The sequence below is a fragment of the Nannobrachium achirus genome, assembly GCF_963921795.1.
Source record: "Nannobrachium achirus genome assembly, chromosome: 9".
Classification (NCBI taxonomy): Eukaryota; Metazoa; Chordata; class Actinopteri; order Myctophiformes; family Myctophidae; genus Nannobrachium; species Nannobrachium achirus.
This window is the reverse complement of record NC_137818.1, coordinates 43,624,287-43,768,465: the sequence shown is the minus strand read 5'-3', so window position 1 is coordinate 43,768,465 and position 144,179 is coordinate 43,624,287. Positions and strand designations below refer to the sequence as shown.

At 41.1% G+C, this 144,179-nt stretch overlaps 4 protein-coding genes across 4 annotated transcripts; 1 reads left to right on the top strand and 3 right to left on the bottom strand.

The window, feature by feature from the left end:
- Window positions 1-513: 513 nt before the first annotated feature.
- On the bottom strand, window positions 514-1,677 carry gpr173 (G protein-coupled receptor 173; the record flags this gene model as incomplete). The annotated part of the gene is made up of 1 exon (XM_080733435.1): window positions 514-1,677. One exon carries the CDS (start codon window positions 1,675-1,677, stop codon window positions 514-516), a length of 1,164 nt encoding a protein of 387 aa, XP_080589561.1.
- Window positions 1,678-60,933: 59,256 nt separating this feature from the next.
- On the top strand, window positions 60,934-100,929 carry sema3gb (sema domain, immunoglobulin domain (Ig), short basic domain, secreted, (semaphorin) 3Gb; the record flags this gene model as incomplete). The annotated part of the gene is made up of 18 exons (XM_080732793.1): window positions 60,934-60,997; window positions 71,606-71,749; window positions 90,482-90,642; window positions 92,685-92,747; window positions 93,356-93,475; window positions 93,620-93,713; window positions 93,926-94,045; window positions 94,708-94,853; window positions 95,711-95,825; window positions 95,927-95,996; window positions 96,098-96,242; window positions 96,561-96,783; window positions 97,776-97,864; window positions 97,964-98,005; window positions 98,395-98,552; window positions 98,730-98,797; window positions 100,216-100,340; window positions 100,540-100,929. 18 exons carry the CDS (start codon window positions 60,934-60,936, stop codon window positions 100,927-100,929), a joined length of 2,337 nt encoding a protein of 778 aa, XP_080588919.1.
- A 7,512-nt stretch (window positions 100,930-108,441) lies between these two features.
- On the bottom strand, window positions 108,442-112,422 carry trappc6b (trafficking protein particle complex subunit 6B). Its single transcript, XM_080733201.1, has 6 exons — window positions 112,048-112,422; window positions 111,892-111,959; window positions 111,327-111,444; window positions 110,481-110,564; window positions 109,366-109,459; window positions 108,442-109,069 (listed from the first exon to the last, which is right to left on the bottom strand). The coding sequence occupies exons 1-6, from the start codon at window positions 112,126-112,128 to the stop codon at window positions 109,038-109,040; spliced, it is 477 nt and encodes a 158-aa protein (XP_080589327.1). The 5' UTR covers window positions 112,129-112,422; the 3' UTR covers window positions 108,442-109,037.
- Window positions 112,423-114,529: 2,107 nt separating this feature from the next.
- Window positions 114,530-120,432, bottom strand: LOC308290878 (solute carrier family 2, facilitated glucose transporter member 1-like; the record flags this gene model as incomplete). The annotated part of the gene is made up of 9 exons (XM_080732792.1): window positions 114,530-114,736; window positions 115,173-115,376; window positions 115,770-115,871; window positions 116,308-116,412; window positions 117,180-117,367; window positions 118,011-118,173; window positions 118,712-118,952; window positions 119,049-119,209; window positions 120,355-120,432. 9 exons carry the CDS (start codon window positions 120,430-120,432, stop codon window positions 114,530-114,532), a joined length of 1,449 nt encoding a protein of 482 aa, XP_080588918.1.
- Between the last annotated feature and the right edge of the window lie 23,747 nt (window positions 120,433-144,179).

Genomic DNA, 144,179 nt, shown 5'->3' with positions numbered 1-144,179 from the left:
CTGAAAATTATATTAAATTAAATTAATATTCATAAATTAAATGTTTTGGAACGGCAATTTGAATATTCACTGTGTTGCAGACAAAACTAATAAACAGCATATCTCTCTGGTTGAAGGCATTAGTTGTATGTAAACATGCAGCTACAGTATTGACATTACACAGATTTTAATTAACCAATATTTAGAATTGCATCTGCATGAAGAGATGTTTGACCGTGTGTGTAAATCTGATGGAATTTTCCTGTAACAAGAGCTAGGGAATGGCAACATCTTATAAATGCATTAGTTTTCTTTTTTTAGTAGCACAATTGTTTCTTTTATTTTTAAAATATTTTTCAACAGTCTGAATGGAGAGATTACCTTTTTTGTGTTACCACCTTTACACTCACACTCATTATGCGTCTTGCATTGAATCAAAGGCCACAATAACTTAAATAATCCTTCATCCAAATGTCTTGCCCTCCAGTAATTATTCTCCCATACTAGTTTCAGTGTACAGACTAGCATCTCAGCTTACATGACACAGTAAGGCTCTCGTGGCAGATGAGGTTTAGTCCTGCAGCAGGCTGGTAGGTGGGCCAGGAGCCCTTTCTTCAGGTCTTTGTTGAGGAAGAAGCAAACGATAGGATTGACTCCGGCTTGGGCAAAACTCATCCACACAGTGGTGGAGAGGTATCGGTGTGGTATTGTGCAGGCCTTGACGAACACCCGCCAATAGCAAGCCACTATGTATGGAGACCAGAGCACCAGGAAAAGCAAGGTGATCACGTAGAACATCCGGCCGAGCTGCTTCTCAGCCTTGAACTCCTCCATGCCCAGCAGGCGCCTGTTCTGGTTGTGCAAGTTCTGCCGTATTCCCAGCAAGGTGGGCGGCATCGGGCCTCGGCCAAAGCCTGCGATCCAGTTGGCCGCCGCTTGGCCTGTGGCCCCAGGCCCATGGAAGGTCCAGTTTTGGCTGATGGCTGGCACCATCTGGACTGGCTTCATCTTGCGGTGTTTGTACTCGAACAGAAGCAGCTTCATGTAGACCACGTGCGTGGCCAGAATGAGCACGGCCAGCATCAGCATGAAGCCTAGCGTGTCGTTGGCCTTGAAGTAGCGGTGCTCAAAGATGCACTGGTCCTCTTCGCGGATGAACTTGTAGGTGCCAACATCGAAGACGGGTGGGAAGGCCATCGCCACAGACAACGTCCACACCATGCACACCACGGCCACGCATGTCCAGAAGGTCATGCGCTTGGAATAGAAGCGGTGGTGGGCGATGGCCATGTAGCGCGTGACACTGATGCAGAACAGCATGAAGGCGGCGTGGAAGCAGAAGAGCACGGCCATGAACGCTACCACCTTGCAGCTGAGCACGCTGTAGGTCCAGGCAGAGCCGTTCTTGATGGACACCAGCACGAAGGGGAAGCAGACGGCCGAGCGGATTGTGTCAGCCAGGCACAAGTCCAACAGGAAGTAGTAAGGCGCCTTGTGAAGGGCCCGGTCCCTCAGCACCAGCAGGGACACCACCAGGTTGCCCACCAGGCTAACACAGATGATCAATCCCAGCAGTACCAGTTTGATGTAGGTAGAGACGGCTGAGGACGAGCTGCCGGCCACCATGCCCCCTGTGGTGGCCACTGCCACACCCATGGGTCCCGCCGCCCCCTCGCTGCTCTCGTTCCCATTTGCCATCTTGTGTGAGCCCCCTCCTCCCGCGCTCCCCTTTCTTTTATCACCCCTCCTCCGCCTCCGCCACGTCCTCCTCCTCCTCCTCCACCTCCAGCTGCCCTTGCCTTCGTCTTCGTGGTTGCCTCGCTGTTAGAGTTCACACAGAACCAGGACAGTTCAATCTGCATCGCCCCATTTTGAGAAGGGTCCCTCTTTAGCTGGTCCTTTTTTCCTTGCGCCCCACTTCCTCGTCTTCTCCAAGTGCCTTACAAAAGCAACAAACAGAAGAGTTGCGATTAGGCATTTGTTTAAGCATCTGAATATTTAAGACTTTGTACTAGGCATACTGTACACACTCTAACTCACAAATGCTATATATGGAGGAAAAATGAAGTCTGTCAGCTGACTCAACACTGAGTCAGGTTACATCTGATAACATGACATCACCAGAGTAGAAGTGTGCTACTTACTAACTATATGGCACATAAGTGAAGTGGTCAGTTGAACATATTCTAATATAGATTGGTCTTGTGCTTTAAACTACCACCAAAGTTCAATAGTATTTATACCCATGTTTCCAGGTTAAACTGAAAGGCCTTTTTTATTGTAAATGCACAGAAGTTGCATCAAATTATTACACCACATACTAAAGCCTGGGAGAGTTAATATCTGCATTCCCATTCCCTTTACAGCGACCGGGGGACTGAGAGAGAACATGAGACTTTGATGTTTCTTTGAATTATTCAGCCTGAGAATATTAAATATCCCACACAAAATCAATCAATGGCTCCTCCAACAGGCAAAACAGGGGTTCACACGGGCATCTGCTGTAACATGCTGCGGAAACATCTCACCCCCCAAGCACCAATCGGATCAGCTGTTTTCTCCACACGCTATATGGCATGCCAGCAGCTAGTCTGTCACCATAATTACCTCGCTTGTTGCTAGGCTACACCACCTTACCTCCTTTCTCTCTCTCTCTGTGTCTGTGTGTCTGAGAGACAGTGAGGGTGCATGTCAGGGTGTGGAAAAGATTCTCGTTTGTGTGTGGTGAAAGTGAGGAGAGTATAGATTCCAACCCATTTCATAAAAATAAAAAAGAATAACTACTCTGAAGGAAAAAACAGAGGTTTTGGCAATACATTCATTTTATTCAATGTGCAATCAATGCACTATCTATCAGTATCTTCAATAAACTTCATCTATATTCATACCCGTACCATCAAAATAAAAAAATAACCACATGGTCGCTAGCATCCTTATTCTGTTAAGTATGTAACATAGTTCTGCCTTATATGCACTTTGTAGCTGGCTGTTTTCCTATTATCTGTACTGGCAGTGTTTATGTCCTGTGTACAAGGCATTCTTGTACTTCTGTTTATGTGGACATAAATAAATATTATATAAGTGTGCGTGCGTGCGCGCGCGCCCGTGTGTGTGTGTGTGTGTGTACTTGTGTTACCATACTTGTCAGGTCCAAGGAAAAAGTGTCCCCAAAAGTATAGTGGAAGTTGAGAAATAGACATTGTGAGGACAAGATACATTGTTGTTTTAGGGGAGTCATAGGATTGTGTGTGTGTGTGTGTGTGTGTGTGTGTGTGTGTGTGTGTGTGTGTGTGTGTGTGTGTGTGTGTGTGTGTGTGAGAGAGAGAGAGAGAGAGAGAGTGAGGGGTGTGTTGTTGTACTGACTTTAGCATCGACCTCATTTATATTGATGGGAGCTTATGGAATGGTGGCAGGAATGCATGGATGATGATTATGTTTTGTAACAGTGCAACAGGCCAGAGAAACCAGCTCAGGTCCATAGTCTCACTGCAAGCATACTAATGTATTTCTATCACAGTAATTCACAGTAATTACAACCTGTTGCTAGGCTACAGCGCAACTCTGCCTTGTGTTTTGCTTGTCTATGTGTTTGTGTGGGAATGTGCAGGTCGGGAAAACAAATCCCATTGTCTGAATGTGTATAGGTATGCCTTAATTATTGTTATAATAATAAAATATATAATGATACTGTACATTAAAATGAAATAAATGTGTATTATTGTAAATTTATAATTATTTACCATTATTATTCCTTTACCATAACAATTGATTATTATTTATTATGCCTTAATAATTTTAATACTTATTATAACATTTCAGACGTAAGAATCGTCTTTTATCAAGGAACCTGTCATTGACAACAACTGTATGTCTTTAATCCCTAGTTAGTGTTGACTTGCAGCAGCTTACTTACAAAAATGTAATGAATCCTGGTGGTGTCACAGCGTCCTGTCTTTAGAAAATGATTTTGTATGTGCAGTACTAAAATAAATGTTGACGGTCGCAAGTTACTATGAAAACCTCCACCGGCTGTCCTGACCTGACGGACGCTTATCTCCCGATTAGGGAGTCTTACTGGTTTATAAGAGCTTCTTGTTAAATGTACAGTATTATACTTAAAGGTTTTTATTAATGGATAGATGGAAGACACAAATAAATAAACTATACAGTAATTTAATTCAAAGAAACCAACACTAGTTAAATTCTAATTCCAAAATCTGACCTAAGAGAGCCACTGCTGCCATGCTCAACAGTGGTAATTTTGCTAGTTTACATCAAATTCTGAAACCTACCAGTAAGACTCCCTAATAAGGGAGATCAGCGACCGCCAGGTCGCATGTATGCACAAATTGGCCTTAGCAACCTCATGGTGGTGCTAGAAGAGGGGCATGTGAGAAATCAGGGGTGGAGGTTGTGATTTGCCAGCCAAGGAGTGTGTGTGCAAAGTTTGGCATGGATAGGGGCAACGGTGGCAGAGATAAGAGTAGGGGCAAAAGAGTGGCGTGACATACAGACGGAGGGACTGACTGACTGACAGACAGCCGGTGGAGGTTTTCATAACTCTAAATTGTTGCGACCTCACGGTCGCAACAATTTAGAGTGGTACACATCACAAGGTCGTTAACACAACAGCCTTTCATAAGAGAAATACTGATACCCTGCCGAACACGCCTTTGTTTACCATGCCTTTGTTTACCATGCAAGCAACATTTGTGCACTTTGTGCCTATTGCCGAACAGAATGAACTCAAATCAAAAAGGGCCTGAAAAGTTGTATACTTTGTTTTAAGGATTATTGTTTGTACAGCTCTTAAAAATTCATTACAAGATTTTCCATTTAGATTTTTAGCAAGATCTCAACAATGAAAATGGTAAGCAAATCACATATTCTACTCATTTACTGTATGTTCAGTGAAGGTGTTTGAGTCATTGTTGCTCAATTGTGTCCTGCAGGCACACTAGTAGGTTACAGCAGTGGTTCTAAAACAGTTTTGTCTCAGGTCACCCCTGTAAATAACTTTTTCATCCACGACACCCCTGAATTACATTGTTACTTTACAGCACCCTATGTCATATTAATGGTACTATGTAAATCTTTCCCCCCAAAGATACATTATGTCACAAGGAAAATTGGAGAGAATATTTGTGTTTCCATTAGGCCAGACTGAAGATAACTTTTATACTTGGCATTTAACCACTTAAACCCCAGCATTCCTATTCTGCGTTGTGATGTTTTGTGAGCTTGTAGATCTGCTATTTTGGGTAAAGAGACTTCACCTAGTATAGGCTGAAAAAGAACACATCAAGTACAGTTTAACTCTGTCTGTTTTACTGAGTATAGAGGGTCTTAGTGGTTAAACTGAAGTGACATTGATAAATTCCAAATATTATCCAAGTATTCCGAGGCACCCAAGAGGAGGGGTAACTTGTGTCAAGGCTCCCACTTTGAGAAGCCCTGGTTTACTGTATGTAGGGCATACTATGTGAAATGATGACACTGCTATCTCATAAAGCCCCTTGGTCATTTACAAGACGGGACAGCGTCATAGCTGAACGGGTAGGGAGCCCTCCTGGGAAGCAAAAGGTCCCAGGTTTGATTACCGGCCCTGGCAATGTGTTGAGGAGTCCCTGAGCAAGACACTTGACCACAGGTGTCAATGTTGATGTTGTAAGTACAATTCTGTGCCAAGTCCTTAATCCAAAACATGGACATAAGGGCAAGCCCAGGCCCACTGGAAACAAAAAAAAAAAAAAAAAAAAAAAAAATATATATATATATGTTTTACTGAGCTTTAATACAAGGATTACCAGCCTGATGTAGCTCATCTTGCTCATTTTCAAGCTTTGTTAGTGTTGTTCGAAACACTGTAATAAAACAGATTTTTGGGGGGGCAATGAGATGAGTATGTCACGATTAAATTATTCTCCCATTGTAAATAATTTACATAAATAAAGTTGAATTGATGTTTCCACACACTTTGATCAACCCTACTATGCCTAGTAGCAACATGGCGGCTCGCTCATCACTCAAACCACTGAAGCATTGTGTACAGCACTGGATCCGACGTGCTTTTGCCATTTCTTGCGACAGGATGTATTTATGTTCACTCACAGAATATTACAGAGCAGATGTCGCAATATCGACACGCTCCCACATTGAGTGTGATTAGTCAGAAGTTCAAGGTGCGCAGGATTTATTTTGTTTTGTTTCCACATACTGTACATCCCAAGACTTGATTCTACCAGCAGCTAAATTAGCGATAGTTTTGGGTACAAGTCTTGCGGGTGCAGACCTCCATTCAGAAACACCCCCACTTAAAACATCCCCATTCAGAAATACCCCCACTGAGGTTAGGGTTAAGGTTAGGTTTAGGTGACACCTCCATTTAGAATAATGGAAGTCGATCTTCTGAATGGCAATGTTTCTGAATGGAGATGTGTAATATTCTGTGAGTGAACATAAACACATCCTGTCGCAAGAAACGGCAAAGTGAGCGTGTCGATATTACGACATAGCATCTGTTCGACGGTTCATTATTTCGACATGGGTGAATGTTAACCTGGTGAAATGCTAACCTGCCGACATGGGTGAATGTTAACCTCTATGCCTAAACCTAACCCAAACCCTAACCCTAACCTCAGTAACCATGACGCGGGTGAGTAGCTAACCTGCCAACGCTCATAGTCAAAAGAATGACTTGTCGAAAGATCGAGATTTCCCCACTCAATGTTTGGCTAGCGGAGGTGCAACAAAGTCATTGCCGTCTTATATAAGATAAGATCTGCATTCTGCGTTCTTATTGACCTGCCAAAGCAGAACAAACATTGTGTACGGTTGTACGCTAAGGTACAAACAGAGACGGAGGCACAACAGATTAGTCACTTTCACTTAACTCACTTAGCGCCGAGCGACTTTCGGGGCGACTAACTAATGATGGCGTTTAGTGCCGAGCGACTCGGAGCGACTTTTATATAAAAGCATTGTTTAAGCTTTTAATTTGGGTTGATAGACGGAGCGGAACGGTTAGCTTACCTTCGACTAGCATACAGATGAAAACCGTGAAAAAAAAGGATACGATTATGACGTCACCTTTAAGCCATAGCTTCCTGTTTACGTAGGCCTCTGTTAGCCGCTAGGCTCAATGCAAACCATCCGACCCTCACGTAGCTTCACTAGGTCGGATTTTGATTCGGAAACTTTCTGTGTGGCATCTATATACGTTCCGATGCCCATACCAATGGTGGTTTGAGACGATCAAGCACGAATTGAGCAGTATTGAGCTCAAATGGCGGCCCGCGGCCTGTCCATTGAATGTCAATGGAGAGCATGTCATTGTACCATCCTGTTATGTCATGAACCTTGTTTTTTATTCTGACTTAACATGGGACCATGGAAAGTCTATGAGCTATGGCTCACTCTAGTGGTCATCTTGTGGCATCTGCAGGCACGTGTACCTGTTTATGTAATGTGATTTTGGGGATTCAATATAGCTATTTCCTGGCGTTATAAGCGCAGATTCATATTGAAATCTGGCTCGCTCGGCGCTAAGTGAGTTAATTAATAATAACTAGTAAGCGACATGCGACCTCGCCCTAAGGTCGTGCCAATTGTTGGCCATCTGGCCGGTGATGTATATCGGACCAGTTACCAATATATGGAGATCCATGTACTGTATATAATAGTACATCCCTTTACTGCCCATACATGGAGATCCCTGTCTGAACCAGCCTCAACGATATGGGCTGTCTTCCTCCATACTGTATATGGGCATTCCAAATTAAGTCCTGTTAGATATGGGCTTAATATTGATGACATCAGGGATCTCCATTTATAGGCATAAAAGGGATTCTGTTAGAGTGGTTCCCATGACATCACCATATACAATATAGTTTATGCCCATACATGGAGATCCCTATCTGAACCAGCCACACAGATATGGGCCATGTCTTGGCTATCTGGCCAGTGATATACAGTATATCGATGACATCAGGGATCTTCATATATGGGCATAAAAGGGATTCTGGGGAATACCCATATATGGACTTTTACATAGGTGATGTCACAGTGATGTGTCCAGAGAACCAACCCATAGACTGTGTACACACACAGCTTCACGTCTACACGCAGACAAGCTGTGACATTTCTCATGGTAAACTGCAACCATATACAAATAACGATTGTCATCCGGCTAAAGTATTGATATCACACTTACAAGAACATGGGTTCCACACGAAAATTAACTAAAAATATTAATAACTGTGTTATCTGCGCAAGTAACATATTTGTTGTGTACCCCACTACCCGCACACTGTACAACACGCTGCAACAATCTTACTGCCATCCCCGGGGGCTACAGGCAGCTATTGCTTCCTGCTGCCCAGCATTGCCCGGCAGTACGCCATTGCTGCTGACAATCCCTGGGACCACTGACAGCCACCATCAAGCATGATCAGCACGGGTCTTGAGCAGCCGCTCTTCCACGACACCATGCTTTGACGGTATCATGCCATCCAGACTGAGGTGGGGCCAAGCTACTCTGCTTCAATAGAGATGGACCTCCAGACATCTATCTACCTTGTCGGTTCAACTTAATGGCTGGTCATATAGCCCTGGAGTTGGAGTGACAAGCACTGCATATATTGATGGACCTCTGGCCAAATTAATGGATGAGCTGCACTGCTTTCCCCTCCACTTTGGAGCAGCATTTTGGGCAACCAACATTCTAGTATGAGGCCAGGGAACAACTGTCTGTCAGGAAGAGTAGACAGATGACGTGTGTTTGCTGAGAGAGCAGTAACCCTGCATTCTCGTGTCCTGCCCATGAAGAATTGCCCTGCACACCTTTATGCAGGGGCACAAGCCCAGCTGCCTTCGAGAGTATATTATATTGTTTGCTCATACTATGTACCACAAACCACATCCGAGTACCCATGTCGGGCTGACACAAACAACTAAGTGGAGATGAAACAAGCTGAGAGGAGACAGCAGGCATTTCCAGTCTTCCTGCAGCAGTCACAAGAGAAGCCAACCAGGCAGAGGGCTCAGTATGGCTGATATTGGGAAACCGGTACATGTGGTGCATCACTGCCAATTAGTTAACTACCTTTCTCCCCTCTCTGACTCATCAGCTAGGCCAAGCTGATTGACTATATTTGGACTGTGAGTTGAATAACATTAAGTGCCAGGCCCTTATTGACACAAGTGTTTCCCTTTCCTTAGTCCACCGAACACTGCTTGATGCTCACGACGCACTTGTCTCCTTTGTGGTTATCCACAATGATGCAAATTCAAACTGTAATCGGGAGGTGGGGACTGTGCACAGATGAATGGAGCAAGAACTGCTCCAACATTCAGGAGTGCTGGATCTGCTGGAGTGATGTGGAGCTTTGGTGAACATTTCTAGAGTCTGCTTTTACATAAGCTCAGAGATAGTAGCCTTTTAACGTTGTCATGACCAAACGTTTAATCAGGTCACGTCAGCAATGGGAACTGCCCATACAGTGTGCACTGGCTGAGGAAAGTCTTCCCAGCATACCTCTGATGTACCTCTACATATTAGAAAAAATAAATTAAGTGAACACTAAAATGAAAATCATAATGTATTCAAGTTGAAAAATGTATAAATTGTAGGGTTAGGGTTAGGGTTAGGGTTAGCACTTCAGCAATCCATTGGGCTTGACTCAAAATGAAATTGAAATCACAGGCTAATCCAACTTGCATGAATTTGATCATGGCAACTCAGTATACTGTGTATGCCTGTATGGCCCTCACATGTCTGTCTGTCTGCTCTGCACTCCCAACAACATCTGGGTATGCTCCTGATGAATCGGCAGAGGGTGTCCTGTGGGATCTCTTCCAAGACCTTGATCAGGGCATCAGTGAGTTCCTGTGGTGGCACTTGGCAACATCAGATGTACCAATGTCCTATATGTGCTATATGTGCTCAATTGGACTTCGATCAGGAGAAAGAGGGGGTCAGTCAAGAGCATCAATGTGCTAGTGCAAGGTCTGACAATGAGGATGTCTTCCCAGAACCTAAAAGCAGTCAGGATACTGTTGGCTACGTCATAGAGGTCTGTGCAACCCTCCAAGGATATGTCTCCCCAGAATACCACTGACCCACTAGCAAAACTGGTCATACTGGATGATGTTACAGACAACATAATGTTCACCACTGCATCAACAAACTCTTTCATGGCTGTCGCATGTGCTCAGTGTGAACCTGCTCTCATCTGTGAAAAGAACGGGTGAATGCAAACTGCAGAATGCTATAGCCTACAGGACATGTCCCACTAGAGGGAACTAATGCCACCCTCATGGAGTTTTTGACATTTTGGTCAGAATCATGCACTTCTCCTTTGGATGTTACAGTCATTACAGTATGTTACTAGGACAGGTGTCATGTCTACCTGCTGTCCTATACTTTCTATCACTTACTGCACTCTATTTATTTGAACGCTTACACTGTTGGTGTAAGCGGCTGGTATTCATGCAGCTTACTTACTCCAGTTGTATTTTGTAAGTTCTGGTTAAAATAACAAGTAATAACGATACAGTACATTTTATTTATAAAGCACTTTACATTTTTGCAAGTCACAAAGTGCTACAGGGTTTAAAAGCAACAGCATAAAAGTAAAGGCAACAACATAAAACCCTTCTCGGGGTAAAAACTAAAACGTAGATTAAAAACGAATTAAGGCATAGAGTAAAAGACCTAAGGGAAAAAAGTATGTTTTTAGTCCATTTTAAAAGCATCGGTAGACTGTGGGGCTTTCAAATGGTTGGGTAGGTAGGGCATTCCACAGACTTGGGGCAGTGGAGCAGAATGCCCAGTCACCCATGGTGCGGGGCTTGCAAGGAGAAGGTTGGTATTGGCAGAGCAAAAGTTTCGAGTGGAGTGTTGTGGTTTTAGAAGTTCTTTGAGGTAGGGGGGAGTATTGCCATGGATAAAAAGGTCTGCTGTGCTAGATACCTAAACTGTAAATTGTATTTTTGTCTAGACTTGTCAGTCTGGACTTTCAAATGCATAAGAATGCAAAAAAAACTAGAAGCAGTGCTCTTCCGAGCACAGGTCTCCACCAGGACAGGCGTCCTGGTGACGCTATAATAGGCCAAAGTAATAAGGGCGGCATGTGTTCTTCGCCAATCTTAGACCTTTCATGGCAATCGGACACTGCATGAATGATTTGAGGCATTGACGTGTTCCAAAAATGTGTTTTGCTAAAGTTTATCTGCTGGTGGTGCTATAACAGGCCAATGTGAAAAGGGTAGTATTTGTTCCTTGCCCTAATAGGAATATATGTGGAAATGTCACGGTAATCGCAAGCTGCGTTGATGATTTGAGGCATTTTGTTAAAAAACTGAGCAATCCTGCAAATTTTGGAAGCCAATATTATCCAATTAGGATGGAATATGAAATATCAGACAGATCGATCTTGATCACATGACTATAGAGACAGGGAGTACAAACTTGCATGATTGTTGGAGAAAATCAGATGGATTACCGGTAATAGCAAAGAATGTTTTTTCCTGTTGGCACTGTAATAGGCAAATGTGAATGCAGGTCAATGGTTTATCCTAATAGCCTCTAGGGATACAAAGTTCTCCACTTATCGGTGGAGTTAAAAGTAAAAACACAAATTGGCCTGTTATAGCGCCACCATGAGGCAGATTTAAGAAATTTGCCTAGTGGGAACGTGCATGCTCAATTTCACCAAGACTCCATGATTTGAGGCATTTTGTTCAAAACAGAGCAATCCCGCAAACTTTGGAAGCCAATTGTAGACAATCAGGATGGAATATGGAAGATCGGACAGATCCATGTTGATCACATGATTGTAGAGATACAGTCTACCGATTTGCATGATTTGTGGACAAAATCTCTAGGAGTAGTGTACAGAAATGTGTTTTGCAAACATCAGCCTCATGGTGGCGCTAGAACAGGGCCATGTGAAAAAGTGTGGGGCAGAGGTTCTGAATTGGCATCCAGGGAGTGTGTGTGCTCAGTTTGGCAGCGACCCGAGATTAGCTGGTAACAGACGGACGGACGCACGGACGGACGGACGGACGGACGGACGGACGGACGGACGGACGGACGGAGAATGTCTGGTCCCAAAAATAATGGATTCTGTTTTTACCAAGGTGTAGAGACAGTTTGTTGTCAGTAAGCCAGCCCAAGTACAAATTTTGGTGACTTCTGAACTGCATGAGAGCTTCCTCAACCTGCAATTTGTCCTCTCCCGAGATCAGGAGTGCTGAGTCATCAGCGAACAGGAACAGTTTGCAGTTACAGTTCATGTTGTTAATGTAAAGCAGGAATAGTAACAGGCTAACGGGGAAATCTCGCTTTTGCGAACGCCCATCATTTCGACCCGGAGGGTTAGCGACTCACTCCACGGAGGTTAAGGTTAGGGTGAGGGTTAGAGTCGGGTGTCGAAAAGATGAGATGTAGTAACAGCGACACTCCCCAGGCTAACAGCCCTAGAATGCTTCCTTGAAGAACGCCGCTTCTGAGTTGCATCATGATCCGAGAAATCCAGGGATTTTACAACCTACGGTTCAAGAGTTATATGCAAAAATGCAAAGTAGCCTGATATATCATCACCATGAGGCCGTTTATTTGTGTTGTTCTACTACCTGTCAATATGGTTGGTGCAATTAGATTCTAGTAAATCTTATTAAACCAGTCATTGTACATGCAATGTGACCCATAGAAAGACCTGTGTGATACAATACACTAGTGCTTTCTTTCTCTCTTTGTATTCCTCAGCCATAATAAAGGCTTCTGAACTTTTTCACAAAAGAGTATGCCTCAGACTTTCTTTTTTTAGTTTAGTTTTTTATGAGCCAGACTTGAATTCTATATATATTCTAATTTGAGCTTCAGAATGTCTAGTCTAGACATTCCACATTTGGCCTTGTGGTAATTCACAAGAAACTTAGTTCTAGCTTTAAGAGGAAAGTTTGTTTAATCTTGAATTCTCTTTAAGCAAAAATCAAGTGTGCCCATACTAAATAATTATAATTATTAATTAGACATCTCTACTTGTACATCCCATTTCAGTTTCAAGTCTGATTATCTGATAATGTCCGCATTCCATTACTTAAAGAGTCATGAAACCCAAAATCACTTTTTCTAAAAATATATATTATATAAATGAGTCACTTGGGATAGGGAGCAATGATATGGTTCAATTAGCCCATAGGCTTGTGGATTCAGAGCTTTCTGCTGTCTTTGTAGCTATTTCTGTGAACTTCTAGTTTCTGGGTAGAAAATAAATATTTGGCGCCACTCAATACATATTTGCTCTCTGCATTCCATTAGTTCGGCGTGACGTGGCTTATCTAATTAATATTAATGTTTGTTTTATATAGATTTGTATCAAGGGGGGCGTGGTTTCACTGTACTGACCAGAGAGAAACACCCGCAGTCGCGTTATTTGGAAACGCACACGAGTTCTGGACAAATAGTCACACTGTGTAGTGACTGTCTGTTTCCTGGTTCTCTCTCTCAAGTCGGACTTTAGGGTATAGTTTAGGGTATATATTTTCAATGGTTTTAGTCGGTTTTATTCAATTTGAGTATTTTAGCCATGGCTTGTTGTCTCGTTGTCTCGTTCAGAGCCGACACCACCGTGTTTACATGCCGTGGCCCGAGAGAGAACGCTGTTATGCGGCTGGAAGCTGCTGCTGCTGCTGTCCCCGACCGTGGGGCAGCTGTTCAGTTCGACTCAGTGGTGGAAATACTGCGATGTAGAAACACTATGTTAGAAGTAAACGCCCGGAATTCAAAATGTACTCGTAAAAGTAAAAAAAGCACAGTGAGCTTGTAGATTTTCCGTGAACGTTGTGTGTGACTGCACACACACGGACATAGCCGACAGTGCTAGCGTAAATCCCTCTGGTTGTCCCCGCGGTGGCTAGGGCTACCAAAAAAGACAACGTTGTGCGGTAAACAACCCGGTAGACACAGTACCATGGCATTGGTCCGGAGGTTCATTAGTCCGAAGGTTCATTAGTCCGAATTTGTTAAGAATACTATGCCTAACTCTAACCCTAACCCTAACCTCAGTAACCCTAACTAAATTCGGACTAATGAACCTTCGAACTAATGAACCTTCGGACTTATGGGCAGTCCCCATTAGACACAGCTTTGTTTGTGTTCTAGATTTTCATCAAAACATGTTTTGCTACTACTCCTTCAATTCTTTACCAAAATGTACTAATCCTGGCCCTGCAATTAAGCCAAATGACCAGGTGAAACCTGGACGTCATATGGACCTTTTTGTTTGACAGGATTATTGTTATTGTTTTTAATGTTAGTTGAAATATGAGCATGTAAGGTTATATTCTGGGACAGTTATGATATTTATCTGGCCTCGATCTGACCCTCTGATGAATTCAGGACGTCCATTTTAGTGGGCAGGATTTATGTTGGATGAAATCAGGTGATATTCTAGGCCAGATCTGACTAGCCATGGTTTGACTTGATCTGGCCCCAATCGAGACGTCACTGTATGGTCCAGGTCTAGCCTTACATTAAGACGGTCCTGCCGGAACGTCCGCATTGTGACTTTGTGGCGACGTCGCCCTAACGTCACAATGCGGAAGTCCTGGCAGGTTCATCTTAATGTAAGGCTAGTCCAGGTCCTGACCGTGCTTGCTGGGGGCTTACACCTTATCTCTGGAGTCATGTGTACATTCCAATAGACCCTTTGCTAAGCCCCACCCCTAAATGTGATTGTTCAATTATGGCAGCTTAGCAACATTTGCTACACAGCTGTCAGCACATAGCATTGAATTCAAAGTAATCTAGCCTTCTTTCAGAAGATAAATAGCAACATTAATATCAAGAAAATTAATACTATAATTATAAGCTATGGTGAAACCTCGCTGCTGAGGGATCTGCAACAGTGATCCATGTTTCTTCCTATAGTGATAAACATTTATTTTGTATTTTGTTTGTTGAAATAGTTTGTCATGCAGATATTCTTCCAGTGCTTACTGCTTACTGCTGTGTTGACAGGGTTTAGAAGAGAAGCTCTGGTTTCAAAAATGATCGAAATGATATTCCAATTCAAATCAATGAGCGAGCTGTGTCTGAGTCCGGGGCAGGGGCGGAGCTTAGCGAAAGGTCAATTGGCTATCAGACTGCCTTCCAAAGTTTGCTATATACAACCCGTCCTGGTGGAGACCTGAGTGTAACTTACTTTCAAATGTGGTCATTGCGACCATAGGTCGCAGTTTACTCTCAGAACCGCCACAGATTGTCCGTATCCGCCCGTATGGGTAACGCCTGACACTGTGGTTCCCCTGACACATCACTGTGACATCACAGATTACATCACAGGTGACATCACACCTGTGGGATTGTATGTATGATGTCAGATGTGATAGACGTCATAGGATTTTCATAACGAATAACTGAGTAAGCATGTTTGGGGTCTCACAGCATATTCTCCATACAGTACATGGATCTCCATATTTGGGTACCAGGAGTCTCCATATATGGGTAACTGGGCCGATATACATCACTGGCCGGACCGCCAAGACATGGCGTGAGGTCGCTTGTCGCCCTGAGGCGTCTTACTAGTAGTCAAACTGTTGGTTTTGAATAGAAGGCACAAAAACCCAAGGATAGAGTGTTGAACTTTCAAAAGCACCAGACAGATTTTTCTAATCATTATGGAATATAGGCTATAGCAGAAAGTAGTAGGATGATTGCTTGTTCCTCTAACATTTACAATATTTTAAAATATTGTGCAGGGTAATAGTGTTTATAAATATGTAAAATGTAAACCCTTTGTGCTTTTTTGTTTCCATCACTCATGTGCTAAAAAAGACAAGTGCCACAAGCAAGCAAGCATTTTGTAGCCTTCTACAGTCCGTGTCCTAATATAGGCCATTAGGCCTAAACTGTGCCTATTATGTTCCCTATAACAAATTCACTTAAGTAGGCTAAATTACTTATTTTGTATATTGATTTAATTTCCTCAAACAACAACAATAATAATAATATAGGCCAAGAAGTTTTAAATATATTTGTATATATCCACACCTTTTTGATAATGGCACACACAATTCAATTCACACCCACCCACACGCACACGCACACACACTTACACGCGCCTACAGCTCCACGACTCGAGAATACCGAGCGGGCGATGGACCATTAAGGGAGGGGCTTGGGCAATGCGAGTTGGTTGGTGGTGTAAGGTAGTCATTGTCAGGAACTGGGTAGCAACAGCATCCAGCAACCGCTGTCTTGGGTCTCGGTGGGAGGAGGCGACGTGGAATTCACCGACCAACCAGAGTATAGCCTAAAAGTCTAGAGATTAGTCCATCTCAGCATAATGGGCCTATAGAACCCATTTGTTGTTAGGGGGAGGTCTGTTTCCCCCCCTCGCCCTTTCTCCCTCTATTTTGGAGATTTAATTGCGGTTGTAGAACCGACCATTGGTGCATTACAGACAATAACTCGCCGGTTGAAAAATCAGACCGATCGGATAATGTATTCCAGTAGATGGCGCTATGCTCTCCAATCCACCTAAGTACACTGGAGAAAATCATTAAAGTCAGTTGTCTCAGACATGGCGTTCTACATGTCAGCACAGGTATACGTCATAACAGACGACTTTCCCCTCTCACAGCAGCTGAGACACAATCACACTGATGTGAATCAATAGCCACACATAGGCTTACTGAATGCACCCACACCGTTTAGAAACTATAGGCTACTGCTTGATGCAGGCCAAAACACAGTCGTTAAAACGCCCCATATCATGCAGGGTTTTTTATTGCTTTTGTGGGCCTGCAAGATGAATGCATCGGTGGTAGAGTTTTATTTGGTCGACTGACCTTCACCTGCTGATGTAGCCTATGCATCAAATATGACACAACGGTCACAAACTTTCACTATGCAACACCGCATTGTTCTCTAATGTGGGTTTAAGTAAAATAGCCTAAACGCCGCTCAAACATAAGGTGTGCGCGTGTGTATGTGCGCGCGCTGCTATAATAACAAGTAGCTCAGATTAGGCCTGCGACCCTGCGTGTCTGTGCCATGCATCATTGTGGTTGGAATCACAACAGTAGAGGAAAAATCACAACAAAGGCTCTCATATCCACAGGAGGACAAGTTTGGCTGTGCATGAGTTCAAGTACATACAAAATGGTTCAATGGATGCATATTATTCTGGAGAAGGGCGGCAGGAAATCTTACCTTATGTTTTTAGGCTTGTCTCCGAGACAAAGGCTTTGGAATTTGTTGTAGGCCGTTTGAGAAAGCTGTTGCAGTACACATTAAATGTACAGGGCAGGCTTTAGGAATTATTCAGGAGTCATGTTCAAACCATAGCGAACCAACCTGAATGTGGTGATTAAAATGACAGGAGCATCTGGAAACATGGGCCACACAGTGGGACGTGAATAATATTATAGGTTACCATAATGCACTCGCCTATAATAGATGAAAATAATAGGATATAAAGTAAATAACAGAGTGCGATTGCGAATGGATTGTCTTGTAGCCTTTTTATATTAAATGGTAGCCCATACAATCTTTATCAGACAATATTTCCTCAACCAGACCACACCATTAAGCCTGTTGCAGGCTCCTAAAAAACAAGATTTTAAAGAAGAAAAAGGACCGTTTCCTCCTTTTGCGTGAGCATGTCATGTCTCCGGGCTTTCCATATAGGAGCTCCTACTGTAAGTAGCAATAAATCCCAATTTCAGTGATGATAGTGTGGAACATGAGTTAATTCCAAGTCGTGCGAATACTCAATGTCTCTTGTTCTCCTCCTGGTGATATCAAATTGATAATAGCCCCCTGCGTTATAGGCTCATAAAGTCATTTCGTTTTTTGAAACGAGGATGATGTACAAATCACAATCACAAGAGGCTTTATTGCGATCCTCTGATCTTGGTTGACTGCAAAGGCTGTGGATGCTCCTCCTGTCTTCCAGTCTTCCAGTCAACGGGAGGAAAACAGCATCTTCGTTTTTGGAATCCTTTTCCATGCCCAGGAATATGCGAGCTAGCAGGGCTGCAGGACTCTCTCATTTCTGAAACACATGTAGGCTGAATGGGCGCACTGTAGACTATTAAAAAAAAGCACCATCCAGGTTCAGGCTTCTTGGTGAGACTGAAAATCAAATCGTCGCTGCAGGCCAATCCATATTTATGTCTTGCTACCCGTCATCGCTTGGAATCATCACGTTTATGTTATTTAAAAGACAAAGAAACACAATAAAGACATGTGAGGTGGGCTATGGCAATGCAATATCCAAAACGAAATAACGGTTTCCGATGGCGATTGCTATGTAGCAATTGGGAGCGAGGAGTGGGCTTTGCGCCTAGCAGCTGTTATCACTCGGCTGTTTTCGGAATTCTTAAGGCAGCGTTCGGAATCGTCCGGGAAAGCCACGACTCGATTGGAAACGCAACTGATAGTGTGTCATAAACCAAGTGGTTCTCAAACTTTTTCATGTTGTCAACAAGGACCCCCAAATTGACACTTATTAGCCCGCGGACCCCCATTTTAAAGCTATGCCTAGCAGTGATTCCCAAACTTTTTAATTTCAAGGACCCCCACAGTTTGACATGCATATAAGGCTAGGACCCCCATTTAATTAATATAATTTCTATCTCTGAAATCGCATTTTTTTTTATTTTAAAATCAGTGCTGGGGACACTGGAATTCGCTCAAGGGCCCTTGGGGGTCCCCGGACCCCACTTTGAGAACCAAGTTCATAAACTCCTCATTAATTTGAAATAATTGCTTATAGCTACCAATTATTTCAGTCCGTTTATGAATTTGAATTATGCGAAGTTTAACTTTGAATAGATAATAAGCTATCCTATAATGAATAAATCATTTGGTATTTATAGGCCCAGGCTACTCTTTTCTTAGTCTGTAGTTCTGTGAGACAACATTATCTGGCTGAGCATTAGGCCTATAATTATAGGCCTATATATCTGGAGAAAAGAAGACATAATGAAAATGTAGGCTACAAGTAGCCTAGATTAAGATTAGGAGGACTGCAGTTGCTGCTCTTATGCAGGTGTAGGTGCAGGTCCCTTTTATTTAAATTACTTTTGTTTTTGGTGTATAGCGACATTTAGGGCTCTATTTTCGTCCATTCCTCACCCTTTATCCCTAAACGTTTTCCTTCTTCTTCTTTTTTTTATTTTATTATTTATTTATTTTTTACTATTTTGAAAAACATTTCTGAATATTTCAATAAATAGCTGATCTACAATCTCATGACATGTTGATGTAGATCGGATAACTGAAGTATTTTAAAATGTTTTTTAAAATAGTAAAAAAAAAAGGGGAGGGGGCAAAAAAGTTTAGGGATAAAAGGGCCAGGAGTAAGGCATGGACAAGAGAGCTGAATTATGTAGCTACTTTCTTCCTTCCTTCCTTCCTTCCCAAAGAACAATGCTTTGCTGCCCTCTTCTGACAGGATTATAACTCAAACTCTAGTCCACTGTTTCTCAAACTTTCAAATGTCAAGGTCTCCCCTTAACTCTGGCAGACAATCTTAAAGGAACCCACAGTTCCTGGAATCCACTTTGAGAACCACTGCACCACAGTAAAAGTACAAGTTGGATGATTAGTCCTCATTATTTCCTTTGAGATGGATAAATGAACACTGAAGATTTCTTGTGGAGTACGAGGATAAATAAAGTTACAGCATAATAAGGCCCCTGGTGACAGGTGCATCATGACATTTAAGTAGGTCTACATTTATACAATTATGTTGACCTAGAATAAAATGAATAATATGACAGGGATTTAAATCTGCATGAATGTGGAATATGTGCAGTAAATGTCTATACTGTAAATGTGTAAAATGGATCCCAGTGGAGTCATCTTTAAGTTGATTTAATAAAATAAAATGACACATGAGAATGATAGGGCTACATCTGAATTGTAGTTTATTTTGCATTTTGAACCAAAATTTCAAATGACTTTTGGTTCACTCATTAATCTATTCTTCATCAAGACATATTCAGGAACCAGCAATATAATTGGAAGATTAACTCAATCAAATAGGCTAGAAAAAATAGTTGAAAGCAACTGAAAATGGAAGCATTTATTGTAATCTTCAGTATCTGAAAAGTCATGCTATTCTTTCCATCAAGTAACCTTCAACACAAATCTTTTCGCGGGTGATAATCTCTAATATCTTTTACAATCTGTTACGGCTCACTCGGTCATCTATAAATTGAGTACAAAGGACCCCACTGTAAACAAGCCATAGGATTTCTTGGGTTTTAAATCCTCTTAGCAGACCTTGTATTGATTGATTGAATACTTTATTAGAAGTTCATGTATAGGAAAAGCACAGGACAGTAACAGTTCAGATACAAGGTCTAGGATTTAAACCCAGGAAAGCACAATGGCTTGTTTCCATTGGGGTGCTTTGTACTCAATTCATAGAAGACAGTGTGAGCCGTAACAGATTGAACTGTACTTTTCCTGTGCTTTTTTTGCTTTTGCAAACTGCCAATGAAGTGCTCCTTGATGGCACTCAATGCAGTCAGAGCACTGTCAGTCTTCAAACTTTAAGGACCTAAGTTACTGGATTCTTTTTAAATTGCACTTATTCTGATATGTAAAAGATACCTTTATGGGACACCAGCTAATAAAGCGTTACTGAAGAATGTAACATTTAGAGCAAACGTCTTGCACAAAATTAAACAAAGTTTAATGGGGGGGGAAAAGTACATTTTGTGAAGTCCTGAAAATACAAATACCTGAGAATTTGAAAAATTACAAAAGGTTCTCGGAAGGAAATTGCGGTTCGAAAGGGGCCAGCTTCCGTTCAGACTACTGTTACGTGTTACTGTTGACCTTTGCCAATGTGAAAAAAATAAGTTCTTCTGATGCTGTTTACCTGTTAGAATGTCATACGTTTACCTCACATGGGCATTCCCCTGCAACGTAGATTGCGTGCAGATTGTTACAGTATGTTAATATACTTCCTCTTAAAAAAATAAGTTCGTGAATTAGTGAAATATTTAATATTACTAGCTATAGATGTATTGATCAAGGTAATCGTAATGGGAGAGGAAATTTGGCATTGCAAGAATAATCCTATATAATCGCTATTATTTTGGCATCAATATGATATATTCTTTCAATCTTAAATTATTCTGCAATGAAGGTTATACAATAGAAATATTCCAATTATTATGATGATAATTATTATTATTATTATTATTGTTATTATACTTGAAATGCAGTTTATAAAAACATGAAACAAAGAATATTTCTTTATGTTTGCAGATAGCCTACATCTCTAAATGAGGTTGGTGCGTTACATTGAATAATGACAGTATGAGAAACACTTACACATATTTAAATACTGAAACGAACTATGCTGTTAAGTACTACTGTAAGTATCATAATTTTATGTGGCTGATGTGGAAATAATTAATAATTTTCAAGTGCATGTAAAGTCAATGAGTACATACATGAGCCAAAAGCAATGTACTAAACGGGAAAGCTAAAATGTTAAGAAACAGTGCTAACACACACACACACGCACACGCACGCACGCACGCACGCACGCACGCACGCACGCACGCACGCACGCACGCATGCACGCACACTCACTCTCTCCCTCAAACAGCATGAATTAACACATTTATTCGGGAAGAATGAATCACTGCCACAATATTAATGAATCACATTTTCCCCGAGTGGTAATAATTACTTTGATGATATGTAGGTTACTATGACATACAGTACTACCAAGGCATGTGTCACCAAATATTGATGCATGTACTGTAGCATGAAAAAAGTAAATACTGGAACCTAACCCAACATATAAATAATGTTGTTGCTCAAGGCAGATATTATATATATCTTCTTAGAGCTGTTTTATTAGATTTTTGTTATTTTCTGTTTCTTTTGTGTTTTTGTCTATATGTCCTCATTCAGGGCTCTGACAGCCACAGGGATTACATATCTTCAAGCCTTGAGCCCAGGGCTGTGAGACGCCTTCAGCACTTCATTTCATATCATCCCAAACAGTCCATTATTAAGGTGGTGTTTGTCCTTCATAAGTCTTTTTGCCGTACTTGGACCATGTATATTATGTCCTGCAGAGATGGGAGAGAGCTTCCTGTGGTGTGAAGGAGATCCATCGCCACAGTGTGCCAGTGTTTTTGTACGATGTTCTTCGATTCATTACCTAAAGGTGAGTACAGTATGTGATGAAACAGAAACACAGAGGTATATTTTCCAGTGTGGGTAACAGGCATTCCTCCAGAGAGATATTGTTAAAACCCTTTTTCATTTTCTTTTGTCAATAATTCATCCTGTTGTCGCTGACTCACCTGCCAGTGAGGAGACCCCACCGGGAGGACAGAGCCTTCGTCCTACTCCTCCCGGCTAACACTCCCTGCTGACAGGTGCCGCCACAGCCAGTAGGAATACGTGCAGGCAGGGTTCCCACGGTCATGAAATTCCTGAGGGCTGCGTGATTGCAGCCTTTTGTGTACAGCATGTTACATGACAAAAAGGACAGACCTATAAGCTCACAACGTGTGTTGTAAGCTTGTAGATATGTTCTTTTGTAATGTGACACCCTCACTCAAGTGTGAATCAATCAAGTGAGTGTCAGTGGAAGATTAGTAAATAAATAATAATAATATGTAAGGACGCCATAATGACTCCTGTACAGTAGTACGCTATGCCCTAAGATAGGTGGTTTTGCAAAAATGTGTAATGAAAGTTTTAATGGAATTTTCTCACTCTACTGCAGGTTTAGATTTGTGTCGACTCTACTCTAGAGATAAGAAGGGGACACTGGAGCAACTCAGATGTATTTAACTGCCTTTTTTATACAGTTGAAGATGAAGATGTGAATTACATCTTCATCAGGTTCTGATGAAAATGAGTTGCTCCAGTGCCTTCTTTTTACCTCTGTTGACCACGGTCCTGCTCCTGTGATACACCGGAGTGGCTGGCTAAACATGCCTGGTTGATGTGTGGTGGAACCTACCGTTCTTCTATAATCTATGTGTTATTCTTTGTACACTGCCTGTCTTTGGGCATTGCACACTGGAGTAATAGACTCAATATTGCGCTGAATGATTTCTATATAGGCATGGAAATTAGGTTAAATGTTTTGGAATGGTTTTGGAAATTCATCTGTAAATATGTGTGGGAACCCTGTGCAATGACAAATTTAACCCTCCTCACCTGGTTTCCCTCCTCCGAATACAGGCCAATTGTGTTCATATAGATCAGGGGTATCTAAACTTTTTACTTTTTTCAAAGAGGGCCACATTAGAAAATATTAAAACACTGAATATTAAAAGGGCCGACTATATCTCCTGACAAAATCTACTTTTGGTCGGACCATAACAAAGTCACATACATGTGCATCGCAATCACAATATTTTATATAACTATCATCATCAATATTTAATATCAATGGTCTTTTGTCAGATGCTCTGAACAAAACATAAATAACTCACATTACCAAATGTAACCAGATGTGCAAGTTAAAAAATACAAGAAAATAGGCTATGTTGACCCCTTCAGAATGAGCTAACAGGGAACAAGGAATCCTGACAAATTATACTATAAAATATTCTTGTTTGCTGTGCTGGCAGGCTGTTTATATTACAATTTAGGAGTGAAGCTACGGGCTGTATAAAATATGTCACCGGGCCGCATTTGGCCTCAGGGCCGCACTTTGGACACCCCTGACATAGATGCTCGACAAAGCCGGATGCACCACGGTGAATTCAAACCCACAACCTCAATTACTTTACCACTGTGCCACCGCAACACCTGTTGAGACCCTGTGATGCTGGAAGTGTATCCCGGGTTTGGAAGTGTACTTTCATGTCCTGTTTTTGTTTGTCGTATCTGTCCTTCAATATTGAGATGTGAATGGCAGATGCGTCCATCCCTTCATTTGTCCGTCGGACGCGGACCTCAGGAACACCTGGAGGTAATTTCTTCATTATTTTGGCCATGACACAATAATTATTATGCCAATGATGACAGAATGTCACACAAATATCTAATAGGATAACACTCTAATAGGAGTGTAGATTTTGGTGGTTAAAGGTCAGTGGTGCAGGTTTGTGTCCGGGTAGCTCTGTCAGTAGAGCTCTCACCTTTGGACCACAATGTCATGGGTACGATCCCGGGCACGGCCAACTCAGCGAATGAGTAGCATGGCTTGGGTGCAGCAAGTCGTGCGGCAAGTCCTGGGAGCTGATGGTGGCGCTCCACCTCAGCAGTCCATCTCCCAGGGGTCTCTAGCGCATTGTAACGGGGATAGACTCCCATGTGTTACCAGCTGATACCGACAATAAGCCACTTCCAAGCTACTTACGTGTGCAGGTCATCCAACACATCAGTGAGTTGCCTCTTTCAACCTGGTATCCTCATTTGGGGAATTTCATTGGAGCCTAAAAGTTCACACATTTAAAAATAAAAATAATAATGATAATCAAATCACCCCCAAGATGCTGACATTGTTACCATTGAGCTAATAGAGACAAATAGAATAAATTGGATTAATTGACCATTAGTTCAGAATTGGTGTTAGATCCGTTGTCTAATAATGAGACATGACCTTTGACACAATCTAAATGTCTCAATAGAAGAGCAGGGAGACAAAATACAACCACCCCAATTGTATAAGTTATATTGTATTAACATACTCTACCATACAGATTGGACAAAATTACATTTTATTCATTAAAGAAAACTTATATAGTGGTTAAGTGGTTCGAAGTTATTAGGATCCCATTTACTTTTACTGTTTAATGTTGTGGGCCTATTATAAGATGATTATCGTATTTTTTCCCCCTATGTTGTTGTTTTTGTCTTTGCTTTCTTCTGCCCCCATTTTTCGGGGATTTTCTTTTACTTGAGTATAAGACCCTCATTGGATTTTAAGTGCTTAAGATAAATACATTAGAAAAACAAAAGTATCATTTATTATACACTTATTTTATATATTTAGAGATTTTAATTTGAAATTGTCATTGCAATTTTTTTTCCCTTCTTTTGGCAAAGAGGTGTTCCAATTTGTTTCCTTCGTGGTATAAATTTCTGGTGTAAAACACCCACTTCCTTTACAGTCAGACGACAGTATCTTAGTGTGAGTGTCTGTGAGTGTAGACTGCATATATTATCATATACTGTATATGTCTCCTTAAATTGATTGTGAGGATTGCGTATAGGCCTACATACAGTGTATGTTGCATTGTGTGCCTATAACCAATTGTTAGTATTATTCTACGTTATGCCTCAAAGCACGTTTCCTGTGAAATAACCCCCTCCGTATATTTGTGTGCTTTTCCATTTAGAAGTATCTCAGTTTGCAGGAAGAACAGGAAGAGAGAAGACATCAAGGTGTGCTGCACAGAGGGTAAGGTAAGGACAACCCACCCACCCATCCAGCTTGCATATCATTCATTAATTTGGAACATTCATCATAAGCTTGAAACATTGTGAGTTAGATGTAAGTCGATAATATCCAATACAAAAGAAACGACTAAAACAAACCACAAGCGTGTGGTAGATAATCCTTATTTTCACCTGCAGTTATGAAATTACAAAATATGTTTTTAAAAGAATTGTTATTTGAAAGTCTGCTGTCTAAAGCGCCATTCAGACTAAGCACTAACTGTAACTTTAAAAGTCAAGTGGGTGGCGAAGTTCACACCAACTATTAAAAACCCAATGGTGAACGATATAGTTATCATTATAGTTATATTGCTCATTATATAGTGCTATGCAACATTGTATTTTTTGGTGTGAATGATAGTATTGTTTAAGTAGACGTTTAAGTAAGACAGACAGATTGTTCATTAATCATTATCATGGAATAATGTAGTATAATGTAGATAATGTAGAACTGTCACGATCATGACTTTTTACTTGACAATTAATTGTCATACAAGTAATTGTGATTTGTGACTTTTTGTTCTATTTGTCTTTTAGGCTTTGTAAACAATAATTGTGCAGATGTGACAAATAACGTAAATATATAAAACAATGACTGACATATTTAAGTGGAAATAGCTGATCTACAAGCTCACAACGTGTCACATTGCGACCACCGTAGATTTACAATTTCTGCAATTTTTTGAAAATGTTCAATGAGTATGACGATTATGCATTATAATTGCGATCATGTCAAATAATTGCGGTTTTGTGACAGGCATAATTACAAGTAGGTAGATCCTACTGAAAGACAACGTTGGGAACATATTAGTCATGGCTATAAATGGAAGCTGCATGTCAGTGAAACATGTGTGGGATATGTGTTAAAAACATTTCCTCTCTACACAAATCACAGCCCATTATAATATAACACATCATTTTTTTATAACACACAGTGACGGCGAGCGGGGGCTAATGAATTCTCGCTTAGGGTATTGATAACTGAACAGACCAGATCATTGGCACATGTCAGCTCCAAACCTGTGGACGGTAGGTGATCGGATAGGGTTTTTGTGAGGCTGAAGGCACTTTCCAGCATAGTGACATGCAGAACAAACTGTCCATATAGTATTATGGTTTACATACAGTAGAAGTCTGCAGACAGTTTTCTTTCACATATTCATATATATTTAATTTATTTATTCCATAAATACTTTTCATCACAATTGTGTTTGTGGGGAGGGAGGCTTAGGGGGAGCAAGTCCTTCATCGGGGGGAGGGGGGGGGGCGTATTAACACATGGATTTGCTTTCATTCCACAATACTCCGTTCACTACAGTACACTATAGCTTTGCGGTGAATTTGAAGAAATAGTCACTCGAAAATACTTTCTCATTTTACAGATCAGACATCCAAGCCTGCTTACTAACAATGTTGTTCCCATATGTGGTTTCATAGTTAGTTGTTGGTAGTGTATCGAAAAACAATACTTCTGTTATGGACTTTTATGTGGCAAAGCATGCAGACAAATCACGGATTACTGTGTATTTATGCCAATACACTGAAACCTCTACTTAGACTTTATATCATTACAATGTAGGTATTTAATAGACACTCTTATCCAGAGTGACTTACTCTATAAAGTGTACAATCAGAGTAAACTGCATGAACCCTAGTCAACAAATTACAGAATACAGGGTAAATGGTCACATACTGTAAGTAAGAAAAACCTCAAATTACAATTTAGGTATTTAGCAGACGTGCTTATACACAGCAAATTACAAGTGCAATATTGTAATAAGCAGAGTTAAGCATGAGCTCTATTAGTCAATTAATAACAAGGTAAATTGTCACATAAGTAGAGTGCCGAGAGACAACGTAGTTTCTGAAAGAAGCTTGGATGCAGCTAAACAATTAACCTAGCAGATTTCTAGACAACATGCTGTCTAAATCACTTTCTTAACATGTGTGGTTTGAGAAAAACTAATCTAAGAAACAAAACAAGTAATCAAGATATATCTGATGTTCTGCATAGATAACTAGCATCGAGAAGGGATACAAGGACAACATTCTTTTGTATTCTACCAAGTAACTAGAATACCAGGCAAACCTAACATTTGTCTAAATAACATTCTTAGCATTTCAGGTCAAGCAAACAGTATATGTCTGTTATCTAAATAACATATTTGAAGAAGTAACCAACATGCATTGCATAACTAGCATCTATTAAAAATAGCCTGGCATTTGTGTGATCAATTTTAAAATATAGATCAATTATCAGTTACATTCTATTTTAATAAATTACTTAGCTTATAAGAATAATAATAATTATTATTAATTAAATGATAGACAGACAGACAGACAGACAGACAGATACATACATAGATAGACCTTTATTGATCAAGCGAGGGAAATTCAGTTGTCATGAAGACATTACCCAACAGGCCATCAGAAAATAACATAAAATGCATTCATTTTCGCAACTCAAATTACAAGCCAAAATTATTCTCCACATACTGTAATACTGAAATGCAATTCTTTTGTGCTTCACTATGATTTGAGCTACATTGTCTCAGGGAGCAAAAACATATCCCAAATATTGTCATATACTCAGACCTTATGGGTCAATGTTGATACTCTCAGGGTTAAATAACATTGTTGTGTGCACATTATTGCAAGCGGTTTACAGGAATCTTTTTGGTTTTGTTAACAAAGCTGAAATCAGGATCTTTGAATCTTGGACACAGTATACAAATACAGTATGATATTCGCTCCGAAATACAGTAAATGATGTTTCTCTTCCTGACTAAATCAGGATTATTTACATGGCTGTTTTGTTTCTTATGTATTTTCAGTTCAATTAATGTACAAGTTTTGATGACAAGTTATGAACAGATCTGGTTTTGCTTACCTGGACATTTCATTAATAATTAGAATTTCTGCATTGAGGACTCGCCAGACAAAAATGGTAGCAATTTAGAATCCTTCCGGCTGAACCAAACAATGCCTCCTCTTTTGCCAATTTATTTACAGTAACTAAACATATTGGAAAGTGGATTGTTATTCCTGCTACAGCTGTCCCAGGTTAATGAGGAATAACTATTTATTTTTCATAAAAGTAAAAATGTCTTTGAAATATATATGAAGTGTAAATCTTGTTCAAGCTATATGCTGTATACAGTATACAGAAGGTTATTATAAGGTTACCCCGCTTCCATATCAGATATTTTCAGATATGGAAGTTTGTGAGTAATAAAACCCACATATTCAAAGTACCCATATTACGCCTCAGCAACTTTCCACAAAGTAATGTGCGTGAGAAATCCAAAGCGAAACTTTTTACTTTGTATATTAGTGGTTCTCCTGTATATTAGTGGTAAACCATATGTTGAGTTTATGTTGACAAAACAAAACATTGAGAGCAATGCCGCCGTTTCAACATCCTAGGTCTAGATCCTTCCAACCCTCTGCAGTCTACTCTACACAGTAAACTCCAAAGTGTCATTTTAACCTCTAAAACCCTATATCTTTTGTTGACCAAATGTTCGCTTATTATGAAATGCCCGGAATAGGAATGCTATTATGTGTGGGGGCGGCATAGCTCAGGGGTAGAGAAACCAACATAAGAGCACGAAGGATTCCTGAAGGGTGTGCAGTTCGAATCCGGGCTCCCCCTGAGTTAATGTCGAAGAGTCCTTGAGCAAGACTCTGAACCCCTAGTTGCTCCCGGTGAGCAGGTTGGTGCCTTGCATGGTTTCCTCCGCCACCGGTGTATGATGAATATGTGTGTGAATGGGTGAATGTAATGCACAATCTATGTAAAGCGCCTTGGATAAAAGCGCTATATAAATGCACCAGGCATTTACCATTTATGTGTGAGGTTAAGGGTCCACAAATTTTTCTACTGTGTATGCTATGCTAATAGTCCAGGTGATATTGACTCAGGGTTCATGGACGAGTTGTCAGTTGATGGAGCTCATTCACCCTCTCTAACTCTTATTAGTACATGTAGCAATGTCAAATAAAATAAATAAAAATAATCTAATCCGATCAACGTCTCCATGATTGCATTCTAACAATATGTGGTGATTTCCTCCGCAGGCATTGAAATGTGTGCATATAGGATTCTCGCGTCAAAACGAGTGCTTTGACATTCAAAGGATGCTTTTATTGAGAGATAAGACCGAAGTTGCAGGAGATAGAGAGACCAAAATGAGAAGCCACAAGCTGCTTCAATGCTTTCTCTTTCTTTTTTCTGTGCCTGGTTCATTTGCATATAGCGGTTGTTTCCAAGGCTCTGTTTGTTTACTGTGAAATTGCATGCTTCTCTTCCTGGCCTGGTGTGTACAGAGTTGAAAGCAAGGGCTGATGATGTGTGATACCACTTTGCTCAAGGAATACATTTGGGTATTGTAAGAAAATGCACAAGTCATTATTATGCCACATAACTGTGGCTATCAATATGTATAATAGGATTTAATGAACACACGTTTTCAGCCAACATTGAAGGTTTTGACTTGCTTCATGAGGAGCAGCTGGTCATAAGGTATTGTAATTCTAAGATACTAAATTAAAATAGTACATTTCATAAACTGACTGGGAATCAATGGTGGCACAGGAACGAATTATGCAATTTCTTTATTTATTATACATTTATTTTTATCTAGGATATATGCAAATCCTAGTGCATGCAAGTTGCATAGAACCATGTGCAGTGATGGAAATACAGCAACCACTGTTCTTCCCACTGTTGTGTTTAGTCAGATGCCTGTGATGCTATCAAAGCGATCTGTGTCTGTGTGTGTGTGTGTGTGTGTGTGTGTGTGTGTGTGTGTGTGTGTGTGTGTGTGTGTGTGTGTGTGCATGTGCGTGCACATGTGCGTGCGTGCATGCTCCTTTTTAAGTGCAGCGAAAGTTTGCACCTGTGCCCACCACAACATTTGCATCAGGCACAACAGCATTTGATTTGAACTCCAGTGTTTTTTATTTAGCTCTGTGATAAGGTGACAATTAGAATTTCAGATTTTACAAAATTACCAAAGTATATAATTGATTAGACTTATCTTGTTGCAACTACAAATACTATTGTACAAGCTACACAATTGTATACATCGTGCATTGTCTACAGTCTACACCAGTGGTTCTTAAACATTTTCATGTCAAGGAACCCCCAAATTGATATGTATGCTATGGGCCCCCATTTGAAAAGATTCGATGCCATGGGGTTACCCATGTAATTTGAGTTGTTTGGATTAAGTACAGAATTCTTCAACTGTCTATAGTTTACTTTAGACAGTTGTATACCATTATAATTCCCCAACATATAGCCTATGGCTATGTCATACAGGTACAAAATTGAAAAAAATAGTCATAGTAGCAGATCTACAAGCACATGACATCACATCATGACATGGAGTGAGGTTTTACTAGAGTAAAGGTGGTTGCACACTGCTGCGTTTTTCGGGCCGAATATCGGAGTGAATTTCGGAGCACGCAAATAAAAGATTCAACCTCACGTTATGTCAATCACGTTTGCACACTGCCGCCCGTTTCGCGCACCACTCGGTCCCTTGCTCTCTCTATCTCTCTCTCTCTCCTTGCCCTGAAAAACGCATTTCGCAACGAAAAACGCAGCAGTGTGCAACCACCTTAATACGTGATATGACCTTATATGGAGATATTTGTATCTGTCAGTCCTTGTCCCTTTTATGCCCATATATGGAGATCCCTGATGTCATCAGTATATATGCCCACCTTTTGTGCCCATATACAGTATGGAGCTGACTGATTTGTTTGCTGATGCCATGATGACACATTGAGATTAGACAACACACTCCAAATTTGGACCGCACTTTGAGAATCACATTCTGGCTATAGTTTATTGAAGTTTGTATACTTTTATTATTTCATCTTTCTACTGTAGCTGTAACAGTATCCAGAAGTGCACACCAAAACATTCCTCTGCATTTTACCCCCTTCACCCTCTCCTATTACTTTGAGCTATGCGCAATTCTGAACCACTGTCCTCTCCTCTCTGCCATTCTAGGGATGCCAGAGACTGCCAGTGAGAAGTTGAGATGTGAGCGGGTCAGGAGTGGACATCAGCACAAAGCGCAGCAGCAAAGTGACAAGACAGAGCAGCTGGAGGGGTCCTGTCCTCCTTCCCACGCTCGACAGTCACTTTCACCTCCACCTTCCAGAAGCAAGGTATGGTTCACTGCTTCAAGCTTGGGTTGGTTTTATGTATGGGGAGGAGGGGGATATATATATATCTTGTATAGGTAGATAAAACCAAAGATAGAGATACCCTACACAGTAAAGTCCCCCCTGTTATATGCATTTGTAACTCTGAGAGTTATGCGTCTTTGCTGCAGATTTGGTCAGTTAGTCAGTAACATTGTACTACAATTTCACTCCTTGAAAGAAAGAAAACAAGCAAGGTTCTCATTTTTCATGTCTATTCTGTAAGAAAATAGTGCAGTTAACACTAACAGTTCATATGATAAATAACAAAGAGGTGTCATTTTGAGTCAACCAGTATTTTCTGCCTTGTTCCCGCTTCCAAATGGAGCTATTGAAGTTTAGATATGTGCAGATCTGCATATTTCTGCTGAAATGATCTACTCTACTATATACTTTTTTCATACTGTATATTGAAATCAGTGGTTCTCAAAGTGTGGTCTGGGGACTCCCAGTTGGGGGTAAAATAACAGCTCCACAAGCTCACAACATATGGCGATGCTGTTATGGGCTTTCGGGCTTATATTCCGGACCTGGCCTAGAGGTCCGGGCACCTATTCTCATAAGCAGCCTGATAGAGCACCACCGGTTCGAGTCCCGTTCCCGCCGGTCTTTGCTGCATGTCTCCCCCCATCTCTCTCCCCCTGTTTCCTGTCCATCTCTACTATGAAACTACAATAAAGGCAGAACAAGCCCCAATAGATATACATATAAAAAAAAGATGTGCAACTTTTGAAGCATTTTGAACAATGTGAAATGTCAAATACAATACAGTCAATACAGAATACAGAATCAACTCAGACTCAACATTTCAAACAAACATCAACAGTCATTCCCCATTTCCCGCCACAGTCAGAAAACTCAACTTTTCTGGACTCCACTGAAGTACTGTGGTCTGTTCACAGTAATATCCTCAGTGTTCATTAAACACAGAGAGTGTACAGATGGAACCAAATGGACCCCTACTTGTTGCTTATTTAGATCGAGGTTATATTATTCAGTTGTATATTCTTGCTCACAGAAGCTATACATTTTTTATTTAGATGTATGCTGTTTCCACAGATGCTATGTTATCCAATTGGCACTTTGCAGGATTGACCCTATGGTCTTTCCTCTGTTGCCTTCTTTGATTTTAAATATTCCATTCTTTACCCACTTAAACCATAAGCTTATTGAAAAGAGTCCCCCAAGGATCTATAGCCACCCTGTTTTCACTCTAGAATAAATACCGGTATCTTTGCAGAAAATAGCTTGTAGATCTGATTCTTTTGCCCCAGAATAGGGACTCTAGGGTTCATGTGGTTAAAGGTTTAGCCCCACTATTGGGAGTGCAAGGCTCTACGGATGGAAATGTTGGCCGTTATTAAACCACTTTGGTCTGGGTGTAAGAAACAGAGCAGCCTCTCTTGTTTCCACCGCCCATAGCAAGTAGCAACCCACGATAGTGTTGGATGGTCTGTTGCCATTAGCCCGAGACTGAATCATCACCGCTATTGTGTATTTATAGCAGATTTTGTTTGTTATGAAGGCCTTGTTTGCTTGATATCTTGTACTAATTTTTTCCAAGCCTAGGTGGAGATGCAATGTTATAATGTAGGTTAGGTTTGACTGTTGATAATGGTGGGTGTGATGGGGGGGTGTTGTGGGACATCAGAATACATGATTTCACGTGTCATGGACCTAAACACAAGCATGACACATCTACACCCACAACATCTCCACAACATCTGAACTCAAGCTCTCATGTTTTGCTGATTAGCAACATACGTGTTCTGAGGATTGATATGATCCACTGTACCGTATGTGCACAATCTGTTGATCAGAACTACATCCATACAATGGTCTTTTATTCATAGCAACGTTCCACTATCAAGCGATAGGATTGAGGATTGATCAGAATTGAGTGTTCAACCAAGCCACACGTTAAATATTAACCATTTGTAAAGCATAATTATGATAATAATAATTATATACTAAACAGTCCATTTGCTGTCTTGAACAAACTGCGATTCTGTTTTGTAAAGTAGCTCAATATCACTATTATTCCTCCTCAGGGCTGGAATAATGTGGAAGGGAGAAGACAGGCCCCCCTGGATCCATCTTCAAGCCTGCAGTACCAGCACAGACCCTCTGTACTGCGTCAGGGGGCCCCAGCCATCCATAGACAACAACTTGGTACAGACCATTGATAATAAATAATGTATGCTGTGTATGCAGTAATACATTGTGTTAATGCAATCCTGAGAGAAGTGAAAATGTATTCATATAATCATCTCACAATTTAAAATGTACAAATTAGGAATTTAGATGATGCTCTTATCCAGAGTGCGGAATTATAGTGAATGGTATGCTATGAACCCTAGAACATCATCAGCTGTCATGTATCATCTACATGTATGGGCATAGAAGGGATTGTATGTATGATGTCAGATGTCACATACATATCTCTCAGCATATCTCCATATACAGTACATGGATCTCCATATATGGGTACCAGGGGTCTCCATATAGGCCTATGGGTAACTGGTCCGATATACATCACTGGCCAGACGGCTGAAAGGGCAGGTCACTTGTCGCCCTGAGGCGTCTTACTAGTCTAAATTACTCTCAAGTCAACACATTCTGCATAAAATAATTATGTCTGATAATAACTGATGAGAATTTAGGTTGGGTCAACACATTACACATGTTTTTTGTATTGTTGAGTTACAGTACTGTAAATGACACCAAACACCAACCATGATCCCTTCCACTCTTGCAGAGAACAGTTCATCTCAGCCTGTTTTCCCATGCAAGGTGGAAAGAAGCACAGGCCAGCATTTGCAGTCATCGCCCCCACACCCTGGCCCTGCTCCCAGACACACTCTCTACTCCTCCCCACCGAGAGCAGGCAGTCCAACGCAGAGCTCTGGGAAGACCTGCCGGCCTCAGGACTGGTGACTGAATTCTGTCCATTTACACCCCACCTCAAACTAGGAGCATTAATAGATGGCAGTAGACTGTAGTTTTACCACTATGGACAAAATCATAAAATAGCAAAAGAAAAATCTACTCAGTCTGGGTCTCATAGCAGAGCTGTGGGGAATCCAACTTATAGAAACTGCAGGCTTTCTATTCCTGGAAAGTTGCAATGTTAAAGTGGAAGCCATTGTTCTTGCAATAATAAAAATCTAAATATTCTTTTCCAAAATATTGTTTAAAAAATAAATCTGTCAAATGATGATGTCACTGGTGGATGGATTTGACCCGCCCACAGCTCTCCTATGAGACCCAGACTGAGTAGAAAAGAATTGTGCTATTTTATCATTAGTGAGGACCTATTATATGAAGACAGGTTGAAAAGTGGCGAAGTCCTCCTTTAAGTAAAATTTTGAGGTATTTGTACTTTACTTGAGTATTTATTTTACTTCAACGCCACGTCATCTTGGATCCAAATGTTGTACATTTACTCCTATACATTTATCTGAAAACTTTAGTTACTAGTTACTTTGCAGGTATAAAATGTAATATAATATATAGTACTTTTTCCACCACTGCTTTTAGCAACCCACGGGGTGGCAGTGCTTTGTTCGTGAGTGGACTCTGCCGCTGGCCTGGCTGTGACTCAGAACTGGACGATTTCCCCAGCTTTCTGAAGTAAGTGAGATAGACAGACATGTAATACAATACAATTATGTTGGAGTGGTGTTGAAGGAGCTATAGTCAACTTTTTCTTGAAAAACGGATGCTAAAATAAAAATAATGTTTATAATGTTTTTGTTTTATTTTATAAAAGAATAAGCTTCATACATGTGTTTCTATTCAAAATGAAAAAATAGCGTAAAATAATGATAAAATAATAATTTTGGCCATTGTCGGGCCGACACTTTTGTTTACATCCTAGTCTAACACTATCAAAGAATAGACTAGAATGTAAACAAAGTGTCGGTCTGACAATGGCCAAAATGATTATTTTATCATTATTTTACGCTTTTTGTGGTCATTTTTGAATAGAAACACATGTATGAAGCTTATTTCTTTATAAAATATTTTCAAACATTATTTTTATTTTAGCATCCGTTTTTCAAGAAAAAGTTGACTATAGCTCCTTTAAATGTTAATTATGTAATATATATTGCAATCACACGTGATAAATTGGTAAAGTATGTAGTAAGGAAATATAGACCAAATCACAGTCCATGCTGATGATTCACAGATGGAACCTCTGCTGTCTACAGCTGAGGTTGAGACTGTTAAAACAGTTGTATAATACGATGGTTGTGTGCCAGTAACCCCTCTCATTTTCAATATATGCTTGAATAATACAGGAAGAAATCTGATCTGATTGCTGTCTTTATTCAACATCTCTAGTATGGACTGTAACCACATGACTGTAATCTGTGTTGGGTGCTTTCTTGTGTCTATTGCGCCTTTGTCTGTGACGTTCTGCCTTGTCTCTAATAGGCACCTTTATTCGGATCATGGCCATAGTGATAAAAGTATTGCTCAGTGGAAGGTCCAACAGGACATGGTGCAGTATATGGAAAGCCAGGTAAAACTGATTTAAACTTCATCAGCGATGCACTATGAGTATATTGTCCCTTATGTACATACTGTAAGATTCATAGATCACTCTATATCTGAAGGTGCCACTGTGAATGACACAAACTATCTATATTGCCTTCCACAATGCAAATACACTGCACTGGCAGACTTTTATTGCTGTCTCTACTAAATACAAGAGTCCCATTGAACCTGAGATTGTAGCCTACAGTATATGGAATTTGGGTGTAGGGATAGTAATAGAGGTACTGTATGAGAAAGCATGGACTTTTGCTTTGATATTTTTCAGAAAACTCCAAAATGGGTTAATAAGCACACAACACAACATTCAGTTTTAACAGCCTGATCACAAAGGGTCATATTTAGTCGTTGTTTCTCATCAGATATAGACAGAGCTTCAAAAGAAAATGGTCAGAATATGGAGAAAGATACCAATTACCAAACTAGTGTAAATTAGCATAAAACTAGAAACATTTGCTCCTCTGAGCACAGGCCAGGCAGTATAGAAGTCCATCTTAGCCAATCAGGATGAAATATGAAAATGAGGACATATATAGAGATAATCTGTACCGATTTGCCAGAGATTAGCTGTACACCGACAGACAGACGGACACGGATGCACTGACGGACAGGGCCAAAAACATAGTCTCTGCCACTCCTTCAGCCTGTATGAATCCAACCTTTAATGAACATTCTCTCTCTTTTAGCTGACTCTGGAGAAACAGAAGCTCTTTGCAATGCAACTCCATCTGCAACTCTCTGAACACAAATTTACTGAGGTGAGGTGGTAGGTTGGGTTTTCATCAATTTAATGCTCAAGCTGTGGCTCTCAGTGGGGTTTTGCATGAACCTTTGAGCTTGAAAGAAATCAATTGACCGAAATTGCCCTAATCAATTTCAGTGTTGTCTTCCTTCATATACATTACAATAACATCCTTCACTTAAACCCTAGCCTATATACTTCATTTGACCGTGGTCCCCCAGGGGTCTATACTTCATTGATTGCCTCCTTTTTTACTTCTATGCCTTAATGTCTTTGCCAAAAAATGGGACAATAGTCACACCACAGGGCCCCTGGGGGCCACAGGCGCACCGTTGCTCCAAACCGCTCCAGGCTTGGCACAAACACTGTTCAGAGGTCTACCATGAGAATAGTCACACCAGGGTCCACTGGCACACAGATGCTCCAATCCACACCAAACATGGCACAAACACTGTTGGCATGAGAATAGTCACACCAATTAAAAAAAAAAAAAAAAACATAAATTGCACACATAGGGAGCACTACAGTAGTGTTTAACACTTCACTTCACTCTCTCTGTTACCCTTGCTCTGATCAGCACAATAGGACTAGATTTGAAGGCTGCATATATAGTGGCCTGAAAACCTAGTAGCTGAAAATAGTGATAGAGAAACATTTAGTGAGGACAGCATGTACAATCTGCATGGTAGATACAATATAACTAACACATCATTCTCCAATATTTGGAGGTGATCTCCCCATAGTTTTCCTGTAGACCCTGGTAGGACACCTATACTGGTTGAGGTAGCAGTAGTACTTCCTGAAGCTCACAACTGCAATATCTCCGGCCAAGCCCTAACGGCCCTATCATAGTACAGTCTGACTATCACTATGGTGGCCATCACATTTTAGGTGATATCTTATCACCTAAAATTTGAGGTGACAGCTCTTCACCTTGGACTCTGATAAAGCCTTTACTTTATGGGCCAAGCAGGCTTTCCATCTTAGTTTGGTCTCCCGTGCAGGAGAAACTGGGTTCAAATCAGGGACGTGCTGGGCCCCTGATTCAGCCCGGGAAAAAAAGTTGGAGAGGCCCTCGTTGTGCGCCATAGAGAGAGAGATCTCTCTATAGCGCTGGTGCTACTCAAAGATTTGCCATTTCAGATCATGACAAGTGACAAGCCAGTGGGCCAATTACATGAGTTATATTTTGTTGTTGTCGATCTACAAGTCTATCTACAAGTCGATCTACAAGCACACAACGTGTGCTTGTGCTTGTAGATCTGCTGTAGATCTGCTGTTTTCACTACTTTTGTGCGACAGCCTTGTATGATGAAGCAGGGCTTTGCTTTGTGAAAAAATTTACACATTTGAAACTTGGAGATACGAGGTTTCTGCCCGACAGTGATGATTTACTTTGTTGCCCGCCCAGCCCCCAAAATGGAACGAAGACCGAAATTTTATTTAAAAAAAAAAATCCGAATGGCCGGCCTGGGAATGAACCGGCCGTTCGGGAGTTGTCCCGCTTTTCCCAATGGCCACCACGTCCCTGTAGCACATGAAACTTATGGGCTGCAGCTTTAAATTAACACTGAGGGATTTTACCGTGTTGCCTCTGGCCCAGTCTTGGTGACTCCCCTCCTTCTCTCTCTCTCTCTCTCTCTCTCTCTCTCTCTCTCTCTCTCACCCCTTCAGAATCTGGCGTCGGACTGGCCCTACAGCACGGCTCTGTTCCTCCCCCAGCCCCAGGCAGCAGATGGGGGCAGAGTGCCACGCTGTGCCACTAAAGACGCAGATGAGTTGGCACAGCGTGCCTACTACTGGCACGCTGGCACCGCCCACCTCCTGCCAGGTAACACATGCCACCCTCACCAACACCTCAGTGCTGTCTATATCTACTCGTTGCTTCAGAGCCTTCACTGCAAGGTGGTTTTGATAAAAAAAAATCTAGGTAGACAAATAACAAAACAAATAATATATCCACGTGGCTTTTAAAAATGTGCCTAATAAAAGTGTCCTGTTCCCCCCAAAATGTTATGATTGTGAAATAATATTTTTTATAAGTAGGTTGCTTTTGTCAAAACCTGGAGGAAGACTATTGCTGTCGAGCCGATACTTTTCACTCCTACCTTTTGTATGTTCCCCAAATAATAGTACAAAACTGTAGGGCACAAGTTGAAATCTGAAGTTAAAGGAGTAGTTCACCCCCAAAATGACTTTTTCTGTCGCATTCCAAGACAATTAATAAACTAATTAATAAAATGCGACAAATAAATAAAAAATATTAGCCTATTGAACTCAAGTCTCCATGGCGTGAGTAATCAATAGAAAAAAGTCGTTTTGGGGGTGAACTACTCATCTAAGGGAAGCTTGGAGGTAGCCAACACTTTACTATGCTACAAAATGCATGACTGTTGACTTATAGATGTGAATCAGGGAAATAATATATTATGCAACACAGGTGAAGTGAAGGGGAGTGCGACTGCGACATCTACAGGTATTAGCTGAATTTAGTTTTTGCACCTTTACTGAGGGTGCAAAAAGTGACACTCTCAGCGGTGTAAACAGTAAACACATTCTCTACTGTTTTTGCTACAGTGTTTGTAGTGTTGCATTAATTTTCATTTATGTATTTATTTGTTTGTTTGTTTGTTTGAAACTAATTTGAGGGCATATGTGTGGTTGGATTGCTCCACAGATCTGGTTCCCAGTATGGAGTGTTATAAATACAACAACATCAGACCTCCCTACACCTACGCCTGCCTGATCAGATGGGTGAGTTGTGCTTTATCAGGGAAAAAGACTTAAAAGACTTAATAGAGGACATTTGTCCCATTTGAATGGATGTGTTAATAGGGGGGTGCGTGCAAGCACAGGCATCTGTGGGGAATAATTAATTGTAATAACAAAATAATAACTATAATCGCTTTAAGGACAACTTAAGCTATTTACAACCTTTCTTCATATAATTTAACAATGCCTAACAATGATGTCACTTGAACTATTTACCACCGCCAATGAGCCAAGGTTCTCATGCTGTACAAAGTAAGATCCAGTTATCTTTTTGTAACCCTGAATGTGTACAAATATTACTGGTCCATTTGGCTATTTGTAGAGAGAGTACAAATGCATCCCCTCTCAGTTAAATAGAAATGTATAGCGTATAATTAGGGCTCCAATGCCACTCCAGTCCATTTTATTTTTATTTTTTTACAGTCGATACTGGAGTCTCCAGACAAGCAGCGGACGCTGAATGAGATCTACACCTGGTTCACCACCATGTTCTTCTACTTCCGTCACAACACTGCCACTTGGAAGGTTTGTCTCTCTCTTACTTTCATTATTCAAATAATTCAATGTTTGGATGTCATGACTCAATGTGCAGACACAACAAGATTGTTCATTTTGCTATAGATCATTGGTACTCAAAACCTTTTCATGTCAAGGACCCCCAAATTAACGTGTATTTGGCCGTAGAACCCCATTTGAAAGTATTTTGTGTCAGAAAATGTTTAAAAAATATTCAAATATTTTCAAGTGGTTCTGGTCTACATTGGGATCTGTATTTCTCTTTTCCATTCCTTAACTCCTATATACTTTGCTAACCAGAGTCCCCCATGGGTCTATACAAGGCCCCTTCCTCTTTACCCTCTAGTCTAGACCTAATATCCTCACTGAAAATAGCCGATCTACAAGCTAACAATCAGCTGTTTAGAATAGGGATGCTGTCTAGGGTTCATATGGTTAAATTGTATTTTTCAGCCAGGTGAACTCTGGGCTCCTTTACAAACAGTTATAATTATGTTGAGCTGTAGCAAAGCTCGACTTTGTGGCACTCTCATCCTCTGTCTCACACTGTTCCACCCAGAATGCTGTGCGCCATAATCTGAGCCTGCACAAGTGTTTTGTGCGTGTGGAAGGAGGCAAGGGAGCTGTTTGGACGGTGGATGAGACAGAGTACCAGAGAAGGAAAGGGCAGAAATATTACAGGTATGTTTCTTCTTAAACAAAGTAAATCCATGTTAAAGTAAATGTTTGTTTGTAATACAGCCCATGTGTTTCACAGGAAATGCATACAAAATTGCATTTGAAATATATAAACACACAAATTAGACAATGCAAAATGTGAGTGGCAAAGAACCCGAAAACCCACCACTTCCATACAGAATGGAAGAATTTTTTCCACTATGTCCCATTCTGTGTGTTTGTCTTATATGTAATGCCAGTGCCGCTATTAATAATTATATTATAAAGTGTGTGAGTGTTCATTAACAGGGTATCAGCAGCTCTTTAGTAAGCAGAAAATACATTTTCAGGTCTGGGTACCAATTATATTCAATCGGGAGAAATAATTCATACAAGATACAGATATAAAAGAGAAGTTGGAGATCTGGATGGAGATCTGTGCTCATACACACACACACACACACACACACACACACACACACACACACACACACACACACACACACACACACACACACACACACACACACACACACACACACACACACACACACACACAAAGCCAGATATAGGAGTGGTTAGCACCGCTCAAAAATGAGCAGACAAAATTGGAACTGGGTTAGGTGAGGGCAGGGATTCTAGTTGATTCTTCTAACAAAGGACTGGTTCAATATGAACCCTGTCTGAGGTAAGGAGCCGTTAGTGGTGGAAATGTGTGGTTGTAAGGAATAAGTTAGATGAAGTTATGGAGTAATACTGAGAACTGATTTGAATCACATCCTAAACGATGAGTAATACGTGAACTGTACTATATTAAGTTCAATATGTGCGTTGCGGTGTTTGACCTGACACTGAGTCCAAATATGGACATGACCTGATATCAGCACAAACAGACGTTGTTGTGCAACAGTTTCTGTTGTTCATCTGTGTAACCGGTTCCAAATGTCAGTGCAAATCATCATTGTTAGGCAACACAAATTGCTGTCTTTATGCAACGGTTTCTGTTGTGTGTGATAGCTGACCAGAGCTTGATCAGCAAGAGAGAGAGAGAGAGAGAGAGAGATACACAGAGATAGAGTGAAAGGAGTGATAGGGATAGGGTAGGGAGGGAGAGAGAGAGAGAGAGAGAGGGAGAGAGAGCCTATATGACCCATCCAATAACCCGGCCAAATCTGTGTACCAAAACCGGAACACAAAACATTTCAATGCAATAGCCCTGGCAACACTGGGCAAGCTGATGCCGTAGTTTCAAAGGTTTCCGGTGGCGCAGTGGTTAGTGCTTCACCTCGCAGCTAGAAGGTCCTGGGTTCGATTCCCGCTGGAGAACGCTGTGGGTGCTGCCGTGCTGGGGGTGTGTTCCTCCCTCCGCGATAGGGCCTTTCTGTGTGGAGTTTGCATGTTCTCCCTCTGTCTCCTAGACCTAGGGTGATACCCTCACAAAACATGCAGTAATCCTGGTCTCAATAATGCCTCCCCCTGGCCAGCCGGGGCGCCTGATGGAGGGGAAAGGAACTGGTTGGAATAACGTGTTCCTTCCACACGCTACGTCCATACCAGGGAAATCTCCACTGTCAGGTGAAAAGAAGCAACTTGGACTCCTCATGCATAGAAGGAAGCATGAAGTCAGTCTGTTTCCTCCCCAGGCGCAGCAGAGGGAGAGCAGAGCCCAGGATTACATAGGCAATTGGCACTGGGTGAAAAAAATGGGTTACAAAATTGTGGGATAAAAAAAAGTACAGTACGCAGCACCGATCCTGAGCTAGATTTGAATGTGTGACATTAAGCGTTTTGTACCTTTATGTGTGTCACCAGGATGCACAAAGTAATATACCATTTGTATTCTTTCAGGGATCACCCTGCAAAGTGGCTGGCACCCTATCCCAACTTCAGTCCAGAAGAACCCTAAAGATAAGACAGCAAAAATGAGCAAACACAATGGAGAGTTGCTCAGTTGCAGGGTGTTTTCTGCAATGCCTTTTATATCCAGCAGAGAGCACTCAAGCGCCACAACTCCCATTATATCCACACCATTATGCCCTCATGTCCACAGACGCACCACACATTTGAGTCTTTTGTGTGTTTCACTCTGGTATGGACGACTAAATCTGCAGACATTGGGAGAGCATGAACAAAATCTGTATATTGTTTAGTGTGCAAATGTCTGTTGTTGATATAACTACACATAGCAATATTAGTCCATAATCAGAAAACTTTGCTCTCAGCAAAATAAGCTTTTCATGGAAAATAAGTTCTCTTACTCTTGGCAAAGCTGTTAAAAAATGACCAAGAGTGACTGTTTCACAGCAGGTGCTAAGTAACATTCCCACAAAGTGTCCTTTTTTTCAGATGTAAAAAGCCTTTGCTTGTGAATTCAGTCACCCGTGGTCAACCCATCGTTGTTTCCACTCCCCCATGGCTGGTATTCAGTAGGTTATGTATAATAAAAGCCCATTTGTCTTGCTCTCTTGTCGTTCTTTGTTTTGTGTCTCTCCACAGGTAAAATGCCTTCACCCTGCGTGGTTCCTCCGTGTATAGAGACATACCCGGCCCTTTGTTAGCCCTTTCCATGCCTTCCATTTCTTTTGTTGGGCTCCTTAACCTTTTATTTGCTAATCATTGCTAATCTTGACAGGTTCTTCCCCACAAAAAAAAGAAGGTCTGAAAGTTGATCACTTGCACAATCAGATAAAGTAGGCAGTGGGGAGGTGATGTTTGCTCATTATTTTAGGATGTTTGTTCTATGTTTATTAAAAGTGCTAATGGCTCAGTTATGTTAAGTTTATACTGATAAAACAGAATGGAAATAAAACAGGAATGAATAGTATGCAGATTCTGTTTCTCACATGTTTCTAGCATACTAATGTTTCAAATTGAAATTTCAAATTTAGTTAAACAATTCCATTCCTTTTTACAGGTTTTTAATATTTATTGCATTGTTGTATCAGTGTTTATGTTTACCACAGTCTACAAACAGGGTGTCTATTAACTAACTAATGTTTGCATTCTCCTGAATTCCTAACAACTTCCACATTTGTCGACCTTTAATGTGGTGTTTATGACTGTACCACTGTGTCACATAATAACCGGAAACCAGACCTCACCTGTGCCTGGTTCAAATACGTTTTATTGAAACCAAAGCCATACTTTTAGCTGCAGTAACCTGCATATTTCTACCTAGACAGTCCACAGTGGCAGGTGCTTATTACCTATTGACTTCCCCTGTCCATGGTAGCCTTCAAACAGGTGTCTTCCTCACTGCAGACTGCTAGAAGCTTGATGTTTGGTGCATTCAACAGTCCATAAACAGGCTGCTAATACGAGGGGATGAATAGAAAGGCATTTCCTCCCTGGAACTCTCTCTGTCCTTGATTGCAGGGGCGAAGCACTGGCCTAGAAAGTGAGTATGGTGTAGGGTGGTGTTTCCCAATCATAGGGTTGCTATGATGGTTTGCCCGTTGGCCTAGCGGTCCAGGCGCGTACCACATATAGGCTCCTGCCTGACAGCGTGTTGTGGGTTCAAGTCCCGTTCCTGATGACATTTTCTTCGTGTTCACTCCCCATTTCCTGTCTACTGTTCTATCCTATCAGTAAAGGCATACAAGCCCCAAAACAAATAAAATAGCAGACCAGAACTTCACAACCCATTGCGATGTGATGTGAGCTTGTAGAGTATTGAAATAAAGCGGTTAATTCATCATTTAAGTTTGGGTCCCAGGGAGAACCTGGTGTAGGGTAGGCCAGGGTGTAGTCAGTGGTAATAACAATGGAATGGGTTCATTTTTTACACTCTCCAGTAGTTATTGGTTATTTTGCAGAGTTACTGTATGTTCTATTTGAGTGTTTGTGTATGCACACACAGCATATAGCCTACTGTATTTGTGTTTGTACAGTAGGTGTGCTTGTGTGTATTTGTGTATACTTGTGGTGTATACTGTACCACAGGTACCTAATGATATTGGAAGAAAGTGAGCAGCAGTTGAATACCTCCTCCGGAAACAAAAAGTACGATATTCAGCATTTTGGGGGTTTTGCATTCCTTTTGTGTATTTCACCAGACAGCAAAACATATGCTTTTCCCTGCATTTTTGTGTTACGAGCCTGTGAAAGATCTACATCTCACGTCTATTCTCCCACCCACTCCTCATACCTGCACAAATGGTTTAACAGATTCACCTCAGGCAAGGCTCCTGTGACAGGAAGAGAGTTACATCGAACATAGCACTTTAAATCAGCCTGAATTTTGGGCATACAGCCGCTAAAAGGGAAGTTTTCATTTAATCTTGTTGCTGTATGTTGAAATCTTGCCATTGGTTAGAAGTTCTCCAGCTCTGTGCCATAGGCACCTAATGTGTGTATGAATTTTTGATGTATGCCAGGAGTATTTTGTCATCTAGAAGTGCATCCCTTGTGATCAACCCTTCCCACTGCCCTCAGGGTAACAGGGAGAAAACGCAACAAAACAACAGGGAGGGACAATGACTGGTTTCCATTTCCCAGGACAGACATCTCTCTAGAGGCTACAGTGTGTTCCCTCCCAGTGCTGTCTGACAGGTGAGGACTTCCCACTTCTTTTGATGCTGGGTACATTTGAGTAGAAATGCTCGGGGGCCGAAGATGATAACGAGCACAGATTCACCCGTTTGTTAAGTCGGGATGCTCAGAGGCTATAATCAGACGTCTTCCCAGAACACAAATGAAGTCCACAGGCAAGATGGGAACACACCTAAAACCTGTGAATGCATCACATGTACAGTACGTCTTGATAATTTACGATGTCAGATTATAAGAAGGTCTAAGCAATTCCAGGGCTCACAGACAAGCTCCATAAAGTGGAAGTGGGTCTCGTCCACAAGCACTGACAAAGGCCTGAGGGCTGAAAACCTTACGTCCTGAACATAATTGAAGATTGTAAAATAATCTCACTGTTGAGTGACCCTCCCATTCTTCTGCATAGACTTTAACATACCTGAACCACAGAAAATGAACCTGACTCAACATAGATTGGGGCTTAAGTAACAGAATGGAGTTGACATTGTGACCTCAGATTGATAAAAACTAGGCTTACTCACATTACTAACATTCAAAACCACCAACAGTTGACCTTCGCCAAACATATACTGTACTCTAATACTGTTCTATATGTATTGCAGCCTACTCAATTTATCTCTTCTCCCTTTCATTCTGTGTGTGCACAGTGATTATGGTGATCCATTGAACTGCACATGGTGAGATTAGCAGTCGTTTGGTAAAGCATACATGAGTATTAATTCAACAGAGAGCTGACCCAGTATCAGCCTCTGGAAAAAAAAACACTTCTTCTTTCTTATGTCCCTGACTTACTGTATGTTGAAGAATGATGGATTTATTATTTTACTAGCCAGATGCCCCATTCTATGTCTCTATCTCAAACACTATCATTAGTTTGGCCTCTTACCAAACAGGCAGGAATTTTGCCTACGGTTCTTCAAGAGCAGCTGTTTTAGTTGCTGCTAGATTATTTCAAAGCTGTTTTATTTCTTAAGTGTTTTTGGAGCTGTGTGAAGCACAGGCTCCCTATACGTGGCTGTGTGGGTCTGTGTGTCTGTGTGTGTGTGTGTGTGTGTGTGTGTCTGTCTGTATGTAGCCTGAACTTCCTAAACTTCGGCACGCCACTAGTCCCACAGTTTTGCCACCACACACTCGCGCCATATGTCAAATCGACCGGCTTACTCGGGAATCGTGGGCTATTACTTTTCTAAGAGAAAGGTTCAATAGTTTAATTGATATTAATTTATTAGTGAATTAATTTTCCCCATTGACTTATAATGGGAATCGCAAAAACTCACATTCAATTATTTGTCTCTCGCAAACCATAGGGGCTAGAGTTTCAAGACTTGGAGAGGAGGTTCATAATGATTTCAAGGATTAAATAAAAAATAATTGTGTCATTTGGCCGCATGGTGGCGCCATAACACCCCACTTTACGTTTTGGCCTGTAACTCTTGAACCGTAGGTCGGAAAATTAAAAATATTTTTTCCCTGGATTCCTTGGGTCATGACGCATCTCCCCATATAGGCCACGCCCATTTGCGCCATGATAGATTTTCCGCCATCTTGAATTTTCTCCAAAACACCCTTTTTCCTCCTTTTCCTACATATTTTCTTCAAATGTCACAAAAATCGGTACACATGATCCACACACACACACACACACACACACACACACACACACACACACACACACACACACACACACACACACACACAGCTCCACTTCACACGGGTGTGATTTTTTTGTCTCTGCCAGGCCACCCTGCCACCCTTTTCACATTGTCCTGTTAAAGCGCCACCAGGAAGCCATTTTTGGAGCTGTGTGAAACACAGGCTCCCTATACGTAGCTTTGTGGGTCTGTCTGTCTGTGTGTCTGTCTGTGTGTGTGTCTGTATGTAGCCTGACTTCGGCACGCTACTAGTCCCACAGTTTTGCCACCACACACTCGCGCCATATGTCAAATCGACCGGCTTACTCGGGAATAGTGGGCTAGTAACTTGCTAAGAGAAAGGTTCAATAGTTTAATTGATATTAATTTATTAGTGAATTAATTTTCCCCATTGACTTATAATGGCAATCGCAAAAACTCACATTCAATTATTTGTCTCTCGCAAACCATAGGGGCTAGAGTTTCAAGACTTGGAGAGGAGGTTCATAATGGTTTCAAGGATTAAATAAAAAATAATTGTGTCATTTGGCCGCATGGTGGCGCCATAACACCCCACTTTACGTTTTGGCCTGTAACTCTTGAACCGTAGGTCGGAAAATTAAAAATATTTTTTCCCTGGATTCCTTGGGTCATGACGCATCTCCCCATATAGGCCACGCCCATTTGCGCCATGATAGATTTTTCGCCATCTTGAATTTTCTCCAAAACACACTTTTTGCTCCTTTTCCTACATATTTTCTTCAAATGTCACACAAATCGGTACACACACACACACACACACACACACACACACACACACACACACACACACACACACACAGCTCCACTTCACACGGGTGTGATTTTTTTTGCACAGGTTACATTTAGGGCATTTAGGGTAGGGCAGTGTGCAATGTTGAGTAGTGTATCATCTCACAGTGGGAAAGTTTAGGTTTAAGATGCACAGAGAAGAATTTACAGCATATGGATCATGTCAGTATTTTTTGTGACATGATACTGACGTGATTGACATTATACTGATTACTGACAGTATACTGACCATGATATGTTATTGACCATGATACCGACATGATACTGACTAGAGTTCTCAACAGGCCTGAAAATGAAGGCCTGGCCCTAACTGGGCTGACCCGAGGCCCAGCCCGGAGTTAACCTACTAGTAGGCATACATTTTAGGCCCTATCCGGCCCGAAAACGTCGGGTCTGTTCGGGTTTGGGAAGAATTTGAGAACTCTATCACAGAGTAAAAGTAAAAAAAATAATAAAAACAAAAAAAAAATCTTTTTTCAATGAGCCAGAGCAGAGGCCCAACTAATTAGCATACATTTTAGGCCCTACCCTATACCTAAATGTCGGGTCGGGTTCGGGTATGGTCGGGTTCGGGCAGAATTTGAGAACTCTAATACTGACCATGCTGAGATTGCTGACATGATACAGACCATGAAATCAGTCCTGTCACACTTCACAGGGATGTCAGGCGCTGTCACAGCCCTGTGTAAATGTAGGCTACTTGTCTCTTAAATTACATCATTTTTAGATTGTGCCATCGATGTGCAGGTCATCAGCAATTTGATGTTGAAATCAAGCCTATAGGCAATATATCATTATAGTTTTTTATAGCTTCATAAACTGCATCCTCATTCTGACAATGATCTATTGTTACATTTCCAATCAAGTCTCAGGTGTATACCTCATTCAAATTCTTTCTCCTGGAATACATGGCAGCACATCATGTTGATGTTGTTAGGTACAGTAGTGGTGTTAAGACTGGAAAGACCTCAGCAGGTGTTGCTGCTGAGCTAAGTCGAGCAAATATAGAAACCAAATCAGATGAAGTCAGTCAGACTCACTCTGTGGTCCATGGTTGTGCTCTAATGCCAGTCGCATTCTCATGCGTTGTGCCACCAAAGTTCCGAACTGCTGGCCAGGAATCCCAGGAATTCTGGGACTCTGGGTGCTTTTTGTTGACCGCCTTGCCATTCTGCACAGCACAAAGACAGCCCCCCACCCATTCCCTTTAGAATTTAAATGGACATTTTTGTACCAAGAACACCAAGGCTCATCTCAATAATAGCTAGACTAAATAATAAATAAAAAAGGCTTAATAAACTGTGCAGGTTCATTACAGTCCTTTTACAATGAGTCAGCCACCCAATTGCAGAGTTTTATATTTCAACAGATCTGTGGTTTAGACATCATCAAATTATTGTTTTCCATATAGCAACTCCTCCACCAGTCGACAGGCTGCAGAGAGTGGCGCGCTATTCCCTCCAGCATCTAAGTAGTTAATGGTGGGATCCACTGGTTTAGGTTTAACAATGGGTGGCAGGATTGGGACGCACAACTTTGTGTCAGTCAGTGCTGCTGCGGAGGGGGTCCCACACAGAACACCTGCTGCTACTACAGACATTCTTAAAGATACGTTCAAGACGGTCTAGTCTGGATTTCATCAACTCATGGATTTGTGGAGCCTCCCAGAGAATAATATTGTTTATGGAAACGTGAGCGATTTCCAATGCGCCGCCGCCTTCCTTGCGGGAAATTATAGACTATGATTTGCAAAAAGGTAGAGCTGCTGCTGACATCGAGATCGTGAAGCAGACATCATCAAGCGGAGAGGAAACTTGCGTGGAAAAGATAAACAGTAGCCGACTGTGCGGTACTTTCAAACGTCTGGGGACGCAGCGCGAAGGAATGTGATATAAGTTCTATCCACGGTCTGGTTGAATCACCGACGTTAAGGTACCTGCATTTCAAGTGAGTTGGTTTTATTTCCCGAACTTATCGGCAGCTAGTGTTTATTAAGCCTTTGCGTGAATCAAACAAACGCAAACTTCTCATTTGTGAGTGAATATTTTCTTCGTGGCGGCACATATAAGTTTATAGACACTTTTCTGTGTTTTATTTATTGGACTGACAGCGCGCAACGGTCAGCCAAAACGTGCAGTGGTCTTGTCTTGTGGAACAGCCAGTAGGCTACATCATTTGTTTTCACACCTTTACTCTTCTGGTCTATTTTTAAATAAACTGTTGCTAAAGGATCAGTGTTAGAAGTATAGTTCTACTTCTATAACATTCTTTTGTTTGAAGAGCCATTTTCTAGGTGGTCTGTGGAATGTCCCTCCTGCATGGTGACCTGTAGTAGCCTGTGCAATGAAGTTTCTAGTGAATCATCAATGACTTGACTGCACATCCACTGTCTGTCACATTGACCATGTAGGGCCTATATGCATCATTTATAAGTGCTAGAGTGCTTAACCTATACATAATATATTGTATTTAAAATCACACTTGACTTGACTGTGTTCAGATGATATTGGAAATATATGTTTTCTTTTTGTGTATATTTTATATGTAGCCTATCATTTCAAAAGATGGTAGCAGATTTGTGCAAATGTTTAGGCTTATTCAGAGTTTGTTCATTGGTGGGATCAAACTTATGCTAGCCTACCTGTGTGATAGGCCTACTGCTGATAGCCTTCTTTGTGATCAGTGTGTGTTTGGCTTACAAGCTTATCTTCATCATTAATTGCAGGCAGGGCAGGCAGCCATTCATTCTTCGTATTTTGAGTCTGACTCAAATATTAACATCGAGTCGTCATTATATGCAGAATGACCATTTCAGAATGATGTTATTGGACTATAATTTATGAACAATATGTGTTCATCATTGCAGCTGGTAAAGTTGGAGCTCATTTTAATTAGGCTACTTTATGCTACTGGGTAGCACCTTAATCTATAGTCTATAGTATAGTTTAGTTGATTTATAGTTTTTTTTTTTTTTTTTGTATTTGACACATTCCTAAGACAATAATTTGATTAGAATACATTTACCCTCATTGATTCCGGATGGGGACCCGAATGCATTTGAATCAATGGGGTAAATTCACAATATCAAATTTTTGTCTTAGGAATGCGACAAATACAAAAAAACTCAAGTCTCGTGAGTAGCCTAAAACGTCATTTTGGGGGTGAACTACTCCTTTAAAGCAGTGTCAAATAAATAGCCTAAAACGTCATTTTGGGGGTGAACTACTCCTTTAAAGCAGTGTCAAATAAATGCAGCAGAGTAAAAAAAAATAGACTACAATGTTTCCTTCTGAAATGTAGTGGAGAAGTATGAAGTAGCATATGTAAATGCTCAAAAGATTAACTCTAAATTATAAGAACAGTACTTTCTTGAGTAGGCTACTATTAGTTGCCTTCCACAACTGACTGTATAGGTGAGAGGGTCCTGTCTTAAGAAACCTGTCTCAGAAAAAAACATGGAAAAGCTCTTAACATCTTCCTTCCTTTTCCACCACAGCTGAAATATTAAAGGATATATTCAAAAATACATCTATCACTTTGTAAAATACATATAGTGGTTTTGCATTTAAAATGCAACCGAAGAAATTGGAAAGTAGAGCAATACATTTCACCATCACCATCATAAATCAAGCAATAATTTACTTTACAAGAATAAAGTAAAAGGTCATCCTTTTGTCACTTTCATGTTATTGCAGTAGGCCTACTACTGTACCTGTACTGTAAGCTGCATTTCTGGCCAAGTTGGTTATCCATCAATGACTCTTTCAATTGTGAAACTGGGATGCTCCTACCAGTCTTGCAGAGAAACATAGACTTACTGTAAATCCTGAGTGTTAAGTCAGAGAGTGTATAAATGCAACTAAATGGACACTCTGAGACGAGTTACAATTGGATAAAGGAACACAAGAACTGCATTGAATCATGTCTGGTATTGCTACAGTCATTTAAAACAGATTACTGAGACACAATGGCGCGCTGGAAATGAATCCATGCTCGCTGTCTCTTCAGAAATAAATTACTTGCCAGATTCCGGGTTCTATTTTCTTTTCTTTTCCTTTTTCTTTTAGGGCAGGGGATTATTGGGGGTCTCCATTAACGGCTTTATCTATAGTCAGCAGAGCTCTGTGTGATGCAAGTTTGTACAATAATTTAGCCTAGTTCTACACACCCATACCAAGATTATACTAAGATTGTACCTCCCCAAATGCTAAGTCTTTCTGATACGGTTGAAGCACATACCTCAACCTATCACCACAATGGGTCCACATTCTCACAGTTAAACTAACATTATGGAGTTTGCTCATTTATGCCTGAGGGCATGTCACGATTATGACATTTTACATGACGATTGAATTGTGTTTTTGTCGTTGATAATTACATTTCTGTTTGGCTTTTAGGCTTTGAAGTTACACATGGTAGATATGACACATAAGCTAAATATACAAAGAAATGACTGACATATTTGACAACTTTATACTTAAAAAAGAACATTGATAGTAGAAATAGCTGATCTACAAGCTCACAACGCGTCGCATCGCGACGCGTTGTGAGCTTGTAGATCTGCTATTTCCACTATTTTTGACATGGAAACGATTATGACGATTATGAAAAATAATCACGATTATGTCAAATAATCACGATTAGACGATTATGTAATGATTGTGACAGCCCTAATGGTCACACCAAAGCTACCTGGGCGGATTCTGCCAAGGCGTTTCAATGGGAACAGAGCGGTTTGTTGCCATTTGCGGATTTCTGAAAAAACTAAACTGAACAAAAAAGCTCTGTTCCAGTTGAACAGAGCCTTCAATACCTTAATTAAACCCCGGTGTGACCGTGCCCTGAGAGTGTATTCGGGTGACAAATGGAACCAAATCGACCCATATCCATTTGTTCACTCTCAAACTTAAAGGGATATTTCACTTTCAAAAAAACTTTTGGTAATTTTATCGTCTAATCAGGCTTTTATGAATACCCTGAACAGTTTTTAATTAGCTTGATTGAATATTTAGATATTTGATGTAAATGTTACCAGGCCCTCCAGGCCCAGGGCCTCTCCCCAGACACACACCCATTGTAACTTCAAACTTCATTTTAACCATGATAGATTAATTATAACTCATACTACCCTCCTAATATGAGAGCAGTTTGAAGTTACAATGGGTGTGTATGTGGAGAGAGGCCCTTCCACTGCTCCCTGTTGAAAGTGGAATATCCCTTTAAATGAACACGGAGGATTTTATTGTGCTGTGTTGGGGGCCCCCTGTTAATCTCCTCGCCATAAACAGTCGAGCAAAAGTGCGCACATATCAGCCACTGGCCATGGAATCGTACTCATGAGCACATTAACTAAATGTTCTCCGGTCATGTTATTTGATATAGGAGCACAAGTGGAGTTGAGCCTTCTTTGGAGATGGGGATCAGAAGAACCCCCAGACCACAAAGCTGCTGTCCTTCTGATATTTGTAGATGGGGGATCAGGGCGCTGTTCGTCATCACTTGCCTGACACTCTCTCTGCTTTAAATTTGTCATCGAGGATTTTGTGCACTGAAGTGGTTGCCAGGCTCCGACTAAAACCACAAATGCAACTACCGGCCTCTTGAGACAGTTGCCATGACAGCACGGGTGAGGTTTTGCGGGGTCAGATTGGGGCCAGCGAGGGCCCAAGAGGTCAGGTGTGGGAAGGGGTGGGGGCCATGAGAATGCTAATTGGGAGGGGGGAATGCAGCTACTGGCTTTTTTTGAAATAATATCACAAGTGCCAATGTGTGCTTCTGAATAATTAATTAATTAATTGAAACAGCCAGGGAATCACATTTCATATTTCTCTGCTCTATGTGTAATTTACTAACATTTTGTGATGGCTGGGAAGAAGTATGGGCTTATGTGAGATAACACATTGATGTACTGTATGGGATGCCCCCATCAAGTGGGTTTGAACATCTGGTTGGACTAATTGGCTCAGTGACCTGTTTGAACTTTTAATTTTTTACACGTTGCACAGTAAAATCATCCGGAGAGCATACAAGTGGACCTGCACGGGCTGCGCGCTCCTAGTTTTAAATGAACACTCAGGACTTTACAATGTGGTTATCAAATTGACGTAAAGTGTTGAAACTGGACTAGGACAATCTGTGTGGCAAATTGGCAACCTTCCACAAGTATATAATTCCTTTCTGCCTTTCCTCCATGTAACAGAACATTATTTGATTAGTCTATACTCACTGTGACCAGGGGGCCCACTTTGAAAACCTGTGCTGTAGGCTACATGTCACTGAGACTTGAAACATAGACGCACCTGACTTCCACAGCGTCAGAATGTTAACCCCCTCGACTCCCTCCCTGAGCCTCTTTCCTAAATCTGGTGCCGCTTTTACAGGGAAAGGCACAATACAGGGGCGTCAATGACAGCGGGGCAAGGGGAGATAATCCATGCAGCTGTCAGCCCGCGAGGTATTAAAGCCTCCATTCTGCAGATTCTTGGAGCACTGCCAGAGGTGGGGGACTGTCTTTTTCAGACAGACATAGGGGGGGCATGCCACAGCACCCATCTCTAATGTGTGTGGGGAACCCAATTCGTAAAAGTCCAAATGCACTGTTTCGCTCGCCACAGGGGGGAGAAACACTGGCCACCACGGCAAGGAGGCTTTCTTTGTCTGACTGTGTTTCCCCCGTGATCTCCTCACTTTGATCAGACCTGTTACCTGTCAAAGTACTGTGAGAACATCAGAGTAGTAGTCCAGGTCACACAATGGGGTGGTTTGACAGGGCTATATGGACGAAGACCCCCATTACTCAAGTATTTTATTATTTAATGTGTTATTTATTATTTAGTATCAATCCCAACTTTCTTGGCTAATCTTAAATCCCAGTGTGAACTGTGAAATGTCTTTCCTTCTTTACTCTCTAATTATCAGAATTATTTGCCACTGAAGCACTTCAGAATTGACCTGACGATGTGGATGTCATGTACACACAGTATAATCCTGAAATACTATACACACTGAAATAACAATAAAAATAGTTTGTAGAGACTAAACTAATAATAGCATTTGAGTGGCCATTGTCCCCAGAGGGTCCACAGGTAACCTTGAGAGTACTAATGTAAACAAATGGACCCAGGCCCAAACGCTGCAGATTGTATTTTGTGCTGAGATTCTTTGTTTTTGTGGGTGTCAATGAAACGCGCTACCGGTCTTACAAGTGGAAGTATGTTTCCACAGTTGGAAAAGGAAAACAATAATTACATTAATATTACTCTTTAACAAGCCTATAAGACTAGGAAACAGCTGTGGGGTATATAAATAGTAAGAGATAAAGGTTGTGGTAATTGCTAAGGAATGTGATGTTTATTATGTAAATGGAAAGCGCAAAAGCCCCCTGTGAAACAGGTGTAAAAATGCATCGGATCTCTGTCTGTTTTTCTTTTTTTCTTCAGTGGTCCAATAGCTTCCCTTAATGTGGCCGCGTTCATTTTTCTACTATTAGCACACCAGAGATCTCCACTTTGAGGGAGCTTTGAGCTCTCGAGGACAGGATTACGGTCTAAACGCTGTCAGGCAGGGGGGTGCGGGGCATTGTGAGGGGATGGCATAAGTGTAAGGTGACGTGTGAGCTCCACTTTTGTCCCGTCCCCCCCATCCAGGTACTGTAGACAGAAACACAGCTCTAGTTTCTCCAGAACTACTTTCAACCTTGTGTTTGGGCATGTCATTATAGGCACACAAAAAAAGATTTGTGTCTACATCTGACTACAAACAATACAGAGAGCATTTTACTGATTGATTGATAATATTAGAACAAAAAAAGTTTCAATGAAGTACTGCTAAGTTCCAAAGGTGTAGACAGCAGACTTACAGAGAAGGAATTTCCAAGGCACTCCGTCGTTGGTCTTCATCAGGGTCTCTGATGAAGACCTAGTAGGTCGAAACGTGTCGGTCAACTTGTTGCCTTGCTCAAAATAAATTATATTTTTTCACCAACGACGGAGTGCCTTGGAAATTCCTTCTCTGTAAGTCTGCTGTCTACACCTTTGGAACTTAGCAGTACTTCATTGAAACTTTTTTTGTTCATATATTCCTACCTGTATCAGTATCACCAAAGAGCACCTGTCTCTGAGAGCCTACTGATCCCTGCAGAGCTTCTTTTTTCTCTTTTTGATTGATAATATTATTTTCAAAAGGGGGGAAATAACTTTCCTGGGGTTCTGTGTCCCACTCCCAGCATGCATCTGCCTCATCATCGGAGGTAGGCTGTCTCAGAGCAGGAGGTTCCTGGTTCAAGTTCACTGTCAAGTTGATCTTGAAGACCTCCCTGACCGTATTGCTTCGTTTATACTTTGACATTACAAGCCCAAAGATAGCTGATCTCACAGTCAGGGATGTGTTCAAGTTCAACTTTACTGTTACGTCAATATACAACGAAGTCATTACTGAAACATATAAACGGCACACCACCCCAAGACCAACAAGGAAACACATACCAACTACATACACAATGCACTTATATGTATACATTACATATTACAGTATACAACAACAATATGGGTGTCAGCTGTTCTGCAACACGACCGACTGTTGAAAGAACCAGAGACGGTTACTGTGTGATTTGATGCTGCTATGGTAATGTTTTAGATGGTTGGAGCGAGCCGAGAACAGAACATGAGCACTGAGCAGGGTGGCTAGTGTAATTGTGTTTTGGGCTTTCCTTTTGCAACAAGTGGTGTAGATGTTATGAAGTTATGGTAGTTCTATGCCAATGAATTTTACTGCTGTTCTTTTTTTGAAATATAAGATTCGTTTTTTTGGCTTTTATTGGATAGGACAGTAGACTGACAGGAAATGGGGGAGAGATAGGGAGTGACACATGTGGCAAAGGTCGTCCAGATCGGGAATCGAACTGGCAACGCTGCCAGGCATCGATGCCTAGCAATGCCTAAGTGGTATGCGCCCGGACCAGTAGGCCAGCGGACAGCCCAAATGTACTGCTTTACTGTCTTTAAAGTACTTATAGCAGTCCTCTTAGCGGGCCACTTCAAAGAAGAATCACACAAGAAGATGGCTTAACAGTCTTTGAACGTCAGTGAATCCCGTATTTATCATAAAGGCTTAACAGAAGGATGCACAAGTTCACCACTCGGCCCCGGATTACTCCTTGGGCCTAAAGAGAAGACACGTCTGTTCCAGTTGCTGCTGTGGCATTAAGGGCTCTGAAACTGCCACTGAAGGACTCGGTGAACTAGAACAACCCCCTGTCCCAATCAATGACCACATTAACATGAACTGCAATTTCAATATCATGGCTGGCATGATACCGACATGATACTGACCATGATACTGACCATGATATTGACATGATACTGATCATGATACCGACATGATAGTGATACTGATTATTAATTTACGATGCTGACCATGATACTGACCATGATATTAACACCATATACCGACCATAATACTGACCATGATACTGACATGATACTGACCATGATACTGACATGATACTGACCATGATACTGACATGATACTGACCATGATACTGACATGATACTGACCATGATACTAACATGATACTGACCATGATACTGACATGATACTGACCATGATACTGACCATGATACCAACATGATACTGATACTGATTATTAATTTATGATATAAGACTTTTCTTAACAATATGAGATGTTATTACATTATGGATGGTTCACATTATTACATTATGCAAATATTATTATGTTATTATGCAATCATGATTGTATTGCATTATGAGTGTATTATTACATTATAAGCTTTTATTACATTTAGATTATTCTCTTATGAACCGTTATTACATTATGAGCCGTTATTACTTTATGAGTTGTGTAAAAATGGACAATACATTCTTTATAATGTCACCACTCAAGATCCAGGTTCTCGGGTGTCTCAACCGGTTAAATTATGATGACCACACCACATACAGTAATTACAGTGTTCTGGGCTTGAAGCTCCAGTGACCTCTATTGCACCCCCCTTCTAGTCTGTTTCTTCTGGTTGTTTCTGTAGTGCTATGGTATAATGGTCATAAACATCTTATAAACAAACACAAATGTTAAGATACCTGTGTCAGTGAATACACTGCAAAATCCTGAGTGTTCATTCGAGTATTATAATAGTGTAACTTTGAGAGTACAACTGGAATTAATTAGTAGTTCACCCCCAAAATGACTTTTTTTTCCTATTGATTACTCACGCCATGGAAACTTGAGTTCAATAATACTTTTTGTGTTTTGTCGCATTCCTAAGACAATAATTTGATTACAATAAATGTACCCCCATTGTTTCTGGATGGGGACCCGAATGCATTTGGGTCCCCATCCGGATCAATGGGGCTACAGTTTACAGTTTACAGTTTAGGCATTTAGCAGACGCTTTTAATCCAAAGCGACTTACAATAAGCAGATACAACATCGCAATAATAAACAAGATAATAGGTCAGTACATTAACAGCAATATAACAATGTAAATGGATATCTATCTAGAGAAAAACACAATATAATCAAGTTCTAAAGAAACCTAACAAACAAATGTTAACTAGCTTCATGTATGGTCATTGATTTTACTGTAGTGCTAAGGGTTTAGGTGGAGTCTGAAAAGGTGAGTTTTCAGTCCACGGCAAAAGGTAGCGAGTGAGTCCGTTGTTCTAAGTGCGACAGGGAGTTTATTCCACAACTTGGGAGCCAAGAGGGCAAACTGTCTCGGACGAGTGGATTTTTGCCCTGGAGTTTTTAGCGAGGGTTCGGTCAGCATCCCTGTGTTGGCTGATCTAAGTGAACGAGTGGGGGTGTAGGGGTTGATCAGCTTTTGGAGGTATGGAGGAGCCATACCTTTGGCTGCTTTGAAGGTCAGCATCAGTGTTTTGTATTCCATGCGGGCCGCAACCGGGAGCCAGTGGAGGCTGCGGAGAAGGGGAGAGACATGTGAGAACTTAGGCTGGTTGAAGACCAGTCGTGCCGCGGCATTTTGGATCAGTTGGAGAGGTTTAAGTGCGCATGCCGGGAGACCAGTGAGGAGAGAGTTACAATAGTCGAGTTTTGATATGACAGATGTCTGAATGAGGAGCTGCGCTGCCTCCTGGGTGAGGAACGGTCTGATTTTACGGATGTTATAGAGTGTGCATTACTACATTTAATATAATAGATTTTTTGTCTTATGAATGCGACGAATACCAAAAAATATTATTGAACTCAAGTCTCCATGGCGTGAGTAATCAATAGGAGACAAAAATGTAATTTTGGGTGTGAATTGCTCCTTTAATGTATGTTAAATGATCACTGAAACGTTTAAAGTGTATCAGCAGTTGATGCAGTGGAATCCTCTGCTGTCTTTCAGGGAAAGATCAGTACCCTCTGAGCCAGTGACTGTGTCTGGGATACTAGACACACAGGGTAATGTGATCTCTTCAGTTTGTACCAGTTGAAATGCTGGCTGCTGCATTCAGTAAAAGCTGGTCACTGAGAGTGACGCTTTAGACTGAGGCAGTTGTAAATCGCAGCCTCGATGACAATAGTGGGACTCTGTGGAACCAATCTGTGTATTGTCAAGTGACATTATGAAGTACATACGAACAAGGGGTCTTTCTGTCTCCTGACAGGGGGGCAATCTGTAGCTATGGTTAGCAGGTTAGCCACTGTGGTTCGCTGTGATTGATATACTTCTGTAGGGACTGTGATTTGTGTAGCCAGCACATTCTCACTCCAAACTCATCACATACTGTTGCTTGGTTAGATTCAGGACGCCCTTGTGTCACAGGTCAACACATTCGCTACCTATTTTATGTCACCAAGATCTGACATACAGATGTTCTTCATTTGTGGACCATGAATTTCAGATCTATACCTTTTTATTTTATTGGGTGTTTGAGCACATAAAACAAAAATGTCTTAATAGTTCAAATTTGACAGACACCAAAGTTGAAACAAGAATCAAGGAGGGACACAGAAATATTACGTTCAGTGCCTTGTGGTCCACCCACCCAAGGTTTTATTAGTTTTTTCTCGTTCATCCTAAACCAGGCATGATAGGCCTACTCATTTGTGTGCCAGACACTTTCTCCCCCCTCCCCCAACACACACACATACACACAAGTCCACCCACACACACACACACTCACACCCACGGCCACAGGCCAACATAATATAACAAGGGGCACCTACATAAGAGCAAACGAACACACACACTCGGTTCCTTAGGGTTTCAAGTGCTGGGTGACTCGGTGGCTCCACTCCACCTACAGTGCCTCATAAATTTGACTCCACAGCTCATTAAATTGTTCTACTTTATTACTGCCCTCTGCCATTGTTCTCTCGATACTGAAATAGTATTTCATTAGTGATTTCCAATCTTTAAAGATCTACACCATGCTGTTGCCTTCTGCTTCACTCCAGTGAACGTTATTGACCATGTTTGCGGGTGGAAAGCTCCAGTAGCAGGGGAGGCTGGTCTCTGATGCTACGCTAGTCCCTGCAGGTTGGTCCCCACTGTTAAGTGAGGTGACATGTGTATCAGTGGAAACTAAATTGGGAAGAAAAACACATTGTTATTTGGTCTTGTAGATGTGCTATTTTGCAATGTTATAACATTTGTGAGCATGTAAGGACGCCAAGAGTAATTCATGTGATTAATGTTTGCAGCCCTATTGGACTTAATGGTCCACTTTTTTAGTTCGGTTAACCGTTGCACCTATATAGTCTCTTATATTAATGCAGTTGCATACAGTTTTGTAGTTGCACTTCTTGTACAGAGAGGAGGTCCTGTGGTTAATTCTGTCATGTCTTTCCCTACGTCAATTTGATGGATTTTGTGCATGCTCCAGCCTTTTAGCGGGCGTAGCTTAAACAGCAGGGGCTGGGCTTGGTTAAATAATTATTGTGTTTTCTGCAGACGATGTGGAAACATGACCCCCATTGACCCTGGTTAGTTTCTCTTCTTCTATCCTGGGGCTATGCCGCGAGCCTCTGCCACTTTGCTTTCCAAGAGGCCGTGCTAATGAGGTCTCACGTTGACAGCCCAGCTCCTCCAGCACCCAGCCGTGCAGGGATGTTTGTTGGGGGTAAGCCCATGGCCAACTTTTACCTCCTGCGTGGCTGCATAGCCTGCACGTGCAACTTACAATATAGAGAGTCTGCAGTTTTAATCTAATCTTTTAGCTTACAACAAATATCACAACTGAAGCTGAAGACTTTCTTGTATTATCTTTTGATCATATTAAATAGACAATCTTTTTTTTCTTGTATGATCTCAGTTCATTTTTAAAGGGAAGCCCCTCGATTTCCCCATGCATAAGTTATTACTATGCAGAGTAAAGTTGAGTATTCATAATATCTCATTTCCAAGATAAAGAAGGAGGAAGGTATAATTTATCTACTGTCTTGGCACATTGTAATGGAAATATCACTTGTGCTTATGAAGTAATATTTGAGAATCAAAACAGCAAAGGGTTTTCTAGCCTGATTCTGTTGTGATTCTCTCATCAAAAGTCTTTGATTCATTCATCCATCAAATATTACTTCATATTTAACTGCTGATATTTCCATCAACACCTGGATCTTGCTCTCCACAGACTGTGGGGGGTGATGTGTTTACATGCAATATAATGGGCCAATCTATCTCAGCAACACTGGCACCATTGTGTTTGATTGAAAACACATGTTTGCTAAGTGGCGCATCCTTGCACAACAAATAAAAGGGACGATTTCACAGAACGCTATTATAGAAAGCCTGCAGTCTTCTGCAGGATGTTGATCCAACCAGGAGATGATATAGCCTCAATCGTGTGTCCACCGCTAAGCGCTAACCTCCACTTCCCTGCTGACACTCCCTGTGACACAGAAAAAACATAAGCTCCTTCCTCAACTAGCTTTTTAGAGGCCTGGTTACAGGATATTATGGATCAAATTTTACCCTGTGTCCTCTCATAACGCTCACTTCTTAGCTGACCAGACTTCCCCTATAAGTATCAGTTTCAAACAAAATCATAAGGTGTTTCCTTCCTTTGTAAACGTTCTGTCAGGATAAAGTCTTTTGTGTTTTAGCTGTGTTTTGTGAAACGCCGCAGACATGTTATGAACATTTTGTCTGGACTTCACAAGGTTTTTTGGGGTTGACTTAAGCCACTGAGTACCCTGTCTCCATTGGAAAGCGTACAATTAGACACATCATACAATTTGCCAAAACATACAGTGATCTTTATGGACTGAAACACCAATTTGAGTTTTGTAGTATTTCATTTGATCTTTTTTCTGTTTCTTTTTTTTTTTAAATTGTAACTGGATTCAGCCCCAGTTCTTAGACCAGTAGCCTACTTTTCCTCTTACATACCACATATTGTCTGCTGTGATACTACCCCATCAAGTCATTGGTATTAGTTGTGTTGAATGTTTCATTAATTGGAAATAAGACATTAAACATTTTTATGGTTTAATATGTGTTGTAAGTTGCTCTGGATAAGTGTACACCATGCTCGTTCACTGATAATTGGTAAGCATCGTTTTAAATGCTAAAGGTTGCTTGGCATTTTTAACATGACATTGATTTGCCATATTTGTCCATGTGCTGAGAATATGACTGCTGAATACCACTGCATGTAAAGTGAGAACAAATGAATGCTGCAGTATACCCTGACATTATATTATGTTTTATGAGAGGAATTATATCCTATAAAACATACACAATAATATTCTGTAAATTATGGTAACTAATTAGTGTTTAACTACAAGTCTTGCAAAAACAACTTAATTTCGGAAGTAGTTTCGGAATTTTCGGTGTGTTTGGTCAGTGATGACAGCTCAAAGTTATTCTTGTTTTTAAGTGCTCTGGGATTAAAACTTTGCCACTTAGTGTGCTTTGGGTGTTTGTGGGACAACATGGCTACATAATGCCCCATATCAACTGTCAAAGATTTTCAGGCAGCAACATGTTCTCACTGACCTTTCCACAACATCTTAATGAATCCAACTGTAGATGAGATGAGTGCAGACTGCCTTAACAATATCAGGTGAAACACATTAAAAGACAGGAAGGATTTTGCTTGGTTTGTCTGAAGGCCTCTCCATACTTCGACCGAAATGTTCAGTGAGTTGTGTTTTCCGACGTGCAAATTTCCGACGTGCAAATTTCTCTCGTTCGGTCCAATGCTTTTCAGAAGTCCCGAGGGATATAATTTTATGGTAGAAAAGGACCTTTTGACCGAAAACGGCGGTTTTGGTCAAAGTATGGAACGGCCTTGACTTTAGGTGTATTAGAACTAAGCAGCAAATACGTATGTACGTACGTTCATGAGTGTGTGTGTGTGTGTGTGTGTGTGTGTGTGTGTGTGTGTGTGTGTGTGTGTGTGCGCGTGCGCGTGCGCGTGCGTTTCCTCCTTAGCATACATGAATGGAAGGAAACTAGTCTGCAGCACCTCAGCCTAAACAAGCTTGTCGACCCCTTCAGTGTGCATAAGTCATTACTAGGCTCTACCACAAGACATTTTGTTTTGTACATTGTATTGGAAGACAAGATGAGGGTAGACCCCCCCCCCCCCCCCCCCCCCACCCCCCCCTTCAGTTCCACATGAAGGAATGTTTGCGGTGTTCCATTGTTGGTGTTCTATTGAGGACCTGTGCATTCCTTCTGGCAGCTATGGCTCTCGCTGGTATAGGACCACCCCTGTTCTGACTCAAGACGTCAAATTGCTTGTTGCGTGGAACTGACCCTTAAAAATGCAGCTGTCAACCCCCACCACCCCCGCCTCCTCCCTGCACGGGCCCAGTGGACCTTATACTCCTCAGGTCGGCAGGCTAACTAGGGCTACCGTATGAAGAGCCATTTATCGCAACATTCTTCACAAACTGGTGGCAGCGCAGGGTGACTGGATAGGTGGTGTCTTGTCTGGTAACTGGATAGGTGGATTGCAGTTTGGGTGGTGGGATCTGGTAACTGGATATGTGATGTATAGTTTGGGCGGTGGGTGTCTAACTGAATATGTGATGTATAGTGCTCACAACGCTTCGCGTTGAGAGGCGTTGTGAGCATGTAGATCTGCTATTTTCACAATATTTATCTGCGGAACCAAGTCACATTATATGTAATACCTACATACGTGGATGTACTCAAGAAAGATGTAGGAGCACAAAGCACCAACGAGCTGGAAGCGACGATGGAAGGCTCGTCTGAGGACGACCTAGAGAGAGACAATTCCAAGTGCTTGTCAGGGTGGGGGTCCCCAGTTAAAATATGTTTATTTTGGGGGTCACGGCCTAAAAAGGTTAGAGAACCCCTGGTATAGAGCATTAACAAATTCATCCACCAGGGAAGTTGACAACTTATTCTTATGACTTCCTATCTAGCCAAGCTTTATAAACTATATATTTTTTAAAGAGAAAACAATTAAAAAAAAAAAAAATAAGCGAATATTCGACTTCAGTGAACAACATCGAATAGTGACTTTGATATTCGAATATTTTAATATTTAGTGAATGCCCCAGTGTATGGCAACTGGATCGGTGGTGTGGTTAGTTTGGGTGTGATATTGCATTAAATCAGCATTTTCACACATGGCAATCGATGACGTTGCGAGTGAAGCCTGCACACTTTTGCCTACCACAGTGATCATCCGTCAGGAAAACTGACCCCTCTAGTGGAACATTAACTCGAATGTGGAACTGAAAATGTTGCGTTTGTCTTTTCCTCCCCATTACACAATTCTTCAGCCATCTAGTCGTCTGAGTGCAGGGTGCTGTCAGAGCACTTTAGAGGCGGTTGGCTACCAGCCTTATGGAAAATACTTTTTTTCCCTCTGTGTGTCAGAGAATTCCAGGGATACTATAACCCAAAATACATATCTGAAACTGCTGTTAGTATCCCTTTTCCCCTTTTTAATTTGAACTAGCCCTTACCCGTTCAAAGATATGAGCTCCGAAATGATGTGCAGTGTGTGGATTATGGGATGTGAGCATCAATGTAAATACCCGTTCCATTTAACGGCTACAGAGATACTGTGTACCGATCTGCATGATTTTGGACAACATCTGTAACAGGGCCAGAACCCCCCCCGCCCGCCCGCCCGCCTGCCCGCCTGCACACCCCCCCCCCCCCCCCCCCCCCTGTGTGTGTGTGTGTGTGTGTGTGTGTGTGTGTGTGTGTGTGTGTGTGTGTGTGTGTGTGTGGGTTTGTGTGTGATTGTGCATGGCCTGAACAACAGCGCCCCTCCCTTAACATGGTGTGGTCACAAAAGGTACTGTAGGCTAAATAGATATAGATACACCATAAAAATGCTATTATACAGCATCCGATTCGTGAAAGTGACAAACGGGCTTCACAGTTATGTCAGGTGTGTTCATATGCTGATGGTGATGCGATTTCAGATCAATTGCTCCAGCCACCGAGGAGAAACGCTGAGACAGACAGACACTCACTCAGACAGACACTCAGACATTCGCTAAATTATAGTATAGATGTCACCCTTGGCAGCAGAACTAAGGGAGAGAAAATGATGACTTTTCGTGCTGGCATTTAAAGTGAAGGGCATAGTTAAGGCACGGCATCCGGGCTGCGCTCCTTCTCATTTGTAGTGTGTTTTGTGTACAAGCCATTGGAGTACATTAAATATGTTATTTTAGTTTCATTTAACCACATGCAAATCAAAATGTCTAAAACCACAAATGAACAAATGACTTGTTAAATATTTAAAAAGAAAAAAAAAAAAACATTGAGCCTCATTTCACTGAGCTTCAAGTACATTTATTTTACTTAATTGTTTTAGGCCTTACAGTAGGTGTCTTTTATTTATTTTATCTACTCCCTTGTCTTATTTTGTTTTATACACCACACAGTTCACTTCAGGCCTGTGCTCAAGTGTCTGGTCATCCATTCTAATTCAGAAGCAAGACTACTATTGTCTATTTTAACCAAGGACAATGCTATCATTAGGCTGCTTATCCCCTCAACTATGCAGGTGGGGTTTCTTACTTTAGCAGAATGTTCACTTGGGTTTGATAATTCCATGCTGCAGAGTCACCTGTGACTGTAATTAAAGGCTTGGGACATACTGCACACTTAACGCCTGATTTATACTTTGTCGTATGACGGTTACTGAACATAGCTGATCCGCAAACTCACAATGCATTGCATCAACAACCTGTTGTGAGGTTGTAGTTTAGTTATTTTCAGTGCGCGACACTGTTGTACCATGAAGAATAAATTAAGCATCATGCACAGCTCTGCTCTCTCCGTCTCTCTTCCATCTTTCCACCTTTAATGTGCACACCTCTATTGGTGCACACGGATGATTCATCATCCCAAAGCTGGTAAGCAACTCAAATAGGCCATGCGAGACAGCGGACTAAAGCTAATACCCATTATTTTCAACAGGAATCAACCTGGCAATTGGAAAGCCATGCTGTTACGGGTTCATGGCTATTGTTGGGGCATGTTATCGGAACTTTACGTATTGTAACATGTAAAATCCCTTTAAAGCACATAAATCACTGAGAGGCAAAGTGAGGGATTCATTCAGAACTTACACTGTGCTCCTCTTTCCATTTCATGAGACTGCTGTGTGGCATTCCAAGCTGTCAACTTGCTTGAATGTGTAGTATTTCTGACTCCCATATGACCTACACTGTTCTTTGGGACATATGGCATAGACTAAAAGGATGTACACTAAAAAACTGTGACAGTTGCTTGTGACAGATGACTGTTGTGAGATGTTATGTATATTTGTTTTTATTTTATTTTATATTTATTCTTATCTCTCTACTCTTACCTGTACCTATCCTGTTGGTGCTACAACACAAGAATATCTCCACTGGGATCAATACATTTATATCTCATCTCATCTTATCATATCTTGTCTTGTCTTATATTCTCTATTACCTTACAGTACAGTATCTTATCATACCTTAGCATATCTTATTTTATACAGTAATTCACACAGAAATGACAATATGTCTTAGATGGGTCGTACAGTACTTACAAGGTTATTTATTGTCTCCACCAGGCCGAAAGGCCTGTTTTTTACCCTGTCCGTCCGTCCGTCCGTCCGTCCGTCCGTCCGTCCGTCCGTCCGTCCGTCCGTCCGTGTGTCTGTGTGTCCGTCCTTCCGTCTGTGAACAGCTAATCTCTGGCACTGTTGCCACGATGGCAGCGAAACTGTGCACACACACTCCCTGGGTACCAAAGCAGAACTTTTGCACCAGATTTTTCACATGGGCCTGTTATAGAGCCACCAGGAGGCAGATTTGTGCAAAACACATTTTTGCACAGTAGTCCTATAGATTTTGTCCAAAAATCATACAAATCGGTACACATTAGTATCTCTATAGTCATTAAACGGAATTGGTCATTCAGATTTTTCATATTTCATCCTGATTGGCTAAGATTGGCTGAGGAAGAAATGACACAAATTTACAAATCAGCCTCATGGTGGGGCTATAACAGGGCGAGTCGCGTCTTGACCTATAACTGCACCGTTCTGCGTACAACTTTGTATGCACACTCCCTAGAGGCCAAGGTAAAACGTCTGTCCATGTTTCTAATCTGCCTTTTATAGCGACACCAGGAGGTAGACTATAACCCACAACCAACATTCCTCACCTGGCGGAGACCTGTGTTCGGAAGAGCACTGCTTCTAGTTCCTCAATGTTTTCGTAGGGAAAAAAGGGTGGTTACCCTCTCATTTTCGCTGCAAGACAGTTTTGGATTAAAGGCCTACACATTCTCACTCTCATCTCAAGTCATGCTATAGTGACGAGTTAAGGCAACACATGACCATGTGTCACACGTTTGACGTTGAACCGTTGCAATGATTAACAGGGAGGCTTTGTGTGACTTAAATAAGTGCTTTTAAAATAATACTTTATAAGCTTGTGGTGCACTCTGTAGTTTGAAGTCTGATTCATTGTGCTATTAAACTAGGGTGAAGGCCTGCACTGGAAAAGCCTTTTCTGGGATCCTATAAGCACCCCTTTGTATTTCGCACCCTTCAGAGCTAATTCACATAGTGTACACTACACTTAAACATACTACATGTACTGTACATACAAAGACTTACTTAGTGTGTCTCCCACAACATACCGGTAGGACCCTGTAATCTGAACAGCAGTATGAACAACAGGATAATGAGAACTTGAAGACTGACGGGCTGAAAGGGCCCACTCAGTTACTTAGCAAACTATTTGTATTAGCAAACAGTGGAGTTGTATAAACAATGGACTGCATGAAAAAGAACTGTGGTCAGTTCAAAGTAGCTGATGCTTTAATGCAGAGGGACTTAATCAGTGTGTCATTAGAGTATGTTTCAAATCCTAGATCAACATTACAAGCCACCAGTACGAGGTTAATATAATATTACACTGCCCACTGTGCCCAGTTTAATATTGCCCAGTGTGAATATATGAAGTCTAAGAATACTAGGTCCAGCAGTGATATAGTCCAACAAAGCATGGCACTTTATGGCTTAACAAACCAATTTACACTCCATTATATGACAAAGTTCAAATTTAAGTGTCCCCACTTTTGTTAACTAGAACTTGATATCTCTACTAGTAGCCTATAGCCCTTGTGAAAAGTAAATGCAGCCTTCTATCTTGATGATAACGTGGATTAAAGTAAGTTCTCAGTCGCCTCGACTGATTTCAGTCATTTGGATTCCATAGAAGCCAGCATGTCTTCACTGGAAGCATGCCATGCACCGAAAATAGTCCATCTACAAAGCTCACAACACGGTCATTAGATATTTTAAGATGAAAGAGCATTTTTTTGGGTTGCTGTTTCACAAAAAAAAAAAGAAGTTCAGTCATGAGATTTTATTTTGCTTTATTCCATCCATGTGATAATCTCCTCCAGTGTTCCACCATTGGCATTGTGCTGATCTTTCTATTCATACCAAACTATGTAATTATACTATTATAATGGTATGATTCTGTTACTGTGTTAGACAGTGTCTTCTTCCACCCCTTCTCTAGCAGACAAGGTGTTGACTCTGTCGTAGGACATAACTGAAAATAATAAGTAGCCTATAAACAAAGACAGTCATATTTCAATGGTTCCCAAACTGGGGGTCGGGATCCCCTGAGGGGGGGGGGGGGGTTCCCCAAATGATTTGTTTAATGTGAAACATTGTTTTCTCACTCAGTAGTAAAGAAACCAACGTACAGTATAAGTGTATACAAGGTATACACTGCAATTGGCCAAAATGTCAAATATCATCTAAGAAAGAGGAAAACATTGGGAAAAGCTGAGCTTGTAGCTTGGCTATTTTCACAATATTTTTATGTAGAGTCAAACTATATGTAAGGTCTACAATTCCAAGTGCTCGTCAGGTGAGGGGTCCCCAGCATGTTTTTATTTAATGTGTATGATCTGAATTGAGCGTGGGACTATCTATTATTATGTAAAATCATTTAAAAAATAAATAAATGAACATTTCCATGACGTCGGAAGCAGAGCATTCCATTGAACCAGAGCACTGGATCCAGAGAGACTGTTCCATCCAGTTATGCCAGCACACGGAGGGCAAGGAGAGTTCTTCCATTTGCTGTAATGACGTCTCCGAAAACCAGAAGTCATTTGTCGAATCAGCACCACAGCTGTTCTGAATGCATGAACACATGCGTGTCTTTTGCGGCTTGAATACACATCATGAACCTGATGTATACATAAAGTATGTACTACATGTGTAGATGTATGTGAGTGTGCCCATTTGCGTGACTGAGCGATTTGAATGTGCTTCTCTCTCCTCTTGCGTGTAAGATTTAATGCAAGACAATGTGACAAGGATTTGTACCAGCAGGCAGGGCTTGGCAGTGGCCAGTAATGAGTGTGCCGTTCTTTTTTTTCTAATCTTCTGAGAGGCATGTCTCTTTGAGGCAGTCCAGAGTTATGCTTAAGTTATACACTATCATATGACAAAGTCTTACCCTGCTCTCTCTCTCCCTCATGCACACAGTCCTTTTCTTTCTGTCACAACAAGGGGTCATGCAGGTCATGAAAAGACAACCTGTCTTCACTCCAAGCCATCAAAGGATTAGAGTACGGTAATTTAGTCAAAATAAAAGTAATTTCCCCTATTTTTGACACATTGTCTGTATGAACTGTCATAGTGTGTTGAGTGGACCTTACTGCTGTCAATACATTGTCTAATCACAGCTTCGGCCATATATCGAACATAAGGTTAGATAGACCATTTTCCTGTTAATGGCTTTTTCCTTTTTAGATTTCGCATTTGTGTACTTTTCCTCCAAAGTCATTAACATGATAAACTAATGTTGGATACAACATTCATCATTAACAATACATTTAATAAGTCTTGGGCGAGTGAATTTTGTTCATAAATCTGTCTGTTCTCCACACAATATTTTCAGCTAGACTTAGCATTAGCAAAAGTATTGCAATGATAAAATTGCTTTGACAAAAATAAAAATAAAGGCACAATATAGTGTAGGCCTATGGACTACTTTGTTCAATTGCTTATCTCATACAAGTTTCAAGTCTCTGCAAGTAGATTTTCACACCGTACTGAAATGAATGGAATCCATTGGCATCCTCGAACATCAAATAAACCACGCTGCACTGATGTCAAGAACCATGTGTTGATGTCAGTAGCCTAAACATGTCAAACCGCTGTACTGTATGGTTCTTTAACTTAGTAATAGATTATGATTAACGTCAGTCCAGTGTAATCATAAGAAACCCTACTCTGATAGGATTATGAATACTTGGCCGCGTATTTATATGTTTTACACTTCTTTCTCAAAGATGAGGATGTAAAACTATTGAGACGTAATAAACTTTCTCTGGCTTCAACCAGGTCTTTTTAAGCCTTACTCCAGTTCTGACAATAAAGACTGTGTTGTTCACTGACCTGCAAACAGATTACTTTAAGGACCATGGCTCCTTCTCTCTGCTGAACTCAATGCCCAGTAAACACTGAGAAAGTTAATGGTCATTATAAACCCATTGTCTTTTTATTTATACAAATATTGTGTGTGTGTGTGTGTGTGTGTGTGTGTGTGTGTGTGTGTGTGTGTGTGTGTGTGTGTGTGTGTGTGTGTGTGTGTGTGTGTGTGTGTGTGTGTGTGTGTGTGTGTGCGCACGCGCGCGCGTGTGCGTGTGTGTGTGTGTGTGTGTATATGTACAGTATATGTATACATATATATATGAACTATTGCAGGGGTCTTGAATAGGGGGCCCGGGACCCAGAGTTACTACAGGGGGTCCTCCAAATCTTTGTGTGAATCTTTTTTATATTAACCACTTGAACCCTAACGTCCATTATTATTCTGAGAACTTTAAACAAAAATAGCAGATCTACAAGCTTTGTAAAATTTGTAGATCGGCTATTTTCGGCAAAGAGATTTGGTGTAGAGGGGAAAAAGAGCAGACTAAGTACAGAGTGAAAGGTCAAGTTTATTAAGTATTGACGGTTCAAGTGGTTAAATATCTGGAAACACAAATTTAGATGAACCCAAAATACACTGATATACATATGGTATCTATGGGTTGTGGGGGTCCCTGCTTCATCTCTCTCAACTAAGGGGTCCAGTGGCCTGAAAACGTTGAAGACCCCTGAACTATTGTATGGAGTCGGTGATGTCACTGTTGACAGGGAAGTATGCTAAGCAGCCACTACTTAATCTGCGCTGCTTTTGAGAAACTCCTCTCCTTTCTCCTTTTGTAGGAAAGCCAAAGGTTAACTCTGCCGTCATCACCATGGATACCAGCCAAGGCCCCCTCTTCCTCCTCCTCCTCTTTGTCTGGGCCTGTTGTGTGAGTCGTTGCCACGGTGACTCCCGTGCTCCCAGGGTGCATCTGTCTTACAAAGGTGAGCCATATTTTGTCCTCTGCTGGAGTTCACTTGACAGATTTGATGTCTGCCATTCTCTGTGTGAGGATTTACCCCCACAAGAAGTCTATTTCTTACTGATGAAATAAACCTTGGAAAAAGAAAACGGTTTAAACCTCATAAAAGCAACATATAAACCCATAGATCTTTGTTCAAAGGGAGAAAAGATCTTGCAGCTTAACTTAATTGCTTTCCATAACTACATCTGAAGCCATAATGGCCAGACTCCTCTGTGAGCTTGAGCTCAAATTATGATAATTGTCCGACTCCAATTTTCCCCCACCCAAATTTCACTTCATGCTCTTAGTATTTCTGAATGCCCCTTAATCTTTCAATTTTAGTTTTAGAGCGCAAGATTAAGGATGGAACCCCAGAGTGGCAATTTCTGGGAGACTTCCGATGTAAGACAGAAATAGCAATTTCACGTTTGAATGTAATATTTAAATACAGTGATGCACCAAAAACATGAACTGGCATAAAAGGAAGAAGAGCTTAAGTTCAGTTTGGATACGAGAAGGAAGAGACAAAATTCAGAGAGGCGACAGTCAGCTTTTCGTTTATGAAAGAAAATGATGACATAATAAACCATGATTTCATGTGCGTGTTTGCATGTAGTATATATTATTTATGAATGTGTAGAGAATAGGCGTAAGAATTTTTGACGCAAAGTGGAGAAATACAAATCACAAATGGAGACCGCGTGCAGGCTACTCTTTGCTGAAGAAAGTGACACTGAAAATCAGGCATGAGTGTCAGTAAGGTCAAATTAACCTCTAGTGTTTTATTTAATTTCACCTGACAACAAATAATCAGGATAATAACTTAGGTACTGTATTGGGTGTGTGGGTGTGTGCATGTTTGTGTGTGTGTGTGTGTGTGTGTGTGTGTGTGTGTGTGTGTGTGTGTGTGTGTGTGTGTGTGTGTGGGTGTGGGTGTGTGTGTGTGTGTGTGTGTGTGTGTGAGAGAGTGAGGGAGTGAGGGAGTGAGTGAGTGGGTGATTGAGTGTGTGTGCGTGTGTATGTCAGCGACAGAGATAGATGTGGGAGTGAGCAAGGGAGGTAGACAGCGGGCAGGGTTGTCTGACTGGGGTTATTGTGTGCGTAGATGACAGTGAAATGGATTCCTCTTCTGGGAAAGGGGATATGGCACCGGTGTTACCGCGGTAAAAATAGCTCGTCATGGTTGCCGTGTTTACCTCGTTCAAAGCGCACAGGGAAGCCCCCAGAAGAACGCAGGGAGGGCCTCACTCCAGCAACCTGCTCCGAATCGCTGCAGAGACATGTGGCTAATGTGCTGCGGCCCCTGTCATCTCGCCCCAGACGGGCATCCTGGCTGCCTGCAGCCGTCCTTCTAAGTGTACTCGGGTTTCACTACTGTCCTGTTACTAGCCTGCTTGCATCACAGGTCAGCTGAACAAGACAGAGGGTTGATCACACAACAAAATCTGGAGCATTCATTTAACCACTTTAGACCAGTGGTTCTCAAACTTTCACATTTCAAGGTCTCCCCTTAACTTTGACAGTGTACAAATGGAACCAAATGGACCCGGGTTCCATTTGTACGCTGTCAGAGTTACAGACTTGTAAGGGTCAATTTAGACCCCCTTAAAGGAACCTAGAGAGTCCCTGAAATCGACTTTGAGAACCACTGACTTAGACGAAAATACCTACTACTGTAGATCGGCTATTTTCACAGTGCGTCACAGTCTTACACACAACACATATGAAATCCATCCACCTGACACATATAAATGCACTGAATCTCTGTACGTATGTATGTATGTACAGTACAGTATGTACGTCTGTAATTCACGTATCTCGAGAACCGCTCAACCACCCATCTTCCAGACACGTCACAGACGACCAGAGGGAGTGCAAAGCAAGCCCGGCATCAAGTCGCCGGATAGGAGGTTGTCCAGAACCGCCAGAAAAGGCCCCCACACCTGCCATTTGATTAGTTACCAGGGGGCTAGTCTAACCTAACGCGGCACATTCTATGCTGCCCGGCAGCATATCTCGCCCGGTCCTCCGACGTTTCGAAATGACGTGGAGGGTGACATGACTCCTGCTGCTGTCCGCTTTGAGTAAATGAGGAAGTGATCCGCGGTGGAAAACGAGTGATAAATCATAGCGATTTTATAATTATAATGGATAAGGCTAAACAAACCAGTTCACATGAACAATACTGATGTAAAATGAGATGAGATATCTGAACGGCTACATTTATTTATACAATTAAAATGTCATGAACCAGCACCGTTATAGGGGGGTTTGCCCAGGATTATTTTTCTTTCCGATCACCAAAATAAACCTGGGTTTCCGAGGCTACCAGGGGGCCAGTTGTCCGGATTTAAAATGAATCAAACACGGAACTGAAAGTTCCTATGATTGGCTGCTAGTTGCTCTGTTCTGTACCTTAATAAACATTGTCATAAATACTTTATGGTTCCTAGTTTAAAGCCTCGTTTCAATCACCAATATGCGTTTTGTGAAAATATGGTCCAATTTATGTTATAATTGATGTTAAAGCAGGGTATGCTGTAGGAGGGGCTTGTGATCATATACGGTAGGCTTGAGTTGTGATGATTCTTCTTCATGTGCTTTATTTTTGGCAAGCTCAACACAACATTCTCCCAAGTATTCCTGCAGTTGCACGTGACTGTTGGCAGCCAATAGCATTCGAGATGGTACCATTTCTACCAATGAACGTTGATTTCTACAATGATGGCGGCACCCATCATTTTCGCAGGATAGAAACCAATGGCTTCCCACCGTCCATATTTTTTAGGGACACAGACAGACAGACGTTTTAAAGCGGGTGCTATGACAACAGGTATTGCATAACAGGGTGGATGGAAATTGCAATGCATGAATCCCTATTTTCATTGTTTCCAACTTGCCTCGTTCCCAGGTAGGCCTGTGCCTGACGGGCACAGGTCTAGTACTGAAAATACTTAAATGGTCCATTGTTCTCCACACACTTAAAGTATACTGTATACCAGGGTTCCCCAATAGGCGGCCCGCGGGCCATTTGCGGCCCGCAGGGTGCTACTGTCTGGCCCCCACCAACCCCAGTAATAATGGTGGTAGAGCAGCAACAACACTAGTATATTGTCGTTGTCGGGTGGAAACCTCATGTCTCCAAATTTGTATGTTCTTTTGCAAAGTAAAGCCCTGCTTCATCATACAAGGCCGTCGCACAAAAGTAATGAAAACAGCCGATCTACAAGCACACAACGCCTCGCATCGCGAGGCGTTGTGTGCTTGTAGATCGGCTGTTTTCAATAGTTTAAATCATTTTTTAAATGATAAATTCTAAACGAACGGTTTTGGACATACAAGATTTTCACCCGACAACGACCATATCTGAACTGTCGCTGGAGTAGCGGGAACGCCACCGTCGCCCCCTGCAATGTTGTGGCCCTCGGCTTGGTACCCTAGACATAATTCGGCCCTTGGGGAAAACTAATTGGGGAACCCTGCTGTATACTGTATGTACAAAACCAGTATTTCTGCTACCTGTGAGAGATAACGCAGGCAACTTGTGTTATGAGGGAGTCTAGCCAAGATATGGAAGTATGGAACTATTAGTTGCCTTGGCAGTAACATCTTGCTTGTACTTTAAGTGCTGGAAACTATACTGGGAGTCTGGTACATGGGTTATGGGAAAGAAGTGTGGGAGCCGTCCCCACTACAAATGGAATGGTCAGTTCTGTTGGAAAAGCTTTGACATAGCTTAATGGAAAGTCAAATGTTCAGCACTCAGTGTCAAAGCTTAAACTCGTCGGAACCAAACATGGGAAAGTGAAGATGGATGCTTTGTTTTGAGGACACTTTGTTTATGTTTCAGTCTGTGAACACTGGAAAAGCTTTGAAAACTGAATAATGTGGTGGTGCTGCTCTGCTTATGCCTTTAATTATTCCGTCGTTTGGCAACATTTATTTAACAACATTCAAATAAGAATGAAAGTATTACATTAATAGGTTTAAAATGCTTTGATTGAGTCGGTCGAATCAGCATTCATCACAACATTTACACTGATGCTATTCATGTACCAAATAGCTCATCAACTACTGCTCTATTTTGCTCATTGGAAGACGGATTGGAAAAAGATCTTCAAAGTTCAACAGGGCCTGGGGTCCGGGGAGGCTGTGCCAAGACCTCCTTGATTAGTTTCTTCTTTTTTTGCCCCCCTTGAGAATGTGTGCAGAATCCTTGCAAAATGAGTTGCTTGAGTGGCCCCAGCCTTGTAAAAAGTCAGTCACTGAAGGGGCCTCTATGATTGTGTCGGCCCCCACTCCCTATAAATCTGGAGAATTGGCAACCTGCCAGCGTTGGCTGCCGGCCACTAATCCATCCCAAAGTGACTGTTTGGAAAACCAAATGAGAGAAGTGACGGGGCTGAGACTGGCTTGTTGGATCTACCGTACGCTCTGAGCTCTGCTCTTCTGGTCAAGTGCTTCCTCCTTAGCGGTTGATACTGACAGAACTGTTCTCAGTAGGTGTGAGAGCGGAAAGTAGCGCTGATAGGGCGTGTATGCTGATGACATCCATAGGATACTGTTGAACTGACAATAACTAGTAAGACGCCTCAGGTGGACAATGTCTACCGCCATGTCTTGGCCATCTGGCCAGTGGTGTATATTGGACCAGTTACCCATATATGGAGACCCCTGGTACCCATATATGGAGACCCCTGGTACCCATACTGTATATGGAGATCCATGTACTGTATATGGAGATATGCTGTGAGAGCCCAAACATGCTTACTCAGTTATTTTGTTATGTGAAAGTCCAATGATGTCTATGACATATCTGACGTCATACCCTTTTATGCCCATATATGGAGATCCCTGTCTGTAGAACCAGCCACACAGATATGGGCGGTCTTGGCCATCTGTCTTGGCCATAATGGATTTTGTTAGTGTGGTATGTGGCCGATGTGGCCTCCATTATGGGCATTCCCATATGAAGTACTGTTAGATATGGGCTTAATATTGATGACATCAGGGATCACCATATGTGGGCATAAAAGGGATTACGTGAGTGTGACATCACAGTGAAGCCAGAGCGTGATGTCAGAGCGGCAAACCGGTTAAGAGTGGTTCCCCTGACATCACAGTGATGTCAGAGCATGATGTCAGAGCGGCAAACCCATAGACCATGTTCACATCCTAAACTGCAACCTTCGTCGCAATCACATACTCATAGCGTCCGTTTTGCTCTTGCCGCATAATACCAGTGAATTATTAAATCAAAGATTAAATCATAATTGATAATGCAGATAGTTTCTCCATTTTCGAGGCAATCCTTTAAATTCCTTTTTGAGAGTGAGTATGTTGAGGCTTGTTCAGCGTTTGCATGTCCACAGTCTCCATCCCTCATCAGTCTTCCATGAGCCGAGTGCAACGTTGTAAAATGATCTGTGAACACACTCCCTAATATGGAAAAGGAAAAAAAAGAATTCACAGGGAAATGTAGATACCAAAACAGTGACGTTAGTGCTGAGACAGGGGCTGTGTGCTTTGGGCCAGGGCAAGTCAGTGTTGGCATCCTGTTTTGACTGTGGAGACTGTAGTCAAGGTCAATGTCCACTGTGGTGTCCATCCTGTATAGTCACACACCCCAGGGGTGTTGCACCTGCTGGGTACAAGGATTCACTCACATTTTGTGCTTTAACTATTGAAAAATAGAGCTCACAGCGCGGCACCGAGTGCCACGCTGCGAGCTTGAATATTTAAAATCCTTCTAAGGTTTTTTGAAAAACCTATGTTTCTATGTCAGTGGTGCTCAAATATTTTCATGTGAAGGACCCCCAAAATAATATGTATTTGGCCACAGACCCCCATCTCAAAATATGGTTCCAGGGACCCCCCAGAAGCAAATTTTGAGCGACAAATGTTCGCTTATAAAGTACATAATAATATTCAAAGATTTGCACACTTTTTCCCGACTTTTCAAAAATAGCAGATCTACAAGCTCGCAGCGCGGCACTGAGTGAGCTTGTATATCTGCTGTTTTTCAATAGCTAAAGAATAAAATAATTAAGGCCCCTCCACCTTGGGCCCTAGTAACTCAGTCCCACTTCCCCCCCCCCCCTTGTGACGCCCCTGCACACACCCAGCTCATCCTCCCGTTCCTTTCACCAGCACCTCACTCTTCCTGCATGGGATTGGGTATATGAGTTCCCAGAAACCCTTGGTACAATACGTCTTCCCAGAAACCCACAGTTGAATTTGTCATCAGCTCTTTGGAGTTTAACAGCAATTATTGCCAACAGATGACACTCCTTTAATTTATAGTTTGTTTTACAACAGTATACGTTTTAATTGAAAATGTTCCATTTTTGGTGAGCACTGTTGCCGCAACAAATTATGAATTAGGTTTAGGTCTTTTTTGAATTATACATTCAGTTGTAGTTCAGCAAAAACATATTTTTTGAATTATACATTCAGTTGTAGTTCAGCAAAAACATATTTTTTTAATTATACATTCAGTTGTAGTGGGCACTGCTGACAAAAGAAAGTAAAAGTGGAAAAAGTGACCATACTTGGTGCCTTACTGAAATATCCTCTTAGAGAGCTGTTGGCCCAGGCATGTCACACACATACACGCGCACACACACACGCTCACGCATGCACGCACGCATGCATGCACGCACGCACGCACGCACGCACACACACACATACACACACACACACACAGATACACATGCCAATTGGCAAACATAACTGTTTTACTCTGAACAGTCTGAAGTAATAAAACATATTAAACACTCCCTAATTCTATCCTCACATAAAACACTGATACTGAACAGAATACATTCTTTTTTGAATGATTATGAATACTGCTGTTATGCTGTGAAAAATTACCCATTACCTCACATACAGTAATGGCATTTCTTCCTGCATTAGTATTTGAACTGTTTTAAGGCTAGCATTTAAGTGCTGGACTGTACCACATATACTGTAATAGAACATTATGCTGGTTAGACATAGAGATTTTGGCCTGAGAAGAATTGCTTATCTGTTTGAAACCGATTGGTCAGGCAGTTCTTGAGATGTATTTGCAACACATTTTACTCACACGGACGCACTTGCGTAGAGATTTTGTGAATTTGGATGGTAGTTTACTTTATTTCACTCTAATTCTTTTGCTGTTAATTATAAAATGTGTTAATCCTTAATTGTTACACACACACTCAATTCTGAGACAAGCAATATAATCTAACCCCACCCCCCCCTTCAGCCCCTCTAGTGAGAGTGCGAGGCAATCTCTGGTTGCTTCAAACCACTTTGCTCTATTTGAGTGTAGATAGCGGGGCTTTTAGACGGAAGATCTGCTTTATCAGATAGTATTGAATAGTGGAGAGAGACAGGACAGAGTGGGAATGACATGACACAGAACAAACACGTTCGTTGTGATTAGGCTTGTGTGGTGCTCTGTGCATATATGGCTCGCTGTAGCACCAGGACAGCCCATCCTGGCTGTCTCTTTGTGCTGATTGAAGTTGCAAAGGTGCCTTCAAGATGGAAAACACAAGGCTTGACCTGTGCTGTGTCCCAATTCCATACTATTTACTAATACTATAATGGTATACTATTCTTTACTAACCTTGCATCACTAGACATTCCACTGTCGCTGAGGAAAGCCTGGTATTCATTCCAAACTGGCCTGTGTGATCCGGTTTAGAAAAATAAATTAAAAGAATTGTGTTCCGCCCGGTGGTGTATTTTCCAGTTGGCGTTGTTGTTTTTGTTCCCCACATGATGCAAATCAATTAGTTTAGTCTTGTCGCGCCACGAGAATAAAAGATGGACAATGGACATACAAAATGATTATTATACCAAAAGAAACAAAACGATTATACCAAACTAAACACATTTTAAACTAGGGGAATAATTTTGGAGGTGCACAGAGGTTCTGGTCGTGGGTTCCGGCCACGTGATGTCGTAAAGTTATCTACACTCCGACCGGATCAGAATCCCGTAAATGGTATTGATTCCAGACTACTTCTTTATATAATTGCGACCATAGGTCGCAAGTTTACTATGAGAAACGTCACAGCTTGTCCGCGTGTTGACGTGTACACATTTTTACGGTCTATATCTATGGGTTTGCCACTCTGACATCATGTGCTGATGTCACTGTGATGTCCGGGACACCTTGTCCACGCATCCGCGTATCTCTGAAGGTCACGCCTGACACTGTGGTTCCCTTGACACATCACTGTGACATCACAAGTGACATCACCTATGTAAAAGTCCATACAGTATATGGGTATTCCCCAGATTCCCTTTTATGCCCATATATGAAGATCCCTGATGTCATCGATATATATCATTGGCCAGATGGCCAAGACATGGCCCATATCTGTGTGGCTGGTTCAGATAGGGATCTCCATGTATGGCAATGGGCATAAAATGGATGTACTATATACAGTACATGGATCTCCATATGGACAACTGGTCCGATACACATCACTGGCCAGATGGCCAAGAATTAGCACGGCAATGAAGTGATTTTCAGCCATTTGGGGATTTCTGCAAAAAAACGAAACGCTCCATCCATTCCCATTGAAATGCACTAGCAGAACCTGCCCTCAAAGGTAGAATAAAAGTGCAGTGTGACAGTGCCCGAATGGAGTGTTTTTTTGTTCCACAAATGGCAGCAAACCGCTCCATTCCCATTGGCAGAATCCACCCTCGTAGGTAGAATAAAAGTGCCCTATAATACCAAACAGGAACTAACCCGTGGACAGCTTTCATTGGGCTGCGTGACTGCCATATTTAAAGTTGGTCTTAAAACAAGATGAGAGGCTCTCCCCATTTTGCTACGTATTGCGTTGTGCGACAATTTTGCTCATCTACCCGACATTTAAAAATTCTGAAATTTAAGTAAATAGATTTCTATAAGATTACTAAATGTGTTTCCAATGTTCAAAACTAGTAGAACTGGGACAGGGAGCTGGAAAGTGTTACTACACAACCCCAGACTGTATTCCAATCAGTGGTGGAAAGTAACTACAGTAAGTACATGTAATCAAGTACATTTTTACTTTTACTTCTACTCCACTACGTCTCAGAGGTAAATATCATACTTTTACTCCACTAATATTATATGAAAACTTCAGTTACTAGTTAATTTGTATATTTTGATTATTATTACAAAACACTATCAACCACTTCAGCCCTACATACATTTTGGTCATTTGAAAATAGCCGATCTATCTGTTATTTTAAAAAGATTTATGAACTTGTGAAATGGGACATTCTGCACAATGATAACTTTTACTTTTAGTAGGCTACTTTGATAGCGGATACTTTTGTACTTTAGCGCAAGTACATTTTGAATTCCAGACTTTTATTTACTACAGTATTTTGCGTAGTTGAATTGCTACTTTTACTTACAGTAAAACATGTGAGTACTTCTTCCATCCCCGATTCTAATCCCCAGAGCCATATATGGAGGTCCAGGCTCAGGGAACCGACAGATCCCTTTTGCAGTTTGTTAGAGATGCAGTATTTAGCATTCACCTAGGCACACATAGGACTTCAACTCTGCTCCCACGGCCACTTTGCACATTGAAAAGTGTCACCCTGTCCACAGCTCATTCTTTGTATGACCCGGTCGACCCCTGTTCATTGATCACTATTGGAATGGTGAACAATTTACCTTTGACAGGAACTGTAAAGTCGCAGAGAACATCCAGCATTACATATATACATACGTATATAGTGTAGCCTATATATAAAAAAAAATACGTCAAAGAAAATCTTTTAAGCATTTTCATTCGATCAATTGCTAACAATTATGTCTGACTGTTGTGGAAAGTTATTCACAGCAGCTTCCCATCTCATGTTAACACATGCCATTTGCCCCATTATAATAGGGCCATACAACAATTACAGCAACTAAAATTGGTTGACCTAGTTTGGTCCCTACAATCTGAAGTAAGATCTGGAGTTCATTAAACGTAGGTTAACTGAATTTCTTTGGTTAAAATAATTGTTAAATAGCTCTATATTGTCATACTCATTGCTGTAGAGTGTTTGTTCAGTATCAGGAGTCTCCATGTCTCTGCAGCTCTTGATAAAATGTTGCAACCTTCCTGAAAAAAGAAAAAATATTAAAGAGCTGGAGAGAAAGGGAGACTCTTGTTGCTGAACAAACTCGCTATAGCAATGATGATTATACCAGAATATAGTTATATAACCTTTTAACATCCAGCAGCGACTTCACTTTCTCCGTAGGCTCAGGGTGTTTGGTGTCCAGCAGAGAGTGATGTTGCTTTTCTATCATGCTGTGATTGAGAGTATTTTCCGTTATACAATTTGTGTGTGGTTTGGCAATTTGACTGTGAGGTCAAAAGCACAGATAAACCGACTGGCTCGGATTGCATTGAAGGTGATGAGTGTGAGGGAGCACCCCACCCTTCAAGCAATCTTTGAGGAAAATGTTGTTAAGAAAGCTAAGAAAATAATTGCCGACCCCTCTCATGTCCTTCATTCAGAATACGAACTGCTACCCTCTGGTAGACGCTACAGAGTTCCAGTTAAAAACAAGAAAAGACATCTCAATAGATACAAATACTCATTTATTCCCATATCCGTAACTCTGTTAAACTCAGGCCGTTAGTGGGGTGTGGTGACTCTAGTGTAATGTAATGTAATGTATGCACTTGACCTGTATGTCAGCACTGTGTTTTTTGCACTATTCGTTGTAAATTTTCTTTCTTTCTGTTTGTCTTGTCCTGTTGTATGTTATGTAGCAGAATGCATGTCCAAGACAAATTTCCCTCGGGACTAAATAAATTAATATTGAATCTTGAATCTTGAACAAAAGTTAAAACAACACACTCTGTATTATATTGTGTATGTGACTCCAGTGTAACAAGGATTGAATCCTTCTGTCCTAGTACAGCAACAAAGAATGCACCTTCAATGAGAAAAATGTGGAAATCAAGGGTTATGCCACTCATCTTCTGATAGGGAATCCCTGCTTTATTTAACCAGATTTTCCCACTCATTAAAACTGCTAATTTATTCACCAGGATGTAACAATAATGAATGAATCTACCAATGACATTGCAGAGTCTCAATTTTGCCAAGAGACTAGGCTTTCAACTGAGGCTGTTGTAATCTCTGTCACTGAATTCAATACAGAATCTGGAAACCCCCTCAATTACTTCTCGAAATCACACAGTGTCGGAAATTCTGAGCTATAAAAGCCCTCCAGGCGCTGGCATCTTATCACAAAGTCTAAGACCAATAATGAAATGTACCAACCACAGCCCCTGCCATGGGAAGTCTCAATGAGAATGTGAGTAAGTGGATTACTTTTAAAGCTTCACTTTTCATGCTCACGTGAGATAAGGAAATTCTCATCAACTCACAATTCAGATCTTATAACCACACCTACAGGGTTCGTTTTGAGGTGAAGTAAAGTAAACTAGATATTAGATAGCTGGGTGAATAATTGACCAGGGAAATAATTGAAGGCTTCGCTGAAAGCAAGGCTGTCTTGTGGCTGTACCGCTGTATACGCCACTCCCAGAGAGCTCAGGAATAGCCAGGAATGGCATATTTTGCCATGGCTTTCGGGGCCAGCAGGTGTGTCTCTTGCTTTCAATGGAGTGATCACCCCATCCGACTCCTACCCCTGGCCCAGAGGTGGTTGATTTTCAGGATAAAGCCACTTGGAATGGGATGAGGGAGAGGTCCTGAGAATAGAACCCCCGCCCGCACACGCACAGAGCCGACGGTATGCCAGGCGCTTGGCTGAACAGTGACGTCTGGGATTCTGCAGATTATTTGTGGATCTCTCACGCAGCTGCATCGAAGACACACAGGCGGCCACACGTCGCCACCTAGTTAGAGGCCCAGATCACAGCAGCTATTGCACAGGACACACACACACACACAGACACACACATATGTTTGACACGTAGCTATTCATAAGAATAGCTGTGTCAAACACATGGGTACACATGTTCACGCATGAGCAAAGCTATTCATTTAAGATATTAGCAGACAAAGATGTGTGCATAACCACTACATAGAATGTAAGCTCACAAACTTAAATATAGTTCTCTCTCTCAAAGCTGTCATTAAGTCATACCCATGTCTTGGAAACGAAAATTGAAAATTGAAATGGCAGCCCAATAGATATTTTCAAGATTGAACATATAGCTAAGCAGCTGGGGGTAGAATAGCTTGATATACTTTGCTTAATACCAGGAGGTCTTTATATTTTAATAAAGTTAGATTTCATACTTTCTTGAACGGCTTTAGTCAAAAGTACAGGCCTTGCATGAAGACGGTCCATGTCTGTGGTTATAATTACAGCAATGACAGCCACGAAAAGTCAAACAAATCCTCCTTGTTGAACATTGCTAAAACTGCTTCCTAGATCAGGGGTGGGCGACCTGATCTAAGGTTAACATAATGCAAGCTGCTTCAAATAACTTAAATAACTGAATAAATAATTGAAATAACTGACATTGTCAGACCTGAGGGTCTAACTTTCTCAGAGTAGGGAGACCTTCAACCACTGCAGATGCAGACAGTTATTGTATTAACATACTCTACCATACAGATAGTTAAAAATCACACCCGTGTGAAGTGGAGCTGTGTGTGTGTGTGTGTGTGTGTGTGTGTGTGTGTGTGTGTGTGTGTGTGTGTGTGTGTGTGTGTGTGTGTGTGTGTGGATCATGTGTACCGATTTTTGTGACATTTGAAGAAAATATGTAGGAAAAGGAGCAAAAAGTGTGTTTTGGAGAAAATTCAAGATGGCGGAAAATCTATCATGGCGCAAATGGGCGTGGCCTATATGGGGAGATGCGTCATGACCCAAGGAATCCAGGGAAAAAATATTTTTAATTTTCCGACCTACGGTTCAAGAGTTACAGGCCAAAACGTAAAGTGGGGTGTTATGGCGCCACCATGCGGCCAAATGACACAATTATTTTTTATTTAATCCTTGAAATCATTATGAACCTCCTCTCCAAGTCTTGAAACTCTAGCCCCTATGGTTTGCGAGAGACAAATAATTGAATGTGAGTTTTTGCGATTCCCATTATAAGTCAATGGGGAAAATTAATTCACTAATAAATTAATATCAATTAAACTATTGAACCTTTCTCTTAGCAAGTTACTAGCCCACGATTCCCGAGTAAGCCGGTCGATTTGACATATGGCGCGAGTGTGTGGTGGCAAAACTGTGGGACTAGTAGCGTGCCGAAGTTTAGGAAGTTCAGGCTACATACAGACACACAGACAGACACACAGGGCCACGTATAGGGAGCCTGTGCTTCACACAGCTCCAAAAATAAGGTTTTATTCTTTGAAATAATACTTGGTTTGTAGCATTCAAATGGATTTCAGCTCACTCCATCCATACCAATGATGTGAAGAACGGCTCTTCAGGTAACATTGCAAGCACAAATTAATGTTGAGAAGTCAGTCTGAAACTCGCTACAAGTGGAGCAGTACATGCTAAACAACTGTAAATTAAGGCTAGTTTGACAGACTGTTTAATTCTAGTATAGAAGGGGGGGGGGGCTTTTCAGCCTTTATTGATAGTACAGTAGGTAGACAGGAAACAGGGAGAGAGACGGGAAGTGACATGCAGCAAAGGTCCCTGGGATTGGGATTCAAACCCTCGACACGCTGTCAGGCATCAGAGCCTATGTGGTACGCACCTGGACCGCTAGGCCAGCAGGGCCCCCAGATGGAGATGATTAAACTTTGTGAGAATCCATGAGTTCTGGAAACCTGTGCCAATGGGAAAAAAAAATCCCAATATCAAACAAGCTTCCATCCAGCTACTGTCAATGTTTGGGTCAACTTAAACAGAGTTTTCTACCCTTAAAGACGTGAAATGTAAACATGGATCTGTTTTTTACTAGCCACAACTGAATACAAACCAGATTGAAGGCAAAGGAATGTCAAAAGTTCCTCTGACTAAAGCTGTCATTGCTTATAAATAGTTTCTTTCATAATGTGGAAAAAGTTATAAAGAAAAGAGTTTGTCGTTGTCATTGCTAGGTCAATATATTCACTGTGTGTGTGTGTGTGTGTGTGTGTGTGTGTGTGTGTGTGTGTGTGCGCGTGCGCGTGCGCGTGCGCGTGCGTGCGTGCGTGCGTGCGTGCGTGCGTGCGTGCGTGCGTGCGTGCGTGCGCGCGCGCGCGCGCGTGTGTGTGTGTGTGTGTGTGTGTGTGTGTGTGTGTGTGTGTGTGAGAGAGGGGGGAGGCTTGTCTGGTTGGTTGGAAAAATCTGTAAAATCAAGGAGTATTCATTTTTTGTTTCTAATCAGTTAATTAATAAATACATATAAATACAATACAATAAATACTGTCATTTGAAACTTCCCAGCAGTCTCAATTATTGACGATTTATGCCATATTAGTGGAATGGTTTTGTCAGGGAAAACAAAAGGATTGTCATGGTGCAAGAAGAAGATGTTATCCTTTCAGTTGGCAGTTGACCTTGTTAGGCCACGCCCGCCTCAGGTTTTTTGGAACATCTCCAAGGGAGGCCTTGTGTTGTGGGGTGACATCAGCCTTGGCTCAGAGTCACAAACCTGACCCCTTGGGGCCACAGCCATTTCCATGTTTCTATGATAGCAATACTCTTTTTACATTTACTAAATAAATATGTTATTTTTGGAGCTGTGTGCAGCTCCCTATACGTGGCTGTGTGGGTCTGTCTGTGTGTCTGTCTGTGTGTCTGTCTGTCTGTGTGTGTGTATGTAGCCTGACTTCCTAAACTTCGGCACGCCACTAGTCCCACAGTTTTGCCACCACACACTCGCGCCATATGTCAAATCGACCGGCTTACTCGGGAATCGTGGGCTATTACTTTTCTAAGAGAAAGGTTCTATAGTTTAATTGATATTAATTTATTAGTGAATTAATTTTCCCCATTGACTTATAATGGGAATCGCAAAAACTCACATTCAATTATTTGTCTCTCGCAAACCATAGGGGCTAGAGTTTCAAGACTTGGAGAGGAGGTTCATAATGATTTCAAGGATTAAATAAAAAATAATTGTGTCATTTGGCCGCATGGTGGCGCCATAACACCCCACTTTACGTTTTGGCCTGTAACTCTTGAACCGTAGGTCGGAAAATTAAAAATATTTTTTCCCTGGATTCCTTGGGTCATGACGCATCTCCCCATATAGGCCACGCCCATTTGCGCCATGATAGATTTTCCGCCATCTTGAATTTTCTCCAAAACACACTTTTTGCTCCTTTTCCTACATATTTTCTTCAAATGTCACAAAAATCGGTACACATGATCCACACACACACACACACACACACACACACACACACACACAGCTCCACTTCACACGGGTGTGATTTTTGTTCTACCTTCTAGTAAAGCTACACCGAGTGGTGGAATATAACTAAGACAAGTACTGTACTTAGGTACAAATTTGAAGTATTTTTACTTTACTGGAGTATTTGCCAATTTTCAATACTTATACACCTCTACATCTCAGAGGCAAATATTTTACTTTTTACTCAATTACCATAATTTGACAATTTGAGTTTTGAGTTTGAGTTTTTTTATTTTGATTATTGTTACAAAACATGCATTTAAACGTAGGCTATTTGAAAAGAGACGATCTACAAGTTCAACGCATCACATCGTGATGCGTTGTGAGCTTATAGATCAGCTATTTTCTACACGTTTTATATATTTGAAAACTTGTGAAATAGGTCATTCTGCATAATGAGTAGCCTACTTTTACTTTTAGTCCTTTAAGTATATTTTGATGCGATACCTTGTAACTTTTACTCAAGTACGTTTGAATACCAGACTTTTACTTGTATTTCTACTACACTGCGGAAGTGATACTTTAAAGCCATACTGTGTAAGATGCCCAACTAGTGGTCATTAGCCCTATAGCAAACCGCGGTCGCGTCCGCGTCTTTCGGACGTTTTTCGTACCTTCAGACCCCCGCGTCTGCCTCCACCTCGCTGAGATCTATCTTTTAAGGGGTCCCTTGTTCCTGTGCGTTCAGTAATTCCAGAGATACGGACTCCTTCACCCTGCCTGGTAGGCGAAATTACCTAGAGAAGGGATGGTACAAACGGGCGACAACAAATATGGCTGCCATAGCGACCCCACTTCAAGATGCGCTGTGATTGGCCGGCAGTTGTATAACCCTCGCTGTGATTGGCCGGTAGTGTGATGACGCAATTTTGGCGCGAGATCCGGTCCACGGCAAGGATCTCAGTTTACATACAGAGAAGGCTTTACAGGCTGAAATTCACGGCGCGGATCTTCTAAAACTTTTGTGATTTAATAGTTAGGAGAATTTTAAGATTTGTTTTATAAAAAAAGTTACATAGTACAACTTTAACTTCAGTAAAAAATATCAATACCTCTTCCACCACTGGCTACACCCCATCCAGTCTTCTGGTTCAGCAGGTACAACTCATATGTTTGAAATTCGCGTCAGTCCAGGTTGGTATTTTGAAGGGCACACAGCTGTACGTGCCTCGTGGCATCAAAGTGACAGTGGCATGAGACTAATGCCAGTCATTTATAGATCTGGTGTGTGAGGCTGCTAACCCCCACCACGCCCCACCAACCCATTCCCGCCGGCCAGTGCCAGGCTAGCTCTCTGTGCAACACAGTCTGTCAGAGGGCAGCATTGTCACCACGTCCTCCTAACTCTGAGATTTATAGCAAAAGTCAACGAGGTTTGCTCCCCTAAGCACCCCAACGCCTGACCCCCACCCCCATACATGCCACCACAAGACAAATGACAAATGTCCCATACTAGGATAAGCATATCAGACAGGCTTTCCTTTTTGTTCATGCTTTATTATCTACTTAACCCCTGTTTCTTTTTTAAATGTTCAAATATTTTCAAGTTTATATACCGGATATATAAAATGTTCGCCTTCTGAAAATAGCATGTTTACAAGCTTGCAACGCATCACATTGCCATAATGTATTGGGATATGTTGCAAGCTAGTAGATCTGCTATTTAGTTGTTGTTTTCTTTTAAGAAAAAAAAGAAAGACTTTTCCGCCTATAATGACATGGCCAAAATAGGGATGCCAGCCGGGGTTAAGGTTATAATTTATGCTTTGTTGTACGACCGACAGAAATAGCAGAATTCCACCTGGAAAGCGTGACGTGAGATGGGAAAGAGAGACAGGAGATGAGATGACGTGCCACACCGGTCACGAGCTGGACTCACTCCAGCCTGTGATATTGTCTTTGCCAACATGCTACACATGCTAACTGGCTGAGCTACAGCGCCATTATGGCCCTGAAACACATTGTGTGTGTGTGTGTGTGTGTGTGTGTGTGTGTGTGTGTGTGTGTGTGTGTGTGTGTGTGTGTGTGTGTGTGTGTGTGTGTGTGTGTGTGTGTGTGTGTGTGTTGTGTGTGTGTGTGTGTGCGCGCGTGTGCGTGTGTGTGTGTACAAAATCAATTTGATTGGCCTTTATTTGTATTGCCCTTCCAGAAACACAGTTGCTTCATAATTCAGAAATGTAAAAACAAAGCAAAGTAATCACATAAAGATGAAGTGACAGGCTTTTGGAGTGCTGCAGGAATGACGTTGTTCTGTTGGACAACCTGGAAGTGACCTCTGCCATGGGATAAACATAGCTCAAACATCACCTCTGCCATGGGTTCTCCCTGCAGATTTCCAGTTTTTTCATTGGGTTTAGATTAGTTAAATCACAAAAATGAATTCTGCGGCAAGCAAAGGCTTAAAGTTATGATTTTAACACGTTTTCTTCAACACAATAATCTCCATAAGGATGCTGTCACACACACCAGACTTTAATTCTGCCTATGCAGCGGATTCTGTCAATGCTTTTCAATGGGAACGAAGCGGTTTGTTGCGTTTTTGGTGTGACCGCAACCTAAATCAACAGGTTTTATGACCTCATACAAATAATATAAGTTAAAAACAACAACAAAAAACACACACACACACACACACACACACACACACACACACACACACACACACACACACACACACACACACACACACACACACACACATAGCTTAAAAGTTCACGGTTGAGATATTAGCGGGTGTAATTTGTTTTTGGTTGAATAAAATTTTGAAATTCTTATGGTTAATGTTTGGTTAACTACAAATTGTAACCTTCTGTCAGTTATACATAACTCTATATGGTGACATTGTAAATGTATATTCTGTGTGACAATAAACAAAAGGGCTGTGGCTATTATTCCCCAGTTGACTCTGTGGTTTAAATGGCCTGTAGCGCCTTCTGCTGTTGGCCAAGTTATACTACAACCAAGAAAAGATATGTTTTTCTGGGGGAATTTTTTACAGTGCCTTTTGAATGAAGGTAATTCTCCACTGGTGTGAAATTACCCCTGCAAAAAGTAAAATAAAAAAAATATATAATAAAGATATAATAATCTAAAAGCACGTAGTAAAACATTCAGCATTAATATATCAATATGTAACTGAGTGTGTAAGTTTCATCATACAATGGATAAAGATAGCTGACCTGTTGTGAGCTTGCTATTTGTGCTATTTGTACGATTTTGACATGTTACATCTTTGTCTTTTTTGGGGTTACTGTAGTCAAAGCTTTTACGCTCAGGGTTTTACTCTACAGATGTGTCATTTTGTAAATCTTTGTTTAACACAGTTAAATACACGTCTTTTCATCAATGTGTGTGTCCTGCAGAGCTGATAGAGACGCGGACAGCGCGTCCCTTCTCCTTCTCCTTTAACACCAGTGACTACCGCATCCTCCACATGGACCAGGACCAGGGGAGACTCTACCTGGGCAGCCGCGAGTACCTGGTGGCTCTGGACATGCAAAACATCAACAAAGAACCACTCATAGTAAGTACCTGTACAATCATCTTCTACTCCTACACTCTCTGGAGAGGGACCTTTCTTTTTGATTGGAGCATCTTTTTTTTATATATTTTTATTGGTTTTAATTTGATTTACAAAAAGACAAAGACATTCACATTCACACACATTCACATTTGATTGGAACATCTAATATTGAATACATCTAATACTTTAGCAATATACCAGATTTCTTAAGACACATCTACAGTAGTAAGAACAACCTACAGTAATAACGCTGTTGACCCACCTTAGCAGTTAAGTTACCACACCTAGCATCATTCTCAAACTGCTGATAAACAATGACCAGGACTGCTACAGTATGAATTACAACACTTACCACGCTCTTTTAGAGTGGGGATTGATTGGCTGCCCTCTCTCTCTGAAGTGCTTTGCAAACCCAGTAGCCACTCATTTTAATAGCACACCAAACAATGATATTTGTTTGGTGCTGACATAACAATGTAATTGCACATTGGAAGCATACAGGAAACCCAACAATTACAATGCTATAACAAAGAGATGTCGCATTGAGTGCAAAAATTACTAGGTGCTGTTTGGTTCTTTGGTTAAAACAAAAAAATAATTAAAACTGTAAAGCTCTATATTCTGCTATATGCTATAGTGTTTGTTCAGTAACACTGGTCTCCCTGTGTCACCATCTCTTTAAATGGAAAATACATGTTCATTCAATCAGGAGAGATGGGTAAATCGTTTTTTGTCTCCACCAGCCGAAGGCATGGGGGAGAGTATGTTTTCCCCTCCGTCCGTCCGTCCGTGCGTCCGTGCGTCCGTCCGTGCGTGTGTCCTCGCAGTTTGTGTGCAAAAAATTTTTGTCCAAAAATCCTACAAATCGGTAGGCCGTATCTCGACAGTCATGTGATCGACACGGATCTGTCCGATTTTGCATATTCCATCGGATCTGTCCGATTTTGCATATTCCATCCTGATTGGCTAATATTGGCTTTCAAAGTTTGTAGGATTGAGCCGTTTTGAACAAAATGCCTCAAATCACAAACGCAAAGTGCAATTATCATGAAATCGCGCACACACGTTCCAACTAGGCCGAGGAAGAAATGCCACTTAAATGTTTTTAAATCAGCCCCATGGTGGCGCTATAACAGGCCGATTTGTGGTTTTACCTATAACTTCACCGATCAGTGTCAAACTTCACATCAGCCTTTTATAGTGCCACCTTTGGGCCGACTTATGTAAAACACATTTTTGGATATTACTCCTTGAGATTTTATCCAAAAATCACGCAAATCGGTACACAGTATCTCTATAGTCATGTGATCAAGTCCGATCCGTTTGATATTTCATATTCCATCCTGATTGGCTAATATTAGCTTCCAAAGTTTGCAGGATTGCTCCGTTTTTGAACAAAATGCCTCAAATCATCAAAGCAGCTTGCGATTACCGTGAAATTTGCCACACATATTCCCACTAGGTCAAGGAACAAATTCTACCTTTTTCACATTGGCCTGTTATAGCGCCACCAGCAGGTAGACTTTAGCAAAACACATTTTTGGAACACAATGCTTCAAATCATGCATGCAGCGTCCGATTGCCATGAAAGATCTAAGGTGAAGAACATATGCCACCCTTTTTACATTGGCCTATTACACAGTATAGCACCACCAGGACGCACAGCCTGGTGGAGACCTGTGCTCGGAAGAGCACTGCTTCTATTTTTTTTTTTTTTTCTTTTTAATATATTTACTGTTCCAGTTCTGAATTGTCTCTTTTTGTTTCATCTCTTCCAGTTTCACTTGTTTATCCTGTACAGCATGAGTTCTCTCTCCTGATTTGATTAAATTGGTATCCCGACCTGAAAATGTATTTTGAGTTTGCTGTACTAAAGAGCTGGCGAGACTGGGAGACTCTCACCCCTGCTACTGAACAAACACTCTAGTTCACAGCAATGATCACTATGGGACTAATAGCACTATTTAACACTTATTTGAACAAAGGAAATATACCACATGCCACACCTTTAACTGGCATGTTTGTGTTCTTGTGTGTTTCAGATCCATTGGCCCGCTACTGCCCAGAGGAAAGCAGAGTGCAGAATGACAGGGAAGGGTGGACAGGTCAGTCCAACTTGTCCATCATCACAGAAATGATCAAACATGAATTACATTAGATATAGTACTGTGTGTACATTCTCTTTACCAGTGGGGTCCGGGGAGCAGAATTATATTTAATATAGAATCAAAATCGGTAATTACTAATTAACCATACATCAGCTATTTGAAAATAGCCGTTTTACAAGCTATTTCCTAAACGTCCCTGGCACAAAGTCCTTTCAGATAGCGGTTCACAGCCTAATACAGGTACATATTAACTTGGGGGTCCTTGACATGAAATATGTTGAGAACCACTGCTCAAATAGTAGTAGTACAGTAGTAGCCAGTAGTACATTTCCTTGGAAACAGTTTCAAACACTGGACAATGCACATCTGATTTAATGTTATCTTGATTTGGATCTTAACCACTTAAACCCTCTATACTTAATAGTTGAAGGCTCTGTACTTGGTCTGCTCTTTGCCCCTCCACTCTACACCTCTCTTTGCAGAGAACTTCTTGAAAACGAGCTTGATCATGTACTATAGGTCTGCTAGCTTCTGCGTATGTTTCTCCATAATAGGGATGCTAGGGTTCACATGGTTAACCTGAATTTGATTGACTGTTTAACCAGGGAGAATGTGCCAACTTTGTCCGCCTCATTGAACCATGGAACAGAACTCACCTGTACACCTGTGGTACTGGAGCCTACAAGCCCATCTGCACGTTCATCAACAGAGGATGGAGAGCTGAGGTGTGTACTGCGCACACACACACAGACATTCTTTTATAACCGTATCTATATAATCAACTGTGAGTGAGTTGACTGACTGGCGATGAAAACAGGGAAACACACTTAAATGTCTTAAAGTAACACTAAGGACTGTACTGTGTACAGGAGTATCTGTTCAGGCTCGTACCCGGCTTTGCGGATTCAGGGAAAGGCAAGTGCTCCTATGACCCACGGCAAGTGAATGCTGCTGCTCTGATCAGTGAGTAACCACACACACGCACACGCGCACACACACACACACACACACACACACACACACACACACACACACACACACACACACACACACACACACACACACACACACACACACACACACACGCACTCACACTGTACATCACCAATAAATCACCCGTCTGTCATCCCTTTATGTCCGTTGAATACGATGTTGTCTGTATGGATTCCTCCCAGATGGCAACCTTTATGCAGGCGTCCATGTTGACTTCATGGGAACAGATCCTGCCCTGTTCAGGACGCTGGGGGACAGGCCAGCCGTCCGCACCGAACAGTACGACTCCAGGTGGCTCAATGGTCGGTCATACACACACACGCACGCACGCACGCACGCACGCACGCACGCACGCACGCCACACGCACACGCACACACACACACACACACACACACACACACACACACACACACACACAAGAAAGCTAAGATGTGAACAACACCCACATCACTTGCACACTGATGAGCTCCATTTAAAGAGAAATTCCGGGCTCAAATCTGACACCCACACACACACACCTGATGCATTGTTACCTTGTAGATCTGCTATTTTAGTTATTCTACTGGGAGTATACGTATTGTTGTCCAGCACCTAATATTTTAGATGTGTGTGCTTTGCTTAGTTTGGACTGACATGATACTGACCATGGTCAATATCATGGTTAGTATCATGTCAGTATCATGCATGATACTGTCATGATACTGACATGATAATGGGGAGAAGAAAGGGAAGTCCTGCACTGTTTCTCAGCCCTCAGTAGAACTTTATTAACGACAACGCCAGGTTTTCATCACTTTATTCTCCTCCAGCAATTTAAATGCCAGGGTTAGAGTGGTAAAACCTCTAATGTCTCAATTCTAAAACTTTTGTGTAAAGCACTTTGAATTGCGTTATTGAAATGTGCTATACAAATAAACTGATCTAGCTAACCTTGTCTTACACACCTGTGTATCTCATCTCCAGATCCTGTGTTTGTGAAGATCCACCAGATTCCAGACAGCTCCGAGAGGAATGACGACAAACTGTATTTCTTCTTCAGAGAAAAAAGTTTAGACGCGGCGGGGGGCAGCACCCCAAATGTGCTGTCCAGGGTGGGCCGTGTCTGCCTGGTGAGACAAGAATCCTGTCCTGACACTGATTTTAGTTGTGGCTCCAAATAATCTATAATTCAGGCCATGAGGGATCAGGAACAAATTACATATGGTTCATTTTACAAACATAATGCACATGAAAGAATACTGTATAACACATACAGCAGAGAGTGTGTGGATGAGGGGCACAGAGTATGAGGATATAATTATAGTAAACCACTGTGATTAAACCAAACTTGCAGAACAGATGTTTACAAATGAACCCTGGTTCCTGGTGCCTATTTTGGGCAAACTTTTCTACATTTTAAAAACATTAAAAGAAATGATGCGATGTAATTGTGAACTTGTAGATCTTCTATTTAAGCTGTTTCTGAAGTATCTTTGATGAAGTATATATACAGTGGGGTAGGGCTTAAAGTGATAGTTTACTCTACACATGACTTGTTCTATCATCTGAACCCTTCAATTCATGGAGATATTTTTATTTTTGTCACATTCCTCATCCAATATTCCAATATTTGATTGATTTAAGTTAATAGGAGACCATGGCAAAACTATATATTATATATATATAAAAAAATCATACATTTTGTATTGCTCATGTTTAGCTTGGCCTCCTATTTACTTCAATTCATCAAATATTGGAATATTGAATCAGGAATGTGCCAAAAAAACCAAAAGATCGCCATGAATTCAAGGCTTCGTGGGGTAAGTAATTAATAGGGAGGAAAGTCATTTCAGGGGGGAACTATCCCTTTAAGTGGTTAAACAGTACATTTTGAATTTGTGTGGATGACATCAGCACTGATGGGTGATAGTAGAAGACAATGCAGTTGATGTTGGATGAACCTCTGAATTGATCTCCCCTCCCCCAGAATGACGATGGTGGACAGAGGTCATTGGTCAACAAGTGGACAACTTTCTTGAAAGCACGCTTGGTGTGTTCGGTGATTGGGAGCGATGGCGTGGAGACACATTTTGATGAGCTGAGTAAGTACCTTGTGATATGCGCAAGAAATGCTACAAAATGCATATGCACAGATTTATGTCATTGTAGCTCTAAACTGGCCCTTTTTTCAAACTAATTTCAGAGGACGTTTTCATTCAGCCAACACAAGATGAACGCAATCCTGTTGTGTATGCAGTATTTACAACTGCTGGGTAAAAAGACACTTTACTTTCAAAATAACTGTCACCACCAGTCATCACTGTGTGTTTAACTTGAACCTTAACTTTGACCTTGTCTTCTGTCGTGTTGACAGCTCCGTGTTCAAAGGCTCTGCTGTTTGTGTGTACTCCATGTCTGACATCCGAAACGTCTTCAACGGCCCCTTCTCCCACAAGCACGGCCACAACTACCAGTGGACGCCATACACAGGGAAAATCCCTTACCCTCGCCCCGGGACGGTTAGAACAACGTCTAGTCTTTGTTTATGGACTTGAAACGTTTGTATTTTAAATAAAAAAGTAACAAAAAATGAATATTTATTTTTTAATGAGATTTACGCCAAAGATTTGATATGGTAATAGCTTTCCGAAAATAGTTTAGATCTGCAAGCTAACAACGTGTCACTGTGATGCATTTGTAGCTTCTATCAGTTATTTTTGGCAAGCAACAACATAAATTATACTGTATACTACAGAGTATATACAGGCTAACAGTCAACAGGTCACACTCTACAGTATGTTGTTACAATGTTTTGTTGTTGCGTTATGTTTGCACAGTGTCCGGGAGGAACGTTCACTCCGGGCCTCCGCTCCACCAAGGAGTTCTCCGACGAGGCGGTAAACTTTGTGAGGGCACACCCTCTGATGTACCACCCTGTTTACCCCATGCACAAGCGTCCTCTGGTGCTGCGCACTGGTGTCGACTACCGCTTCACTTCAATCGTGGTGGACCTGGTGGACGCCACCGATGGGAGATATGAGGTGCTATTCCTGGGCACAGGTCAGTTTTAGCCGTCATACCAGAACTGTCAATCAATCAATCAATCAGTTAATCAATATAATCATTTAACCACTTTAAACCTGGCATTTTTGGCATTGGTAATTATAGATGAAAATGGCCACCACAGGCCTGTTGAATCAGTACATACATATACTGGTCAAACGGCTCTATAGTTCAAGTCCAATATATACTGTACTGGGTGCATGTTAATCCTCCAATATATTACAACATCAACTATTTTAGCCGTGCAACATCATCAAAGTAAAAAATTAAGGTTTCAGTGTTAGTATAGGCAGGACACAAGAGTCTAGCCCTGCCCAGCTGTAGTCAGCTGTCAGTCAGCTCTTTTCCTATTCCTCATTCACATATCTGCTGGTCATACTCTCAATCAATCAAAGCTCTCTTCGGTAGGGAAGGCTCCTTTAAATACGGCTCGCTTTCTCTACTTAATGTATGCTTGGTTATCCGATGCCTCGGATATGCGCTGCTAGCTGCCTCCTCCACCCCAGCCACCACATTTGATCAGTCTGGCAAAGCTCAAATACTTGTGATTACGTCTGTTGATTTAAGTTATGTGTCAATGTATTGCTATTGTTCTGATATTGTATCCCTTTGGGGGTTTTGCTTAGCGTTCCCTGATTTAGCTTAGCAAGCATGCACAAAATTCAGGGTAACATCTCCGAACGCGGAGCCCTTAACGCCAAGATTAACTCTATTCCATTTATGTAATAAATGGTTAAATCTACTTTGACGTGAGTGTTCTTGACTAAAATAGGGCTTAAGTGGTTTAGGAAGTCACATTAAAATTACTATTGGCAACTAAGCATGGTGGTCAGGTGCCATTAGCCTGATGGATAAGTGTCATTCCAAGTTTAAAACTGCTTATAGAAACCAGAGCTCTGGTTTCTGCATCATTTTCGGCAGAGAAAAGGGCCTGGAGCATGAATGTTACAATGATGTTATTTTAACTCAAACCATCCCCTTTATTGCAGACCGTGGAACGGTTCAGAAAGTCATAGTTCTTCCTAAAGACACGGCCAGCACAGAGCAGCTCACGTTGGAAGAGGTGGAGGTTTTCAGGGTAATCCCAATCAAATGTTTCAGCAACACTATTGTCTACTCTAACATGAGATGAGACTGAGTGTCTTTGTTGTCCTCATTGTTGTTTCTGCTCTCACAGATTCCAGCTCCAATAAAGACTATGAAGATATCATCCAAAAGGGTGAGCAGCTTTAAACCACAGGTTCTCAACGCCAGGTTCAGGGACCACCACGGTTCTATTAATGCAATATCCTCAGTGGGTCTCTGCCCACATGTTGAGAATCGCTGCTTTAAACTGATGTTTCATGAGCACACATCTACCTGATGGACACTGACATAACTTCTTGGGTTCAAATGTGTTCGACATCTGTGGGGAAAACAACCTCACCCACAAATATAACCACTTTCACCCATGGCATGCCAATTTTGTTCATAACATTATAGATGAAAATAAATTCATACAATTTCAGATAAATAAAAAATAGCTGATTTACAAGCATGGCAATTTGTCGACTCATACAACAAAGAATATAGGCTAATCTTCCTGTTTCCTCTGTTGTAAACCTGCAGCAACAACTGTACGTATCGTCAGACAGAGGGCTCACCCAGGTCTCCCTGCATAGATGTGCTGTCTATGGCAAAGCCTGCTCAGACTGCTGTCTGGCCCGAGATCCTTACTGTGCCTGGGATGGAGAGACCTGTGCTCCATTTACCCCCTCCACCAAGAGGTGAGACCCCACACCCCAGCCCTTTGTAGATACATTGTGATCATTAATTATAATTAATAACAATTAAAACACAACACTCATATGTGATGGGAGACACAGGAATTGGCTGCCACTGTAGAATGGACATAATTCTGATGATAGAATACACTCTGACTGTCTACATGATTTTTGTCACAGGCGGAGTAGAAGACAGGACATCAAACATGGAGACCCACTGCGGCAGTGTCGAGGCTTCAATGCTAAAGGTACCGTCACATGTTACATAAAAACATTTGCCTCAGCCTAAAAACACCATACTCAATGTTTTAAGTGAAACGAAGTATTAACAACAAAGTGCCATCAGGAGTTTGCCAAACTCTGGGAGTCTGAAGGTCTGGCCAAACATAACAAAAAAGCTTAAGGTGGTTTGAGCCAACCACACAATGTGCCATTGGACCTAGAGCTTCCTCCCCTAAACTATCAAAACAGTATACAAACTAAACTAACAAGCCACAAAAACAGACCCCCATCCTCAAACGAAACAAACAAAATAAGGTTCAACAGAAACCAAAATACTACAGCATAGGAAGGATTTTTCATCTGAGGTCTGAGAGAGACCTTCTGCTCAATCAGGACCACCCACTAATCACCTGATCAGAAACAAGGGAAGAGAGGGATACGTACGTACACCCCACACTGTGGTGATTATTTAACTCTTCCCTGTCTATCGAAACAGTATATATACTAGACTAACAAACAAAACCACAAAAACAGACCTCCTTCGTCAAAATAAATAAATAAAACGAGGAGCAAGAGAAACAAGAAAACCACAACGGTAGGCAGGCTGCTTTTTCTGAGAGAGAGAGACCTCTTTCTCCTCCAGCATCTCTTAACTACAGTATGGGGCAGGGTCCCCCACTATAATCACTTGATCTGAATAACACAGGAGAGAGAGAAAAAAGAGGAGAATCAGAAGAACACAAGAAGGAGGGAGCACTTAATATGAACTAGGGTACAGGCGCACATGCACAAATGCAGGAGAGTGGCCAACGCATGTAGAGGCAAAATCTGTTGAATTATACGCACGTGATGCGAATTTGCTTGGCCATTGGAAGTTCCACCCCTTAGTAGGCTATTATGTTTAATTTTTGCATGTGTGACTATACCCTTAGTGTACAGATTAATATAAAAGAATCACACCTAGTGTCAAGTGAGCGGTGCTATTTACTAATTTATTTCATTAAGCGTCCCGCAAAGCTTGGCTAATGTGACCCAGAGCGTACAACAAACTTTGAACGCTTTGTGCCAAGATTCAGGGCTTCAGAGCCCAGATAAAGACAGATTTTGGGGCTTAGCTCCTTTCAAGAGCACCGCTCAAAATGAACACACCTGGTGCAAACCCTGCCTGCACCAACATCTCTTATTATATGTCTATCCATTCTTGATTAATTGACTAATCATTGATCTTGGCTTAATTACTTGATAAAATGAGAGGCAGGGTTGTACCTGCCTTAGGACATAAGCCTAATTTATACTTCGTCCATTGACCGTTTCACTTGCCAAAAATATCTGATTTAAAAAGCAGTTTTTTGGTGAGCGACTTCATGGTCACACTATGATATATGCTGGCATTACAGAAACAAAAGGCCACAAGGCAAATCTCTGCTCTCCTCCTGATTTGTAGAGAAACGGTCCAGCGAGACGGTGCAGTTTGGTGTGGAGGGGAGCAGTGCGTTCCTTGAGTGCCAACCACGATCGCCACAAGCATCTGTCAAGTGGTTTTTCCAGAATGATGGCAAGAGGAAACTGGTGAGTGGGGTACAAGCCAAAATACACGGTTAAGGCAAATTTGCACATTATGGTTGCATCTATTAGAGTAATGTTAACTCCATACAGTAGATGCATACAACACCGAAAAAGTGCAATACTATGGCACCACATCTTTAAGTTGTAGGTCCATCGCTATCCCAACAGTCGTATGAAATCTGGTCATTGCTCTTTCCTCTAGCTGAACCGGGAACAGGAGGTTCTGAAGACGGCCCATGGGATCCTACTTAAGTCTTTGAGTCAAGCAGACAGCGGGCTGTACCACTGCCTGGCCACAGAGAATAACTTCAAGCACACTATGGCCCGGGTGGCCCTCCGCGTCCTCGACAGGGAAATTGTGCACGCTCTCACCTTCCCGGACAAGCCCGCTGGCCAGGAGAAGCCGCACCACCAAACGCCCCCGCTACCGCCCCCACTACCGCCACAGCTCTCCTCCCAGCCAGAGATACGTCTCATAAGCCAGTACTGCCAGGCCTACTGGCAGCAGTTCAACGCCAACCTGCCAGCTAAACGCACCAGCCGCAGGCACACCGAGGACACGTCCAGCCTGAACTCCTCTGACGGGCTGTAGACGCCATTCTCGTTTTGGCCCTTGCACAAGGCCCTCCTGTAGAGCCCTGAGAACCCACTGGAGCCTCTTTTACACTGATCACCACAATGTACGTTCTGTTTCATTCCCTCCTGACTACCAGTAGTCAGTAAACAAACTGCCTATACTGGCAGTCATCTAGGAATTCACAGAAACATAGTTACATTCGTAACCTCTGTAAGTTTGTAGAAGAGCACACCCTTTCAGTGGACAGTTTTGGTCCAGACCTTAAAATGAGGTCACTTTTTGCTTTACTAATATTCAGAATTCTGAGGTGATATACAAACTCATCAAATGTTTGATGATTTGATATGGAGATTTTTGGAGTATAGCACACAGTAAGCTATGTCAGTCATAAACGTGTGCAGGACAAGATTAAGTGGGGTGGGTATAGCGGAATGGGTGGGTGGGTGGTTGGGTGTGTGGGGGGGGGGGGGCACAGTTAATATAAAGAGTGTACATTTAGCACTTGAGTAACTGTCTACACTTTTTGCATGTGGTCCACTCATCTGGTTACTGTATTTTCCTGATCCCAGTCACGTTTTGTATATATATGTAAAATGACCAGATAAATTGAGAAATGCATTCAGTGTACTGAAGAGACATACTGCTGTTGTTGTATTATATAATGATGATCTTAGTAAAGCCTGATTTATACATTGCTGTATGACGGAATCATGCGCAGAGTATAAATCGAGTATAAATTCTGAAAAAGCTAAAGGTACATTATCAATTAATCGTTTCAGCGTAATGTGTTCACCATTCACATTCTGTCGACATTATAAGATCCTTCGAAGGCGAACTACTGTATTAACTAACACATAGCCTACTGTATGAGAATTGACATTTAGGCGAAGGATCACATAAGACCAGCCATAGCAATGACAGTCAAAATAAGTGGATCTTTCTTTTTAAAAGTATACTGGATATTCCTTTTTGAATAATTATGCTGCAAGACAAAACTGCACCTGCACTTTCATGTGACGCATGAATGCAAACCGTGGATGAAAAGTGAACAGGTGCAAATATTTTTGTTGCATATTAGTGTCCAATGTAAGCATTGATTAATTGAATCCTGATAATGTACTCACTGTAAATGGCTTCTTCTAGGTAGTTAAGAAAGACATAGGTTGATGTGTTGCTTTCAACATTTTGTTTCCAACTCCTTGTTTGGACTAAACAGGTTTTCAACAGCAGCTGACCAAATTAGTTTTGGCTTCTTGTTATTGGCTGTGTAGCATGACTTCTTGGCTAACTCAAAGCTATTTCTAAATATTCTATATTAGTTATGTTTAATGGATGAATCTTTCCCAGAGTTCATGTTTGTGATCTTTTTCTACTCAGAACTTATTGTAATGTTCAGACAATTTATTTAGGACCAAACAATGTTCCTTTCTCCAGCCAATGTGTTGAGAATTTCTGAAGAAGCATGTAAATACACTTTTTTTTTAATTACTTATATTGCAGTGAAATAAGAGAGAAAAACTGGAAGCAAGTAGGTCATGTATCTCTGCTGACATGACATTAAGTTGTAATACATGTCTTCATAACGGAGGATGGTGAAGCATAGCATAGATCAGATTCAACATAGGGCTCTTTAAAAACATTTCACTGAGGGGAAACCAATAAACTGACTTGGAAGCCTCAACTGTCGTAAAAAAGAAGACTACACAGTAAAATCCATAGTATTAATTTAACTCTGAGAGCGTAGAAAATGCAACCACACTCTCAGGATTTTACTGTGTACACCTCAGATGTGAATAAAGTGATCCCACCCTCGATGACAAGCATTCAAGATGAGGTCTATGATGCTATACTCAGGAATGCGCTTGGCTGTAGTTTGTAGAAAGGAATTTTGAGTGACCTGCCCACAGCTATGGTTGAGGTAATGATACAACCCCTATGAATAGTATGTGTTACTCGATACACAAGAGCTGCTTCACAGTTGCCCGTTTGGCAGCCTCACAAGAGATGCTGATGGTGACCTTTGTTCAATAATAACAATTACGCTTATGTCAAAAGAGCTATTCAAAACCTGATAGCCTAAGATTTGGTCAATGAATTTATCTTTTGACTGGCACTCATACTGTAGGTCCAACGTTTTTAAGAGACACTTTCTCTGATAATTCTACTTTGTGGACATTTCTTACTGTAGGTATACATTTTGTCAGGAACAGTACAGCTGCATTGGCCCTTTGAGCTTGGCTAAATTTGGATGCACATAAGCCCACTGCTTTCTCTCACCCACGCCATGAACTATATTTATTTTGAGACTGTATATATTTCTTTTCTTTTTTTTTCTGCACTTTGGTGGTGGGGTGTTGGGGCCAGGGTGTTGAGGGGAAGGTTATCAATATTATTGATCAATTGGATACAGTGTTGATAGAAATATGTCTGACTTTCAAAAGAGTTTGTGAAATCCCAATTAGTTAACATTTCTGTATCATCTTCACAACTAGTAAATACTTTATACGAGCAATAGTAATGTATGTCAGTGAGGTCAGTAATCCCCTTCATAAGATTACTGTTTTCAGTAAAAAAAAAAAAGTGATTTATTGTCATGTCATGGATTATCGTCAATACATTACGTGTCTGTAGGCCTACTACAAATTTCTTGGCCTTGTGTGTTTTAAATGTGAGCAAAATATCTTATACCTGCTAATGGTAACACAACAGCCAAGAAAAAATTGCATTTGAGAGTGCAAATAACTTAGCTTAATAATAATGTATTCTTTGGTTTGGTTTGTTTTCCACATTAAGATGCCCAGTGCTTAGGCAGCCAGCCAATGACATAAGCCATCACAGCCAGCACCTGAAATAAGCAGAGAATGCCACAAGGATAAATAAATCATTGGTGGACTCTTTAAATCACACAATGAAAAGGAATATTCCGTAATTAGTCATTTTGGCTTCAATATTGTGGAGGGTTGACAGTTTGTAGTTGAGCTACATTGTATGTTGTCTATTTTCTTTATTCAGTTGATGTGTTTGTGTTAGCTTCAAACATTATGGTTGTTCATAATAAATATTATTTTATTACTACAATGTTTTGACTCTGGATTTTTCCGCTATAAACACATTTGGAATGTTGAAGTTGAAAAATTATAATTTATGGAATTATTTAACAAAATAGACTGGATAAATGATTAACCAATATTTTGTTTGTTGAAAAGGATCCCCATTAACTGGTTCCGATGCTGATGGCAATCAGCTAGTCTTACTGGGGTCCACACAAAAACATATAAAACTACAGCATTAAATCGCATTAAAGGAGTAGTTCACCCCCAAAATGACTTTTTTTCTATTGATTACTCATGCCATGGAGAGTAGAGTTCAATAATATGTTTAGTTTTTTGTAGCATTCCTAAAAATGTGATAACAATAAATTTACCCCCATTCGTTCCGGATGGGGACCCGTTTCGCATCCGGAATCAATGGGGGTAAATTTACTCAAATCAAATTTTTATTAGGAACCAAAAACCAAAAAATATTATTGAACTCTAGTCTCCATGGCATGAGTAATCAATAGATAAAAAGTAATTTTGGGGGTGAACTACTCCTTTAAGGACAACACAAATATTAAAACTAATATATATTAATAACGAATTAATATATTTCAGTGGGTTTATCGAAACAAATACCAGTCCTCATCATGTCATCCTGTACAATGCATTGTGATTAACTCTTAAAACTGTTTCTGTTCATACATTTAATCCCGTATGCACTTCAAGCTGCACTAGTCTATGCATTTTCAGGAAGATGTTAATTCGTGACTTCCATATCCTTGTCAAATAAAAACACAACACAGAGAATTAAATCATTAAACAGTGTTATTTTTGGAAAATGCAAATTCTTCATGTAATGGGGTCTTTAATCAACACTCGGTACAAATAATCACAAATACTTTCATCTGTAATATACTGTAAATGCAAAACATGTTCACATAATGTTACTAGACCTTTCACTTTTTCACTTTTCAGTTGCCATTTTGGGTCTTTTCTAATCATCTGCTTCCAAGTTCCAAGTAGGGATGCTAAGCTGAAGGACTGAAACCAGCTGAGACTACTCTGATCAATGACACACACAAACCCTTTTTGCACCTTAGCTTTCTTTCATCTGAAGTTGTCACTAGACACCTCATATTAGGAAAGCGAGAACAGATCAACAAAATATTTCCTCAGATCTTCACATCAATTACTGAACAATATGATGTTTTGAGCCACATGATAACATGTGACATAAAACACATAACATTAAAGGCCAATCTGAAATCGTTTTGAAAAAAATAAAAATAAAAGTTTTACAAATAAATCATTTTTGAGTTGAGCAGATAGAACAAACCATCTTCAAATGGAAGAAAAATATCCTATGCATCTGTCACCATTAGAAACTGTTATTTATACTTCCTCGTTATCCCAACCCAAATAAAATATATTCGTTTTTAATATTTGGCAGTGGCCTACCGTTTCTTTGTTTGTATCACTGAATGGGCCTTCAAAAAACATATAGACCATGGGATCTTCAAAGTTCGTCCATTTGTCATGGGCCTTCTCTGCAAGCACACTGTAGCTAGTTTCAGTTTCCTGTGACATGGAACTAGCTGGAATAACTTAATTCAATGTCAACTGTCCAAATAGAGGTATAGATACGTTTAAATTCCTTATTGTGGGCTCGCCTATAAGGCGAGCACACTTTAGATATTGTCATTATTTCTATACTAGGCAGGCAGTCAGTGCAAGTATCAAAAAACTTCGGTTCCTTTCTACTCCTACATACTTAGTGAGAAAATGAAAATAAAAACATCAATGTGTTCAGTTTACAGTGGCGAAGTGTGCTATTATTTTCTATAGCAATCGGCCAAATGGTGGCGCTGTAGGAAGCCTTCGAAAGTGCGAACTTTGAACAGGTATAGCTCATGCTGTGTTTGAGGTCCAGCCATGAAACCTGTATACACGTATGCGTCTCCTCATGCCGAACAACTTTTACGCTCTGAATTTTGACCTTTGACCTTTAGATCTCCCACAATTCGGAATTATATGAAAAACAGTAAAAATCTATCTCCTCCTGGGATTTTCACATTACGCACATGAAACTTTTTTCACATGAACTTTGGACCAATACGGTCAAACTGTCTGGTCGGATTTCTTTTAAAGTGAAATAAAAAAAATTAATAATTCAATCAATATTGCTGTTTTATGCAAATTATTCTTCGGCCTCTAAATCATACATGCAAAGTTACACGTTCATGGCATTTGGCAAAGATGTGGAGGGTTAGTCAAAGTATCACTGAAACCAATTTTATTCCAATCGGCCAAAGGGGGGCGCTATACGAAGCGTTTGAAAATTCAAACTTCAAACGGGCATAAGTCATGACTCGTTTCATTTGAAGACATGCAACTTGTTACACGCGTGCTTTGACTCGAGCGGAAGACATCTGTGTCGTTGTTAAGTAAGCTCCGCCCTTCGATTTTCCGCCATTTTGAGCAGTTTGTAAAACGCGTAAACCCGCTTTTATTCTGGAATTTTCGCTCCACGTGCACAAAACTTTTTTTTACGTGAACTTTGGACCGATATCTAAAGATCTGTCAGATCGGATTTCTTTAAAATTGAAACATGCTTTTTAAAATAAATTCAATGAATATTGCAGTTTTATGCAAATTATTCTTCTGCCTCTAAATCATACATGCAAAGTAACATGTTCATGGCATTTGGCAAAGATGTAGAGTGTTAGTCCAAATATCACTAAAACCAATCTTACCCCAATTGGCCAAAGGGGGGCGCTATATCATTTTGAGCAGTTTGTGAAACGCTTAAACCCGTTAGGATTTTTTTTTGCAATTTGCATGAAACATTCTACACACAATCTAAGGACCTTTATGTAATATGCCTATGAAGTGCACACACACAAACAAATAAAAATAATAATGAATATAGCTGCAAGCAGCGATAAAGTGGCCAAAGCCAAAAACACCTCAAATCATGAACACAGCCTGCAATGTGCGTGAAATCTTGCAAGCACATTCCCAATAGGTCAAGGAACAGATACCACCCTTCTTACATTGGCCTGTTATAGCGCCACCAGCAGGTCAACTTTTGCACAACACATTTTTGGAACAAAATGGACCAATCTTTGACGTCAGTAACGTCAAAGAGAGCACTGCCTGCGATCTTGACATTTTGTACTTTTATAGCCATTGTTTTCTGGCTTGAAGCGAGCCCACAATTGTTTCGAAGGAACAATATTTTCTAGTTATTAAGTGTGCCTGCCATGCAATGGCAAAACACTTATTGTAATCCGCCATACTTAAGTAATTAAGTTCCTTGCAAATTTCGGCACGTAATAAGTGCCGCGCGATTTACGCCACCGCCGCAATATATACATCAAAACGTGCGGCTCGGCCGGGAATGGGGTGCTATTACTTTTCTAAGAGAAAAGTTGTATTGTTTAATTGATATTAATTTATTAGTGAATTAATTTTACCCATTGACTTATAATGGGAATCGCAAAAACTCACATTCAATATTTTTTTCTTGCAAACCATAGGGGCTACAGTTTCAAAACTTGGAGAGGAGATTTATAATGATATCAAGGATTAAATAAAAAATATTTTCGTCAGTTGGCCTCATGGTGGCGCTATAACAGTCCACTTTACCTTTCGGCTTGTAACTCTTGAACCGTGGGTCGGAAAATTAAAATTCCTTTTTCCCTGGATTCCTTGGGTCATGACGCATCTCCATATAGGCCACGCCCATTTGCGTCAGGATAGACTTTCCGCCATTTTGAATTTTCTTCAAAACACACTTTTTGCTCCTTTTCCTACATATTTTCTCCAAATTTCACAAAAATCGATACACACGATCTATGGACTCATGCGATAAACATATTTAAACGATATTTTGATAGTCCATACCGTTCTTCCGTAACAGGGTTCCAACGTTAGCGGGAGGAGCCCGTTTTGTAAGAAGTAGCCATAAATCACAAACGAAACATCCAGTCAACACCAAATTTTAACCACAAGTGGGGGGCGCTATACTGAACATATACCCAAAAGCATTTCCACTTCGACCCATAGGGGGCACCATAAACGCGCAAAACGTAACCGTTTCATGCCAAAACGTGTTTTTCAGGGGGAACGACCCTCTCAAAACGAAACACTAACACCAACCGCTACACAAGGTTGCACAGACTTAGCGAGCTGCAGGCACACTTAAAATTTCTTAGAAATTTTCTTTTCTAGTTTGAAATTAAAGGTGCACATTTTTTATTTTTAATTAGAAAGGTGCTGCAAGTGATTTTTGCTTGTTAAACTAATTAGCATTAAATAGATCTTATATTCCTCAGACTCAGAGTGTTTAATGATCAGTAACACTGGTCTCAATGTCTCTCCAGGTCTTCAGTAAAGAGAAAATACTGTATATGTTCATGTCAGGATATCAATTTAATCAAATCAGCAGAGAGAACAGGATACAGGATAAACAAATACAATTGGAAGTGATAAAACAAATAAATTAGCAGACAAAATTGTTACTGGAACACAGGCTCATCATTCCCTCCTGATTGGATGACATTTGTATCCCACCTAGAACATGTATTTTCTGTTTACTGAAGAGATGGAGAGACAGGGAGACCAATGTTACTGAATAAACACTAACAATGCATATAAGCTAAAATAATTAATTTGTAAACTAGAAGTTAAAGATGTGATGAAATAAAATATTCATTGTATTTTGCTTTTAAATCTACCTGTGAAGCCACATTAAATGTAAATTTGATCTTTTTTATTTTATTTAATTTAGTTGCAATTGTATTGTATTCTATATAGATTTCGCTAAACCTTCACATCAAGCACTTAAGAGAGCGGTCACACCGATATCCTTAGCTGACCAGAGTCCCCACACTCACTACATCATGCCTTGTGAGCGTGCAGATATGAGATTTTCATTGAATGAAACACAATGCCCAAACACATAATATAAAAACATATATTCAAATAAAATAAAAATCTGTTACACAATATTTTACAAGTCAAACTTCAGAACAAAGACTTAAAAAAGGCAAGACAGTGGGATGACCATGGCCTCTTGAGATACTACATTTTCTGGATCATGACCTGGAATTTACCTAGAAAGAAAATGAAATATAGGGTGTAATTAATTACGTCTATTAGTATTAGAATCTTCACTGTAAAATAAATTCTTGATTTTAAAATATCCAAGTTATGCGGTTTTATACGATCATTCATTATAAGTTAAAGTGTTTTTAAGATATATCACATAACATTTTGACCAACAGTAAAACCCCCAGTGTTCATTTCTCCAGCTGCAAATCTGATGTAATGCAACAAAAAAGAAAGAAGGTGCAAAATCTAATCAAATTGAAAAACGTCAATGTATCAAACCCTGAAATGTGTTCCTTACATGCAGGCATTACGGACACCTCTGCCGTAACAATGCTCTTCACTCCCAGGTTTGAAAGCCCTCCCCTCACAAGACCACATGTGAAGGCTAAATACTGGAAAACAAAAAGAATAAATCACAAAATACTGTGAACTCTGCTGTATTTAAAGAAACAAGTCATTATTTCTGGTATTTGATGAGGCTAGGAAGAGGTTTTTGAAAACTTAAACCTGGAAAAACGACATGGAAAAAGTTCTCATTTTCCTGCAAGAGGAGTTTTATGGAAGGGAAAATTATTGACTTGCAAATGCATCAGAGCATATTTTCCAAGTAATTATTTAACTCATTGTGTTCCGTCTTCGTCAGGTGTTGAAAACGGACAATATATACCCACAACTTGTGACAGCGAGGCATATACTCAGATTTACTGTTTAGCAGCGGCTAAAATATTTGCACTGCAGTGTAGAAGGCCAAATTCAACCTGCACATCTTGTTTGTATCTTTTCCAATTCCAACTATAGCGATCATTTGACCAAAACGGTATAAAATGTTTCAGTTTAGAAATCCAACAATTTTAGTGCAAGAGAAGGAAGTGAAATCTACCATTTTATCAGCAAAGCTAGCACCAAAATTAACAGGAACTAACAAGACATATTCTAATTACAGGCATTTGGTGTTAAATAATTAGCAGACCAGATTTCGAAACATGTTTTGGATGGATCGAAAATGAAAGTCAGCAAAACTGTTCGAGAGTTTTGAGCAGCGCAGAGAACGCTCAAAACTGAAAGTAGAGATGTGTCTACTGTCTATACCTCTTAACAAGTACTATAAAAGCTGTGCTGTAGACCCATTTGTGGGTCGCAACCGATTTTTTGGTTAACATTTTCAAAAAAGAAAATCTCCCAAAATGTTAACTTTTTCATTAATTAAAAACAAATTAAATTATTTTTCAAAAGAATTTAAAGAATAAATAAAACATAAATAAACAAACATTTAAGTAGTCGTAAAATAGCTGATCTACAAGCTGCTATTTTCACCATAGCTTGGGTCCCGGGGAGACATTTCTCAAGCTAAAAGGTTGGGGACCCACTGCTATAGACTGAATATGTACTGTAGTGTGCAGTTTAGAGTCTAACCTTTGGGGCATGTTCCAAATGCTGCTTTCCAGCAGAAATTTGACTGAGTAAACGGAACTTGTTATCCTGTAGCACGTAGATGCCCTGCAAAACATGACAAATTGACAATGACAACAGCATCACAACAGCAATCATAACATAAACAGGCAGGCCTATGCTGTGTGAGAGCTGGATCTAACTGCAGCCTTTAGTCCTGGCATGGACATCTGTCCTGCATACACGCAGTCTCATTATTAATCTATCATGAAGAGAATGATAGCCAACACTCTGAGTTGAGTGCTGCTGGCTATCAATATGATCCATTCTTTGGAGCCGTGCACGCGTAAAGTTTATCGTATCGTTTATGTATGACCGAAGCATTCCTTCTAGTTACAGTATTAATGTCTCTGCCCTGTGTGTGTGTGTGTGTGTGTGTGTGTGTGTGTGTGTGTGTGTGTGTGTGTGTGTGTGTGTGTGTGTGTGTGTGGACATCATAATGTTAAAGGGGAAGGAACTTTCATCCTCAACACATGTGACCTACTGTGGAACAAAACTGTGGACAGTAACTAAAGTAAAGCCGATTACTTTAATTCTGCTACATATCTAGGAAGGGACTCTTGTAACATAAACTTAAAAAATATGAATTAACAATTAACCACTTAAAAATAATCAATCTACAAACTTGTAATAACCTTGTAATTGTCTATTTTCACTATATTTGAAAATGTCTATACATTTCTGAAAATGTACTTTGTCATTTGTACATTTGAATATTTGAGTGTATTTACTTGAGTACATACAAAATACTGTAGTGTAGGCCCACCACTGGTCCTACAGTATGTGCTTGTATGTGGAGACCAGTCTTACTTGGTGGTTCGTCCTGAGGTTGTCAATCTGCTTCTTGAAAACACACGTCCAGAAGTCCTTACAGATGAATTTCATTACATCCAGCTCGTCCTTGAAGCGAGCTGTGTCTTTGGTAAACCTGTAGGCAAAGATATAGTATTGTAAATGTACACACTACCTAGGCCAGTGTGTGTGTGTTGTGTTGTGTTGTGTTGTGTTGTGTTGTGTTGTGTTGTGTGAAGAGAGAGAGACCACTGCCACTGACAACAAAATTAAATTCAAAGAGGAAATACATCTCTTTTCTAATGCTGTTTATACTGCAACATGTGGTGGTCACAAAATAGCAAAGCAACACCTGGACTTTTGAAAACACATCAGTTGTCCTCAAATATTATAGATTATTGTATTCTAAAGATATCACATCACATACGATATCACAGATTACCAATTGTTATTGCTGTGATGAGGTGACTCCAACTGTCAAAGTGTCGTTTCTGAATGCAGTTGTAATTATGCGATCAGATTAATTGATAATTTTATACCTCTACATCAAATGGAACAGTCTGAACATTAATTTCACTGTTACCTTTCTATGAGTCCTTGTCCAACCCTGAATCCCATGTTTTCCAGTTTGGTGATATTTCTTCCATTCTCCTGTGAATGCAGCTTATCTGGTTAGATGTGAGTTCATGATGAGGGGGTAAAGATAAATAGATGAGTAAAAAATAAGAAAGACTCTTACCGTCTCTCCATTTTCAGCAGATTTGTAAATGTACTGTATCAATTCATTGTGTAAAAACTGGAAGAGGGCTTCGTCAGCCATTCTTGTCTGCCTGTCACCTAGCTGTCACCTGTCAAACCTCTGAACTTGGCATTAAATGAGAAGAACACCCCAAAAAGAAGGAAAAATGGCCGTGTTCTGATTTAGGAAGTACCGTTATAATTAGCTTGTTTCAGACAGTATCTCCTTTGGTTAAATCGTGCATGGCAGAGATCCCATAGGTGATGACTGTATTTTTGTCAGCATCTGCTCGCAGAAAACCAAAACATATTATTGCACATTCGTTGACGTTTGAGTGAAGAAAAACGTATCGAATGAAAACTAAACAGCTGACTGCCTGCCACTGGGGGTCCTTTCAGGATTGACCACGTCACTGCCTGCCCAAAAATGTTTTCCATTCAACACAGCAGCTAGCACTAGCAGACAAAGGAAGTGTCGGCAGGGGGCGCCAGAAGACAACTAGTCATGCCAAACGCTGTCTATTCTGCTAGCAGCAGCTCCAGACATAACAGGACAATGTGATGAGGATGACAACAATAGCATTGCTGTATATAGTCTTATCATTGTCCATTTGAGTCTCAGTGTTGGAAATTACAACATTGTCATCGATGTTTGTTTTGTACTACATGAAAAAATAAATACAACATCACAAGTGGCAAAAATGATTTAGAAAAGTGCTTCATAAACTTAAGAAGAACAATAGAGACAGTTGTTTTCCTCGTCCTTTTATTAATTTACTAGTTATCCCATCAACAGTCAACAGTCAGGACAGCAAATGTCTTGGCACTTTTCTTTTACAAAAAATAAACATCCTCTTGCCTTTAAGCCATAATAAAAATATAATAATATAATCCAGTGAATCACATGACCAATACATTATAACACCATTGACCAGAGGTGGAATGTGATATAACAACAGTTCTGCTGAATTTCTTTTTTAGTGATTTCTGATTATACAGTAGGCTACATGTCTAGATCTATTGTTATTTACATTGCATGTTCTATAGAAATGTTCAACAGGAATGTCAATATATTATACAGTGATGCTTGTATGTGTGCACAGACAGACACGAGGCATTCAGCCTAAATTAAAACCAAATCATATTTTCATAATGTAGATAAGAATCCATCACTACAGAACAGGAAGAGGTCGGATTAAGCTAAACTTTGACCTAGGTTACATGATGAATAACTGTATAACTGTAAACAAATCATTTGGTTGGTTGAGATCATCATAAAAGTTATGTTGAAGGTTACAAATTCTATTATTGTTAACTTTAAGTATCCATAATTACAGTATACATGTACATCCGGGTCTAATACTGCTATGTAGGTGTATATAAATGTGTCAAATGTCTATGCTCATGCATGATTCTTTCACAGATTGTCCTCAGTGAATAATAGTATGGTAATAAAGTTCATAAGACAATAACAGTGTCAATAACACTGATACAATCACATTAGCTTGTAGAATCCACCCATCAGTGATAATACATTAGAGACTAAAATGAATACAACTAACTCATATTTGGATGATCTTAGATGTTTCTCAAATGTTTGTCTTTAATTAGATTTTTTTGTAAACATTTATGGTGTGTAATATTACTCATCCCTGTCAATTTGAAGGAAGCAAATGGAAACAGTTTTTGACCTTGGATCATCCATCATGGACAGGTGAGGAATATAATACATTCTACATAATACATTCAATACAGTATATATTGGCACACATCAGTTGACTGTTATGGGAAAAATCGCTAAATAACTATAATACCCGCATTGAATCCAATGAGGAACAACAAAGGTTCATGCTAAATTGTCAATGAGTGACTCAAATCTAGAGTTTGAGATATTCCTTTCAACAGGCCAGCACTTGTGTTTCCAGGTCATCAAAACATTTAAAATGGTGTCTAAATGGCTATATTTAGAGCTGGTTCATGGATAATCTAAAAACATTTAGATTTCAGTGGAAATATGCCATGCATGGGAATGAGTGTGGGCTGTGGACATAAAAAACAAACAAACTGAACAAGCTAAAAAGAAAAAAGAAAAGAAAACTTCACATGGGCCATCTATGTACAATGTACATCTTGAAAGAAAGTGCCAAAAAAGGAAATGTTTACCCCACTTTGCAAATAGCAGTAATTCTGCAGCAATATAATTGGCTTAAGTTCAATCAATCATTGTAACTTAATCTCTACATAGCAACCATCACTAGAAAAGCCCTCAACTTATTTCTACTTAGTAGTAATAGTCGTTGACAGCCTGATTTAAACATTGTCACAGTGTAATCGTGTGCCAAAAATAGACGATCTACAAGCTCTCAACTTGCAACGTGTTGTCAGCTTGTAGATTTTTGAAAATGTTTTGTACATTTTCGGCACTTGACAACGCCATACGATAAGGGTACAAATGAAGCATAAAAGTGCAATGTATGTGTTCTTTAAAGTGGTGAGTCTGCTCCACCATAGATCTGGAACTCCTCAGTAGAGGCGTATTTGTCAGAGTTGTGTCCCGCTGAGTGTCGGAAGCCTGCAGAGATCTCGTCAAACGTGCGGCCCTTGGTCTCCGGCACCTTGAAGTAGGTGAAGACGAAGAAGCCAAGCAGAAAGACTGTGAAGATGATGAAGACATATGCGCCGCACAGTTTCTAGAGGGAAGGTTAAGGGAGGGAAAACGACAGTAAATGTTCCATTCACGTATGCAAGTAAAAGTCCTGTTGGTGTACAGTAGCAGAGTGGCTCAGAACCTCTTCCTGAAGACCAAAAGCCTAAAATCTCAACTGGCTGAGGGAGAGCCTATATTGGGCTTTAAAATATTACTGAGCAGAATAAGGATTGCACACAAACCCTTGCTATTACGCAAACAATATCACTTACTGCACCTTGTTAAATGGAAGGTGAATACTTCAAGTACTTGTGCAATTGCAATAGCCTGTATGTTAAAGTGCCTTGGTACTATTCTTTTAAATTTTGTTTAAATCCTGAAATTCACAGAGCACCAAGGCTGGAACTAATTGATAAAAAAACATTTGATGATCATTTTGCAGTGTCTCTTGTTGGGAGTTGTATACTTGGGTGCCTTACCTCAACATACGGGAAAAACATTCCCACCATGAAGTTGGCAGACCAGTTGGAGAAGCCGGCCACGGCGATGGCAGCGGGACGAGGACCCTGGCCGAAGAGCTCGGCTGTGATGAACCAAGGGATGGGACCGGGGCCAATTTCAAAGAAGGCCACAAAGGAGAAGATGGCCATGATGCTTACATAAGACATCCACTTGTGCTGGTTCTATGGAGAGGAAACCACACCAGGGATTCAGTATACAGTCATTTGAGACAAATTGTAAAACATCAGCGCTTATGAAAATACCTGCTCTCTGCTGTTCATTGCTTAAAGGTCACAATGAGTCAGGTGAAATTATGATCCACAAAGAATGACAAAGATTCTGGAGGTATGACCAGCTGTCTGGGCATTGTGGGCAATCTGCACCATTTGCCCATACCTCACCATTTGTATAAAACAGTGGTTTTCAAACATTTTGTACCCAAGTAACTAACTTCTACTACTACTAAGAATGCAGTGTAAAACTGTTCATGTTTTATCGGGCACATTGCTGATGGTGAAACCTTTTTCTGTTTAATATGGCTGTGTTTTGAAACTTAGTAAACCTGCCACACTTACAGTCAATTCCATGGCAATGGTCATGCAGACTGCTGATATGGCCATTCCCATTAGACCAGTGAGATGGAGGGATCTTCTGCCTGCACGTTCCACCACAAACAACTGGACAGAGAGAATACCAAAGAAGTTAGAGACTTGTAATAGAGGCATCTTAAAGTTTAGATTGGGGTTCCACAGATAAGACAAAACCGACCTGTTTACTGTATGTATTTATTTATTTAATTTCTTTCTGATTTCTGACTCTTATATGATGTTTTGCATAGTAGATATTTGTCTATAATTTAATGTCAAACGAACCCCAATGTAAACAAGGCATAGGGCTTTCTTGGGTTTAAATCCTATTAGTAGACCTTCTACTGTATGTATCTGAACAGTACTGTCATGTGCTTTTCCTACATGGACTGCTAATAAAATATTCAATCAATTAATCAATCAAGAAATTATCAAGTGTCTGTGGCCTACTCCATATCAAACTTGAAATGAAAAAGGTGTAGATTCTCTGCTTCACACTGTTATGTCGTTGTGCGTAGTAACTTACGGACACCACAGTAAAGGCAGTGTTGACCACTCCTGCACCGATGGTAGCATACACAGGCTGAGACACCCCTGCTCGTTCAAAGATCCCTGTAGAGTAGTAGAACACCTGCAGCGGACCAAAGACAGCGTTACCATGGTAACATGTTTCTATTATGTTTATGTTTGTGCGTGTGGACATAACGGTAGTTTGGAGACAGGTGCTTGTTTAAAGGAAAGCGTTAGTAGAATGGCAGTCTGGGAATATCAGAGTGAACGTGTGGTGATTTGCTTATAGGGTTTTGCCTGCATGTATATTTGAGTGTCTCTTCATAATTTGCATCATGACGCAACTGGATCAAATATTGTAAACATAAATTATAATCTTATTATAACTATTCCTTTACGGAATGTCCGTCTGTCTGCCATCTGTCTGTCTGCCATTTGTCTACAGTACAGTGATGTCAGTCATCTCCAAATGTGGGATGACTGATGTCAGTCAGTGATGTCATTCAGTGTTGTCAGTCATATCCAAATGTGGGCATTGTTTCAGCTTGCAGTATTGTGGATGTTATCATGTCGGCGACACTGTTTAGTATCAGTGATGTCAGCATGCAGACAGACGACAGAAGGCCAGACAGACATTCGGTAAATGAATGGTTAGATATATGATTCTGAAATGGGCAATCTGCGTATTGACTACTTTTGCTTTTGCTAATTTAAGTATACTTTGACGCTCTTACTTTGGACTTTGGCTTAAGTAAACATTCACTTTAATATTGCTACATCATCCGAGTACTTCTTCCAGTGCCCTCTTCCATCTGACATGTTAATAGATTAAAACAACATTTAAAACTTCAACATAATAACTGAATATGAGGTTTGCCTTCCACTCACAGCGTTAATACCAGACAGCTGCTGCGAAAGCTGCAGCATAATGGCAATGAAGATGGGCTGGCGGTAGAGGGAAGAGCGGAACAGCTCAACAATGGTCACAGTCTTCTCCTTCATCATCTGCCTGCTTTCCTCCTTCATCTCCAGCATGTCTGCACTCACATCTTCTGTGCCTCGCAGCTTTGTCAGGACTGGCAACACAAAGGTAAACATATTGTTGTTGAAAAAGGACATCTTAATAAATCAAATATCATTTTTTAAATGCGTTTACACAGCAAAATCCAGAGCATTTAAAGATGATATTAATTACATTTGTATGTAGACTAATAATAATAATACAATCATTCATCCACAGAGCTTTTTAAAAGGGTGTTGAATAAAAATAGGCTATTACTTCCCCCAAATAATTTTAATTGTATTGTTTTTTGTTTACATCTGTGAGCTCACAATGGCCATTTTCATTGTTGCTTCATGATTTTTGTTGCTAAAAGTACTTTACGCATTACTCCTTTTGCATTACAATGATGCAAACTGCATGAGTGCAGCCTTATAGATCTGTATCACGGGAAATAAGGAACCTTATGCCACAGAGGTGGAGTGGAGTGTGACATATGACTGAAGTGGACCCAAAATATGAATCCCCACTTCATCCTCAGCTTCTTGTCTCTCTCCATGTACACTGTACATGGTACAGTCTAAGAAAGTATAAGTCTAAGAAAGTATAAGTATAAGCTTGAACAAGCTGGGCCAGAGGACTCATAGAGCAGCCACAGGTTGTTGGAAGTTTGATCTGCTGTGGGTGGTGCTGTGCACATGCACATGCGTGCGTCTCACCACTCCGGGCCTTGCTCTCCTCGTTGCGGTTGAGGAGGAGGAAACGTGGGCTTTCAGGACAGAAGGGCAGCAGGGTGCACTGCAGTACAGCCGGGACAAAGGTGAAACCCAAGAGCAGAGGCCAGAGGTCCTCAGTCCCCATGATCGACTCGATCCCAAACACCTGCACAAAAGACACACAGCACTTAGGCTCATCCCCAAAATAGAAGAGACATGTTAGGTGAGGATCGGCCAAGCCAACGTATGCTAATATGTTTTCTGAGAAGATACCATTCCATTTGTAAAAGGGCTTTAAACTGAAATGGTTCACAGAGGCAGGGAAGCATAGCCTAATCCAGCTAGATATGAGCATTCAGCATTACATGGTGACACGTGTATAGCCTGTTATTGTTAACATTGCAGCATTTCCCTTATAGTCATATAACTCACTCTGTCACTCTCTAAATGCTAAATATATTTTTGCACACTTAAAGGGGAATACACACATTAAGGTTACTGCAGTACATTGGTAATTGTCAAATTAGTTTAGATGAGAATGTAGAATATGAGCAACTCCTTTCCATAGCTTCCATCCAGGAGTGTTAATCAGGACACAGGCTCCAGCAAAATACATACATTCAAACATTCTCTAACACACAAACAGCCTTTTGGCAGGATGCTACTGTAGCTCAGTCAACACTAACAAATTTAATGGATCTTGCCTGTGCCATAAGGATGCCAATCACGATGCCAAGCTGATGCAGGGTACCCAATGCACCACGGAGAGCAGTGGGAGCGATTTCCCCAAGATACATCGGCACGAAGCCAGTGGAAAGGCCAGAGTACAGGCCCACGACGAAACGACCAATGATGAGCATCTCAAAGGATGACGCCAGCTTGGAGAAACCCATTAAGGCAGCAGCGATGAAGGCTAGAACGTTGACCATGAGCATGGAGTTTTTCCTGCAAAATAGCATCCACTGTTAACATTCATTTGCTCTCTTTCTGAAGAGAACTTTGCATTTGTGGAAGGCTTGATTAATATTCTCAGTTACGGACCTTCCAAAACGGTTGACGAAGAGGCCAACAGAGAAGGAGCCACAGATTCCTCCCACGGAGAAGATGGCCACAGAGGCAGACCACAACGTGGTCAGAGTGGTTGTAGAGATGTCCTCTGAATACCTGCTGTTCCATGTCTCATTGTAGAAGCTCTCAATAATCTATAGCACAAGACAAACACATCAGACATTCTAGTATCCTTATATTAGGGGAACATTCACAGAAAATAGCAAATCTACAAGCTCACAACGTCCCACGATGTAATGAGTTTCAAGCTTTTAGATCTGCTATTTTCATCAGCAAAGATATGCCCATGGGTTACAAATGGGTTGATGGATCAACAGAGTGAGCATATTCAGTGTTTTTTGACTAATTAGACTGCCTACAAATGAATTGTGTTGTGTTGAAGCACAACATACTGTATGGGTCCATAGCCATAGGTCTCTCAACTCTTCAGACCCAACACATTAAATAAGGGTTATTCATGATACACAAAAATAACAACATTCTGTTTTTGAAAAAAACATTGTTGGTTGTTCACCTTAATCAAGCCCTTTAGATTACCATTGTTGTAAACATTATTAATCCCACGGGCAAAATTCTGTTACAGCTTCACCCAGCTGACGGCTGCTCATGTGGCCATGATGAGCACTCGGGTTGTTAGGGGTTAATAAGTGTCTTGTTTACAGACACATATTACTGGATGGGCTGGATGACATTCTGATTAACAGACAGACAGCCTCTCTACCTAAGCTATGGCCATGCCTGCTGAGCCATACAGTTGAGCCAGACTGCTGAGCCAGACATATATGTGTCAATGAGTTTAATGGAGCATTATGCTAGCGGTATCACAGCAGCAGTTACACAAACATTAAATCAATGATATTGAATCACCGTACATATTAATGTGTAATAACTCTGAGAGTAAACAAATGCAGGCCTACACAGGCCCATTTGATTACATTACATACTCTCTCACTCTCACACTCACACTCTACACGAGTCAAATGAACATTCAGGATTTTATTGTGCACATTTTGTCAATTAACAAGTGCTTGTTACTAAATAATAACTACATTGTATCCATTGCAGCACAGATTATTTTTCTGATTTCCAAAACAGTTTTGGACATACAAGGTTGAAGGTGGTGCTGCTCCAGACTGTATGGTGGAAGCATTGTAAAATTGTGGGAGGCAACAGTCTGGCTCGCAAGATGGTCTTTGGTAAAGTTATTCATGTTCCACACTATGCACCATGGTTTGCATAACCATAGACACTTATTCTGAAAGAAAACCTTAATACTCACCCTTTGGGGAGCGTTGATGACACCGGTGTTGTAGCCAAACTGCAGTGAACCAATGACGGCTGCCCCCACCGCCAACATCAGCGGTAATGTCAGCCGCTGTTGACAGCCACAAGAAAAACACACTTAAATATCCATGGTCCAACAAACATCCACTTTGTGGCTGTTTTTAGTTGTTGTTTTGTATTAGTTAACATGCACATTGTATCTAGGAAACAAAGGTGTATCTCAGGGGAGGGGAGGGACATAAAGGTTCTATTCTATTCTGCTCCAACAATCATTTAAAGGTGTATGTCACTGAAGAAAAACAAAGACCAAGTTAGCGTCTGTGTAGACTTGACCCCTCTTAATGGAGCTGTTTTCAGGGAGAAGCACATTCTTCCCTCTGTGGAGCAAACCCTTGGCATGCTGTCGGGGGCACGGATCTTCACAAAGCTTGACGCCAATGTGGGGTTTTGGCAGATTCTGTCTGCACTGCTAACAACGTTCATCACCTCATTTGGCCTTTATTATTTCAACCGCCTGCCGTTTGGCATTGCTAAAAAACCTTTCATAATAGGACAGTTTTTTAGTTGCTTGATTCAGTTTAGATTTAGATATTTGATATTCATTTTATCAGACACGCCCCCTTCCTATACAAACCCATTGTAACTTCAAACTCCATTTTAACCATGATAGATTTAATGAAAACACCCGTCCTTTTTCTGGTGACTCCTGACACCCTCTTCATACGTGAGCAGGTTGTGTTTTTTCGATACCTCCTTTCATTTCTTTTTAATATTTTTTTTTTTGTATTTTTTCTTTTTTTTTTCTTTTTCCGAAGTAATTATTAAGAAATAAACTAAAAAGGTTATAAAAAAAACACTGCCTGTTCGTGTATTAGGAGGGCGTCAGGACTCAGGAGTCACCAGAAAAAAGGATGGGTGTTTTCATTGAATCTATCATGGTTAAAATGTTTTTGTATTTAAGTGAAATATCCCTTTTAAATACAAATAAAACATTTTAACCATGAAAACATCCATCCTTTTTTCTGGTGACTGACGCCTTCCTAATACATGAGCATGAACTTTTTTAGTTTATTTTTAATAATTATTTGGGAAAATAAAAAATAAAAAATACAATTAAAAAGTTATTTAAAATAAATTAAAAAAGTTATTGACAAAACACAACCTGCTCATGTACGGTATTTGGAGGATGTCAGGAGTCACCAGAAAGAACGACGGGTGTTTTCATGAAATCTATCATGGTTAAAATGGAGTTTGAAGTTACAATGGGTTTGTATAGGAAGGGGGCGTGTCTGATAAAAATGAATATCAAATATCTAAATCTAAACTGTATCAAAAAACTCAAAAACTGTCCTGGGTGTTCTCAAAAGCTTAATTAGACAATACAATTACTAAGTAAAAAAAAAAAAAAAAGAAATAGCCCTTGAAGAAATAGTTCAAAATTGACAATTCGGCAGCTATTTTGTTATGCAAATTAGAAGGTCAAAAACTTAAAAGTTTGCATGGGAACCATTTTTTTCAGATTCAGCACCCTTGAATTGTGTAAAATAGACTGGTTCCCAACTTTTACCCCAACTGCCTCTAACAATCACACCGGCTGATTCGTGTCTGGCAACGCAAGACTATTACAGAGGTGACTCTGTAAACCTGTGATGTGACAAAACATAGTAAGCAATGCAGCAGTTAAAATAATAAAATGAATAAAGGGCGTGCTCAAAGTTAATTGTGCCCAGAGCCATGGGTGGGTGCCAATGTGCTAAGAGACTGTATTGACACCTGATTTCTACTTAGTTGCACATCATGTCTTGGCAGCAGCGTGGTGCGTTGTGAGTTGTAGGCCTACGGTAGATGGTCTATATTTGGTGCGAGACACTGGCGTGCAATTAAGTACAACATAAATCGAACAACTTTTTTTTACGACTTTTTAAAATGTTTCACACTCAACATTTTTAATCAAACAGATCTTTATACTGTATATTGATGAGAAGGGAAACAAAAGTGTGTTAGTAAACACAGGGAGAAAATAGACTGGATGAGAACGTCTTACTACACACTCTGAGCCATTATGTAACACACACACACACACACACACACACACACACACACACACACACACACACACACACACACACACACACACACACACACACAGCTTGTGAGTGCCAAAAGAGAGCTCAAACTCTACAACTGTTATTGAGAATATCGTAAATACCTCTGAATTAAATATTTAGTTACAGTGCAACTAGAATGCTCTCTTCTTCAAAAAGGTTAAAGGTCAAACATTTTACTTTTACTTTTCTACAATCCATGCAGAGATCCTCATCTCATCTCATATTATTTTGTCTTATTTTATGGCTCTTCTAGAGCACTGAATCATTTTCATGTCAAGGACATCGATCTGTATTTGGCCATGGATCCCCATTTGAAAGGATTTTGTGTAAGGACCTCCAAATGATGATGATTCTGATTCTGACACCATCCAAGTCATTTTGGGTGCGGTGAACAATTCCTTTAAATCTTTGGTTTTACTGTGTAACGCACCTTGGTCACGTCTCCTTTGAACACATAGACTTGGCTCTAAAAAGATCACCTCTGCCTCTAAGGACAGTGAGATCAGTGAGAGGCCCAACGACATTACATCAGCAACCTGTGAATAGCCTTTTAAGCTGCCTCTCGTGAATAACCACGCTGTGTGATGGTCTATTTACTGTTGAGTCAACGTGATCTCTGAGCTTTGTAAGGGAACAACCAGCACGGCCACTGCGGCACGATCGCCATGGATGAACCAGTATGTGTGTGTGTGTGTGTGTGTGCGCGTGCATGTGTGATTATACTACACATTTTGTAGTGCATAACAGTCCATAATTTTACCCGTAAGCCCTCAAACTTCACCTGTTCAGACCTGGTTTCTTCAGTTAAAGGACAACTTTGGTGTTTTACAACAAGGGTTCATATTTTAGATTGTAATTAGAGAAAAGAAAAAGTGAGTGTTAAAATGTTTTCATTTGCTTCGTTCTATTGTTTTATCGCGTTTACAGTGTTAAAATGTGGCTAAATATGTCTTTTTAGACACAATAAGCCAGCAGTTTCTTTCTGCTATTTACAGTAACACTTCTAGCCCCCATAAGTCACATCCAACCATGAAAGGTTGCGTTGTATCTTGGGAATGGGCTTATTCTGTGTAAAATTAGATATTTAGCCACTTGTACGCATGCCCCCAACCACTGAAATAAGAATCTCTAAAACAATAGAGAGAAGTAAATGAAATGATTTTAATACTCATCATTTATATTCTTTAATTACAATCTAAAATATGAACCCTTTGTTGTAAAAAACTAAAGTTGTCCTTTAAAGCCTTACTTATTTTTACTGTTTTCACTTTTAGATAATGAATTTATTCGGCACTCAGAGGCCCCTGTCCAGATTTTACAGTGCAAAATGTTTAATATGTAACTGATTCAACTCTATAGTGGGAGGTGGGAGAGAGTATTGTTATTGCTGCATTCACTCTCCCCATCCGGCTTCCCTCCCCCAAACGCAGGACGATTATGTTCGCATAGACGCCCGACAAAGCCGGATGCACCACGAAAGATTTGAACCCACAACGTCTGTGGTGGTGGGCAGTCTGACTCTATGTATCGGTTCAACGGAAACCCAACTAACGGGAGTGTGCATAGAATTAACTGACAGGCATTTGACCAGGCTGTAAAACCTGTATAGAGACTGAAACTTGTTCTCCACCAAAGAGGGGGCTCCGTGCCACACCCAGACGGGTGGGCCTGCAAACTACAGTAGCGGTATCTCCTGTTATAAAACGTGATATCATGCGAGGTGCGTTTTGTGCTTGGGGTTTTTGCTGTTGTCACAGTTACTCCTCATCTTTTTACTGTCATGAAAAACTGTAAAAATGTCGCATGTAAATATGGTGCTGGCCGAGACTCACATGCTGGAAGGGTGGAGTTTCCCTAGGGATCCCTAAAAATTAAAAGATTGTTTCATCTCTCTCACCCTCGTTGATTTTATTGCAAGTTATAGGCTACTGTACGTATGTACGTTCACTCAGCTATGACAGAGGCTGATAATATAATATTATGTGCTTACATAAATACTATTAGATCCACGAATTCAGATTCCGATCTTTAAATAGAAAATGCAGCGGCGCCCACTGGGCTACTGGTCCAGGCGCATACCACTTAGGCATTGCCACATAGGCATGGATGCCTGGTGGCGTTGCTGGTTCGATTCCTGATCCCGATTACCTTTGCCGCGTGTCACTCCCCATCTCTCCCCCCATTTCCAGTCAGCCTACTGTCCTATCAATAAAGGCATAAAAGCCCAAAAAGAAGGGGAACAAAATATATATACCGGTATAGACCTATAGAGAGAGAAAAAAATCAACAGTACTTTGATGTATTTATTTAGAAAACTAAATAAATGCTGTGTCTTTGACACTTTGACCACCCGTTTCACCATGCAATATATGTTTAACTATCAGTAATCAACAGATCAACTACTATAGAAATCTCACCACCTGCACAAAAGTCTACCAAAGTGTAATTTAGTTTATGGGAGTTTTATTCATCCAGCGAATGTAGCCTATATGTATAATGGCTTAAATTATAAAATGAATCAGACTTTCTTTTATCAAATTTGTATAAAGCTATGACAAAAATGACCACTGCAGGACCCCAGTCAATAGGATTTAAGTCAAATGTTGAGTAGTCTCTGATTAGAACTGGACTGAAAACAGGGCCAGGTTGTGGTTGACCAGACAAATAAAGACTGCCTCCACACAAGCACATGTCTACAAGCACTCTATAGTTCACATATGTCAAACTCAAGGCCTGGGGGCCAAATCAGGCCTGTGAATGAATTATCTTCGGCCCGCGGGATGATATTTAATTACTATTAGAACTGGCCCACTAGTATATTGCTGGGATTCGAACCAAGGTCCAACATCTTAATCATCAGACCAAAGGGATATCCCTATGGACTGGGGGAAATATTAGACTTTTGATGCCATCAGGCTGAGGCAGTGAGTCAATCTGCTACACACGCACCACCATAATACTACAAGGCACGTATCGAGGGCCCGTGACCGCAAGCCCGCGTTAACCAGTCCGGCCCTCGACTTATACAATTTCTTTTATTTTGGCCCACTGTATATTTGAGTTTGACATCCCTGCTATAGTTTATGGATTCCTACTACAAATGCTTCACAGTCAGGTAAGAATGATGTGGCCACTATGGAATGCTCTACCAGCTACCCTGAAACCTTTACATATTCATTCCCTTTACATTTTTAAATATGCCCTAAAATCATGGCTCGACTCAAATTTCTTTTTGGTCGTAGCAAAATGTGTTCTCCAACTAAGCCTGTCCCCAGGGTTGGAAAAACTCAACTTCTCTTGTGACTCGTGAGTGGCATCTTCCATGTGTTTGCATCCCTGGTCCCAATCTCCAAGTTATTATCATCAATTGTATTAAAACCATATTTTGATATGTAGGTCTATTCTTTGTTGTATTGTATTTGTCTATAGGCCTATGTTGAATTTTTACATGGACCACAAGGGACACAAGCCTTTGGCTTATTCTTTTGTGATTTTGATTTCTTCTTAACCACAGAAACTAGCTACAACACGTTAGACAATATTTATAGATATGAGTAGGCCTATTGACATAATTATGATGTGTGCTTTTTCCCTCCAAAGTTTTCTTTTGGGGAATGAATGGAATATAGCAATTTGATTCAAGGCAGTGCAACACATTTGAAACATGTTCTATGTTGAGAATGGGGCAGAGCATCAATCGTGTGTGTGTGTGTGTGTGTGTGTGTGTGTGTGTGTGTGTGTGCGCGCGCGCGCGCGCGTGCGCTTGAGTTTGCGTGCGCTTGTGTTTGCGTGCGCGCCTTGCATTTTGGGGGAAATGCAATGCCATTGAGTAGCCTATGACTATCACCTGTGTGTCAAATATATGCTACAAATAAATAATGTAGGTCTACACGTCATAACTATTTCGGATGCAGGCAGGCAGGCTGCAACTTCACCCTGAACGTGACCAAGATACAGGTGCAACTTAGTTCTGACAACAGATCACCAGATGAGGATAACTGCAGTTTTGCAACAGTTTTTTAACTTTTAACTGAACACATAAAATAAATTACCTGGCCCCTGGATTCCATGGTGGTCTTGTAGAGACGGAGGTTGAGAAACTCAGCGGGTGGATGCTTTATATTCCGTGAGCACGCACAACTTCAAAGTCCCGTAAGTCCACTGTTAAGTCCTTAAAAAAAGAATATCCCAGATGCAATCGTCAACGATCTCAGCCTTTAGACAAGCAAGTGGTTTGTTGTCGTGTGCCACACCGTTATCTGAAGCTTCCATTGACTTGCATGTGGAAATAAGCCGGTTATGTTGTGAATCCTGATTGGCTGCATCATGTACTTGTGGGTGTTACTGGACGGGGGAGGTGCGTGTTGACAGTCACGGCGTAGCTTTGTGGATGTGATAGACGTCCAGTCGTCCACGACTCCACGCCACGGTAAAACACTCGCAGGCTGCTAAGTGGACTAGTTTGTAACAACACATCACATTTTTAATTTGTGGACAAGAAACTTACATCTATAAAGCCCTGTATGCATTTGCATAAAGTGTTTCTTTAGCCTATTTGTGAAGCTAGGTTAAGGTATTGAGTTGTTGTGTCCATTCAGTTGTATTGAGGTGAGTGTCTATCTGTATCAGCAGTTATATAAATTAATATACATTTATCACCAATAAGTAGCTACATACAGACAGTCTCAACAGTCTATCATATTAGGCTACTAGAATAATGAATAGGACTACAAAATGGTTATCCTTCACAGGCATCTATTAAAGTTCACATCCTTGTAATTATGTTAGCCCATGCAGGAGCCAGATGTTACTGATAACTTGGGAACCAACCATGTAGCCCATAGGGCAGGAGCCTAGCTCCTGTTTCGTAGCATGTACTGTAGGAAGCTTGATGTAGGCCTACCAGTACATCCCCCATTCCTCCAGCCATGATGCACAAGTGTGCGTGGCAACAATGCCTAAGTGGTATGTGCCTGGACCAGTAGGCCAGCAGGGGCCCCGGTTTTCTATTATTATGGGGGGTTGTAATCCACCACCAATCCTTGGCCTTCTTATACTGAGCTGGAGGTGGTTGTGGTTACACCACCCTACAATGTTGCACTCGTCCTTATTGTCATCCGTGATGCAGCTGACAATGGAGTTGTCATTGGAAAATGTCTGTCAAGTGCCACATACCCAAGTTGAAGCAGAAGATGAATGTGTACTCTGAAGGTGTACTCCAACTGATCCAAAATGCCGCGGCACGACTGGTCTTCAACCAGCCTAAGTTCTCACATGTCTCTCCCCTTCTCCGCAGCCTCCACTGGCTCCCGGTTGCGGCCCGCACGGAATACAAAACACTGATGCTGACCTTCAAAGCAGCCAAAGGTATGGCTCCTCCATACCTCCAAAACCTGATCAACCCCTACACCCCCACCCGTGCACTTAGATCAGGCAACACAGGGATGCTGACAACCCTCGCTAAAAACCCCAGGGCAAAAATCCACTCGTCCGAGACAGTTTGCCCTCCTGGCCCCCAAGCTGTGGAATAAACTCCCTGTCGCTCTTAGAACAACGGACTCACTCGCTAGCTTTCGCCGTGGACTGAAGACTCACCTTTTCAGACTCCACCTAAACCCTTAGCACTACTGTAAAAATCAATGTCCATACATGAAGCTAGTTAGCATTTGTTTTTAGGTTTTTTAGAAACCTTTTTACTTTACGGATTATATTGTTTTTCTAGATAGATATTCATTTGCATTTGTTATAGTGCTGTTACTGACATTTAACCTTGTTTATTATTGTGATGTTTTTATCTACTTATTGTAAGTCGCTTTGGATTAAAAGCGTCTGCTAAATGCCTAAACTGTAAACTGTGTAGACTGTAGAGCGTTGAACATGAAAGGTCACAGAATGGCTGCTTGTGGTGCATCGATGACATACTGAGGTCTTCTGGTGAGGTAGTCTGTAATCCGGTCCAACAGGCCGTGGTCTGACTACCTGCATACCCGAGAGCTTATCATGCTAGCGAGAGTGGCTGATAGTGGTGTGTAGGCCACTGGAGAAGTAGAAGAACATGACTTTCACTGTTTTGTATGGCAACTCCATACATGGCAACTCCATACTCCAGATGTGTGTAGGCTCTGTGTAGCAGGTAGCATCATCCACACCAATGGTTGGCTGGTATGCAAGCGACAATGGGTCCAGGGATATATCAGGATTGACATGCATGCTGGGGCTTGATCTGGGTGGGGTATGCACTATGCAGTGGGTGGGGGGATACCAAATCCAGTGATACTTGTCATGGTTTTATTATGAAACAAGGCTCCACAATTGTCACTGAAAATAAAACCTTGTTGAAGAACTCAGTGGAAGTAAGTGTATCTCTTAGCAGTTACTTTCTATGGACTTATTTAGTAACTTTGCATGAGAAAGTTGCTGCTTAGATGCCGTCAATGCTAAGCCAAGAGCAGCATTTATGAAACTGACTTATTATTAACAAAAGCAGACACAGTACTAACTACATTATGTTGATGCAATTTGATGAATACCAATGAACACAATAGATTTAATTCACAAGGGAGCAATAAGAACTTCCTTTCTCTTACAACATTTATACATGGAAAAAAAACAGATCATTTGAGATCACAAGTTGCAGAATTTCAACAGAATGATCCAGGAATATCCCACTGGGTCCAGACGATTACTTTAACACAACATTGTTTGAAACTTATGAAGAACAAAGAGAATCTTTGAATAGTAATAGAAACAGAAGATCAAAGGTGGGGTGAGGTCAGTAAAGAATAATATTATATCTGTATATCAAAGGAGATTAATTTGATCACTGTTTACAGCAAACCTGAAGGAAGAAGCACTACAATAACGTTCAGTATACCGTAGTGTCATAGATACCTGTACAGTATAGTTATATAGTAAATACAGAATTATGATCATACAACTTAAAGCATTTCAATTTACGAAGAACACGAACAAGTATTCAAAACAACAGTATCCAGAACAAGTGCTTTGATAGAGAAGTTTCATGAAATGTTACCTTCAAATGACAGTGATTGTCATCAAACTCATGGCTGTGACTGTGACCTTATAAGTTCACACTATGTATTCATCTTGTGTTCTGTTATCATAATTAGCCTAATAGATTCCCAGAAGCTGAACTCTAGTGACTCAATCATTCATGACAACTTGACCATCATGTGATATAAAGCTGTTGAGACCACCAGTTTTTGAAATCGACTGGATTGACTCATAGTGAGGCATGGGCATTATTATATTATGCTATTTGTAAGGAGTAAGGACATAATCATGCTCATCACTGCACAGTCAAATACTGTCCTCCTCTTTCCTTAATGTACAATAATAAGTGAGGAGAGAAAACTATCTATATATCTGGATATTTTATTTTGGTATTTTGATACTGCATCTCTCCACTTTCAGTCCTCTTCTGGTAGTGATGTGGTTGTCATCCCTCATGCTTGTCCAGGTGAGGGATGATGTTAATCTGTCAAGTGCTTCGTGTTCTCTCGTACTCTAATCCTCTGAGTACAGTGGCTATTTATATATACATGCTTGTAAGTGGTGAGATTCCTGTCGCCTAATTGATGCCAATGACTTTAACATGTGACATGATGTCATGGTTGGTCAACTTTGCTTGCCATAGGTTTACCATGAACGTCCTATATGCAATGCATGCTGCATGCATGAAAGGAGATGGCCCAAGCCCCCAGAGCCACAGTAGAACGTCTTCGCCTAGAGGTAAAACCTGGGATAGCAGTTAAGGGCTACTGCATGTACTGTACGTACAGTATATGCTCGCTAGTGGGCCTGCTCAGTGCTCAACACTTCAGCAAAATTGGCCTCCTTTTCGATGCCAATCGGGGTACTTCCGTCAGTCTTCCAGGTGGTTCAAACAACACTGAGCAACTTTCATTGAAATTAATAGCTGGGGGCGGGGCAGTCCGCCCTATCTATGAGATGGCCCTCTAGGGTCTTCGGCAAGTTCAGATGGTGATTATCAACATCAGTGCAGAGCCAATCTGGGAACCCATCTGCAAAAAAATAAAATAAATTAGCTGTAGAGCTCTGAAATTAATCTGTCTTGAGAGATTAGTGCAGAGCAGGCTATTGTACACTATAATGATGACATACTGTACCATACTTTACAAGTAGCTTATTGGCCTACTGTACGTTTGTAAACTGGAATTCAAATTCAATCATTACAAAACAGAGGATTTTGGAAATTTGTACTATTTTGTTTGTGGAGTGGAGCCATTTTCAATATATTCATAAGTCCATAAGATCCAAAGATTTTACATTTAAAGAAGTACTGTAGTTCGGCCGCCGCCTGGACTGCCCACTGGTCCAAGAAACTATGCTGTTAAAACAGCTATAGTGTAGCAGGTTACGATACCAACGACGACCATTGCTGCATGTCACTCCCCAGCTCTCTGTCCCCATTTTCCTGTCCGACTACTGTATACTATCAATAAAGTCTACCCAAATAATTACTAATAATTACTTATTTTCTATCAATTGCGCACCACATGAAGCCTTGAATTTATAGACTTTTTCGTTTTTGTCGCATTCCTAAGCCAATAATTTGATGACCAGTGGAATCTCAAAGAGTCTCCTATTGACCGATGACATAGTCATTAATGATTGGCTCATGAATGCAACAAAAACAAATCTCCATGAATTCAAGGCTTCATGGGGTGTGAAATTGATAGAATATAAGTAATATTTTGGGTGTCCTGTTACTCCTTCGAGAATTTTATCCAATTCTGTGTTCCTCTTCATAGAAAGGAAGTTTTTCCAAGATGCCTGTTACTGGCCCTGCCTCAAAGACTTTGCAGATAAAAAGACAATGCCTGGTTAGGCCTGTAGCAAAAACAAACAACGTAATAGAAACAAACAGGCAGGGAGGTGTTTTTTCTATTGTTTTCATGTGGCATGTCAGTTGGTGGATATAGATAATAAGACTGGCTCAACAAATATAGCCCCTTGAGATGCAGCACCTTGTTTTAGAGGGGGTCCAAAGGGGAGAGTGTTTTCTGCTGGTGTTTCAGTCCGAGTGTATCAAAGGGTGCGTTCGGAAATGCACACTGGGTCTGGTTAGGGTTAGGGGGGTTAGGGTTAGTTTTAGGCATAGTTTTACTGAGGTTATGGTTAGGATTAGGGTCGGATTTAGGCACTCACTACACTGAGCACACACCCGGTGCGCATTTCCGAACGCACCCTTTGATACACTCAGACTGAATCACCAGCAGAAAACACTCTCCCGGGTCCAAAGAGAGCATTACAATACTGTAAACATACAATGCATAACAATTAGCAAAAGAAATGAAAAATAAAATATCAACCAGACCAAAACACAACACATGATAAGACAACATGATAGCAAGGTAGGTAGGCCTATTCTAAGCAAGCACAAAAAGATGGATTATTTGTTCAGGGTCAGATATCATTGTCGTTTTTAAAGTCAGCTCTAGCATACAGTTGAATTAAAGGAATGTTTAGTTAGATATTATGATGAAATATGTTATTATTAGTTTGTTCATTGTTTATAAAAGTGTATATAAAAATATATATAAAACTGTAATAGTGTAATGATCATGGAGATGCACAATAAATTGTGTCATAAAAATACTTTTGTTCACTTTTGAACACTAGCCCTTACCCGTTCAAAGATATGAGCTCCGAAATGATGTGCAGTGTGTGGGTTATGGGATGTGCACTGTGCACACAGTATATGATGGATGGAAAGTAACTTTAACTGGTGCTTGCATGATAATATGTAGGACCATCAATGTAAGAAATACCCGTTTCGTTTAATGGCTATAGAGATACTGTGTACCGATCTCGATCTGCATGATTTTTGGACAACATCTGTAACAGGGCCAATCAGTAGGTGCACTGCATGCATGTTTATTATCATGCTTCTGTGATGCACACTACACAAGCACACTACACAACACTGATTGTGGGGCAGCATCTTAGCTTAATCTTATATGATTCTGCCATCTAGTGGACAATAATATGTATGAGTATCTTATGTATGTATACTGTATATCCCTCTAAGGCCCACGGTTGTAATATTACAACGTTTGTATTTTATCCAAAAAAAGGTTTAAATCATTTTATTTTAGCTCCCCCTACCACCTAAACACCACCATTGGATTCTATTGTTTAGTATTACAATGCCATTGGCCACAATATTTGCATATAAATACCCCCCACAGGGGCTGACATTCACACCCGCCACACCCGCTGAAATTCCAGAGTTTTGACGAACAACATCTCACTTTTTCATGGAAGCTATACCTCAAAAAAACATAAGTAAAATGCCTGTACTATTCTTTTTGGTGATCATTAGAATGTCTAGAACATGTACATATGTTATTATTTTGAAAAATATCCCCCATATGTAAATTAGAGCATGATTTATGATTTTTGATTTATGGCTATAAAATCTTACAAAAACATTTTTTTGAAAAAAACATTACATTTTCCTCTTAATAGGACTCCTACAACACCATCTGATTTTTTTTCAATTTTTTATTTCAAGTATTTCTTAATGCGGGCCTTAGAGGGTTAAGTATGTATGTACAGTAGGCTTAATAATGCGATGTATGTAGGCTATTTTTGCTCGTGTCTTTTGCCCCTGCCTGTCAGTGTAATAGGAAGTTTTATTGGACTTTATTTTTTCGTAAGATTTTTCAATGAATTCGTAAGGTTTTTCAGTCTATCGTGCATTTTGTGTGTTTCGTCTTTGAAAATGAAACACTTTGCAGAAAAAAAACAACCTCGCAAAAAGAAAAATAGCATTCACAGAAAAAATTATAATCTTTGTACGTGTTTGCGTTCACATTTTTTCTACGAAGCATGCCATTTACGTGTTTGTGGATCATTTTTTACAACTCCAAGCCATTTTTTTCCTACAAAGCATGCCATTTAACTGCGACGAATAATGTCCCATTTTGACCTCTCCTCTCTTCACAATTACTACTTCGTGCATAATATCCATACCGTGTAAACTTTCACAACTATAGTTTACAATTTTAAGACTTGGCGTGTATTTTCAAAGTCCTGCGACTAAAAAGACGACTGCAACAGTCTGCGAAGCACAACCAATCTGCTTGCATTGCATTCAGCGCACACGACCACTCATCATACAGACGAAGTCTGAAAAATACGACGACGCATGTTTCGTCATAGTCAGGTTCCTTATGCTTTGATTTATACTTTTGTCGGATTTTTGTGAGGATTTACAAAACTATACATTTTTGGAAAGGTTATTATCTAAGGAATCAGAAAATCAATGTTTCCATTTGCTCAGATGTGTTTATGGTGGCCATATTGGAATTTACAAAATGGCCACCATAAAATTACGTTTTGTAATATCTCAGCCTCTAAATAAGCTGGAACATTGATTTTGACTGCTAAACCTACATTTTCAGGGTCAAGGAATCCAATGGCGGAGGTTATAAAGCTCAAATAATTACGACATTCACCCTTAGATGCATGACTGGGTCCAAAACGGCCTGGTGTGTTTGTTTTCTTGCTATATTAGTTTCACTATGTTATTTTGTTGGATGTTTTTGAAGATTTGCAAAACAATACATTTTTGTAAAGGATAGTATCAGAAAATCAATGTTCCCATTTGCCCAGATGTCTGTGGTGTGGTGGCCATATTGGAATTGACAAAATGGCTGCTGTAAAATGTACGTTTTGTAATATCTTGACTCCTACATAACATGGAACATTGATCTTAATGGCTAAACCTACATTTCCAGGGTCAAGGAATCCAATGGTTCAAGTTATCATTTAATTTTTTGTATCATCCTATTGAAGTGCATAATCCACCATATGGGTAAATAATGGCACAGCTCAGTCAGTCAGTCAGATACAAAATCTAAAGTGTAATCATAGACGGTCTCTATGCATCATCATAATCATCACCATCATCACTTTCGTGCATCACAGCTTGGGAATCGTCATCGTTCTGGAACTGGCTGCTGCACTGACACAGTACAGTCAGTCAGGCTAAGTCCTTAGCTTTGCAGAAACATCTGCCAGAAGAACAGTCAGATTTACACTAGTATTGGACCATCTCAAGGATGGCCTTTGGGGCTGGAGGACCTCTCTGGTTGTTGGTTTGAGCATGCCATCCAAGTACCCATTTTGCAGGGGATCCAGCTGTGGATCCTTCAGAGCAATGGCTGCTTGTGCCCATGCCCTTTGGACATGGATTTTCAAGATGTTCTGCTTCAGAGCTCCAGGTGTTGGAGGGAGCTTTCACTTTCTGGCCTATGTTTGCAGAAAAGATGCCATGGAATTTCAGGGATTGTCTTGATGTTGATGCACATACAAAGGACTCCAGTGTTGACAGCATTTTCCCATAATTTCAGCATCATCCAGTCTGCAGAGCATTGTTAACATCTTCATCTGTTTTGATTTAGACCCTGCAGCTAGGTTGCCTTGCCTATAGAGGAGAACCTCCCTGTGTGACAAGAGAATATATGCCCCATGAAGACCAGCCACCTCAAAATGGAAATTCTACCCACCAAGATGCAACAGATACAGGACTTATAGTCATTAGACAACACTAGTGGATGGCATGGTGCTTGTGCAGAAGCTGAGCAAAACAATTGCGACTGTAGTGACAGTCAAGGATCTGAGTGGCTTCTTCAATGACAGACTGATGCAATTAACACAAGATTATGATGAAAGATTCTCTGAAGACAAGGAGAAGCTTCTATTAAGTATCAGTCAGATGACACCAACATCAAACACATATGTGTTATGTGTCTGATGTTGGTGTCAGACTAAGGCTGATCTGACTGACTATCTTGCTGCCAAACTCTAGAATACAACAGGGGATCTTCCAGGCTGATCATCACATCTGCTTCTAAATACAATTTACAAAATACAATTTGGAGCAACAAAGACCTGGTCTTTGAAGAAATTAACCACGAAGAAGCAGACACACTGCTGATCCACCAGGCTGTGCTTGGTTCACAGCAAAACCCACCTAATACACATTTGGTATTTCCCTACCCAGATAAGGAGATTTTAGTGCAGGTCAAAGCAAACTGCGGCCTCTTGCTGAAGAACACAGCCATTTCTATGGCCTCTGGTGTTGTGCAGATTGAACCACTGTGGCGAGCTCAAGGTAAAGAAAAAGCAAAGGCTTTGCCAGCCTTCCATGTATTCACTGGGGTCGACAACACAGGGAGGTTCTCCTGTATAGGCAAGGCAACCTGACTGCAGATCTACCTCAAAACAGATGAAGACCTTATCAATGCTCTGTAGATGCTTTTTGATGAAGCAGAAGTGACAGAAGGAATAGTGTCAACCCTGGAGTCCTTTGTATGTGCAGCTTACTCATCCTAGAGTAACAACATCAAGACCATTCCTGAACTGCGATGGCATCTGTTCTGCAAACATAGGACAGAAAGTGACAAGCTCCCTCCAACACCTGGAGCTCTGAAGCAGAACATCTTGAGAGTCCATGTCCAAACAAGGGCATGGATTCAAGCAGCCATTGCTCTGAAGGATCCACGGCTGGATCCCCTGCTAAATGGTTACTTCAAACATTGATTGGGATGCTGAAACCAAAGACCACAAAGGTCCTCCCAGCCCCAAAGGCTATCCTTGAGATGATCCAATGCAAGTGTAAATCTGACTGTTCTTCTGGCAGATGTTCCTGCAAAGCGAAGCCTGTACTGACATGTGTCAGTGCAGCAGCCAGTTCCAGAACGATGATGATTCCCAAGCTGTGATACTCGAAAGTGATGATAATGATTATGCATATGAGACTGTCTATGTCTCTATGATTACACATGTCATGATGTTTAACATGGTTGGTTACACAAACATTTAAAGTTCACAGTTAAATATAAAAGAACTCTGAGTTCGTATCTGACTGACTGCCTGGGCTGTGTCGTTTTTTTTGTTTTTTTTTTAAGATTTGTTTTTGGGCTTTTTATGCCTTTATTGATAGGACAGTAGACTGACAGGAAATGGGGAGAGAGATGGGGAATGACATGTGGCAAAGGTCGTCCGGATCGGGAATCGAACCGGTGACGCCAGCAGGCATCATAGCCTAGTATGTGGTATGCGCCTTGACCACCAGGCCAGCCGGGCGCCCCCCTGTGTCGGTTTTTTACCCATATGGTGGGTTATGTATTTCAATGGGATGATTAAAAAAAATAATTAAATGATAACTTGAACCTTTGGATTCCTTGACCGTGAAAATATAGGTTTAGCCATTAAAATCACGTTCCATCTTATTTAGAAGCCAAGATATGACAAAACATACATTTTACAGCAGCCATTTTATAAATTCCAATATGGCCACCATAAAAACAATTGAAACATTGCTTTTCTGATTCCCTAGATAATAACCTTTCCAAAAATGTATAGTTTTGCAAATCTTCAAAAAAATCTAACAGAATTACATAGTGAAACTAATATTGCAAGAAAACAACCACAGCAGGCCGTTTTGGACCCAGTCATGCATCTAAGGGTTAATGTCGTAATTATTTGAGCTTTATAACCTCCGCCATTGGATTCCTTGACCCTGAAAATGTAGGTTTAGCAGTCAAAATCAATGTTCCAGCTTATTTAGAGGCTGAGATATTACAAAACGTAATTTTATGGTGGCCATTTTGTAAATTCCAATATGGCCACCATAAACACATCTGAGCAAATGGAAACATTGATTTTCTGATTCCTTAGATAATAACCTTTCCAAAAATGTATAGTTTTGCAAATCCTCACAAAAATCCGACAAAAGTATAAATCAAAGCATAAGGAACCTGACTATGACGAAACATGCGTCGTCGTATTTTTCAGACTTCGTCTGTATGATGAGTGGTCGTGTGGCTGAATGCAATGCAAGCAGATTGGTTGTGCTTCGCAGACTGTTGCAGTCGTCTTTTTAGTCGCAGGACTTTGAAAATACACGCCAAGTCTTGAAATTGTAAACTACAGTTGTGAAAGTTTACACGGTATGGATATTATGCACAAAGTAGTAATTGTGAAGAGAGGAGAGGTAAAAATGGGACATTATTCGTCGCAGTTAAATGGCATGCTTTGTAGGAAAAAAATGGCTTGGAGTTGTAAAAAATGATCCACAAACACGTAAATGGCATGCTTCGTAGAAAAAATGTGAACACAAACACGTACAAAGATTATAATTCTTTCTGCGAATGCTATTTTTCTTTTTGCGAGGTCGTTTTTTTTCTGCGAAGTGTTTCATTTTCAAAGACGAAACACACAAAATGCACGAAAAACCTTACGAATTCATTGAAAAATCTTACGAAAAAATAAAGTCCAATAAAAACTTCCATAGTGTAAGTCTGTCAGTCCTATATTTGGCTTACAAAATGTGTGGGAGGCCCCAAAAAAAAGACAAAAATCATGAACATCTTCCAGTGAACCATGAATTAGAATCACTATTTACACAAGTTAAAGTGAAAGTGAAGGAGATTCGAAAGAAGGGGATGCCACAAATATTAGAGTTGTACCATGTAACTTTTTTTATAAAACAAATCTTAAAATTGTCCTAACTCTTAAATCGCTAAAGTTTTAGAACACCCACTTCGTTATTTTCAGCTTCTGAAGCCTTCTCTTTATATGTTTTCTATGATCCTGACCGGGGTCCGGTTTTCGCGCAAAAATTACGTCATCATACACTACCGGCCAATCACAGCGAGGGTTATACACTGCCGGCCAATCACAGCGCATCTTGAAGTGGGGTCGCTAGCTATCACAATAGGGCGGCCATATTTGTAGGCGCCCGTGTGTCTCTATCTATACTCGGGTGAAACACTCCGTTTCTCCGGAATGCCTGAACGCACAGGAACCAGGGACCCCTCTAAAGATAGATCTCGGCGAGGTGGAGGCAGACGCGGGGGTGACGCGGGGGTGTGAGGCCCGGTCCGCGGCGAAAAACGGCCGAAAGACGCGGACGCTACTGACCACTAGTTGAGCAACTTACACAGTATAGCTTTAAATGTCACTGTAATTTTCATCAAATGGAGCAACACATGTACTCTGACTCATGTGACAATGAGAGTGTTCTATCCTATACTAGTAAGACGCCTCAGGGCGACAAGTGACCTCGCCCCAAAGGGGCGAGGTTGCGCCATGTATTGGCCATCAGGCCAGTGATGTATATCGGACCAGTTATGGAGTCCCCTGGTACCCATATATGGAGATGTATATGGAGATATGTTGTGGGAGCCCAAACATGCTTACTCAGTTATTCGTTATGTGAAAGTCCTATGACGTCTTTGACATCTGACATCATACGGGTACATACAATCCCTTTTTTGCCCATACATGGAACCAACTCGGTTCTTGGTGGAAAAGCTCACCTCTGGTTCATCCCATAGGCCTTAGTGCGGTTCCCCTGACATCACAAGTGATGTCAAAGCGTGAGGTCAGAGTGGCAAACCCATTCTGGGGCCTTTTCCACTGGCAAAGGACCTGTTCCAGAACCAGTTCCGGTTCAACTTTCTTGGAACCTTGGTTCATTCTTGCTAACTGGCTTGCGTTTCCACCAGGTTGAACCATGATTGAACCAGAGGAACCAAGGATTTTGTGGTTCCCGTTCGGAATCAACTTTTGCTGTTCTGAACCAACTCCGGTTCTCGGTGGAAAAGCTCACCTCTGGTTCATCCCATAGGCGGGCATGTCACTATGACTAAGACATAACCATAAACAAACCTGTTGATACTCTGTTTCTATCCTCCCCCCACCCCCCCCTGCCACTCCGGTGGAAGAGCCCATCACAGCATAGGATCTACTCTTTCCATAGAAAACACCCTGGTGTCTTCAGTTCCAACGGCCAATAACCTTGGTGTTGTCCTGGACCGTCAGCCCTCATTCAAAGCACACATTGCAGCAGTCTCTGTATCCTGATCCTGTAGGTTGTAACACTCTATCTATATAACAATTTGAAACTGACCGAACGGTGCATTCGACATACAGACGACCCAAAGCAGTCCAATTGGCTAGGACTGATCACGTGGCACACGGAGTTCTTAACCGGAAGTGCGTCCGGCGGTCAAATATGTCCGACCGGAAACGTGCGCTGCGGCACAATAGTTCCGCCACAATAGTTCCCCCCCAAAAAAAATATTTTTTTTATTTTTTTTTTTTTATTTTAAAGTTTTTTTTTACTTTTTTTTTTCAAAAGACTTTTTTTTTTTGAAAAAAAAAGTTTTTTAGTAAAGAAGTGGGCGTGGACTCTAGATGTGAGCGGCCCGAAGGGCCGCGAACCTCTAGTAGCATACATACAAAGGATCAATTAAACCCTTCCTCACCCATGAGTCAGCCCAGCTCCTTATCCAGACATCAGTCATATAAAAACTTGACAATTGTAACTCGCTCCTTAGTCCTTACTGGCCTCCCAGCATGTACATGTATACATAAGCCCCTCCAAATGATCCAGGATGCAGAATATTCAACACCGATGTGTATACTGTTAATCTAATTTCAGTTGTAAGTGTTTTTCTGTTGGTTTGCTAATTTTGGGAGTCATGATTATTTTGAAAAAAACAGAAGTATGACAATTGTATCACACTGCTGTGTATCTTAAGTCGATGTTTGTTAACAATCTTAACCCTTTTACAGATTTCTTGTACTGTACATCACCCAGGATTTGAACCTGGCCCCAGGCAGTATTTATCCAAGCTTGCACTCATGGAATACAACTGAACACAGCATCAATGTTGTTTTTGACAGCAAATTTTGATTTAGTTTTCGTCATAGTCTTTTGAATAAAATGTAATTTAGTTTTAGTCATAATTTAGTCACCTGAAAAGTTTTAGTTTTTGTCCAATTTTAGTCGATTAAATATCATAAGATTTTAGTTGACAAAATCTACAGTTGATTTAGTCAACTAAAATGAATTTTGGCAGGCCTTGATGACATCGTAATGTCATCTAGCATACACTTGGTTGCATGCTGAAAATAGCCGATCTACAAGCTCACAACGCGTCGCAGCGCGACGCGTTGTGAGCTTGTAGATCTGCTATTTTCAGCACGCAACACCTGATAGCAACCAAGCGTAAAATTACTTTCTCCTCCACTAGTCCCTCCCTAACGTTTTAGTCTAGTTTTTATGTTGTTGACGAAATTGTCGTCATAGTTTTAGTCGACGAAATCAACACTGCACAGCATCCCATTTGGCTTCTGTCCTTGCTCAAGGCAAGGTCAAGAAGTGACTCATTCAGGTCTGACTACGAGAGAGAAAAGATGACCAGAGGAGGAACCTCTCAAGAGAGGTAATTATTGCAACACAAAGGCTAGGTTTACAGCTCATAAACAGTGCAGGGGGAAGAGCCTCTCTCTGCCTGTGACACAGTAGACTCATAAAGAATGATGGATGTTGTTGGGCCTTTGAACACATGTACCAGCTCATCTATCTATAAATGCGAGAAGTCTCTGCGTGTGTGTGTGTTTGTAATCTGCGTATCTCGAGAACCGTTCGTCCCACCGGCTTCAGATTCGGCACGCGCGTTCCCCGCCGCGGCACGGAGTGCAGTGCCGGGTCTCGACCCGACCCGACGCGCGGTTTTCCCAAACCGGCGCGAAACGTTCGGAATCTCCTTATGCGGGGTTGATTGTTGACATCAGGCTGTTTCTGAGGAAATCGGCGAAAGCTCTGACTCATTGTGACATCACTTCATAAAAGGCTCTGACATCACGTACGCCACATGAGTCAACAAAAAATCTCTGTGAGTGTGTATGTATGTAGGTAATCCACGTATCTCGAGAACCGTTCGTCCCACGGGCACGCGCGTTCTCCATATGGGCATAAAATGAATGCCCCCATATGAGAACCGTTCGTCCCACGGGCACGCGCGTTCCGTCCCACGGGCACGCGCGTTCTCCATATATGGGCATAAAATGAATGCCCCCATATATAGTGCCGGGTCTCGACCCGACCCGACGCGCGGTTTTCCCAAACCGGCGCGAAACGTTCGGAATCTCCTTATGCGGGGTTGATTGTTGACATCAGGCTGTTTCTGAGGAAATCGGCGAAAGCTCTGACTCATTGTGACATCACTTCATAAAAGGCTCTGACATCACGTACGCCACATGAGTCAACAAAAAATCTCTGTGAGTGTGTATGTATGTAGGTAATCCACGTATCTCGAGAACCGTTCGTCCCACGGGCACGCGCGTTCTCCATATGGGCATAAAATGAATGCCCCCATATGAGAACCGTTCGTCCCACGGGCACGCGCGTTCCGTCCCACGGGCACGCGCGTTCTCCATATATGGGCATAAAATGAATGCCCCCATATATGGGCATAAAATGGATAAAGGGACACAGACAGACAGATTCAGAGATCTCCGAGAACCGTTCGTCCCACGGGCACGCGCGTTCCGTCCCACGGGCACGCGCGTTCTCCATATATGGGCATAAAATGAATGCCCCCATATATGGCCACGGCACGGAGTGCAGTGCCGGGTCTCGACCCGACCCGACGCGCGGTTTTCCCAAACCGGCGCGAAACGTTCGGAATCTCCTTATGCGGGGTTGATTGTTGACATCAGGCTGTTTCTGAGGAAATCGGCGAAAGCTCTGACTCATTGTGACATCACTTCATAAAAGGCTCTGACATCACGTACGCCACATGAGTCAACAAAAAATCTCTGTGAGTGTGTATGTATGTAGGTAATCCACGTATCTCGAGAACCGTTCGTCCCACGGGCACGCGCGTTCTCCATATGGGCATAAAATGAATGCCCCCATATGAGAACCGTTCGTCCCACGGGCACGCGCGTTCCGTCCCACGGGCACGCGCGTTCTCCATATATGGGCATAAAATGAATGCCCCCATATATGGGCATAAAATGGATAAAGGGACACAGACAGACAGATTCAGAGATCTCCGAGAACCGCGTATCTCGAGAACCGTTCGTCCCACGGGCACGCGCGTTCTCCATATGGGCATAAAATGAATGCCCCCATATGAGAACCGTTCGTCCCACGGGCACGCGCGTTCCGTCCCACGGGCACGCGCGTTCTCCATATATGGGCATAAAATGAATGCCCCCATATATGGGCATAAAATGGATAAAGGGACACAGACAGACAGATTCAGAGATCTCCGAGAACCGTTCGTCCCACGGGCACGCGCGTTCCGTCCCACGGGCACGCGCGTTCTCCATATATGGGCATAAAATGAATGCCCCCATATATGGCCACGGCACGGAGTGCAGTGCCGGGTCTCGACCCGACCCGACGCGCGGTTTTCCCAAACCGGCGCGAAACGTTCGGAATCTCCTTATGCGGGGTTGATTGTTGACATCAGGCTGTTTCTGAGGAAATCGGCGAAAGCTCTGACTCATTGTGACATCACTTCATAAAAGGCTCTGACATCACGTACACCACATGAGTCAACAAAAAATCTCTGTGAGTGTGTATGTATGTAGGTAATCCACGTATCTCGAGAACCGTTCGTCCCACGGGCACGCGCGTTCTCCATATGGGCATAAAATGAATGCCCCCATATGAGAACCGTTCGTCCCACGGGCACGCGCGTTCCGTCCCACGGGCACGCGCGTTCTCCATATATGGGCATAAAATGAATGCCCCCATATATGGGCATAAAATGGATAAAGGGACACAGACAGACAGATTCAGAGATCTCCGAGAACCGTTCGTCCCACGGGCACGCGCGTTCCGTCCCACGGGCACGCGCGTTCTCCATATATGGGCATAAAATGAATGCCCCCATATATGGGCATAAAATGGATAAAGGGACACAGACAGACAGATTCAGAGATCTCCATATATGGGCGTGAAATGGACGCAAATAGACAGATATCTCCATATATGGGCATATATGGGCAGACGTACGCCACATGAGTCAACAAAAAATCTCTGTGAGTGTGTATGTATGTAGGTAATCCGCGTATCTCGAGAACCGTTCGTCCCACGGGCACGCGCGTTCTCCATATATGGGCATAAAATGAATGCCCCCATATGAGAACCGTTCGTCCCACGGGCACGCGCGTTCTCCATATATGGGCATAAAATGAATGCCCCCATATATGGGCATAAAATGGATAAAGGGACACAGACAGACAGATTCAGAGATCTCATACGGCATAAAGGGACACAGACAGACACACAGACAGACGGATACAGAGATCTCCATAAATGGGCATAAAATGGACGCAAATGGCATATATGGGCATAAAATTTACGCAGAATCACAAAGATCTCCATATACGGGCATAAAGGGACACAGACAGACAGATTCAGAGATCTCCATATATGGGCGTGAAATGGACGCAAATAGACAGATATCTCCATATATGGGCATATATGGGCATAAAATGGACCCAGAACTATATCTGCAGTGATCTCCATATATGGACATAAAATGGACGCTGACAGACAGACAGATAACAGATATCTCCATATATGGGCATAAATGGACACAGGCAAACAGATGGTCAAAACGGGTCCTATGACAACAGGTATAATGGGGTTTGCATTAAAGGGCGGGGCATTCATTCCCTATTTACGTTGTTCCGAGTTGGCCAGGTCGCCGACTAGACGCTGGGCCGCCCGAAGGGCGGCCCAGCTTCTAGTTAGATTAAATGTCACTTAAGGGGTATAGTCTTTAACTTATGCTCGAATATAGGCATATGTTTTGTTTCTGTATGGACTATGGTAGAGAAA

Coding starts and splice junctions, on each gene's coding strand:
- trappc6b (XM_080733201.1), bottom strand. CDS start 112,128: ATGGCTGACGAAGCCCTCTTCCAGTTTTTACACAATGAATTGATACAG. Junction 111,960..112,047: donor CTGCTGAAAATGGAGAGACG/GTAAGAGTCTTT, acceptor CTGCATTCACAG/GAGAATGGAAGAAATATCAC. Junction 109,070..109,365: donor GGTGTCCGTAATGCCTGCAT/GTAAGGAACACA, acceptor TTTTCTTTCTAG/GTAAATTCCAGGTCATGATC.